Here is a 144,179-nt window from a genome sequence, read left to right on the forward strand (position 1 = left end):
TCAGGTCATCCCAGGACTTTGGGATCATGACACCAAAACAACCTGTAGATAAGACGGAGATGAATCATTTTGCTTTTTTGTACCACCTCTAGAGAGCCTAGTAGTATTTTAGAGAGAGGCAGTCCAAGTGAGGATATTCAAGAGTTTTTGAAGTCTGGTTTAAACTAGGTCTGTCAGTGCAGGGAGCTGGTGAGGACTGGGGAAGAAACATGAAATAAGATTTAGGATTACTGGATAGAGCCAGGTATATTGAGGCAAGATGCCTAGAGTCTTGGATGTAAACTGTCATTTGACACTTTCTCTTGAAGAGTTGAGGAATTTTTCAGGCAGTTCTTGGAATTAAAAATAAAGTTATTTCCAACTCTCATCTTTCTGAGTAAGAATCCCCCAGAACAACAAAGCTATGTTGACAAAGACAGTGGAGTAGTAAAGTCACATTAATATGATACCAATCAGACTGGCAAAATTGTTGGCAGGGATGCTAGTAAAGGGTACTCTTAAATTTTGGGAAATGTGAAATGTTACTTTTTTTTTTTAAAGTTATATGGTATCCTCTTTTAAATATAAAAGTGAAGTTTATGGTAGCAAAAATTGAAAGCAAAGAGAATGTTCATCAATAGGGGAATACATTATAGTGCATTCAAACCGAAGAATATTACACAGTTGTTAAATATAAGGAATTCAAGCAACACTAGTTTTATTGGGAGAATTTGCATGAGGTCCTATTGAGATGGATAGGATAATACGATTTCATTTCTTATAGAAGAAAAAACAAAAAACAGTGACTGTGTATGTGTGCGTGTGTGTGTGTGTGTGTGTGTGTGTGCGTGTGCGTGTGTATGGTGTATGGTGGAAGGCAAAATGCAGTGGACAATTAATGAGATAATTTTATTACTCAGGCAATTGTAATAGAAGAGAACATTCACTAATAAGGGACATGTCAAACAAAAAAGGACTAAAGAGGAAGGGGTTATAGGTTTTTGCAAAGACAAATGAACAAAGGAGTCAATGAGGAAATGTGAACAGGAAGACTGAATTCTAAGGAAGAATCAAATGGGTTTTATCTCCTAATACAGGAGGCAGGGTGGTTCTTTGAGGTTACAAAAGGGTGGGGGAGGGATGAATTTTCCAACCCCTGTGGCATTTCAGGGGCAAAGGACTTAGAGAAAATTCAACATTTTAATATATGTATGTGAGTTTATGTATGTATAGGTGTGTGTTTATACATGTGATTGTATTATACACATACATACAATAAGGTAAGTGAGTACTCTGGAGGTTTGAGTGGGGAGGTCAAGCAAAGGAGGGGGAAGAACATTTGTTGTAAAGAAAAAAACATTTATAATGTGATCACATGCTTCACTCATTTATATTATTCAGATGTAATCCACGTATGAATACTTATAAGAAGGTTTGACTAATATAAATAATAGCAAGCTAAACAATATGTATTTTTCTGAGCATAAAAGTAATTCATAGAAAAGTTAGACAATACTCAATGCATCTGTAGTTTTAGCTCCCTTTCCAGAGCAAGTTTACAGAGACATACATGCTCATTGCTCAATTATGTCCTCAGACTTACAGTTAAAACACTCATTTTCATGAATAAAATAGTGTTATATTTAAAAGAATTTTTTTTTTTTTTTTTGGTTTGGCACTATAACGATTCTATAAGTATGGGATCATTTTAACAGGGTGAAATATGCCATGACACTTGGGCAAATATTCATAGGTTTGGTAGCCTTTGTCATCCTGAACATGTGTGCCTCTACTACTTCCAAAGAAAATTGTTTTGGAGTCTCAGTAATTATAAGAAAGGGATGTTAGTATGATATCATAGAGGTCTGGTAACAAAGATCTTATTTGAGAACAATCTCTTCCCCATGGCCCTATCATTAAAATATGCTGCTGTATTCTTAAATCTCTAACTGAAGGACTTTGAAAGTAAATGATCCAGACGTCAAAACCCTAAGTCTTACCATGTCAATAGGTGAAACATTTCTAAGTAAATGAAATATGGCTCCCGGTGATTTAACCTGTTCTGTGTTCTCTTAATTTAGGCATCATTCTGATGTCATTTTCCTACCTTTTTTGAGTCGCACCTACAGTCAGTATGTCTTTGGAAACTGACTCAATTTCTTTCCCAGATCAAAAGATGAGCAAGGAGGTAAAAGAAAAAAGAAAAGACTCTTGTCCTCTGAACGTATCCTCCAAAGAGTTTTGGCACAAAAGGCAGATTAAAAAAAAAAAAAAAAAAAAAGAGGAGAGTCCACAACATAAAATCTTTCTTGATGTAAGTGAGGTTTTATGGGCAGAATTTATTCTCACTAAAAGTGAAAATAAAAATATTTTTAATGATTAATTTAAACTAAAGAACATAAGAGAGTAACAAAAAATAACTGAAGACATCTAGAGCATTCCATTCACCAAGAAAAGAGTTTCCTCCTCTTAGGTAGAATTGATTCCCCCAAATTTAGCCTATCAGCACTCAATTTCTTCAACACACTACTACTGTGTCTATGTTCTTTTCTTCATATCAGAATAAAACAGTTTTTCTACGATAGTGCATTTGAGATCCTGTTTTTGAGTATGTGCAAAAATGAAACAAAGAGAACACATCCAATGAGACAATAACTTGAAGAACAGTTTCCAGCCTCAAAATGGGACGAACCCAGGAAGAAAATCGCCATCTTTGGCTTCCTACAAAATAAAACTAGCCCCCGCCTCCCCTCCTCTTGCCTCTTCCTCCCTTATTTACAGTACAGTGGGACTTCTGAGTGAAGGAATGGCAAACAGTTAATAAAACCTTTGATGAGTATTAATTACTTTCCACTTAATTACCTGCCATGTGGATCTTGTTGAGCTATTGATTACTGGCAAACATACATCCCACTGGGGATAAGTGTGATTTAACTTCATCCAAAGAGTCAATTAGCCCAAGTAACATAGGGAGAGCTGGTGCTTCACCGCAATAGCTGGGGTTTCTTGCCAAGAAGGGTAGATAAGCCATTTATTCGTTCATTAAAACACAGCACTGGTATCAACAGGAGGCACTTACCAGGTGTTATTGAGATTGGTAAAATGTCACTCTGTGTCCTCAAAGATTAGCTGCATGGTGCAGAAGCAATATGGACAGTCTTTCTTGCTTGAGAACCCTAGAGGAACTGGTGAGGTTATGGAGTTAACCCCCAGAAGGATAGTCCTGTGCAGTTCTGTTTTGTATAACCAAACGGCTTTATCAAATACACCTCGACACAACTGTACGATGAAAAGATAATGCTGCCTTTTGCTGGGTGACTTTGGGATCCCAGATTCTTTTCTTTGATATGTCAGATCAAAAGACACTTTCTGAAACTTTACTTAATAAATTGCTGAACTCCATGTTAATTTTGCCACAGACTCAACAGGAAAAAAAGACTTAGAAGTAGGGCATTTGGGGATGGCAAGAAGAGAGAGGAAGGATACGTGTCAGAGAAAGAAATATCATTCTGTTGATCAATACTGGTTGTTAATTTATACCTTGAAGCCCATAACAAAATTCATGAAGCTGATTCTTTTAAAACCTTACCCACTACATTTTAAGTTAAAATATTAAAAAACACTTATTATAGAGGTCTTCAATTTTTTTCATTTTTTAAAATTTTTTATTTTTATTTTATTATTAACATATAGTGTATTATTTGTTTCAGGGGTACATGTCTGAGGTCTTCAGTATTTTTATGAGACAAAGTAATCCTATAAGATATATCCAACTCTGGGAGTTAGAGGGTCAGTGGTAGAAGAATATGCTAAAATGGTTATTGGTAGACCTTTGGCAATAAATTATGTAAAACAGTCTCTTTATTGTGAAATATTATAATAATACTTTAAAAACCCTAAAATATTTGATTTAAAAATGATCTGTGAACTGGAAATTAATATAATTTGCCTTGTTGTGGAATTTACTGTGTGCTGAATCAAAGCAGGGCTAATACTGCATACTTACAAATAAGAGTTAGTAAACTTTGCATTGTTAAAAAGTTTATATTATCACTGTGTGACCATTATCATGCTTCATGGGCTCTTCATCACACCCATGTAAAATACAATTATTGTTATACACCCCTTTACAGGAAGTCGGAATGGAGGATCAGAAGGCTTAAAGTAACTTGGCTAGGGTTGCTGATCTCAGGTCTCTTGGACTCCAAATCTTCTTTCCACTGTCCCTTGCTAATCCTTAGAATGATCTTGCCACCTAGGCCCTGAAGATAGCAAAATGGCAACTCAGAGTGAGTGTGCATTTCAACCTCTGGGTTCTGTTTAAATGCAAGTATGTGGGTGCCTGGCTGACTCAGTGGGTAGAGCATCTGACTCTTAATTTGGGGTCCTAAGCTTGAGCTCCATATTGGGTACACAGATAACTTTTTTAAAAAAAGTTACTAAAAAACAAATGCAAGTGTGATATTCTTGCCTTTTGCTCATCCTCCACCCCCCCCCATCCCACACACACCCTAATGGCTTTGCAGATTTTTTCTTTTCTGTCTCTCCTTTTCTCTCAAGCATACTCATTTCTTTTTTCCTTAGGCCTTTTGTGTAATGCTATATGTTTGCTGGAGTGAACACATTCATTTCTATCATGCAGTCTGATGATCAAAACACTTTAAGCAAGAATTTAACTTCACTATTTCTCCCATTTATTTAAAGGTATTTCTTTCCTTCTGACTAAAAGGAGACTCTGGGACTTTGAAATGGAGAGAACATACCCAGATTTGTCATCATCAGATTTTGGGTACTTGGTTGTTACTGCTCTACAGGGCACTCCTGCTGAACGGCACAGTGACTACATGTCACCTCCAAACATTAGGTCAGAAGATCTTGCCAATGCTGATGACAATATTCACACTGATGTCCGTCTGGACTCAGATGCTTCCGAGGAGCATTCACCTGAAAGGCACTACATTTTGGGCTGTAACAGTGAATCAAAGGGGCTGTAGCCTCCAGAATGGTGATGCTGGCTGTGGGAACCGGTTCTGTACAACTCAAGATTTTCACTTGTTTTGTTTTTAGAACAAAAATACACTCTGGCTTATGGTTGTTAGAGAAACCCAAACCTAAGACTGAGAGAAATGAAAATGGCAGTTATAGGTAGTACCAAAACCTTGTATTTGCTCTGTAAGATCTTGAATAAATTCTTTCCTAGAATTTCATTTTTCCTTTCTCTGAGTTTCCAAAACCTCTACTTTTCTACAGAAAGCTAATGCATCCTCAAAAAATTCCCAAGCAGCTGAACATAACACTTCTTGTTCAGATTAGAAAATTGAGGCACAAAGGTGGTGAATTTCCAATTTCACAGGATAGAGATGTGATTTAAAACTGCTAACTCTTTCTTCTACAAATATGTCTGTATTATACATTGTATATATTATACACACATATAAAGTTAAAATATATATATGAAAACTTTTTTAGTAAGTGCTGGCAGTAGAATAGGTGAGAATAGATGCACCTATCCAATGGGTTTCTACTATGCCCCAGGATTGGGGTGGGGGATTTCTTTGTATATACTATATCATCTAAATCTCAAAACGATCCATTTAGGTTGGAAATTCTGCCTCCATTATGATTAAAATGGAAGATAAGGCACAGGGAAATAAAAAAGTTTGTCTAAAGCAATATACTCAATAAAAGATTTAAGTCTCTATTAGGCTGACTCCAAACCATAGTCTCACTCCATTCCACCTCCTTGATTTGCTGGGAGATACTTTCTAAGCCCAGAAGACAGTTACTTTTGCTCATTCCTCACAAGACCCCATGGTTTTACAGGAAAAGTATAGAACAAATAAATCTTGACTTGTAAACTATGGTACATAATGCAACATTTTCTAATTCATATCTGGAGCATCAAAGCAATGGTAAGGCTAAAAATTCAAAATGGCCAGCCCTTCATTATTTATCTTTTTCTCTTAACAGAGAAATGTAATACTCTAAAGATGTCACTTTCAATGGATTAAATGCAATACATACAGTGGTCCCTCCCTTATGCGTGGTTTTGCTTTCTGTGGTTTCAGTTACCTGTGGTCAACTGTGGTCTAGAAGCAGACAATCCTTCTGATGCATTGTCAGAAGATCAATGGTAGCCTAACACTATGTCGCAAAGCCAACTTCACCTCACTGCAACTCAGTAGGTAGTCACTTTCTCATCTCACATCACTACAAGAAGAAGGGAGTGCAGCACAATATGATATTTTGAGACAGAGGTCACTTTTATTATAATATATTGTTATAATCATTCTATTTGATTCTTAGTTATTGTCATTAATCTCTTACTGTGTCTAATTTATAAATTAAACTATCATAGGTATGTTCATATAGGAAAAGACCTAGGAGTTACACGGTTCTGTACTATCCATGGCTTCAGACATCCACTGGGGGTCCTGAAACATATACCTCACTGATAAGGGGAAACTATTGCACCGTGTTGGGCCTCAGTATTTTTAGTTGTATTAATTACATACAATAGCAAGATAGCTACAGATAATAAACACAATTCAAAGGCAGCACATCCAGGTGAATTTTATACAAAGTTTTGTAAAATCAAAGTTGCCTTCTATAAACAATTCAATAAATGTGCATTATATTTTATTATAATTTAATAAATGTGCATCACCCTTATGAAGTTATATTTAATAATAAATATATAAAATATATTTATAAAATATAATAAATAAATAAAAAGATATTTGTATAAGTGTAGTTTACCTAAAATAGAATGCCAAACTGACATTGTCTGGGTTGATCTCAGTATTTTTTAAATACTTACAGATAATTTATTAGTTTTTTAAGTATTTCAAAACAAAGTGATTTCTAGTTCTAGCCATGAAGGAATGAGTATTGGATCTGCTCTCCCCTAACCCCATTAAAAAAAGTAAGAAATGGGCAAAACATACAAAGGGACTGCTTTTTGGTGTTGGACAAATGCAGGGCTATGGTCCTTGAGAGAAGGGAAATGATGCAGTGAACTCAGCATTCAGTTTCCTGAACGTTCTTAACTGCAGCACAGGAGAGTGAGGCCCAGTGTTCTTACGGAGCACCATTTGGGTGTGCTGAGTCAGCTGGAATTTGCAAGGTATAGTAACAGCAAGGAGGGCCCCATGCAGAGAAGAAAGCCCAGCAATTTATTTAATTATTTTTTTATGTGTCATTTTGGAGGTTCCTATTTTATTCATGTTTTCTTTTTTTTTATTTATCATTTTTTAAAATTTATTTTCAGCATAGCAGTATTCACTGTTTTTGTACCACACCCAGTGCTCCATGCAATCCGTGCCCTCTCTAATACCCACCACCTGGTTCCCCCCAACCTCCCACCCCCCCACCTCTTCAAACCCTTCAGATTGTTTTTCAGAGTCCTTAGTCTCTCATGGTTCACCTCCCCTTCCAATTTCCCCCAACTCCCTTCTCTTAACTCCCCATGTCCTCCATGCTATTTGTTATGTTCCACAAATAAGTGAAACCATATGATAATTGACTCTCTCTATTTGACTTATTTCACTCAGCATAATCTCTTCCAGTCTCATCCATGTTGCTAGGAAAGTTGGGTATTCATCCTTTCTGATGGAGGCATAATACTCCATAGTGTATATGGACCACATCTTCCTTATCCATTCATCCATTGAAGGGCATCTTGGTTCTTTCCACAGTTTGGCGACCGTGGCCATTGCTGCTATAAAGATTGGGGTACAGATGGCCTTTCTTTTCACTACATCTGTATCTTTGGGGTAAATACCCAGTAGTGCAATTGCAGGGTCATAGGGAAGTTCTACTTTTAATTTCTTGAGGAATCTCCACATTGTTCTCCAAAGAGGCTGCACCAACTTGCAAGCCCAGCAATTTATAATAACTTTTGAGTCTCTGGCCAAATGCTGTGCTGCAAACCAGAGATTCTGGCAGTTGCCCAGTGCTGGGGGATGTTGGATTTCTGACCAAAGAGATCTGACTAAATGCTCCAGGTAGGAGTTGAGAAACCAGGAGTCCATCCTTTAGGAGTAGGAATTATGCATATATGCAATAACACATACAACTCTCAAATGCTCTGTACTAAGTAAAACAAGCCAGACTCTGCAGGTTACATAATTTAGCAATTGCATTTAGATGGTATTCTTGCAGGCACCAATCTAACAGAGGTAGAAAATAGTTCAGGGGTGTTTAGGGCTGCACTTAAGGTGGATAGCTGATGACAAAGGAGCACAGAATTTTGAGGGGTTGTGGAATTGCTTTATATGAGGGATTGGCAAACTTTCTTCTATAAAGGCTCAAGCAGTAAATATTTTGGAATCACGTGTTGTCTCTGTCATAGATTTTTTTTTTACAACTCTTTATTAATATAAAAAAGATTCTTACCTGAAGGGCCAAACATAAGTGAACCATGGACCAGATTTGGCCCCGAGGTCGTAAAGGATGATTCCTGCTCTGTATTTTGATTTTGGTGACTATGATATGTTTGTCAAAACCCCTAGAATGTATGCTTAAAATTATTAATTCTACTGAATGTCAATTGTGTTTTGATAAGATAAATGGGAAAGAATTGGATAGAGTAATAAACAGAAAATCTAAAAACTCTCTACCTATTTTTTAAAAAATTTTACTTATTTATTGAGAGAAAGAGAGCAGGAGCAAAGGGAAGAGGCAGAGAGAGAGGGAGAAGATTCCAGGACCCTGGGGCTAGATCCCAGGACACTGGGGTTCATGACTGGAGCCAAAGGCAGATGCTTAACTGACTGAACCATCCAAGGTCCCCTCCATATCTATTTATTAATTTGAATTTGTAATTAAAGCAATTCCCACAATGAAAAATTCAGATCCAAAGCACCTCATAAGGAATTTTATCAAATATTTAATAAAATAGCATTTTTAATGTTCTACATACTTTTTCATATAATTATAGGCTAGAAACACTTCTCAAGTTATTTCATGAGGCCAACATAACTCTAATGCCACATCTAGCTAAGGGCATTATATACGAAGGATATTACAGACAAATACCTATTGTGAGCATAGACATTAAGTCCAAACAAATATTATCAAATTGAATCCAGCAAGATATAAAGACATTAAATTATCATAACCAAGTGGGTTTTATCCCAGCAATAAAAAGTTAGTTTAATATATGGAAATCAATCCATGTAATTCATACATTAACACATTAAAGAAGATAAATCACATAATATATATCAGTTATAGAACACACCACCAAACAACAAAGACTATACATTATTTTCAAGTGTCATATCTATACCAAGACAGACCATATTCCGTAAAACAAACCTCAACAAGTTTAAAAGCACTGCATTCATACATAGTATATCCTCTGATACAATAGAATCAAAGTAGAAATCAATAATAAAAAGTAACAGAAAGATCTCCAAACAGCTAGAAACTAAACAACACACTTCTAAAGAATACATGAGTCAAACAGAAAGTCCTAAAGGGGGGGAAAAAGAATCAAATTAAATAAAAATGAAAACACAACACATCAAAATTCCTAAGACACAGGTAAAGTAGCGCTAAAAGGCAAATTTACAGCACTAAATGAATACAGTAGAGAAAACGAAAAGTTTCAGAAAAAGAAAACCTATGTTCTTACCTCGGGAACCTAGAGAAGAGGAACAAAATAATCCTAAAACAAGCAGAAAAAGAAAACAATAGAGGTAAGAGAGGAAATCAATAAAATTGAAAAATAAGTAAAGAACTGGTTCTGGTTCTTTGAAAAGATCAATAAAATTGACAAATTTCTCACCTTACACCCCGTAGGATGACCAACGGAAAAAAACAACCAAAAACCAGAAAATACCATGTCAGCGAGGATGTGGATAAATTAGAACCCTTATGTACTGTTGATGGGATCATAAAATGATTTAATCACTGTGGAAAACAGTATGACAGTTTCTCAAAAATTAAGAAAACTACTGTATAATTTCAGCAATTCCACTACTAAGTATGTATCCTAAAAAACCAAAATCAAGATCCTGAGGAGATATTTGCAAACCCATGTTCATAGTAGCACTATGTACAATAAGCAAAGAGGTGGAAGCAGCATCAGTATCTATCCACAGATAGTGAGATATATATACCTTCACTATACACACACACACACACACACACACACACACACACAGAATATTACTTAGCTTTATAAAGGGAAAAAAAAAACAAACAAAACCCTGTCATATGCCTCAACGTGGATGAACCTTGAAGACATTATGCTTAGTAAAATATGCCAATTATAAAAAGACAAATACTATATGATACTACTTTCATGAGGTATCTAAAGTAATTATATTCATGGAAACAAAAAAGTAGAATGGTGGTTCCCAAAGGCTGGAGGGAAGGGGAAGAAAGGAAGTATTTAAAGACTTTTTTTAAGGTGAAAAAATGCTGGAGATCTGTTTTACAACAATGTGAATATACTTAAGACTAATGGACTGTACACTTAAATGTGGAAGGGACATATTTTATTTTATTTTTAAATTAAATTTATTAATTAAATTTATTAATTTAATTTAATTTAATTTAAATTGCAATTAGTTAACATGCAATATAGTATCAGTTTCTGGCATACAATTTAGTGATTCAACACTTATATTCAACGCTCGGTGCTCATCTCAATTATTGTCCTTAATCCCCATCATCTATTTAACCCATCCTTCCCACCTCTCCTCTGACATCCAGGATGTAAATTTTAAACAAATAACTCATATAACTCAATAGAAAAAAGCCCAATTAAAAAAATGGACAAAGAATCTGAATAGACACTTTTCAAGGAAGACATACAGATGGTCGACAAGTATATAAAGAGGTACTCAACGACACTAATTATCAGGGAAATGTGAATCGAAATCCCAGTGAAATATCACCTCACACTTGTTAGAATGGCTAGTATCAAAAAGACAAGAAATAGCATGTGTTGGCAAGGATGTGGAGAAAAAGGAACCCTCATGCATTATTGGTCAGAATGTAAATTGGTGCAGCCATTGGGAAAAACAGCAAACAGTTTCCTTATAAATTTAAAAATAAAATTACTATATAATCTAACAATTCTACTTCTGAGTATTTATCTGAAGGAAACAAAATCACTATCTCTAAAAGATTTCTGCCCTTCCACATTTGCCGAAACATTATTTGCAAGAGCCAAGACATGGAAACAAACTAAGTGTCCACTGACAGATGAATAAAGAAAAAAATGTCCTATCCACTCCCACCCACTCATGATCCCCCCCACAGACACAAATACACACAATGGAATATTAATCAGCCATGAGAAAGAGAAAAACATCCTGCCATTTGCAACAACAGGGATGGACCTTGAGGGTATTAGGCTAAGTGAAGTAAGTCAGACAAAAATGAATACTGTATGATCTCACTTACAGGTGGAAACTTAAAACAACAACAATAACAACAACAACAAACTCATAGATGTAGAGAACAGATTGGTGGTTGCCAGAGTTGGGGGCGGCAGATGGGCAAAATGGACGAAGGTGGTCAAAGGATATGAACTTCCAGTTATAAGATAAGTAAGTCCTCGGGGTGCAATATACAGCATGGTGGCTACTGGTAACAGTACCATATCGTATTTGAAAGTTGCTAAGACAGCAAATCTTAAAGGTTCTCATCACAAGACAAAAAATTGTAACTGTGTATAGTGACAGATTTTGAATTATTGTGGTAATTATTTCATAATATATGCATATATCAAATCATTATTTGTACACCTAAAACTAACACAATGTTATATGTCAATTAAACCTCAACAAAAAATAAATGATCTATCCCATGAGTTAGCAATTACACACCTAGGTAATTATGCAAGACAAATTTTTTGTTCACAGAAGACTTACACAAGAATATTTTTTTTTAATTTTTTTTTTTAATTTGACAGACATAGATCACAAGTAGGCAGAGAGGCAGGCAGAGAGAGAGAGAGGAGGAAGCAGGCTCCCCGCAGAGCAGAGAGCCCAATGCAGGGCTCGATCCCAGGACCCTGGGATCATGACCCGAGCCGAAGGCAGAGGCTTTAACCCACTGAGCCACCCAGGCGCCCCTACACAAGAATATTTATTGCAGTTTGTAAATAATAGCTAAAAATTGGAAATAACTCAAAATCTATTTATAAGAGAGTGAATAAACTATGGTGCAATTATTAATGGGACTGACTCCTTAACTTCTCTCTCTTCTGTCTCATTGGTAGTGTATAGAAATGCAACTGATTTCTGTGCATTGATTTTATATCCTGTGACTTTGCTGAATTCTTGTATGAGTTCTAGAAATTTTGGGGTGGAGTCTTTTGGGTTTTCCACATATAGTATCATGTCATCGGCAAAGAATGAGTGTTTGACTTCTTTGCCATTTTGGATGCCTTTTATTTCTTTTTATTGTCTGACTGCTGAGGCTAGGACCTCAGGTACTATGTTGAACAGCAGTGATCACAGTGGACATCCCTGCCATGTTTCTGACCCTAGGGGAAAAGCTCTCCGTTTTCCTCCAATGAGAATAATATTCCCTGTGGGCTTTTCATAGGTGGTTTTTATGATATTGAGGTGTGTACCCTCTATTCCTACACTGTGAAGAGTTTTAATTAAGAAAGGATGCTATACTTTGTCAAAAAAATTTTTTTTCTGTATCTATTGAGAGAATCATATGGCTCTTGTCTTTTCCTTTACTTATGCAGTGTATCACATGGACTGATTTGTGGATGTTGAACCACCCTTGCAGCCCAGAGATAAATCCCACTCGATTGTGGTGAATAATCCCTTTAATGTACGGTTTGATCCTATTGACTAGTATTTTGGTGAGAATTTTTGCATCTATGTTCATCAAGGATATTGGTCTGTAATTCTCCTTTTTGGTGGGGTCTTTTCCTAGTTTGGGGATCAAGATAATGCTGGCCTCATAGGCTTTGGAAATTTTCCTTCCATTTCTATTTTTTGAAACAGCTTCAGAAGAATAGGTGTTATTTTTTCTTTAAATGTTTGTTAGAATTCCCCTGGGAAGCCATCTGGCCCTGGACTCTTGTTTTTTGGGACATTTTTGATTACTGCTTTAATTTCCTGGCTGGTTATGAGTCTGTTCAGGTTTTCTATTTCTTCCTGGTACAGTTTTGGTAGTTTATACATTTCTAGGAATGCATCCATTTCTTCCGGATTGCCTAATTTGTTGGCATATAGTTGCTCATAATATGTTCTTACAATTGTTTGTATTTCTTTAGTGTTGGTTGTGATCTCTCATCTTTCATTCATGATTTTAGTTATTTGGGTCATTTCTTTTTTCTTTTTGATAAGTCTGGCCAGGGGTTTATCAATCTTACTATTCTCTCAAAGAACCAGCTCCTAGTTTTGTTATCTGTTCTACTGCTCTTTTGGTTTCTATTTCATTGATTTCTGTTCTAATCTTTATTAATTCTCTTCTCCTACTGGGTTTAGGCTTTATTTACTGCTCTTTCTTCAGCTCCTTTAGGTGTCAGGTTAGTCTGTGTATTTGAGACCTTTCTTCTTTCTTGAGAAAGACTCGTATTGCTATATGCTTCCCTCTTAGGACTGTCTTTGCTCCATCCCAAAGATTTTGAACAGTTGTGTTTTCATTTTCATTTGTTTCCATGAATTTTTAAAACTGTTCTTTAATTTCCTGGTTGACCCATTTCTTTAGTAGGATGCTCTTTTTTTTTCCTATTTAAGGTAGTGAACTCTTTTTTTAAAGATTTTATTTATTTATTTATTTGACAGGCACAGATTACAAGTAAGCAGAGAGGCAGGCAGAGAGAGGGAAAAGCAGACTACCTGCTGAGCAGAGAGCCCAATGCAGGGCTTAATCCCAGGACCCGAGATCAAGACCTGAGCCTAAGGCAGAGGCTTAACCCACTGAGGCACCCAGCTGCCCCAGTAGGATGCTCTTTAGCCTCCATGTATTTGAGATCTTTCCAAATTTCCTCTTGTGATTGAATTCCAGTTTCAAAGTATTGTGGTCTGAAAATATTCAGGGAATGACCCCAGTGTTTTGGTACTGTTTGAGACTTGTTTTGTGAGCCAGTATGTGATCTCTTCTGGAGAATATTCCATGTGCATTCAAGAAGAATGTGTATTCTGCTGCTTTAGCATGGAATGTTCTGAATATATCTATGAAGTCCATGTGGTCCAGGGTGTCATTCAAAGCCCTCATTGCCTTTTTGACCTTCTGCTTAGATGATACATCCATGCAGTGAGTGGGGTGTTAAAGTCCCCTACTATTATTATATTATATTATATATATAATATATATAATAAAGAGTCTATCAAACAAGATCTAACAATTGTAAATATTTATGTCTCTAATATGGGAGCAGCCAATTATATAAGTCAATTAATAACAAAATTAAAGAACACATCAATAATGATATTATATAATAATAGTATATTATATCTATTATATATGTGTGTGTATATATATACACACACACACATATATATATAAATGTATATATATATAAATAAATAAATTATATATATATATATATATAATATATATTATTGCTTTTTTATCCAGTCTGATACCCTGTGTCTTTTGACTGGGGGCATTTAGCCCATTTACTCCAGAGTAACTACTGAAAGATGTGAATTTAGTGCCTTTGTTTTACCCGTAAAGTTACTATTTCCGTATATTGTTTCTGTTCCTTTCTGGTTATGTTACTTTTGTGCCCTATCTTTGCTTAAAGGATTCCTTTCAATATTTCTTGTAGGCCTGGTTTTGTGATTACAAATTCTTTTAGTTTCTGTTTGTTCTGAAGGGTTTTTACCTCTCCTTCTATTATGAATGAGATCCTAGTTGGATAAAATATTCTTGGCTGCATATTACTCTCATTTAGCGCCTTGGATTATCATGCCAGTCCTTTCTGGCTTGCCAGGTCTCTGTGGATAGGTCAGCTGCCAGGATAATGTTTCTACTTTTGTAGGTTATAGACCTCTTGTGCTGCTGCTTTCAGGATTTTCTCTGTCTCTGAGATTTGCAAGTTTCACTGTTATATGTTGGGCTGTTGATCCATTTTTATTGATTTTGAGGGAGGTTCTGTGTGGCTTCTGGACTTGGATGACTGTTTCCTTCCCTAGTTTAGGAAGGTTGTCTATTATAATTTCTTCCAATATACCTCTGCCCTTTTCTCTCTCCTCTACTTCTGGGATCCCAATTACTTTATATTGTTTCACTTTATGGTATCACTTATCTCTTGAATTCTCCCCTAGTAATCCATAGTTGTTTACCTCTATTTTTCTCAGCTTCTTTATTCTCCATCATTTGGTATTCTACTTTACTGATTCTTCTACCTCATTTTTTCCTATCAGTTAGAGCCTCCATTTTTATTGCACCTCATTAATAGCCTTTTTGATTTTGACTTGATTATATTTTATTTATTTTATTTCTCCAGAAAGGGATTCTCTAGTGTCTCCTATGCTTTTTTTAAGCCCAGCTGGGATCATTCTAATCGTTATTCTGAACTCTAGTTCAGACATCTTACTTTTGTCCCTACTGATTAGGTCACTGGCAGTCAGTACTGCCGCCTACTCTTTTTTTGAGGTGACTTTTTCCATCATGTCATTCTGTCCAGGGAAGAAAGGATGAACGAGAGAACAAAATACTAAAATGGCAACAACAACCCCAAAGAAATACATACTAAACAAATCAGAAGAGACCCAAAACCGAAAAAAAAAAAATTTTTTTTTAAATTTAAAAAAAAAAAAAGGAGAGAGAGAGAGAGAGAATATAATCAGGTGTACAGAACAGAGCAATACACTATATCCTCGGTGTATTTTGGTTGGTTTGTTAGAAGAAACTATATCTCAAAATTGTAGAGAAAGAAAAACTTAGATCTATACAAAAATAAAATTAAATATATTGAAAAGATAGAATATAATTGTAAAGATGAAAATTAAAAAAGACTTTAAGAAAACAAAACAAAACGAAAAGAAGAAGAAAAATAATAAACAAAAAAGAGAATATGATCAGACCCATACACTAGATTCTGGGTGTATTTTGGTCTGTTAGAAGAAACTCCATCCCAAACTATAAAGAAAGAAAAAATATATATACACACATATATACATATACCTGTACATGTACGCACATGTGCACATACACACGCAAATAAAATTAAATCCAATGAAAGGATAGAATGTAACTGTAAAAATGAAAATCAAAAGAATATTTTAAAAAAAGAGTTGATAAAACTAGAAACTGGTTGAAAAGGAAAGAGAAAAAAATGAAAACTCAAAGACTAAAGAATCGTGGGGGGAAAATGCAATGCTTCATGAATCTACATGTCATTCTTGCACAGGGCCATGTTAATCACTGCATCATTCTAACTGTAGTATATGTGCTGCTGAAGGAAGCACAGTTCTTATTACAGTTCTTTTTACTTTAAAAAAAAGTTTTATGTAGGTTTTTTATCAAGGTTCTATTTGGTACTTGTTTGGGGTACTTACCACATTACAAAAAGCAATTAAATTACTAACTAAAAAATGTGAGCCATGCCTAGATGAATAATGAGGGTGCATGATGAACAAGGATTATGATGAATCCAAGCATGTGTTCATGAGATATTCTTTCTTCTTCTTCATCATCATCATCATCATCATCATCATCAAAAAGGCTCCTAGTGTTCTGATTTGACTCAAAGATGTAGCCTAGTCTAGGCAGAAGGGAGTAGACAGGTAGCATTTCTGTTTATTCCTTTATTATTTTCGTAAGTGTGGTTTTTGATAGGAGATGGATATTAGATGATTCAGTTTGATATTTGTTGGTGGGATCTTGGAGCTCAGGCAACATAATGTAGCACTGATTGCAGTGGCTTGAAGTCAGTTCTCTGGGTTTGCTTCACAGCTCTGCCATTTACCAACGATATGATCTTGGGCAAGTTACTTAATTAAACTCTCTTGTCTGAGTTTGCTCATCTGTGGGAGTGATAATCTTTTTCTCAAAAGATAATACTTATCTCAAAAGATTGCCTCAAAAATAAATAATATACTGAAAGATGTCTGGCACATAGTAATTCCTCAGTAAATATTAATTGTTGTTATTGCTAATATTAATAGTATTCTATACTGCTGATCAAAAGCAACCTACTTTTTGGAAACAAAATAAACAAATGATAAGACTTATCCTATTACTGAAATGCATCAGAGAAAATGATACCAATTTTCTAAAGCAGTCATTAGAATAAAAAAAAACCCTCTATAATATTCTCATAGGTCATATCATTACTAAAATGGTGGCCTCTTGATATGTTTCTAAGTGTGGCATTGACATAATTCAAAATATAACCGACACAAACAGAGCATAGTGCTCTGCTGAATAGAATTAGTTAATATTAACTACTTAAATACTGGAGAATTATTTAGCACGATTGAAATAATAAGTACCTGTGTCATCATAATTAGTGTTAATCTCTTCTTCTTGATAGATAACTATCAAGTTCATAATTCTTCTAAGGTCTGTCATGATTCATGATAATAAAACCATGACCTTATTATAAAGAAGGGTAATTATTTTCCTCTTCACTCTTGCAAGTGGGCAATGATCCAATTCCTTGAAAAAGAATATAAAAATATCTAGCTGGAAAGTAAAAAGAAAGTCCAAGACTCATTTTTCTCTTATACATTTAAATTGCTGTCTTGCCTGATTCTGGCAATGATACGATAGATATAGATTTTGCAAGCATATTAATAACTGGAGGCTTATCTTAAACTCACAGAACTTAAAAGACATATATCCATAGAACCAAAGGCAGATGTAAAGTTAATCAAAGTTCTGAAAAGTCCTGCTATTTTTAGCAGAGTTTTTTTCACTGAGATTAAAAAGAGTTCAATAATAATCAATACTTCAAGAGCTAATTCTAAAAGCTCCTTGCTTCTCACATAAAGAATTACAAGAGCATAGAACTTCAGGTGCTCAAGTAGAAAGATATCAAAGTTTGAAGGCATATTAAATTAACAACTAGGCCTTTATTTTTTTAAAGAGTGGCAGGTTATACTTTCTTAGGTGTGGAAAACTGCATATTGAATACCTTCAGATGGAATTATAACTGAGGAATTTATGGAAGTAAAAGACTTGATGTAGAACAAGATCTTCTCTTAAGAACAAATTTTAAATAAATCTACTTTAATTGAGCTTGCATTGGCTAACCATTTTAGTTCTCTCCATAGTTAGGACCCATAACTACTTGAAATTATACTTACATTATGCAGTTGTCTTAGGACCTTGAAGCTGGGAGAAAATAACTTTCCATATGTTATGAGAGCAACATGGTTCCTCAAAAATCCTAAATAGAACTCTGCCAAGTAAGAGACTCATCTTGGAATCTACCATCTACCATTATTTTTAATTCTAAAAGCCTTTAAGTAAACTTTAAGTTTGCTTAAAACAACCTTTTGTTGCAAGGTTTGTGGGAAGTGGTATCTGTCTGTCTGTTAATCAATGGATTGATCTTATCTATTATGTAGAGGCCTCCAGCTAAGCCTAGCACCGAAGCAGTCCAGTTTTATTTGAGTTACACTGGTAGGATATGAACATCAGTTAGGTTGTGTCAGATCCTTAGATTGATTTGTCATTTAAAACAAAATTTTGTGAATCTTTCATTCATAAAACAAAACAACTGTATATGTATCAGTGGCTCTTAACCAGAGATGGTTTGCTCCCCACCCTTCCAAGGAATACTGGGCAATGTTTGGAGACATTTTTTGGAGACCACTGAAGGGCATTTTGGTGTCCTCTACTGGGCAGAGGTCAGAGAGACTGATAACATCCTAGCAATACACAACAGACCCCACAACAGAAAATTTTTCAGTCCAAAATGTCAATAGTGCCAAGTTTGAGAAATGCTGACATACATGAATCAAAATGTATTCGAAGTCAAATTAAACTGATTTTACAGATCTGCTTTTCTTTCTTTCCATTAATGTGAATAATTGTTTATCACATTCTAGATAGCATGCAGTACCTAATAGACTATTGACTAAGGATTTCCCTAGGTTTAAGCTACAGACTAAAATAAACCAATTATTTTTGCCTCTATTAACCACTTAATTAACTGAAACACTGAAGGATAAATATTTCCCTAACTTAAGAAAATAGCATAATATGGAAATTATTTAACTTATTCAGTTATAAAAAGTTTTCATTATAATTTGTAAATCATTTTTTATATATTTATTTGTTGGTTGGTTTGTTTCCCTATGTTGCTTTCATGCTTTGAAATTAGAATGGCGACTCTAATACGCAAGATTTTATCTAGAGTGTTATATCACTGGAACACACAGAATAACTTCCGCAGATCATCGTGGAATATCTGGCTGGTAGGACAGAACTCTACATATAAATTCACAATCAAGAAACAGGTATTAGAATGTATTGCATGCCAGTCTTGTGTTTTTAAAATATGCTTTCTCAAAATACTATAGGAGATATTATTGAGAAAAAAGTCTTTTATTCTCTACACTGGTGTTTGTAAAAGCTATACCATAAGATTTTTTAAAAAAAAAATCTATCAAATCAAACACGTGTGCACTTAGTACTGTTTAGATATCAATCACAAGGCTAAACAATAAGACATTATGGAGGTAGACGTAAAAGACATAAAATACTCTCGGCGTTTACATACTGGTAGCAACCAAAGAATTAAAGTATATGGGACAATTCTGAGTAGCACAGGATAGCATTTCACTGTGGTTTTTGTGTTTTTATTTAAATTCCAGTTAGTGAATATACAGTGTAATGTTAGTACTTTGTTTTTAAAATAGGACAACAACCTTCTCATTTTCTTTGCTCTCCTCTAGACGTAGATAGACAGACAGGCAGACTGATAGAGATAACTGGTAGATAATCATTTTAGTAATTGCATCAGTTTGTCAAAATGAAAATATTTATCCTGTCGATAATTTTGAAGGGGTATTATTATATTGTGTCTAGCAAGTAATCACTCTCAGTTTATATATCACTCCTGGAGCTGAGATGTTCAGCTGCATAATTCAAAGCGTTATATCCAGTACTGTGTTAAGTATTAAAAATACAATTTAAGCCAGATAAATTAGTCCTTCTGATGAAAGAAATTAAAACTGCAGGTGTTTGACATAAATGTATAACACAATTTTTTTCATTTGATTAGTCTTAACGATTATTATGATTATTCTTATGTAATTGTGTTCTATTCCAATTTATTAATATCTACCACTTACGAAGGGGTTGCTTTGTGTTACACACTGTTGTGCCTGCTGAAAAACAAAATTCAACTGAGTAAATTCTGAAGATCTTACTGACTTGATTTGGTGATTCATGAATTGGGCAGTATCCAATCTAGCAGACAGAAAAAAGCTCTGAGAAGCTGTACAAAATGAAAGACTTTTATAGGCAAAAGGGAGCATGGGTAAGGAAGTTGCTTTAAACAGGAAAGTGGATTGATTATTGCCAGAGGATGGCAGAGATTTACCAGCAGATTACCTACCTACTGTTGGTAAGGTAGTTCCTGACCGACTGGTTTAAGATTCCATTTCTAGGGAGCCCAAGCTGTAATTAACTTCAGTCTCAGATTGGTGATTGGACCTGTTGTCTTACCTTTAACAGACCTCTTTAAATATAATCAAGGAAGATAAATATTGTGATATAAAACCATGTCTGGTTTATAAGCCTGAGGGCCTATGTAAAAATGAGGGCTCTTTTGTTCTCCTGAGAATCAATCTTTGACAAGAATGTATTGACGGACTGCACTGACTTTGGTGTAATTGCCACTTTTTCCCGCAAAAAGGCAAAGAAGAATTTGGAATTCTGGTGGGTGATGAGGAATGATGTGGGAAGAAAGAAAAAAGTCTGAACAATTTGGCAGGAAGCAAGACAGTGAGTTTTGGAAATGGCCCAGAAAAGTTTTAATTGCAAAATATCTAGTATGCAATTTACAGAGTTTTTGCATTTTTGTGAGATTTATATGATCTATCATCTATCACCATCATCATTACCTATGTCATCATCGCCTTCTCTTTAATTTCCCCAAACCCATGTTCCATTCACCAAAATGCATTACATACAAATTCCTTGTGGGAGTCATTTACGTAAATAGAAATAAGGGAAAAGACTGGATTCTACAGGTCGGAGGAGCAGCAAGCCCAGGGTAACGTGAGACAGTCCCCGACATGAACTACACAAGTGGAAGCAGGAACTTAGATTCAAAGCTGACCAGGAGACGGTAGTAAGTAGTCTGACAATTTAGAGGAATCATAGAGAAGTTATTGGACCCTCAATTTATAAGATAAAAATTTGTGCTATATACTGACCACAGAAAAGAAATGGATCACACACACACATATATAATCCCATTTAATGTCATGTTTAGAATCGAACTGTTTTTTTTGATACCGAGTCATGTGAAATAGGAAATCTGATTCACCCTAAAGACCCAGCTCCAGGGAGACTTCCTGAAAGAACCATTTTCAAAGCTCCTGTTTCCCTCTCTCTCACCTAGAAGAGTATCAAATCCCTTCTCTTGTGAATTGCATGGTTATAAGTGAGTTTAATATAAGTCATTTACACATCTACCCTCTCCTGCAGGTATACCTTCAGCTTTTCTCCCATTGCTAGTAACATGAATACTGTTAATCAATGTTAAATGAGTTAATTCACTAGTACCACTGAGGAAGGAGATTGATAATCTGTTGTTGCTATGTTCTTAAAATTTCCCAATGCAGTTTCTTACCTGTATCAGGTACCCAATAAAGACTTACTATATGGATAGTGTAGATATATAAGATTCTGTTCAAATTTCCTCCCACATTTTTGTTCTGGGAAAGGTTATAGGCAAAGTAGCTAGCTATCTTTTCTGTGGGATTCAAAAGATACTAAATGTTGATCTGCCATGAAACTCTTTTCTCAAAGGTCCAGCCAAACGGTAGGGTAGAAAAAGGTGGTGTAGCAGATTTATTAGTTGCCTGACCTTTGGCAAAGCACTTAAATGTTGCAGGTAAATGGCAATTGTGGGTATTTTGGAGGACAGCTGTGGATTTAAATCTGATAAAACACCTAACAGAGTTATAAGCACATGGAAAGGATAGCAACAAAACTTAATCCCCTTTTCATTCCCCACACATATACAACTCTTTGAATAAATGTCAGGACATTTCAGAAGTTCCCCTACGTGATTTTAACGTATTTCTAACATAGTCCGTATACTCAATGACAAAGTTTGAAAACAAGTCACAGTAGCCAGCTGTCACCTGAGTATACAGCTGTAAAGGAATGGGGTATGAATACCAAGTATCTACGGGAAAGTTGTAAAGAGTCTAAAAGAAAACTTGACTCACTGTTTTGGGCCAGCAGTAGGTGATTCTTGGTTTCCAGGAGTCAGCGTGCAGACGCTGGAACCAAGAAGAGAGGGAACATGGGTAAGACACACACAAAAAATCAGGTGAAGGGAGAGATAGGGTGATGAGTTTTCAGAGAGAAACTTAACATAGCACTATTAACCAGAATATGAAAGCACACCATTCCCCCCCGCCACCCCGCAGCTTTATAAACCCATCCTTCTTCTCCTGAGTCCTCCTCAAGCTCAAAGCAGTAGTCAATGAGGTTTAGCGTCTGGCATTTACAGGCATTACACCCCAAGGAGGATGAATGGAAGAGCTGCCTTCCTGCTTCTTCTGCACGTATAACTGGAACTGCAGTTGAAGGGAACAGGAAGGTAAGATTCTAGAGGAAGAAGCAAAAACCAAAAAACCATGCATGCCACCATTATGCCCTCCCTGTCCTGTCTCCACTTTAAATAATTTCCTGCCATAAGGTGGAGCTATATCCTATGGAGAGAACCTCATTGGCTCTAAGATCTGGCAAAAGTCCACTTAGATCATTTTTCACTTGGCTTGTGATTTGTGACTGTTAAGAAGTTAGAATGCATGGCAGCCACCCCCGAAATCCGCCACCAACTGATGCAGAGAGAGTTGTTATTTTGGCGCAGCATAGATTTTAAGGTGGTGAAAAGGTGTGTGAAGGCAAGCAGGACCTCGTTTTTTAGTTTATGCTGTAAACATGGCTTCAGGGGAAACTCTTTGAAGTGCTGAGATCTGAGGTGGAGGGTTTTGAAGCCCCCCTCCCTGAGTAAGTACAGAGAAACCACAGGTATCTGATAGTGTTTGCTCTTGAGTAAATCATCAGTGTGTTGACAAACAAAATAAGTTGTGTTTTTTTTTTAAGTGCTTTATTTAAAAGAGTATATTGTGCTGAATAGGATATTGCTAGAATTTAAGAGGCTGAGTTATATTAGCTGCAAGAGAGGTTTTGCTTCTCGGTTTGTGCCTATGAGACGGATGGCCATGAAAACCCCCAACTGTGTTATGCGTAAAATCCAGCATCTCCACCCAAAGGAAAGAACGATCCCCTGAAGAGAGAGAGCACTGCAGGGTTTCCTGATAACACATCAAGGGTAATCTAGATAAAGGAGAATGGCTCAACAGGAGTGTGTGTTGCATGACTCCCTGGGCAGTGCTCTCCATCTGGAAATCAATTAAAGGGCAAGGTACACCAGCTCATAGTCGGTTTGGGATTTCCTCAGTAGAGATTTGCATAGAAACCTTGCAAACAACTAAAACCTATTGTAAAAATCCAAAGATGGGGTAGGTCTTGGTGGAGAAAAACATCTATCCAAAAGAAAGTGACTAACAATTGGGAAATTGTTGATCACCAAAAAAACCTCATCCAGTGTGGACCTCTGTTTTTCCATATTAAGAACCTAACTCATTTGAACGTGTGCAACATAAAGAGCATATGTAATACGTTGCTTATTATCTTCCTAGGGAAGGGAAGCAGAATTTGCATCTCTGGCAAAATAATTACCTTGAGCTGGTTATTTTTAAGAAACTGCAGACATAAGAAAAGCTCTGAAAACTGAGTAGAAGCTATTCTTTTCTAAGAAGACACATATTTATAAGGAAAATCTCCATTTGTAAGGGTGTCTTCCTCTCTTTACCAGCTAGAGAAGACTGACTAAATCTTTAGAAACTCTTACGGTGGAGAAGGTGAAGACCTAAACCTGCATTAACAACCTTACTCCTGTACACCCTCTTCCCTACTCCATAACTGACTCCACCCCTCACCCCACCTTCTTTTGTCTTCAGATGCAGATGACATCTGAGGTGGTGGCCTGGACCATGTTGGGGAGTTATTTCTTCTTCTGGGATCCCACCCATGTATGTAGGAGGTATACATGTTATTAAACTTGTTTTTCTCCTGTTAGTTTGTCTTTTATAGGGTGTCTCAGACAAGAACCCAGAAGGTAAGAGGGGAAAAGAAAAATCCTTTTCCCACCCTATTCTAGAGTCCTGTAAGATGTGTTGGTATTATTTCATCTTTCCAAATAATAAAATCAACACTCTTGAGGAGATAGCAGGCTTCCCTGGGAACCAGTTGGGACAAATAATGTCACTACTTCCACTTAAATGTTCATGCCAAATAGGGCACTAGATACTTTATATGCACTATCTAATCTTCATTGTAATCATGTGAAGATTAAACTCATGATTTTCATTTTAGTTTTAAATACCTGCCCATAGCCACCCAACTACTTAGTGGTGGAACCAGGAATCCAAACTCAGCAAACGTGATGTCCAAGTTCTCAAACTCCTGCGTGTACCCTCGAAGATGATTTGTTCATTGGCTAGTTGTTCAATAAATGTTACTGATAGTCCTGTGTTTTTGTCTACAGGTTGGCTAACCTCTTTCTTCTAAAAGCTCCCTCTTGGGGCAGGATCCTTATGTATCTGATTCATCTTTGGTTCTTCACAGAGCTTTGTACATTAATAGTTTCTCAAAAAAAAAAAATTTTTTTAATATATAAACCATGGTCCAGCCTGGAAACCTGAACATACAATGACTCATCCTTTTGATTTATATAATATCCCTCCTCTCCCACATCTATTCTTTCTTTTTTATTTCCATTTTACCCTGACAAATGCATGTTTGGTCTTCTTAAAATGCACTTTTGTTGTTGAAATAGGGCTCTCACCCTCTCCCACAGGCCTTTAGTCTTAGAACTTTGAAGGTCTTTCTGCTTTCTCTCCTACAAAACACACCTGTCATGGCTTTGCCTCCTTCACTCCCCTGAGTCTCAGAGCTACAGACTCACTCTGTAGGGGTTGTCCATCCGTCTAGAGCACCTGGGGTTTAAGGTGTAAGCAATTTGACTGTAATTGCTTCTTCCCAGCAGTTACTTTTTGAAGTGGCGAAGGGGGACTTTTGGTTGGCTCTCTTTTTCCATCTACATAAATAGGTATTGGAGTCAAATCCAAGGAGCATGGCGTATTTATCTAGAAATAAATGTTACCCCCCATGATGAGAGCTTTTAGCTACACTTTTATTTGTCTGACTCTTTTCTTGGCTTGTTTCACTAGAAACTTAGTTCACTCTTTCCATTTACATGTGATCTGTTGATTTCCCTGGATGAAATAAAGCAGATTTTTACACTATACTGTTGAAATAAACCACATGTTTTTGTTTTCGTTATTTTTTTCTGTTAGATCTCTGTGTTGAAGTGATCCAACACATCAATGCTGTGTTGGACTCAACTACCATTTCTTAAGCCTTTGGTAGAAAGCATTTCAGATATCCTCCTTTATTATATATTTTCAGTTCCCTCAGATTTTCTTCTCAATTTTTGGTAGAGAAGAACAGGCATGATAGTTTTCAAGACACAGAATGGATGGACCTGTTTGTTCAAACTGTTTTCCTTCTTCTTTATACAAAGAATTGTAGTATGGCCTCAGCTCTCAAGGAAATCTTACATGAGTAACACAATATCTTCACAAAAATTTCAATGCAGAATTTCCAAAGTTCAAAGAAGTGCACGGAGATAAAAATCAAGTACAATCCACAGAAAGTCAGATAGGGGGGTGGGCTATAATGTGTTCCTCTTCCATCATTATATGCTTAAAACACCATTGAATTCTAGTAGGTCCACATAAGTGTCCTGGAGTAAAGTTTGGGGCATGCTCTATTGCACTGGATAGGTCATATATTAGCATGTTCTATGAGAATATAATTGCCTCTGGAGAGAAATTAAGTCAATGCATATAAAAATCCGTGTAATTATATAATTGCACAATGATCCCAATTGATCTAATACAAGTTAAAATCTTGAAAAAAATTAGGAAATGTCATATCATGTAAGCTGCTGAAGAAAACTTTGTCAGTCCCAAAGAGTGGAACTGTATTCATTATGTATAATTATAATAGATTGTATCAGATTTTTAGTTCAATATCTCTCCTTGTGTTATTCATATTTGCTGCCAAGCAGTGCATAGACAAAATAGAGATGCATTGATTTGAATTTAATTTTTTTCCCTTGAAAACCTGATTCACTCTAATAACACACTTCCCTAGCATGCTATCCTTACACTACTCTTACCAATTGAGCAGCTGTCCAATTTATCACTTAAATCAGTATACCTTTAGAAATGAAAGTGGGTACTATTAATAGTTACACGAAGGCAACAGGCATAAACTGAGACTGTTTTTGGAAAACTGGGACATAGAATCAGCATTCTTAGAGCATAGCTGTGCAATCAAGTCACACATAATGTCAGTGTGTCATTTTTCAAGGTCTTGGTGACACCAGACCTAATGTCCTATTACCGTGATGACCAAGATAAAACTTTCAGGAACCAGACATGCCATTACAAATCCAGCCATATTTTTGTTACAATGAATTTTTTTTGGGGGGGGGGGCGGGGGGAGGTTCCTTAAAATCCAGAGAATCTGAGAGAATCTCTGATTGGAGAGAATCTGGATATTCCCAGGAAGAGAGGACGAAGAATTGCTTGGAAGGGTATTAGTTCATCTGATTCCAAGAGGACACATTTCCAGTCTCCTCTGAGAAATCAACAGGAGAGGGAAAAAGAACGTTGTTCTTAGATGATTTTGCTATTCCCTGAACAGCTCTTCCTTGGTCTCCTCTATTCTGTAACTATGCCCTGGGTGACCCCTGGGTATTCCACTTAATTGCATGCCATTTCATCCTTGTTCAGTAATTATACTTGTGCATAGTTATGAGTAAAGTGATTTTCCTATATATGCATTGAAGTTAAATTTTGCTCCTGGGGTTTAGTGCATGTGGCTTCTAGTGGTATCAATAAGGAGCATGTGTGCTTCTTCCTGCCATGTGTGAGAGAAGAATATGGTCAATTACGATAGTGAAATTTACTAAATGTGATGATAAACACTTTTAAAAGCAGCTCAACAAATGATTATGGATTTCACACTTTTACTAATTGCTTCAATTTCTGACTGAAATAAAAATCTTCTACTTGTTTTAGTATTGTGGGTTGGGTATCTCTAGAAAATATTACAAATATCCTGGAAGTATTTCTCACTGTGCATCTCACCCTTGTATTCCAACCTTTTTATTCCTATAAATTGACTGTTTCTGGTTTTCCCCACAGAAAAATTATATGCAGGGCTAAGTATGTTCCCATGTATATAGATATAGATACTGATGTAGATATAGCTAACCCAAATGTCTTTCTGATCAATGGTCTCCGTTATTTCACAGAAATGTTCAGATTTTTTAGTTCTTTAGGATTAAATGTAGATTTTGTTTTCATTTCTGCTTTCTCACCACTTCACCTCACTAACTCTCAGCTCCAGCACTGCTCTCTCAGGGAAGTTTTCGCTGATGTTTCTCCCTGTCCCCAGATTAGCTTGGTTATTTTCTCTTAGACTCTCTCAGGCTGCACCCTACTTTTCCATTATAAGATTAACCACATTGTATTTTGGATTTATGTTTAGTTGGTGTAGGTCAACTACACTCAGTGGAATGTGATGTCACGGAGCTTGTCGACTTTGCCTGATGTTTTATTCACAGTGCCTTATAAAAAGCACACTATATAATAAATGTTCGAAATTCATATGAAAGAGAGGATGAGAGGAAGAAAAAGAAGAAAGACCTTTCCTTAAGATTTCTTCCAACAGTCTGAACGTTAATGATTCTATTGACCAGTGATGATTTCTTTGCAGCTAAATATGGATATTTAGCTCGAGACTGACTTGTCAATAACTGAATATTATTAGCTCTGAATTTGAAGGGAGTCTTTTATTACCTGTTGGTTTTTCCATATGGAAACCAAACTTTGCATTTTCCTGTGTTCTTAGCTTTCTTCCTTAATATTGCTTTTCTTTCATTCCTCCCCACAGGCTCCTTCCCAAACCTTCAGTATCTTTGTTCATGGGGTTATCTGTTACATAGGTTGATGGGAGGCAATGCAAAGACTGTAGTATCAAGCCTGCTGGTATAATAATACTGTCACAGAACAAAGGATACTTTACTATCTCAATTAGTTTATATACGTGTGTGCTCCCATTAGCTAATGAGCTACTCAAAGAAAGGTGCTGTGCTATGTTTGTACTGGATATCTTCCTTTACTTTCTTTGGGCCCAATTTCTATCTTTTCCATTCTGTTCTGGGCTCCAGGAGGTTTCTGCGTGGGTTCGCCTAGTGGGAAGGACCAGCAGGAGATCACAGGGTGAGGGCACAGTGAGTTTGGGATTGATTCCCTCACTCCGGAAAGATGGCCCATTCCATCTAGGGATCTCTAGATTCTCGTCTTTAGGGCTATGGCTGGAAAGAGCACCCCACAGTTACTAGTTATGAGACACTAAATCATTCTTTGTTCTTTAATCAGTTCCTTTTCTTTGGCCCTGTTGTAAAGTACTACTTTCTGAATTCATATTTGTTTCCTCAGTGCCCAGCACAAGTCCTAGACTTTTGCTGAAAGATCAAATTAATTTTTATCCAAAATTCTATCTTACAAACCATGACTTTTGCTTTACTACCACTGTTTCAGAGACAGCAGGAATCAAAAGTAGACACTGGAGCGGTAGTTACTATTGAGATCCTGAGAACAGTGACAGAATCTTAAAGTCCTTACTTGAGGCAATGGTTCCTTTCAATGTAAGTAAGTGTTAGTTCCTAGACCATATCCTAGTTGTGTGGCCCAAGAGAGAGAAGACATACTCTTTCTGAATTATTTTTTTAAAGATTTTATTTACTTATTTGACAGAGATAGAGAGAGAGAGATAGAGAGAGATCACAAGTAGGCAGAGACAGGTGGCGGTGGGGGTGGGGTGGGGTGGGAAGCAGTCTCCCTGCTGAGCAGAGAGCCCAATGTGGGGCTCAATCCCAGGACCCTGAGATCATGACCTGAGCTGAAGGCAGAGGCTTAGCCCACTGAGCCACCCAGGTGCCCCTCTTTCTGAATTATTCTTTAAATATTCTTTGAAAGGTGGAACTTACTATATTGCTTAAATCTGATCCATTGCTAGTAATGTAACTAACAGCTGACAACATTTCCATCTGGAATTTCATTAAGGGATATCTTGGAAAGAATGTGCAAATAAATAAAAAAAGAAATGAATAAAAGGGTAGGTTTGAACACCAGTTCTCTTGTTTGTGGCGTGTAGTATGTTAGGTGTAGTGTTATGTTTTGGTCCTAATGAGTGTACTTTTCAACTTTTTCCATCTACAAGCCAAGTAGAGCTCCTAAAGAATGACTTCATGTCCACAGGAAACAGAACCTTGGCAGAATGAGTTTGAAATGTCCCTTTCTAGTTTTATGTTTCTTCATATGCTTCTCCTCTGAATACAGTTCTTATCCTATTCTGTTTACTAATTTCAAACATTACTTGGATGCTGAGTTTTCTCCAGATACACATGCATTTTTGGTGCTGCAGCCAGTAGGTATTTGCCATTATTTGAATTTCCCACAAACTATAATAGATATTTTTCCCGCTTATATATCCCCATTACTCTGGTAAATCCCTACAGTGTTTCATGTGTGTTCAATGCTAGAGAGTATCATTATATTAGAAGAGAACCTAGCGTTGAATATAGATAAGGACAGCAACTGTATTTTGTTTCCCAGGTGCTCCCAGACAGGAAATGACTTTTTTGGTGATTTTACAGTCGATCTGAAAACAATGTGTAAAAAAGTGTGGAGAGAGTACACACAGCTTTCTTTGGTTTCATTTCTAAGGAGAACAGCTATAATATTTCCTGACTCTAAGGAAGACAGTGTATCATGTTAGTTCCTTCCATAGTTTTGCTGTGCCTCACGTAAAACCCAGAACTTACCATTTGTTTCCGGTTCTTGGTTTTCTCATCAGTAAAAAAGTGGATGACAACAAAAATACTCTTATGGCTGCTGTGAGGACTGAAGAACTTAATGTAAGTAAAGCCTGTGGAACATTGCCTGGCAGTTAGTAAGTTCTCCAAAGATATTAAGTATTATTTATCCTGAAGTCCCATAGTATTTTCCGTAGCTTTCAAAATGCGTGGATATTTCTGCTTTCTATTTAAGTTGTTTTCGTAAAGACCATATCATCGGTACAAGATTCAAAAATGGAAGGTTTCATATTCTGTTCGTATCTTCCACGCAGTATGCATCTATTACCACAATAATTCTTACTTTATCAGGGGTGCAGTCAATATTTGCGCATAAAAGAGATGCATTTTTAAGGAGCATTTGTAACTTTATGTACCTGGGAAAATTGATGACTTTGAAATTCTCCATTATTTGTTTCTAAAATAAAATAAATTTTATCATTTTGCTGAATGATATAATACAAGCTGTAGAGTTTCGATTAGCCCTTGGAAAGCAGGACTATTTTCATGAAGTGTGAATGTTGCCTGAGAACGGCAATTTTGAAAATGGGAACTTAACAGAAAGTTAAGATGGTAAAAGGGAAATAAGACTGAGAAAATTAATCAAACCACAGTTCTTTAAGTGTCATTCTGAGGTGACCTACCTTGTAGGAACTAGCACTCAAGACAGCATGCAAAAGAACATTCACTTCCCGGGCTGTTCTCCCTGTGGTTAAATAAAAGGAAAGGAAAAAGAAAAGAGTACACATTTTACAACTAAGACCATCTGAGAATCTTTGCATAGAGTAATAAAAAGAAAACTGGACTCTATGTGGCCCTGGGGGAGCTGTTTCTCCCTTCCCCATATGTCAGAGAAAACTTAAAAAAAAAAAAAATTAAAGTGCTTTTAAACAAGATAATCTGTTGAGTTCTTTATAAACCTAATAAACTTTAATTATCATCATTATGTTTTTTCTCATTGGGGATGGACTGCTTTTAAATTATTTTCAATTATTGCATAACCATTACGCTTCATGAACAGGCAAATAGAGGCATTTGTTAGATGTTAAAAACAATTAGCTTTGATTCTGCTATTTGTGCATGACAAAGGACAGTGTTTATGAGTATGAGTTAGAATTATAAGGACTTAGCCACACATTTCCATGTTGCTCTGAAGACAGTGCTTTGTGGCTAAGAAGTTTTTCAAGGATTTTGGTGAGCTTGAGAGAATTTTTTGGTTTAACTAATATAAATGGATCTAAAAGTGTGATACCTTGAGATGACTAAATGTTCAGCTACTCAGCTGGCAACATCTTAGCCGAGAATTCGTACTCTGGGCAAGCAAGGTAAAGAACTAGGAGTTAAAGCTTTCATGTGTACCAATATATGTAAATCAAACTCTCACATAGTATGGTTTAAACTTACACAATGATGTATGTCAATTACTTCCCAGTAAAAGTGGAAAAAAAAACAACAAAAACACCCTTTTATGTTTTCACTGTTTTCTTTAAGTATGTGTTTTCTTCATATTTGCTTATCGATTTGTTGATGTTCAAAGAAATTAGCAAGTGTCTTTTGATTTGGGGTAGGAATTAAAAAAAGTGATTTTAAGTTCTTTTTCAACAAGATAGACAAAGCGTCATTGCTGTTTCCTGAAACTGCACTTACAAAAATGAATTCCCCAAATTCAAAGATGAGGGCATGCAAGAATAGGAAACCAAGTTTGTTTGGCCACAGAGAGGCAATATCTTAAATTTTTTTTTTCTTCTGTAGGATTTCCCGACTTGCTGTGCTTTATTTCTGATTCTAGAGCCATCATTAAGAAAAACCTGCTTTCTTTTATTTGTGCCCCCATATTGTATTCATTTTCCCCTAAGCTATTATGAGCAATCAGGTCCCTAAACTGAAGCTCTTTTGAAAAGTCTGTGTCTTCAATCTCTTTGTAAATATGCTAAGTTATTCTCCCTGCCAATGAGCAGAGTTAATGGAGATAATATGCAAAGTGTTATCCCTCTGCTATTTACACCTCTCCCAAAAGGGAGCATTATTTTTAAGTGAATATACTTAATATAAAGGTGGGAATGTTGAAGAATCACCCTGCAATTGCGTAGCTCATCGAGATGTGCTGCCCTAGCCCAATTCTCATTTTGATTTATTTAAGTTTGGAAATAACAGTATTAAATTAGCAAAGACAAGCAATAAACAAAGCCCTGGAGATGAATTAGCCATTGTCTCTGGTCCATTAATCTCCTCTTCAATTCTAGAGAATTGTGGCTCACCCAGACCCGAAGATCAAATAAAATGCCTAATTGGGAAAATCCTAAACAAGTGTGTCCTGGGGAGCTTGAATTTATTTGTCACCCGCTCAAACAACTGTGTTGTTTATATAAGTCTTTAAAACCCTGATACTTTTCCGCTACTATATCTTAATCCCTGGTTCTTTATGCTCAGGAGGGCAATTTAGAGTTGTTTTCAATTAACTAGAATGGAGAGGAGGCGCTTACTCCAAAAACAGATAGCTATACAGCGAGTATTTTGCTAAACATGCTGTGTGGTTTAGATCTCAGCGTCAGGTTTGGGACATGCTTTGGAATCTCCTTGAAGGTAATGATATCTGTGCTTTGGCACTTTTAATATCAGTAATAAATTGTGGAACACAATTAAGGACAGTCACAATTAAGGACAGAGGATGGCCAGGGAGGTTGAGAGGTTAAGGCTAGACACGAATGTGAAGTAAGGAGCTGAGATAATTATCTGGAATGGCAACCCCTATCAGGCAATACTTCCTTTCAAATACGCAGATAACCTGCAGATAATGGAGATCAAACTTTTTATTTAACACAGTGAAACAGAACGAAAAATCAATGTACGGAATATTGTTGACACATGGGTGCGGCATTCATTTTCACAGCTTAAAATGCACAAATACTTTTTGTTATAATGAGAAAGCTAAAGAATTAGAAACTGGAAATCAATGGATGAGCAGAGAAACAACTACACATACTGGTAATATTTACTATCTCAACAATCATTTAAATGCAGTAGTTACGGTGCATAGTAATTTTACAGGGACTATGTCATTTAATCCCCACAGTGAACCAGGGGCAGGTACTATTATTAACCCTATTGTGTAGATGAAAAAATAGCTGCTTCCAGAAATTAGGGATTCACCCAAGACGGGTCAACTGGTGGGGATCAGAATTCGCTCTCCAATCTGTCTCTTCCAAAACCTGTGCAGTTCCTACTAAACTGCAGGGCCATTATCACCAAGGTTGCAAAACTGGTAGCAGGATTTGCTGAAGGGATTGGTTAATTTGAGTAGAATAAGAATGGAAGTTAAAAAAGTATTACTGAACCTAGGCGGGACAGAGGTGAGTTAGGAATAGGGGAATCTATGAAGGAATTCTCTAGTTAGCAATATCTATGCAACAGTCAAAACCCACTTAAGTCTTTACTATATGTTTGCTAAACTGATTAGTTATAGGGCATTTATTTACACTATATGGTAATCCTCTAGCGTGGCTCCCTATTTTCAAGCACATTAGTAATCTTTGCCTTCAGTTACAGTTATTATTATTGGAGCAACATATTAATGTGCTCGTGAAGGCTGGATATGAATCAAGTCAACTTTTTTTTTTAAGATTTATTCATTTATTCATTTGACAGAGATCACAAGTAGGCAAAGAGGTGGGGAAGCAGGCTCCCCACTGAGCAGAGAGCCCAATGCGGGGCTCGATCCCAGGACCCTGAGATCATGACCTGAGCTGAAGGCAGAGGCTTAACCCACTGAGCCATCCAGGCGCCCCGAATCAAGACAACTTCTGTGCCATACTGACTTTATTCCCCCATTATCGATCGGCTATACATTAATGTGTTTTAAAGAAATACTCCCTGGAACAGAACAGGCAGTATTTAAATGAAGAACGGTGTAGAGGACAGGGGTTATGTAGTGATAAACAGTCTGATGAATTAGGCATAGCGTTTTTGAATATGGTTGCTATACAGGCATGTCCACTGCGATTTGATTGGATAATTACATCCCAAATGGATCATTTAAAATATTTCATTTGATTTATAGTAATTGCACTGCTATTTAGAAAGTACAGCTTACTTGTGTTTCTCATCACAAGAAACACAATTTATAAACTATATGGTGATAGATGTTAACTAGATTGATTGTGGTGATCATTTCACAATATATACAAATATCGAATCCTTATGTTATACCTGAAACCAATATAAAGTTATACCTAAATTGTCTCAATTTAAACAGTTAACAAGGTATGTCATTTGCAAATATCTTCTCCCATTCTGTCAGTTGTCTTTTGATTTTGTTAACTGTTTCCTTTGCTGTGCAAAAGCTTTTGATCTTGATGAAATCCCAATAGTTCATTTTTGCCCTTGCTTCCCTTGCCTTTGGCGATGTTCCTAGGAAGATGTTGCTGCGGCTGAGGTCGAAGAGGTTGCTGCCTGTGTTCTCCTCAAGGATTTTGATGGATTCCTTTCTCACATTGAGGTTCTCCATCCATTTTGAGTCTATTTTCATGTGTGGTGTAAGGAAATGGTCCAATTTCATTTTTCTGCTTGTGGCTGTCTAATTTTCCCAACACCATTTATTGAAGAGGCTGTCTTTTTTCCATTGGACATTTTTTCCTGCTTTGTCAAAGATTAGTTGACCATAGAGTTGAGGGTCTATTTCTGGGCTCTCTATTCTGTTCCATTTATCTGTGTCTGTTTTTGTGCCAGTACCATGCTGTCTTGATGATGGCAGCTTTGTAATAGAGCTTGAAGTCCGGAATTGTGATGCCACCAACTTTGGTTTTCTTTTTCAATATTCCTTTGACTATTCAAGGTCTTTTCTGGTTCCATATAAATTTTAAGATTATTTGTTCCTAGCAAACTCAACACCCAAAGAACAAATAATCCAATCAAGAAATGGGCAGAAGACATGAACAGACATTTCTGCAAAGAAGACATCCAGATGACCAACAGACACATGAAAAAGTGCTCCACATCACTTGGCATCAGGGAAATACAAATCAAAACCACAATGAGATATCACCTCACACCAGTCAGAATGGCTAAAATTAACAAGTCAAGAAATGACAAGATGCTGGCGAGGATGCGGAGAAAGGGGAACCCTCCTACACTGTTGGTGAGAATGCAAGCTGGTGCAACCACTCTGGAAAACAGCATGGAGGTTCCTCAAAATGTTGAAAATAGAACTACCCTATGACCCAGCAATTGCACTACTGGGTATTGACCTTAAAGATACAAACGTAGTGATCCGAAGGGGCACGTGCACCCGAATGTTTATAGCAGCAATGTCCACAATAGCCAAACTATGGAAAGAACCTAGATGTCCACCAACAGATGAATGGATAAAGAAGATGTGGTATATACACACAATGGAATACTATGCAGCCATCAAAAGAAATGAAATCTTGCCATTTACGATGACATGGATGGAACTAGAGATACGTATCATGCTTGGCAAAATAAGCCAATTGGAGAAAGACAACTATCATATGATCTCCCTGATATGAGGAAGTGGAGATGCAACATGGGGGGGTTCAGGGAGTAGGAGAAGAATAAAGGAAACAAGATGGGATTGGGAGGGAGACAAACCATAAGTGACTCTTAATCTCACAAAACAAACTGAGGGTTGCTGGGGGGAGGGGGGTTGGGAGAGGGGGGTGGGGTTATGGACATTGGGGAGGGTATGTGCTATGGTGAGTGCTGTGAAGTGTGTAAACCTGGCGATTCACAGACCTGTACCCCTGGGGATAAAAATACATTATATGTTTATAAAAAATAAAATAATTAAAAAAAAAGTTAACAAGGGATTTTTAGGTATACAGTTTTATAAGATCATCAGAATAGACTCTGGATTATAGTTCTTATTGTTCCTGCTGTACAAATGAAGATATAAAAACACACAGGGGTCAAGTGACTAGTTAAGCCATAGGTATGACATAGCTCATTAAAATAAAACTGGAGTCAGAGAATAAAGCCTCAAGAAAAGAGGAATTATCAAAATAATCGAGTGGAACATTGAGGTGTTGTATTTATTGCACTTTACCTTGTATATGAAAGTGTCAGAACTTGGTAGGTGTAAAGCAGGCAAATATGCATTTTTAACTCTTATGCAGGTGAGGGATACAAAAAGGCAGCAATCTTGGTAAGAGGCCATGTTGAATCTCATGTAAAATTTTTATCTAGACTAAAAGTTTCTAGGGATAACTTATGCAACAGTTTGAAACATTCAAAGAATTGAAGACATTTTTTTGAATGGGATTCAGATCAGAACATCCAACCTTAAAGTGATAAACATTTTGCCTCCAAACTACTTACTGGTTCACACGTTACCAATTAATTATGTATCATCGAGCAACAGATGCCTAGAAACTCTGTGGTCAACAACTTTATTTATTTTTTTCAAGATTTTATTTATTTATTTGACAGAGAGAGATCACAAGTAGGCAGAGAGTGGGGGGAAGCAGAATAAGTAAGTAAAGTAAGAATAAGTAAACTTATTCTTCTAATGCTGAGACCTTGCCCGAACAACGTAAGCAGGGAGCTCAGGCAGAGGACAGATGATTTAACCTTGTGCATAAGAATTAGTTACAGCTAGGGGGACTTGGGTGGCTCAGTTGGTTAAGTGTCTGACTCTTTTTTTTTTTTTTTTAAGATTTTTATTTATTCATTTGACAGACGAGATCACAAGTAGGCAGAGAGGCAGGCAGAGAGAGAGGAAGGGAAGCAGGCTCCCTGCCAAGCAGAGAGCCCGATGCGGGACTTGATCCCAGAACCCTAGGATCACGACCTGAGCTGAAGGCAGAGGCTTTAACCCATTGAGCAAACCAAGCGCCCCAAGTGTCTGACTCTTGATTTCGGCTTGGGTCATGATCTCAGGGGTCCTGGGGCTCTATACTCAATAGGGATTCTGCTTGAGAATTCTCTCCCTCTGCACACCCCTACCCCACGCTCTCTCTTTCTAATATAAATAAATCTTAAAAAAGTGAATTATAGCTTGACTTTGCTCCTGTTTTGGTTTGGTTGTTTAAGCAGTGTGTAGCTGCCATCTGCCTTTTTAGAAGAATTTTATAAGAGAAGGAATATTAATCTCATTGGCTCTTAATTCATTTTGATAAAATTTTAACAAAACTAACACAAATTTATCAATTACATTCTATATATCAGACACTGGTAGAATCTGGGGATGGAAATGAATGTAAAGATGGACATAGTCTCTGTTATCAGGAAATTTACAATCAAATATAGAAGACGGGCATTAGTCAAATAAGACAAAATAAATAAATGTGAAAAATACTACTTTACTAAGAGCTACAAAAGATACTGCATTCTGTAGTATGAGAATATAGGGTAGAAGAAACTACAGCAGTCTGGAGGGTCTAAAATTTCTTTGGGAAAGTTATAATTGTTTGAGGGATGCCTAGGAGGAGAAAATATACGTAGAGAGCATCTGAACAAGGATACAGCATATTCAAATGTCCCCTTTCGGGAAAAAGCAAGGCACACACAGGAACTGAAGAGCACAAAGTGACAGAAAGGATGACGGATGGACAAGGAGGCTGGAAGGATGGCTATGTGTCCAACCCGTGGAAATTTGGTTTATACATCTCAAATGGCCACTCACATATACAGTCAACGCACTGACTTCTTATTTTATACAAATGACATTGCTAGGTGTGATAGTTCATTTTATAGCCAACTCAGCTGGGCTCTGGTGCCCAAATATTTGGCCAAACATTATCCTGGATATTTCTGTGAAGGTGCTTTCTGGAGAAGATTAACACTTAAATCAGTAGGCTTTGAGTAAAGCAGATTATCTTCTGTAATGTGTGTGGGGGCTCATCCAATCATTTTGAACAAGGCCTTAACACTGGCCTCCCCCAAGGAAGAAGGAATTCTGCCTATAGACAGCCTCTGAACTCAAATACAAACAACTTCCCTGGGCTTCCAGCCTGCTGGCTTACCCTGCTGATTTTGATTTGCCAAGGCTCTACAATTGCATCAACCAATTCCTTAAAATAAATTCCTCTCAATAAATAGACAGACAGATAGATACGTGCATACATACACACACACATACTCGTCCTGTTGGTTGTGTTTCTCTGGAGAACCTAATACACTAGGTTATTAGACATATGGGACACATACCTATGTGCATACTTAAGGCAGAGTTAAAAACCAATAACAAGGATGTAAGTGTAATATGGTAATATGAGAGTCAGACAAATAAGTGGGGCAGACAGATCACTGGAAGAAATATGAGGACCAGAAAGCACCTAGGTAGACTCCAGCAGTCGGTAGGATTGAGTTGGGGGGTGCAGATAAGTGGGGTAGGAGAAGACAAACGGTCCAGGTGAGAAGTGAGGCAGAGCAAAGGTGCAGAGAGAGAAATGTGTGCAGCACGATTGCAGGCTGTGAGTAGACCAGCCTGAATGATGTGGGGGCTTCTGGTAATAAACACTCAAATGTGGGATCCATCCCCGATGAGTCAAGAGGTGAGTGGGAATCCAGAGCTGTCTTGTTTCCAGAAGGAAGACACTGTGTGCGGGAAACCTAGATGTGCGGCAACCTCACAGGAAAAGCAAGCTGATAAGATTTTCTTTATGAATTATTCAGAAAGGGAAAATTAACTAACAAGTCCTGTAAGATGGTCTAGTTCTATCTGGATTGTTTTCACCTCACAGGGGGTTAGAGAATAAGATGAGTAGAGCAAAAAGAAAGTAAAATAACCAGTCAGCCAAATATAGCCAGAGAAACAGTTCTTGGACTCACAGCGTGTGGACCCGATGTGAGCGACGCCCCTAAGGGAGAGGTAAAGCCAACCTTCTGTTCACGGGGATGTCAACCTGCCAGAGCAAGCTGCCTGGCCAGAGTTTTTACCACTCCTTCTGCAACTAGGTTAATCTTTTGTGCTGTTTCTTTCTCGCTTTCTGGAGAAGAACTGGGAGAGAGTTCTACTGTAGGTCATGCCTGGGAAAAATTCTGTCTTTTAAGTGCGCTGCAGTGCTTACTGCTATAAAGCCGGTGAGTTACCCAACTCCAAGCCGTCTGTTCTATTTGTCACCCAGTGCACTGAGTTTACAGAGGCAAAGAACCGCGCTGCCCCATCATGGGGAGGAAGGTTAGGTACATTTCTGATGGGCTGCTATCAGTTGCGCTTCGTTTGTTCCCCTGGTCCCAGCTGTTCTAAATAACAGCTTAGCGAGTTTATTAAACGTTATTAAACGTGGCATGCTGAGTCACTTGGCAAAGTCACTTGGGCAAAGTGTGGGTAGAATGAGTTGACAATACTTTTAGACAACAAGCTGTGGAAAACTTTTGAACATGTTTATGATGCAGAGGTTTATTTACATTAGTGACACTGATATAATTTGGGGACAAAAGACATAGTATCTCTCAAAACGACCAGGCAGCACCTTGAGTCTAGTTGCTGAGGAGGTAAGAGAAGGTAGAGACAGTTTTATCATTACTCGGCTTAATCAAAATAGATACTAAATTCACAAGATAGGCAGGCACTGGGTTCCGCAGTCTATCTGCTTTACTTTATTGGTACAATTACTGTGCATTTATCCTTTAATGAATTTTACTGAGCACTTACTTTGTGCCAGTTGCTGGGGTACAGCTGTGCGCGACACAGATAAGGTCCTGCTCTTTCGGAGCTCACACTCAGGTAAGTTAGAGGGATGATAATCAGAAGTAGAGTGTAAGTTCCATGAAATGGGGTTTGCGTCTGTCTCATCTACCATTGAGGCTCCAGCAACCTAGGTAGAGTAGATAAGTCAATACTGTGTGTTACAGATTTGAAAGGTGAGAACGTTGAAAACCAGAGAAGTTGAGTTACTTACCCATGATCTCTTTCCCTATAAGATTCATAAGCCTTCTAGATATAATTTTTTGAAAGATTTTATTTATTCATTAAATAGAGAGAGAGAACAGGAAGGGAGGGCAGAGGCAGAAAGAGAAGCAGAGTCCCTGCTGAGCAGGGAGCTTGACGTGGGGCTGGATCCCAGGAACCCGGGATCATGACCTGAACTGAAGGCAAACACTTAACCGACTGAGCCACCCAGGTGTCCCTAGATATCAATTTTTTTAAAAGATTTTATTTATTTATTTGACAGAGAGGTATCACAAGTAGGCAGAGAGGCAGGCAGACGGAGAAGGAGAAGCAGGCTCCCTGCCAAGCACGGAGCCTGATGTGGGGCTCCATCTCGATCCCATGACCCTGGGATCACGACCCAAGCCAAAGGCAGCTGTTTAACTGACTGATCCACCCAGGCACCCCTAAATATCAATTTAAAAAAAATCCCACTGTTTATACATTTGTCTCCAAATGGGGAAAATAATAATTTGACAGTTCAAACGTTTCCCCATGTGTTCTCGTCTGAATATTGAGATTTTTTTAAATTATGGTTGTTATATTGGTTAGAGCACTTATATTAATATTAAAACCATCACTCCCAGTTGCTTAACACAATTATAACATCAAAACCAATCTCTGAAGCCCTGCCTATATAACACTTCCTTTTGGGTGCAGGAGATAAAAAAGTGAACAAGTAGAACAGGGCTCTTGCCTCTACCGGAGCAGAGGAGATAGTCAATAAATAAGTAAACAAATCAAAAATCAAAAATCAAAATAAATAAATATAACAAATGTGCTTAGTAAGTTCAATGAGGAAAACCAAAGAGGGCAATGTGGTAGTGGGATGAGAGGAAGCTGATGGTCAGGGAGGACTCCTCTGTTGAACTGAGATGAGACTTGAATGGTGAAAAACACCCAGCTCTGAAAGGATCTTGTGGCGAACAGTGCAAGGAGGAGCAGTGAGGGAAGGGAGAGAGCTTGGCTTCTGTGCTGACAGACATATTGCCATTTAAAATGGGGGCACAGTTTCCCAGATGGTGCAGCAGAGAAATAGAAGTAGCAAGGTAGATGAGAAAGGAATGTAGTGTTTTGTTTTGTTTTGTTTTGTTTTGAATTACAGTTGAAAGGCTTTCTGTGGCTCTAAGTGAGTGAAAAGGTCTGATTTACACTTGGAACAATCACTCTGGCTGCCATTGGGATGGATAAAAGGTTTCAAACTTGCCACCAGGATGGCTACCATTTAGAAGGCTATTTTAATACTTCCGGCAAGGACTAATGGTGGAAATAATGACATGCAGTCAGACAGAAGTCATATTGTGGAGATAAACTAGCCAGAATTATTGGTGGGTTTGATATAAGTAAGACATGAGGAAAGCAATCAAAGATGTATCTAGGTTTGTGGCTGAGGGTGATTTAGTAACAATGAAGAAGGCTCGAGTGTGTGGGGCATACAACTGTGCACAAGTGGATAAGAAGAATCAATGGTTCTGCTTGGCTACTTAAGTCTGTGATGTTATTAATGCCCAATGAAGATTTATATTACAAATTTATACTGCAAAGTAAGCAATAAGCAACATTAGATGTTTGGAGATGGATCTGAACCTGGAGAAGTGATTTTATACATAACATCTTCAAAGACTTCAGTGTATTTGTAGTATCTGAAACCATGAGACTGAATGAGATCCCTTAGGAGGAGAGTATAGATCAAGAAGAGGGCAGAGAAAAGAGCCCATGGGTGTTTCAGTGTCTTAAAGCTGGTGCAGAAAGCAAGGATCCAGAAATGGAAACTGGGGCGTGTTCAGGAAGACAGGATGAAAAACTGACAAGCTGCCATAGAAAGAAAGGGTTACAATAAAAAAGAATGGTATTAGAAAAGATCAGCAAGATTTTTTTCATTTTAACAAGAGGAGGGATATGTGAAAATGTCAGGTAGTAATTATCAAGGTATAAAGAAAAATAAAGGGAGGTACTGGATAGATTTTTCTCTATGAAGTTTATGGCTAGTCGTTCATTGCCCAAGAGTGAATTATGAAATTATGGGACACAAGAGGAGAAAGTACGAGACAGTCATGACAAAGGGTCTGAATTGCCAAGATGGAGTGTCAGTTTGAGATCTTTGGTCATAAACTTGAAGGAAGACCTATCAGCAGAATCTTTTCGATTTTCTAGGTCCATACTCAGGATCTTGAGTACAGAAGAATAAATAGATTTTTATAAGTTATTCCAAGTGGAAAATTTCTCAGGTACGGGCAGTGGAGGCAAAGGAGGGTGAGCTGGTTAAGCACACTTACAGAGGAGTAAATGTGATGCTATACCATGGAACCAGTGTACGTAAAAGAGACGCACGAACATGAATAGGGTGGTGGTTCATGGAAGAGTGGTCATTGGATTCCAGTTCTCACAAAGTTAGATAAATTTTGAAGTAGGAATACTTTCACTAAATACGAAAGAATAGTAGGGTAATGTCACGTTTGAAATATGTATTTGTAACAGCTGTGTGTTATTGGTGTACTATACGTCTAGTGTCTGATCATGTGAGTGGGAGGCTAAGGCCGAACTGAGAAAAAGAGTAAGTGGAGACAAAGATGTCAAGCAATTTGGAATTGAGGGTGTTGTAATTATGACAGGAGTCATGGACGAGAGGATGGCAGTGGGAGAGGTGCTGAAGTCACTGGTGAATGATGCTCCAAAGAAGAGGAAACCAGTAGTTTCAAAAAAGAGAAAAACTAGAGAGGCGAAGGGCTGTCAAAATATAATGATGTACACATCAAAGAAAATAAAATTACTGAAGGCTGAAGGAGAGATATAATTTGGATGTGGCGAGGATGAATAATTGCCCGAGACAGTCCTGGGTTATGCCTTGCTGCCTTAGTACAATTTTTAGCATCCTTTTTTTGCTTTGAAAAGTGTCCTAGGTTTAAATGGTCATGTCAGTAAGACATCCCTCTTGTCTCCCTGAAGTATGTGGGATTAAGATTGAAGAAGAAACAACACCTTCTCTTAAAGGGTGTGTAAGGTCGCCTTCTTCAGTGAACAGTCACATTTCTGTTAGAACCTGAAGGTGAAGAACTATTTGGAGAACAAGTTATTGGTAAGAGCTTACTGGAAAGACCTTGACAATTTCAAAACACAGCTGGAGAATAAATGGATGATGAGATCACATGAGGAGATGCATAGAACAGGTGAAGGGGGTCTACAAGGTTTGGAATCTTGCTGATCACTAGTCCTATAGAACAGAGGGGACAGAGATTGAAGACTTTAGGGTGGCAGCTGATTTCACACAACATTGTAGGTTTTGTGGCAACTGGGATTATGCAGCGATTGGAGACTGAATTATTTTGGTGGCTAACCATGCTTTCAGAAAGGGGCAACTTCACAGGAGCAATGGTCTGGATAGAAACCTAAGTCCTGTTATTTTGCGTCACACATACTACACAGAGCTAAGTCCCATCACTGAATCATCCTTTTGATTTAGACAATCATTGATTCACTTTATTCAATAAATAACCACTTATGGATTGCCATGTGAAGAATGGGACTATATACCCTAAACAGTGTGGATGTCTCAAGAAAAAGCTAATATGGTGAAAACTTACTGTAAATAGAAAGTTCAGATAAATACCATAAAACACATTATTCACACTATTTAGTATTGTTAGTATTATTCTATTGATGATTGACATTTGCCAAATACTTATCATAGTCCGAGGACTGTCCAAACAATAAGACCCTATTTATTTAATCCTGTCAACAATGCAATGGAGTAGACATCTATTATCCACCTTTTACAAATGAGAGGCTGGGAAGTAATCTGCTCAGTATCACTCAGTTGGCACGCTCTCAAAACACAAAGTGCTCTGCTCGAAAAGGGGGCTATTTGTATTAACAGAGAATATTCGGGAAGGCCTGTAGGAGTTAATAGCCTTTGAGATGGGCCTTGGAATACAGATACATTTGGAATAGGGAGGCAACATGAGCAAAGCTGACAGGTGATTTTCAGAGGGCATTTATATAAAATGGGATGATTATTTCAGCTGTAGTTTCAGAAAGGCATGAGTGAGAACAAAGACTCAAAACATATACTAAACCTAAAACTTATGTCACATATGCATTTAACATACAATATCTTCTAGGAAATAAAAAAAAATGAAGTCATTTATGAACTGTGTAGCAACATGACATTTTTAGAAATCCTAATCTATGCTTGTTTATTTTCTTTTCCCAGCTGCTATTTCTACCCTTTTCCATTGCTCACTTTCAACAGTTGGCTCTGTTTTTGTTTTCAAAATTGTTAAGTCCTAGGATGGAGCAGGGAGATAATTTGGAGAATGGATAATGTGTCTCATTTAGTCATGAAAGGACAATAACTCTTCCTGGACAAAGAATAAGTTCCTCCCAAGCTGAGTGGGAGGGAGGAGAGAGAGGATGAGAAGGTATGTGCACATGACTGATAGTTGTTTCTAGAACATGCCATATTTTCAAAGAAGACATCCAGGAGCAGAGGGTTCCTGGAAGAGAGAATCAGGGACAACCTAACCAGGAGCAACACATGAGGCCATAAAACAAATAATAAACAAGGAGGGGGCATCGGGATCTGAAAGGTTACGCTGGCTTTCAGGTTGGACACTGTGACATAGCATGGGGGGACTCAAGTTCCTTTCTACCCCTACAAGTCCAAAGAACTTTAATAGAGGAAATGGAAGGGGTGGTGGTAAGTGGGGAAGGAGATGACAGTCAAGAAAAACCGATATTCAAGTTGTGCACATCCAAGTTTTGTCCTAGCATGATGGCCAGGAGCCTGAATATTAATTTAATTATAGAAAATAAAATTATTGAATAAATAAATAAAATGATAGAAAACAAAGCTATTATTTCTTATACACTTGAACCTGTAGACTTGATTCATGTCAGCTGTTTCAGGGTATCCAGGCTGAATTAGTTAGGCGAGGCTAGTGTAGGAGGTAGCAAGTGGTAAATCCAGAAATTTCAGTGATTTAACATAATAAATGTATTTTTCCTGCTGTTGAGAATGTGACATGGCTGTGCAGCCCTTCTCCATTTGGAAATCATACCACTGGAAACATGAAAAATGTGAGCTTCCTCCTCTCCTTGCTGCTGAAAGAAACAGGTGGATGCAAAAGCACATTGGTCCAGAAGACAGACATTATTTCCATTCACCTATCCTTATCTCACACTAGTCCTATGGTCTCAAACGGACTGTAAGATGGGACTGGGATGGTGAGAAATTTAGAGAGGCACAAGGATATTTGGGGAGTGCCAACCATTTATCACCCACAAACCCAAGTAGTTGGACAATGAGAAATTCTATTTTACCTTCTGCACTGCAAATACTTCACTTCTTCCAAGTAAGTCCTACTTGCATTCCTGGTGCAGAACACTTCTTGAATCCACAGTTCTTACTTTCTGGAGTCACAGAGTGTTCCTAGAAGTCCATTTGTACATTCAGGCAATATTTTCATTCCCTTCCCTCTCTTCTCTCTGTCCTATTCCTCTAGGAAAGTTATGAGGCTAATCAAACAGGGTTAACTGTATGATATGAAGGAAAACTCATTAATTGCATTTCAAAATTGGTATTAAAATTTAAAATCCAGAGCTATTTAATAATTGTCCTGACAAGTCATTGCACATTGTTTTTAGTCTGTCATTTGGGCTAACAAATGAACTGAATTGCAGTAAATCTTCATCATTTTGATTTCTGCAAACTTCTTACTACTATGAGAGAATGTGTTTACAGTTAATGGACTAATACGGTGTAGAGGTGTCATTTAGAATTATCCTGATGAGTAAAGCAAAGACCATTTCAGAGCCTGTAAAACATAGACATTCTCCTTGTATATGTAATTTGTTTTCATACACTGCCAGTATGCTCTCTAACCACAGAAGCCCACAAAAGAATGTCAAAAATTCCCTAAAGCTGGATTTTCCCTCTGCCTTAAGAATTCTCTCTTGTTAAACTATTTCACATTGGATTAAAACTTTAAACAACATGTTATACTTGAGGAAACAGGATATTACAGGATTCACATTTGGACCTAATAGAGGTTAAGTTTGTAACTGATTTGTTGTGACTCAATTCAATGACCCTTACTGGCATCTTTTTTAAACAATCGTGTAATATAGATTGTTATTCTAGCAAATAATATTGGAAGAATGTTGCATTAATTTGTTGATTTGATAGCAAAATTTTTGCCCAATGATGTAAATCTATGTAAATGAAAGTGTAAATTCTGCTGTTACCATGCTGTTATTTCAGAATTGAGTAGTAAAGAAATGAGACAGAGAGAAGAAAAAGAAAGAGAAAGAAAAAAGAAAGAAAAAGAAAGAGGACAGAGCGAGAGAAAGAAAGAGGGTAATATAAGGGAAGTGGGAAGACTAGATCCCTACAATCGTTTTTCTTCACCAATGGTGCAAGTTATTGCCCTACTTTTGGTTTAAAAGAGTCTTCAGGTTAACCCTACTAAATGATTGTCATTTATCATATCAGAGAATTTGGCACAGAGGTTTGGATGGTTTATTGTGCTCTGTGCTGCTGATAAATCTACAAACACAGCAACTGTCACCATCGCTCTCAAATTCATTTTCCATATGCTGAGTGTGTGTGTGTTTCTTAAATATTTTTAAATATTTGGCTAGTCCAAGTTTTGCCTGGCGAAACTGGGCTTGTTTGAGTATTAAATATTTCAGGAAACAGAAGGGGAAATTTATAAGGGTACCCCCAGAGAAGAGCTTAAAGATCTTTGGATCATCAGCATCATCCTTTGGCTACACAGAATTATCATGCATTTTTTTGGTACAGGGATCAGGTACCGAAGAGTTGAAGGACGGCTGTTAAGTGGAGCATGCCCAAAACTGGAGTATTGGCTTAGGTTATTTTATTCTTTTGCCACTTACACAGGCCAGTAAGCTTAGTTGCTCTGACATTCTTCAACACTGAATTTATCTGAGACGTAAGATATATGGAAATGATTTTCTTTCAGATCAGTTTACCATCTGATCAATAGCTCATATTACTTAGTTGAGAGTCCCCATTAAGGAGACATTCTCCTGCTGCCTGGCTGGTTCTGACACTGTTAAGAGTGTTCTTTCAGGGGGGAGGGGGAGGGAGAGGGTGGTTGGGTTATGGACATTGGGGAGGGTATGTGCTATGGAGAGTGCTAGGAAGTGTGTAAGCCCGATGATTCACAGACCTGTACCCCTGGGGCTAATAATACATTATATGTTAATAAAAAATAAAAATTAAAAAAAAAAGAGTTCTTTCAGCTTGTGAATGGTCTGCCTTTCTTTCCTATTGCTGTGGACTACACTTTTCAAAAACCGCTTATCATTTAAGTAGCTCCATTCATTTATGTAACAGTTCAGCCTTTCTCCTTTGAGATTTTTTTTTCCTCAGGGTGGTTATCCATGTTAGACTTGTCCCCCAAAGAAAAATTTTAGAACTTGCATTATAATTTTTTTCACTTAGGTTACAATTACCACATTTTAAAGATTTTATTTTTAAGTAATCTCTACATCCAAAGTGGGGCTCGAACTCACAACCTGAAGATCAAGAGTCACATGGTCTACTGACTGAGCCAGCCAAGCACTCCAAATATTGCCACATTTTAAAGAAAATAAATGGGTTGGAATAATAGGTTTCTATTTCTGCTATCTACTGACAGCCATCACAATGTTTAGAACATATCGAACTTTTTTTTGCCCCATAAATAAAACTCGGAAGTTCCAACTTGGTGGCAGGTCAACTAAACACCACGAAATATCTTCCTTCATATGTGACTATCAAGTCATTGATATTTTACACGTTCTTACCAGATAGCTTTCTCTCTGACTCTATCATAATTTTCCATGTATTTTATGATTGATTAGTTTTAATCATGTATTTTAGGATTGAGATATCAAAATCTCATTAGTGTGGTCAGTGGCTTCAATTTAGTCTTTATCTAGCTTTTGTTTTTTCTGGTAGGATTCTGTGGTTTGTTATTACTCTTCCAGTTTTGTATTCATATTTATGTCTGTCAAGGCTGCATTTCTCTGAATTGTGAAACTTTTGAGTCATATTTCAATATCACTTATATATCCTCAAACCTCAAATCAAGTTTCTTTTGCTGGACTATTGTGCTACTATAATGAAGGAGAGGAAAAAAAGAAAAGAAAAAAGAAAACAGATTTAGAGCATCTAAAACTTCCAAATTAGGCTTAGAGATTTCTTTGTTTTCTTTCAGTTATAATAATGAATAACAAACGGAAAGCATCCATCTGTGGTGTAAATTTGTCAATATTAAAGGGATTCCCTCAACATTTCTGAACCTGATTAAAAAAAAAAAATCCAGAGACTTGTCTCCCATAAGTATTTACAAATAGCAAGAGTTCTTCTTCAGGAAGCAAATAGATGAAAATATCAAAGGCACTGGGGAAAGAAAGCTGTAACTTTAAATCTCAAATCCATAATTTACCATGTTATGGTTTTAGATTCCTAATCCCTATTTAGGGATAATCATCACCACCATCAGCATCATACCTATTTTTCAGAATTATTGGGAGGTTTAAATTGGAAAACATACGGAGTGCTCAATAATTGTTATTTTCCACTACTCTTCCCCAACCCATTCCTTTTTCCATTTTAGGTATGTTTTCTGTAATAATTTTTATTTAATTTCTTAGCTACAGGCCAGAAGTTTTAGTGGTGTGCTGTAAATGTTTAACAACTGGTTCTTCAGGAAGAAAGAAAGTCCTGAGTTGTAGTGTTAATATATTAATTTATGAGGTAAAAATCTTCCCACCATAGCCAATTAGAAACTACTAATGTGACGCCAGGAAGGGAGGGGTTGGGAAGAGATGCACACCATCCCTTCTTGCAAAAAGTGGGAGTGGGCTCCAGCAGACCACCAATGCCTACTCCTCTATTCCTTCTCCACAGCCCCCTCAGAGTGAAGTGAATGAGGGAAGATGGAAAAGAATCTGTTTGACAAGTGAGAAATTAAGCATAAATAATAAAAAGGAGATGTCTCAATGGATAATTTGCAGGTTCCAAGACTAATATGGTAGAAAAAACTGAAAATTTGCATTATAAATTCTGACTTCATCACTGTTTCTCATCTGCCCTTTGTTTTATGTTGTTTTAGGAGCTGTTTATGTAGTTTTGAATTTTAAAAATATCGTCTTGTCCCTTTCCTTATTGTTTTTGTACTTCCATGGAAGGGGGACTTTAACAGCTTAAATAAAAGTATAATAGCAAATTATGATATGTATTATGAGGAAAGTGAACTGGGTGGTAAGACAGGGATAGCAGATTGAAGAACATATTAAAGCAGTAAGTAAAAAGCAAGTTAGGAGTTCTTTTGAGAAGGTTACATTTAGGAATTCAACTCCCTTAATAGTCAAATTATCTATTTCATTTTGGGTGATTTTTGGTAGTTTGTGCTTTTTGAGGAATTAGTCTATTTTTTTCTGTTCCTAAAACAAACCAGTGAGTCAGTAACCATAACCAACAGGAATGCATTTGCTTCTTGACTGAAGTATTATTCAAAACATACATCATTTCTGTATGCAATTTTTTTTGTGTTCATTTATGTAACTAGATTTTGATATGCATGGTAGGGGGACCTAATCCATTCTCCATTGTGGTTTACTATCATATAGAAACCAAATATAATTGAACCTTTCTTGCAAGTAAAACCCCTATTTTCATTTTATATTTTTTAATATATATTTTTATATGGGGGAAAACATAAAACTTTTTAAAAAATGACAACTTAGGTATACTTTTATCAAGATACAGTTAAACATTTCTCATATTTTTCTAAAGCATTATAATTTGCATTTTATACTTAAGTCTATCATCCATTCATTATGAGTCGATTTTTGTATAAGATATGAGGCTCTAGTCATTGTTCACTTTTAATTTTTATTTATTTTTTGTCAATGGGTATTTAATTACTCCAGGGCCATTTGTGCACATTTGCCAAAAAATCACCTGAGCATATTTGTGTGGATTTATTTATGATTTTCTATTGTTTCATTTTTCTTTTTTTATCATTTTTAAAACTTTCATTCCAGTTTCATTAACATATACTGTTATATTAGTTTCGGATGTACAAAATAGTGATTCAAGACTTCCACACATCACCCTGTGTTCATCATGATGAGTTCACTCCTTGGTCCCCTTCATCTTCTACTCCTCCCAACCCTCCACCCACCTCCCCTCTGGTAACATCAATTTGTTCTCTACAGTTAAAAGTCTGTTTCTTGGTTTGTCTCTTTTTTCCTCTCCGCTCATTTGTTTTGTTTCCTTAAGTTTTTTTAAAGATTTTATTTATTTGACAGAGACGGAGAGAGCAAGCACAAGCAGGGGGAGCAGCAGACTCCCCACTGAGCACAGAGCTTGATGCGGGACTTGATCCCAGGACTCTGGGGTCATGACCTGAGCCAAAGGCAGATGCTTAACTGACTGAGCCATCCAGGCTCCCCTCCTTAATTCCCACATATGAGTGAAATTTTAGATGGTATTTATCTTTCTCTGAGTGACTTATTTCACTTAGCATTATATTCTGTAGCTCCACCCATGTTGTTGCAAAGAACAAGATTTCATTCTTTTTTAATGGCTGTACACTATTCCTTTGTGTGTGTGTGTGTGTGTGTGTGTGTACCACATGTGTTTATCCATTTATCCATTAACAGACATTTGAGATGCTTCCATATTTTAGCTATTGCAAACAATACTGTTATAAACAGAGGTGGATGTATCTCTTTGAATTAGTGTTTTTGTATCTTTGGGGTAAATAACCAGGAATAGTGTGATTGCTGGATCATTGCTGTATTTCTCTGATGATGAGTGATGTTCAGCATCATATTGGTCATTTGAATGTTTAATCTGGAATTATGTCTGTTCATGTCTTCTGCCCATTTTTAAATTGGATTACTTGGTTTTTGGGTGGAGCTATAGAAGTTCTTTATGTTTTTTGGATACTAACGCTTTACTGGGTATGTCATTTATAAATACCTTCTGCCATTCAGCAGGTTGCCTTTTAGTTTTGTTGATTATTTACTTTTCTCTGCATAAGTTTTTTTATTTTGATATAGTCCTGATAGTTTATTTTTGCTTTTATTTCCCTTACCTCAGGAGACATATCTAGAAAAATGTTGCAATGGCCAATGTCAGAGACATTATTGTTTGTGCTCTCTTATAGGACTTTCATTTCAGGTTTCACATTTAGGTCTTTTTACCATTTTAGGTTTATTTCTGTGTTTAAGAACATGGTCCAATTTCATTTTTTTCCACATAGCTGACCAGTCTTCCTAACACCATTTGTTGAAGAGTCTGTCTTTTCCGTTGGATATTCTTTCTTGCTTTTAAAAAGATTAATCGACCATATAAGTGTGGGTTTATTTCTGCATTTTCTATTCTGTTCCATTAAGTCTATTTTTGTGTCAGTACCATACTGTTTTGATCACTACAGCTTTGAAATATAAAACTTGAAGTCCAGAATTGTGACGCCTCCAGCTTTGCTTTTCTTTTTCAGAATTGCTTTGGCTATTGGGGGTCTTTTGTGGTTCCATATAAATTTAAGGATTGTTCTAGTTCTGTGAAAAATGCTGTTGGTATTTTGATAGAGATTGCATTAAATCTGTAGATTGCTTTGGATAGTACAAACATTTTAACAATATTTATTCTTCTAATCCATTAGCACAGAATGTCTTTCCATTTCTTTGTGTCATCTTCAATTTCTTTCATCAATATTTTATAGTTTTCAGAGTACAGGTGTTTCACCTCTTTGGGTAGGTTAATTCCTAGATATTATGATTTTTGGTCCAATTGCAAATGAGTTTTTTTTCTTAAATTTTCTTTATGTTGCTTCATTATTAGGACATAGAAATGCTACAAGTTTCTGCATATTGATTTTTTATCTTGTGACTTTACTGAATTCATCTATCAGTTTTGGTGGAGTTCTTTCAGGTTTTCTATACAGAGTATCATGTCATCTGTAAATAGAAAGTTTTACTTCTTCCTTACCAACCTGGATGCCTTTTATTTCTTTTTGTTGTCTATCCTGTCTTATTTTTCTGTGTTCATCCGTCCACCACTATCACACATAGTGTAGCCATATAAAAGTGTTAAAATGGGGAGACTGATTCCTTCCATTTTGTTCTTTTCAGAATTGTTTTAGGTATTCTAGCTCCTTTCAAATTCTGTATAAATTTTAGAACTGTACTGCTTTTTTTTATGTGTTTTTTTTTAATTGTATTTTTTATAAACATGTATTTTTTTTTTCCCCAGGGGTACAGGTCTGTGAATCTCCAGGTTTACACACTTCACAGCACTCACCATATGCTTTTTTTTTTTTTTTTAAGATTTTCTCTTTATTTATTTGACAGGGAGTACAAGTAGGCAGAGCAGTAGGCAGAGGGAGAAGCAGACTCCCCACTGAGCAGGGAGTCCGATGCAGGGCTTGATCCCAGGATCCTGGGATCATGACCCGAGGTGAAGGCAGTCGCTTAACAGACTGAGCCACCCAGGGGCCCCTGTACTGTTTTTATGTACAGAAAAATCTTCATGAAATTCTGGAAGGAATGATATTAAATTTATATATTAATTTGGAAAGAACCAACATCTTTACTATGTTGAGTCTTCTAAGCCATGAGCAGTATGTTTGTCCATTTATTTGATTTTCTTTAGATTGTTCATCAGACTTGTGTAGTTTTCAGCATAGAAGTCCTCCTCATGTTTTGTTAAACTTCCATTTCTTTTATTTTTCTGAATATTGTAAATATTTTTAATTTTAGTGTCCATATGTTCATTGCCACCATATATAAATATAACTGATTTTTATATATTTACCTCATATCTTGTAACATTGTTGAATAATACACTTTTCAATTTTTGGAGTGTGTCTGTCATCCTTATGGACAATCCTGCCATCTGCCAGTAGGAACAGTTTAATTATTTTAATTATTCCTTTTAGATCTGTATATCTTTTATTTGCTTTTGTTACCTTATTTTATTGTCTAGGGCTTCTAGCTCTGTTTAATAAGTTGGTGAGAGTAGACTTTTTTCCTTAAGATTTTATTTATTTATTTGACAGAGATCACAAGTAGGCAGAGAGGCAGGCAGAGAGAGAGGGGGGGAAGCAGGCTCCCTGTCAAGCAGAGATCCTTATGTAGGGCTCCAACTCAGGGCCCTGAAATCACAACCTGAGCCGAAGACAGAGGTTTATTCCACTGAGCCACCCACACACCCCAGAAAATAGATATTTTTACCTTGTTTCTAACTCAGGAAGTTTCTCATCACTAAGTATAATGCTACCTGTAGGTTTTTTGGTATGTTGCTCTTTACCAAGTTGAGAAACTCCCTTCTCTTTGTATTTTCTCTGAGATTTTATCATACATGATACTGAATTTTGTCTAGTGCTTTTTCTGCACCGATTTATATAATTATGTGATTTTTCTTCTTAAGCCTGTTAAGATGATGAATAACAATGACTGATTTTAGAATACTGAACTATCCTTGCATGCTTAGAATAAACCCCATTTGGTTATGATGTATGATTCACTTTATGTATGTTTCAATTCTACTTGCTAATGTTTTGCTAAGAATTTTTATATTTACATTCTTTTAGGCTATGTCTCTGCAGTTCCATTTTTGTACTGTCTTTGGTTTTGAAAGCAGAGTAATACTGTCTTTATTAAAATAATAGAGAAGTCTTCTTTCTCTTTCTGTTTCCTAGGAGGAATTGTATAGAATTGGTGTTAATTTTTAAAATTTTGGTAGAACTCTCTAGTGAAACCAACTGGGCTTGGAGATTTCATTTTCTGAAAATTTTTTTAATACTTGAAGAGCTTTATAATGAGCTATCAACTCTATAATTTTTATCAACATATTATAAATATTGTCATATTTATTGATAGAGTGCACATACTGAAAAGAATATCTGGTAGACATACCAGAATAAGCGCTGGTATGCAGGGCATTGATTCCATGAATCCTCTGTTATCTTTAGACAGAATTAAGAAAGGGCTGAAGTATCTTAGATAACAAGAGGACAAATAGCATTTCCTAATTTTTCTGCTCATTTAAAATGCTTGAAACATTTCTTGACCATCAATAACAGATATCTGGGGAGGTGTCAATTTTGTTAGCCAACTTAGCTCAGGGGCATCTGCTGCTGGTACTTTTGCTGTGAGTGCAGTGTCTTGGATAGAAGAAGCTTAATTATTTGGTGAAGGATGGGGGTATTGCTATGTCTTTGAATCCTAGCATGCTCCTTTGATTATATATTACTCTTAATTTTCAGATCTTGCTTCCTCCTTCTTGTCACCAGTAAATTTCTTAAGAATATCCCGCTGCCCCTTTGCAAGTTACTTCTTTCTCTTCTAGAAAAGATGTCTTTCCTCAAATAGCCATGTCTGATTATGCACATGTTCAAGCCCTTTCTCTCTACTGCCCAGAATTACATCTGTTCTCAGTTCAGTGTTTCTATACTGGGAGTGGAGAGTTCTATTCTGTGTTCTACCTCTGCTTGCATCCTGATGTTCTCTCCTGTTGCCTGGGATGTCTCTGTCTCTCTGCTCAGATATAGGATTCAAATCTGGCTCTGTTTGCTTTATACATAGTCTCCCACTTATATGTAAATAGCATTTGTAATATTTCCTGTCTCCTATTTATGTTATAGACATTGACTGTGGGTGGTTTTATTTACTTTCTTTTTTTGATATGTATGGTTTTTGGAGAATGTGGGCCATTTCTTCTAACTGCCTGCTTCCTACTCATCTTTTGTATCTGAAAATAAATATTGTTTCTTTCAGGATGCCTTCTCTTCTTCTTGTGTTCTTCTAGAGCACTCATCTCAGCATTTTCCATACGGTTACCACCCTTTAACTCCTCTGTAATCTTCTTCATACAGTTAGCTAACTGAGGAGAGTTCCTCATGGTCATTCTTTCATCCCCTGTATTCAACACAGGGATCAACAGCTATTAGACTCTGAATAACTATTTCTTGAGTGAAACCCTGTATTATTTTTCAGTGAGGAACTGAATGGAGTAGTTGGTAGGCGGTAAAGTATACATATCTGTAGATAATTTAGACACAATAACAAAACCAACCAAAAGTCTTCCTATGCTTTATTATCATCATACACCAGTAAATGAAGGCATGATAAAACACTCCTCTTTATTGGGACAGACTCCTCTATGGTGCATAACTATTATTTTTATAATCAGAAGAAGATATGCATTTGGTTATAGCCTGATTTTTAACTTTCTGTGCTATTCTTTCCAAGAGTCATTTTCTTTCAAACTACAGTTGACTCTTGAACAATGTGCGGCTAGAGGTGCTGACCCCATGCAGTTGAAAAACTACATCTAACTTTCGGCTCCCCAAAAGCTTAACTACAAATAGCCTACCGTTGACCAGAAGCTTTACCAATAGCATAAAGAGTTGAATAACATATTTTGTCTGCATTCAATGCTGTGTTTTACAACAAAGTGAGCTAAAGAAAAAATGTTGAGAAAGTCATAAGGAAGAGAAAATACATTTACTATACTGTATTTATTGAAAAAAATCCACATATGAGTGGACATCTCCAATTCCAACCTATGTTGTTCAAGGGTCCTGAATTCAGAGAGAAGATAATTTATTTTATAGTTCTTCTATGGGTACATATGAAATATTACTTCATAATTTTTTGGTGCTTCCTTGCTGCTTTGGCCTCACTATGACAAGTTCAGCTTGCTGTTAGCTACTGTCTGCAATTCCTGGATTCAATTGCTTTGGAAAAGAAGACTCATTTCAAGGTGTGTCACACCTCCCTTTATTCCTGACCAAAATTTATCTTAAGGTTCCCTTCAGCTTGACTAAACTTCAGAAGAATTTCTTCCTGAGTCTAGGTACCTGATCTCTCCTTTCTTAGAGCATTTATTTTAGAAAGCTTGCAATTGTAAATTCTTTCTCTGCTCCTTTGAGATGAAAATCTACCACCCAGGAATGTTTTGCTCAAGAACCTGGGAGCCATTCCTTTGAAATGTAGTCATGAAGAAAGATGGTGTCCCTGTCTGCCAGTCTCTGTGAGAGGGCAGGAGTCTAACTTCAGTAAGCATCGATTAGCAAACACTGATGGCCTAATCACATTGACCCAACCTCCCAGCCAATGTCCTCCATCATTTTCCTGCTAGTTTACCCCTGTGCTTCAAAATTCTTCTGCTTTTATTTCAAAGGAATTGAGTTCAATCTCTCTCTCCTTTTATAATAGTCTTTTTCCCCTACTGCAATAGTCGTGAATACTCTTTCTTGCCAGTTTAACTAGTCCAGTTCAATTTTCCTTGTATACTTCCCCATATATTTTATCTTTACAAAAGCACAACTAAACCACTATGAGCTTAAATAAAATGGAAACTTCAACAAACAAAAGAAACACAATAATAAAAAGAAGAAACCAATGAACTCATCCTAAATAGGACATTCTCAATTATAGAAGAGAAAGGCATCTTCATAATCCTGTATAAATGTCCGCTAATAGGCATACCTCACTTTATAAATTTATTCTCTATATTCAGGCATACATTTAAAAAAATGACAACAACAAACAAAACCTCCCTTTCTTCCACATTTCCCTGAGCTTTATGGTTGGTGTTACTATCTTCCTTTTGGGAAATTTCACCCTCTGTTCTCAAGGAATAACTTCCTTTAGTTAAAAAAAAAAAAATGAGTTCCCTTCCCACACCATCAGAATACAGTATTTTTTCCAAGTTAGAATATTTGGTCCATAGTCCTATGGAACTCTAGGGACAGTCTGGGGACATAAGTAAATATCATGAAACAGTTCAGGATAGGTATGGACACTCCCAAGTCAACTCCTCTTGGAGTTTTACCACTAGTATGAGTTTCAAACATGCTTATTTATTCATCAAGTGATGTGCAAAGTAACTGCTAAATCTTACACCTAAACACATTTTCCTATTGCACAGACAGTACATTCTAAGCCCACAGGAGGAGGAGAAATATATTCCTAATTGCCTCCATAATTTAGAAGCCTGCCACTTTCACAATGAAGCCAGATCTTAGCATTATCATGCAGAACACTGTTAATTTTCTTACTTTTTTTTTTCTGTCTCAGGGACTTTGTGCCTCTTTGGTTGGCGGAGAACAAGAAAGGGACACATTCTGGAGTCAAATAGCAACTCTCTTTGCTACACAAAGACCTAAATGCACTTTTGGCAGAATGTAATTATTTGTAATTCCTGGATTAAATTTTTAGGTAATGGCAGTCCTCAACATGTCTTGGAGAAAAGGGTTGTTTTTTTTTTTTGTTTGTTTTTTGTTTTTGTTTTGTTAACATATAATGTATTATTTGCACCAGGGGTACAGGTCTGTGAATCATCTTGTTTTGTTTTGTTTTATTCTAGTTAAAATAAAATGACAAATAGTTGGATAAGAATGAAAGAGGTAGTTAGCTGTTTGCATTTTAATCATGAGTTATAAAATAATGTTTCTGGATTTTATTTAAGGCTTGGTGTTATAGCTTGTTTATTTTTCTATGCACCATAATGCCTATTACATGATTTTAGGCCCATCAGACTTATATGAAATATCACGTGCTGGGACTATAAAAGGAAAACAGTATTTCACTGAAAACATTCCTGTAACATCTGTTAGCCACAGTAGTTTTCCAAATGTCTCTAAACTTGTGTATTATTATAGACTTGTCATTATAAGTATACCTATTGTCACTATGCTATAAGGACTCTGAGATTCCAAAACTGACTTTAGAGAATTAGAGGTTTTACTTCCAAAAATCAAGTATCTTTCTGGAATTCATTATCTGGGATTTTATTTTATTTTTTTGCATTTTGAAAATTAATGAATGCTGATAGAGTAGACCAAATAAAATATAAATAGATGGATGGGGTTTTCATGGTTTTCTTTGTTTCTACAGACTAAGAACATTATGATAGCAGTTTCATTTAAATAATGGACTTAATTTCTTAATAGGACCTCTTAGTTCTTTACCTAACTGTCCATGTTATGAGAGACAAGAATTTAAGTGCCTAATTTTAGTTAAGGTCCCTGATGGCAATATTTGATTGTCTGTGAGGTGTATCTAGTTTAGGCATGGTTAACTTGTCCTACTTAAACTAAGTTTATATCTAAATAGTTTTGTGATGCTTATGCAAAGGAAATGGAAACACTACCATAACCATCTGCTTTTGCTTCCAGATTGAACAAAACATCTATAATCTTCTAAAGACCTAAAAGCCTGCATGATGTCTGGAAATTGTAGTATTTATCTACTATTCTCAGAAGACTATATGGTAAATATTAAGAATGTTGGGCTAAGTGGTACTCAGTGAGTCATCTGGGACCCTGCCTAGTGCTAGGATATAGAGAAGATATTTGATAATTAAAATAGGGGCACAGTCTTTATATAACCCACTAGATATTTATTAATTTATTTTAATGTATTTGCTATTATCTATGTTTGTGGTGGCCATTCTAGTTATCTAGAGGATATAATCATTTTGGATGATCTTTACTCCCCCCAAATTTCATTTTGGATTCCTATTTTAGTACTTCAGTCAAAAAAAAGATTTAAAAAAAAGTAGACATCATCAAGATAGCAACATAGGTCTATCCCATTGCTGACTCTGTTCCCCTTATAAGAACTAATATCTATTCAAGAGAAAGACACCACTGAGACTATCTTAGAAGGCTGTGGTGATGCTGAAACATTTCCTTTCACCTGAAAAACCAAGACAGATTTCATTAGGAGGGTAAAAGAAGTGTTGCCAGCATTGCCCCTCCCCCAGGACAGTGCAGCACCACACGGAGAGGTCTTCCCTGAGCTTCTGATTCCTCCACTGTGATAGGAGAACCAGGGAGGATGACCAGACTCCCCCAGCATTGTGGGTCACTTTATGGAGGTCCCTACTCTGATCTCACTCAAGGGGATTGCAGGGAATCTGACAATGATGACGTGGGGAGGGGCTTGCAACAACTTCCACACACATCTTGGCAGACAGAGATCAGACTTGCAGTGCCCAAGTAATAATCTTAACCAGTAGTTTTGCTCATCTACAGAATCAACCTGGGGGCATACTCTGACTAGGAAACTCTGTGGGGACCAGATCTGCCTGATACGGATCCTCAAATCAAAAGCTTTGCCAGCTTTAAATCTGGGTTTGCCCATGCTCAGGCAAGGTGCTGAGTCATAGCCCCACCGACTGTGGAGAGTGCTGTCCAGCCCCATCTGACCAGAGGGCTGGCGACATTTCCTAGAAGCTGTGCAAACCAGCACACTGGAGCTGAGAGGCAGGAAGGCAGAGCAAACAGCCGTGAGATCAAAGCTAATGTCAGGCATGGAGCGTTCCCACGCTAAATACAGACAGGGGAATTAATTCATAGCCAAGGCTAAAGGTAGCTCCCAGGGAAATAACAGAGGTTTCTTGAGACAAATGAAAATGGAAACACAGTATACCAGAACTTATGGGATGCCCATTCATTTGAGAGAGAGAGAGAGACAGAGACAGAGAGCACAAGCAAGGGGAGAGGCAGAGGGACAGGGAGAAGGGGAGAAGCAGACTCCTTGCTGATTGGGGATTCCCAACATGGGGCTCTATCCCAGGACCTGGAGATACTTTACCTGAGCCGAAGGCAGACGCTCAACCATCTGAGCCACCCAGGTGTCCCACAGCAAAAGCAGTTCTAAGAGAGAATTTCTTAGCAATAAATGCCTACATTAGGAAACAAGGAATTTCCCAAACAAACAACCCAATGCTACACCTTAAGGAAGTAGAAAAAAAGAATGAACTGCACCCAAAGTTAGCAGATGAGAGAAAATAACAAAGATCAGAGCAGAAATAAATGAAATAGAGAACAGAAAATCAGTATAACAGATTAACCAAACTAAGAGTTGGTACTTTGAAAAGATACACAAAACTGACAAATCCTTAGCTAGCCTAACCAAGCAAAAAAGGTAGAGAGGACCCAAATCAATAAATTTACAAAAGAAAAAGGAGACAGTACAACTGATGCCACAGGAATTCAAAGAATCACAAGAGGCTACTATGAACAACTGTGGACCAACAACTGGACAACCTAGAAGAAATGGAAAATTCTTAGAAACAATCATCTTACTGAGACTGAATCAAGAAGAAATGGAAAGTCTGAAGACACCAATGACTAGTAAGGGCATTGAATTGTAATCAAAAACCTCCCAAAAAGAAAAGCCCAGGACCAGACGGCTTCACTGATGCATCTTATCAAATGCTTAAAGAACTACTAACACCAATTCTCCTTCTTAATTTCTTCCAAAAAAAGTTAAGAGGGGTGACAAACTCATTCTACCAGGTTAGCAAGAATATGGTGCCAAAACCAGAAAAGGACACAACTAGAAAAGTATAGGCCAATATCCCTGATATTAATAAAATACTAGCATTCACTGTAATCAAACAGGATTCATCTCTGCAGTGCAGATGGTTTAACATAGGCAAATCAATCATTGTGACACATTGCATTAATAGAAAGAAAAGAATCATATGATCATCTCCACAGATGCAGAAAAAGCATTCAACCAAATTCAATATTCATTGATGACAAACTTACCAAATTAGCCCCAGAAAGAACATATCTCAACATAATAAAGGCTATATATGACAAGCCCACAGCTAACTAATGTCATACGCAATGGTGAGAGGGTAAAAGTTTTTCCTTCAACATCAGGACTAAGACAAGGGTGCCCACTCTCACCACTCCTATGAAATATAGTACTGAAAATCCTAGCTAGAGTAATCGGCAAGAATGAAGAAAAAAAAAGAGAGAGAGAAGGTATCAGAATTGCAAAGGAAGAAGTAAAATTGTCTTTATTTGCAAATGCCATGATTTTATATAGAAAAAATTCTAAAGACTCAGCCAAAAAACTGTCAGAATTCATCAATGAATTCAAAGTTGCAGGATACAAATTGACATACAAAAATCAATAGCATTTGTCTAAAATAACAAAGTTTCTGGAAAAAAATTGATCCCATTTACAGCAAAAACAATAAAATATATAGGAATAAATTTAACTAAGGAGGTAAGCGATCTCTATGCTGAAAACTACAAGATGTCAATGAAATAAAGAAGACACAAAGAAATGAAAAACTATTCTGTGTTCATGTACTGAAAGACATAATATTGTTAAAATGTCAATATTACTGAAAGCCATCTAAAAAATTCAATGCAATCACTATCAAGGTTCCAAGGGCCTTTTAAGCAGAAGTAAAAAACAAACAAAAACACCCCTAAAATATATGTGGAACACCAAACATCCCCAAATAGCCAAAGAAATACTGAGAAAGAAGAACAGAGCAGAAGGTGTGATACTTCCTGGTTTCAAGCTATACTGTAAAGCCATAGTCGTCGAAACAGTAAGGTACTGGCATAAAAACAGATAAAAAGACCAACAAAACAGAATCAAGAGCCCAGAGATTAACCCAAGCATATATGGTCAACTACTATTTGAGAAAAGATCCAAGAATACGCTATAGAAAAAAGCGCCTTCAATAGATGGTGATTGGGATAATTGGATAGTCCCATGCAAAAGAATGAAATTGGCCCCACATCTTACAACACCCACAAAAATTAACTCAAATGGTTTAAAGTCCTAAATATAAGACCTGACACCTTAAAACCCCTAGAAGAAACATTAGTATTAAAAAAAAATAATAAACAGACCTCATAGAAAAGATTGGACTTGTTACCAGACACAGGGAGTAGGGAAGGAGGAAGGATGTTAAAAGGTGCAAACCTCCAGTTATAAGATAAATAAGTACTAGAGATACCATGATGACTACCTCTAACACTGCTCTGTATTGCACAGGAATGCTGTTAAGAAAGTGAGTTTTCAGAGTTCTCACCACAAGGAGAAAAATAGTTTTTCCTTTTTTATTTCTTTATTATTATTTTTTTTAATCTCTGCTGGAAGATGGACCCTAGGTAATCCTTTCACAATATATGTAAATAAAAATATTTGGCTGTATGCCTTAGACTTATACAGGGATGTTTGTCAATTATTCCTTAATAAAACCAGGAAAAAAGTAAAATGTTCTCTGTCATTATCAAACCAGCCTAAGAGCCACAATTTTCGTGATTCTCTAATTTGATGAAATTAGTAGTGAACAATGTTACGATTCCATTTCTGCTGTTGAGAGTCTTGCGACGTTAGTCTTGGTCTCAGGTTATTTAGCCAGAAAATTACAGGGACGAATTAGATGATGTGGTAAACAGTCCCAGTGCTGGCAAATATTTCTGCCTTTGGCCCCACTCTGAAATACAATCATGTCTCCCTTGAAGTCAAGATGACCTTAGGAACTAGAGATAAAGAGACAATGTATCAATTTTGGCCCACTCTATTCTTCCCTCCTACAGGGATGTGGAAGTACAGATTGAGGGTCCAGTGCCACAAGATTGACCGTACCTGCAATGCTGAACTGCCTCAGGTGGGCAGTGTGCTGGGGAATTATCTAGGCTTTACTTGAATGATGAACTTCAACTGTGTTAAGTCAGAACACTGAGGTTCTTTTGCAATTTGTTACAACAGCATTACCTAAACTATTCTGATTGCTATAGATGATTTATAGATTGTTTTTCAGTTTGATGTGTTTGTGAGACATAGTAAAATATGCTTGTCTGAAAGTGCACCAAAATAAATAAGGAAAACCACTGACTCATAAATCCGGTAATCTGTTTCTGTATTTTTCAGAGATTTATTTATTTATTTGAGAGAGAGAGAGCAGGTGTGAGGGATGGAGACAGAGGGAGAGAATCTTTTAATTATTTTTTTTAATTTTTTATAAACATATATTTTTATCCCCAGGGGTACAGGTCTGTGAATCGCCAGGGTTACACACTTCACAGTACTCACCATAGCACATACCCTCCCCAATGTCGATAACCCCACCCCTCTTCTCCCAAACCCACTCCCCCCAGCAACTCTCAGTTTGTTTTGTGAGATTAAAAGTCACTTATGGTTTGTCTCCCTTCCAATCCCATCTGGTTTCATTTATTCTTCTCCTACCCCCCTTGACCCCCTATGTTGCATCTCCACTTCCTCATATCAGGGAGATCTTATGATAGTTGTCTTTCTCTGATTGGCTTATTTCGCTAAGCATGATACCCTCTAGTTCCATCCACGTCATTGCAAATGGCACGATTTCATTTCTTTTGATGGCTGCATAGTATTCCATTGTGTATATATACCACATCTTCTTTATCCATTCATCTGTTGATGGACATCTAGGTTCTTTCCATAGTTTGGCTATTGTAGACATTGCTGCTATAAACATTCGGGTGCACGTGCCCCTTCGGATCACGACGTTTGTATCTTTAGGGTAAATACCCAGTAGTGCAATTGCTGGGTCATACAGTAGTTCTATTTTCAACATTTTGAGGAACCTCCATGCTGTTTTCCAGAGTGGTTGCACCAGCTTGCATTCCAACCAACAGTGTAGGAGGGTTCCCCTTTCTCCGCATCCTCGCCAGCATCTGTCATTTCCTGACTTGTTAATTTTAACCATTCTGACTGGTGTGAGGTGGTATCTCATTGTGGTTTTGATTTGTATTTCCCTGATGCCGAGTGATATGGAGCACTTTTTCATGTGTCTGTTGGCCATCTGGATGTCTTCTTTGCGGAAATGTCTGTTCATGTCTTCTGCCCATTTCTTGATTGGATTATTTGTTCTTTGGGTGTTGAGTTTGCTAAGTTCTTTATAGATTTTGGACACTAGCCCTTTATCTGATATGTCGTTTGCAAATATCTTCTCCCATTCTGTCAGTTGTCTTTTGGTTTTGTTAACTGTTTCCTTTGCTGTGCAAAAGCTTTTGATCTTGATGAAATCCCAATAGTTCATTTTTGCCCTTGCTTCCCTTGCCTTTGGCGATGTTCCTAGGAAGATGCTGCTGTGGCTGAGGTCGAAGAGGTTGCTGCCTGTGTTCTCCTCAAGGATTTTGATGGATTCCTTTCTCACACTGAGGTCCTTCATTCATTTTGAGTCTATTTTCATGTGTGGTGTAAGGAAATGGTCCAATTTCATCTTTCTGCTTGTGGCTGTCCAATTTTCCCAACACCATTTATTGAAGAGGCTGTCTTTTTTTCATTGGACATTCTTTCCTGCTTTGTCAAAGATTAGTTGACCATAGAGTTGAGAGTCTATTTCTGGGCTCTCTATTCTGTTCCATTGATCTATGTGTCTGTTTTTGTGCCAGTACCATGCTGTTTTGATGATGACAGCTTTGTAATAGAGCTTGAAGTCCGGAATTGTGATGTCACCAACTTTGGCTTTCTTTTTCAATATTCCTTTGGCTATTTGAGGTCTTTTCTGGTTCCATATAAATTTTAGGATTATTTGTTCCATTTCTTTGAAAAAAATGGATGGTATTTTGATAGGAATTGCATTAAATGTGTAGATCGCTTTAGGTAGCATAGACATTTTCACAATATTTATTCTTCCAATCCAGGAGCATGGAACATTTTTCCATTTCTTTGTGTCTTCCTCAATTTCTTTCATGAGTACTTTATAGTTTTCTGAGTATAGATTCTTAGCCTCTTTGGTTAGGTTTATTCCTAGGTATCTTATAGTTTTGGGTGCAATTGTAAATGGGATGGACTCCTTAATTTCTCTTTCTTCTGTCTTGTTGTTGGTGTAGAGAAATGCAACTGATTTCTGTGCATTGATTTTATATCCTGACACTTTACTGAATTCCTGTACAAGTTGTAGCAGTTTTGGAGTGGAGTCTTTTGGGTTTTCCACATATAGTATCATATCATCTGCAAAGAGTGATAGTTTGACTTCTTCTTTGCCAATTTGGATGCCTTTAATTTCCTTTTGTTGTCTGATTGCTGAGGCTAGGACTTCTAGTACTATGTTGAATAGCAGTGGTGATAATGGACATCCCTGCCGTGTTCCTGACTTTAGCAGAAAAGCTTTCAGTTTTTCTCCATTGAGAATGATATTTGCGGTGGGTTTTTCATAGATGGCTTTGATAATATTGAGGTATGTGCTCTCTATCCCTACACTTTGAAGAGTTTTGATCAGGAAGGGACGCTGTACTTTGTCAAATGCTTTTTCAGCATCTATTGAGAGTATCATATGGTTCTTGTTCTTTCTTTTATTAATGTGTTGTATCACATTGACTGATTTGCGGATGTTGAACCAATCTTGCAGCCCTGGAATAAATCCCATGTGGTCATGGTGAGTAATCCTTTTAATGTACTGTTGAATCCTATTGGCTAGTATTTTGGTGAGAATTTTTGCATCTGTGTTCATCAAGGATATGGGTCTGTAGTTCTCTTTTTTGATGGGATCCTTGTCTGGTTTTGGGATCAAGGTGATGCTGGCCTCATAAAATGAGTTTGGAAGTTTTCCTTCCATTTCTATTTTTTGGAACAGTTTCAGGAGAATAGGAATTAGTTCTTCTTTAAATGTTTGGTAGAATTCCCCCGGGAAGCTGTCTAGCCTGGGGCTTTTGTTTGTTTGGAGATTTCTGATGACTGTTTCAATCTCCTTACTGGTTATGGGTCTGTTTAGGCTTTCTATTTCTTCCTGGTTCGGTTGTGGTAGTTTATATGTCTCTAGGAATGCATCCATTTCTTCCAGATTGTCAAATTTGTTGGCGTAGAGTTGCTCATAGTATGTTCTTATAATTGTCTGTATTTCTTTGGTGTTCGTTGTGATCTCTCCTCTTTCATTCATGATTTTATTGATTTGGGTCCTTTCTCTTTTCTTTTTGATAAGTCTGGCCAGGTGTTTATCAATCTTCTTAATTCTTTCAAAGAACCAGCTCCTAGTTTTGTTGATTTGTTCTATTGTTTTTTTGGTTTCTATTTCATTGATTTCTGCTCTGATCTTTAGATCTTTATGATTTCTCTTCTCCTGCTGGGCTTAGGGTTTCTTTCTTGTTCTTTCTCCAGCTCCTTTAGGTGTAGGGTTAGGTTGTGTACTTGAGAACTTTCTTGTTTCTTGAGAAAGGCTTGTAGCACTATATATTTTCCTCTCAGGACTGCCTTTGTTGTGTCCCACAGATTTTGAACTGTTGTATTTTCATTATCATTTGTTTCCATGAATTTTTTCAATTCTTCTTTAATTTCCTGGTTGACCCATTCATTCTTTAGAAGGATGCTGTTTAGTCTCCATGTATTTGGGTTCTTTCCAAATTTCCTCTTGTGATTGAGTTCTAGCTTCAGAGCATTGTGGTCTGAAAATATGCAGGAAATGATCCCAATCTTTTGATACCAGTTGAGACCTGATTTAGGACCGAGGATGTGATCTATTCTGGAGAATGTTCCATGTACACTAGAGAAGAATGTGTATTCTGTTGCTTTGGGATGAAATGTTCTGAATATATCTGTGATGTCCATCTGGTCCAGTGTGTCATTTAAGACCTTTATTTCCTTGTTGATCTTTTGCTTGGATGATCTGTCCATTTCAGTGAGGGGAGTGTTAAAGTCCCCTATTATTATTGTATTATTGTCGATGTGTTTCTTTGATTTTGTTATTAATTGGTTTATATAGTTGGCTGCTCCCACGTTAGGGGCATAGATATTTAAAATTGTTAGATATTCTTATTGGACAGATCCTTTGAGAATGATATAGTGTTCTTCCTCATCTCTTATTATAGTCTTTGGCTTAAAATCTAATTGATATGATATAAGGATTGCCACTCCTGCTTTCTTCTGATGTCCATTAGCATGGTAAATTGTTTTCCACCCCAGAGGGAGAGAGTCTTAAGCAGTCTTAAGCAGACTCTGTGCTGAGTGTGGAACCAGAGTCAGGGCTCTGTCCCTTAGATCACCACCTGAGCTGAAACCAACTGTCCCTCACTTAACCTACTGCACCACCCATGCACCCCAAGGCTGATAATTTGAAACAAAGGTCATTAGATACAGAATTTGTGCTACTTTAGAAATTGCAGTTACATCTACTATAAATTTTCTAATGATACATGCTAGAAATTTGTTTTATATCTTAAAATTATTTTACAATTTTTTTTTCTCTAGTAAAGAGTTACTTGAATTAGAACAAACTTAAAATGGATAAACAGTGTTCAACAAATTTAATAGGGAGTATGGGTTTTAGTCAAGCTTGAATAATTCTTGACACATAATGTCATAATGACAGTATTCATTTGCAGCAATGGATTTGGTTTTGGCCTTATGAAAGATGGATATGATACAGGATGGGGAAGGTTGTTAGCTTCATGGTGGAAATGAAATGTCAGCTATCTGCTTTGTTGTCCATCAATAGTTCAGGGATGCCAGCATTTTAGGCTAGGTCATATTTCATTCAAAATAGAGTTGGATGAATATAATCTAGTTCAGGCTATTATTAAGTTAATAAATTAGTCTTTGGAGTTATCTGACTATATATTAGGGTTTTAATCTTTTAAGTACTGCACCTTGATCCATGGATTTTTAAAATATGACACACATTCTACTTTTGCAATAAATTCTTCATTTTATTTGAGCCCAAACCTTTCATTTTCAATAAATGTAAAATACCAATGTTTAAATATATTGATCTGTGTAGTATTTATTGCACCATGAGAATTTCCTTTTCTTTCTTGAGATGCTAGTAGACTATATATCTTAGTATTTCTTTCTAAGGAACACATTCATATGGATTCAGAATATATATAAAAACTCTAAAAGTAAGAATGTTTCATAATAAAATACTTTTTTTTTGCTCAAGTTCTATTTCACTTCAATGAAAATAAAATTAATTTTCTCACAGCTAGCCATCAACAATATGAAGAAATAGAAGTAATCTTAATGCTACATCAGTCTATCTGCTGTCTTATTTTTCCTTCATGGTAATTCCCCGTATAATTGTTAATGCCAAATTACTATTCATTTTTTATGTATAAAAATCATGACAGCAAACTTCAAATGTTTACTGAATGTTTATTCAGCTTCAAAAAAATCTACATTATTATTATCCTAATTATTATTGTCTTTTTCTTATCAAATGCCAATTATGTCCATTCAATTTATTTAACAATCCCTTCTTTCCCTTCTAATTGCTAATGTTTCCTCTATCATACATAAATTTCTCATTTAAGATTGGGTTTATAGCTACATTTTAAAATTTTTATTCCCCAGTATTATCAGTTTATTGATGAAGAAATTGAGAGTTAGATATGACTAAATACTTTTTCCACATTCATACAGTTTTAAGTAGAACAAGCTCTATTAAAAAACACAGTTGGAACATAAATTATCCTTGAGTGTCTCAACTCAAACATCCATGCAAAAGCAAGAGATCTTCAGAGTTGAAACGATGTGGTTGGACATAAATGAAAGGGTCCACTAATTGCTGAAGGAAGAATACCTTAACTCCTTTGAAGTCGGTGCAGGTAGTTACAACTCTTCCACCAACAAAGACTGGGGTCGGGGAGGGAGACACACTCAGTAAAGATTGTTTCTATCTTGTCCATCACAGTGAACAGAGTAAGGAGACAAGGATAGTCGTCTCTGGCCTTAGTCAAGAGTACGGAAACAGACTTTCTCATGAAAAACACTGAATATTTACTGAAAAGGGGATAGAACATAGGCCATGGATTAAAGGTCGACAGTCACAAAATCAGCTTTATTTGCTCAGCATGCTTCCCAGTCCCCTTATGCCAGAAAGCTGATGGTCAACATACAATGTGTGCAGCAGTGTGTCACACACTTAGCTAATGGTACTGGCAGGATGAGAAGTAATTGGTCTGTTATAAATTACAGGACAAACATATGATTTGTCATCCCAGAAGGAGAGGCCTGAGAGAATCATGCCAGGTGCATATCATAGATCAGTGTCAATATTCATGATTATATCTGTGAGTAAACCTATTTCATTTTTCTGTACATCCAATAAATTGTATATCTAGACAGAAGATTTATCTACCATTAGATAATGATGGCTGGTACAGAAGTAATTTTTCTCTATATTTTTCCAGTGATGCTTGCTACCTTTCTAGTAACAAAAGATCAAGGAAAAAAAATGTTGGAAGCATACATTTAACATGCTGGGTGTAGCTTTATTCAAATTTCATCACATTTTAGATTGGTAGAGAAAATGAATAGAATGTTATTATGAGATGAAAAGGCACACAAGACTTATTCCTATCTTTTTCTTTGTCATCTTTAAGGGATTTATGCCCCACTAGTTTGGGATATTTTTCTCTCTATATCTGGAACCATCTGCTGCCACTTTTTCATTTCAGGTTGCTGCTTCATTTTATATTTTGAGAGGCAATAAACTCAGTCATCTACTTTTTTCAGCCTTCGCAATCGTACAGTAGAACTATCTTCTAGATGGTTTCAGAGAATTTTGGGGCCTAAAAAACATTTTCTCTATTTTCTCTCCATGATTTCCATGTTTTAGGCCATATTTATTGTCCAATGAATCTTATCTCCTTCAACTAATTGTTGTATGTGCTCTATCATTGTATATGTCTGGAAACACGTAAGGCGTGTTGTTTTACTACTGCATATAGTTCAGATGGCTCCTATATACAAAAAAATTAAGTGGATGACCTTGTTGTCATTGTTCAGAACTCTTTAATTTAAAGCTCCCTAAAAAATTTAAGACAAGGCATGGATTTTCTAAATGCTGCTGAATGGGCAGTATTATTTAGAATGGGCTCCATTATCGTATGTGCATAACCATCCATGGGCACATTTATGATATGGTTATGTAGTATGCAGTTTCATCATACTTTTGTTAATTGTTTAAATCCAATCACTATTTTTTTAAATCAATCAATTTTGTTTGTTTGTTTGTTTGTTTTTTAATGTGAGTGCTGTCTCAGGAGTTGATCTCCTCAAGATAAATTCCTATGGCAACCTAGTCAAGAGTTAAAGAAAAGGAAAATTGATTCCTACAGAGCATACTGAAATTTTTCTTTAGGTGTCATATATGGACTTGTGTAGACAGAAAGTCATTGTTGCTGACTACTGGTATGATTTATAGAGTCTGTCCTATCTGACATCTATAGACCTGAATGTTTGTGTCCCCCCAAAGTTTGTATGTTGAAACTTAATTCCCAATGTGATAGTATTTGGAGGTAGGGACTTTGACAGGTGAATGTATCATGAGAGCAAGCCCTCATGAATGCGATCAGTGCCCTTATAAGATACCCCAGTGAGTCTCCTTGAGCCGTATGCTATGTAAGACACAGTGAGGAGACGGCTGTCTGTGAGCCAAGAAGGAGGCCCCACCAGAATCTGCCAACTCCTCGATCTTAGATGCCCTATCCTCCAGAACTGTGAGAATAAACTTCTGCTGCTCATAAGCTACCCAATCAATACTATCCTGTTATAAGAGAACAGACTAAGATACTGAACTAGCAAAAAGAGCTGCTTTATTTTAAAATTTTAATAATGGAGCTGGGTTTTAGGTACAGGGATAGAACAAGAAGTCACAGAAAATCCTAAGGGTGATACTACCATTATACTAGTTATTCAGAATTGAAACATTGAAGTCCTTTGATTTCTACCTTTCATTCTTCTCGTTCTCAATCCCTACAGCTAATGGACTAAGTTCTACTGAGCCTTCAATATTTCCATTGCTCTCATCATTGAGCAGAAGTTTTTATTCCATTCCTAGATACTTCTTTCAATAGTCTCCCAGTGGGGCTCTTTCTGTTCAGCCCATCCTGGTGACAGCTGTCATTCCTATCAGGTCACTCCTCTCCTTAAAGTCCTGCGTCGCCTTCCCAGACTCTACCATATAAAGCCCAGATTCTTCATCCTTCTATGCATTCCCAGTCATCTTTCACTGTTACTTTTACTTTTTTCCCTGCTCTTTCTAACTTTTAGGCCTCTGCTCATGCCTTTCCCCCTATCTGGAATGTGCTAGCTCTACGTCTGATCATTTAAAGCATACTTCCTCTTCAAAGCCCAGCTGACAAACCATCTCCTCGGAAAACTTTCTGATCATCCCAGCAAGAAAATATCTTCCTTCTCTGAACTCCTGAACCTTTGTACAACTTGAAGCTTTTAACATCTGCTGATGAATTCTAAGTGTCTTGAGTTCTTGGACTGATGCTATAGATTTTTTAGTCCTTATGATGTCTAAAAGATAGTTTGATACATGTGTGCATTTAATAGATATTGTTACATATATGAGCTAATGTTCCTCTGGTTTAGGATTAGCTCTGGGCTTTGCTGAATAATTTCTAATATATTTTTTTTCATAGTTGTTCCCCTCTAAGGTATCTTTTTAGACATGGTTTTCTTAACTATCCTTTCATGAAATAATACTACAGATATACTGTATATCTATTTATGCAGTTGATGTATATATATAGTTTGTGCATTAAAAAAAAGCCCAATATTTCTGTTACCTGTCAAGAACCAAATTTTGTTATTTGGAAGGTAATACTGCTTCCTTTGAGAATACATGATTTAGTTTTTTGGTTGAAAGCTGTTGTCACTGGCTCATAGAAAATCTCGCATGCATTACAATATTGCAGAGGAATATGTTCAGGAAAAAGGGAGAGGAAGACTGATTATTTACTGAACATCCACCAATTTGCCAAACACCATGCTAGATATTTTGCACATATTATTTTATTAAATCTCCTAAAAAAGTCTACAGGTTAAGTTGCACTATTCCACTCAACTTGCCACAAAAAATCCATTTTCTCCTATAATTTTTGGCTCTGTTGATATTAACTATATGATTTTCCTTTCAAGATTTCTTAGTATCTTCTTGAGTAGTAAGCTTTAGTATGATAGTGCACTGTAGGGGCCATGCAGTACCTAGAACAAATCCTTCCTCCTTTGAACTACTGACATTCATATATATGAATTATATTTGTGGGATGCATATTATTGTTTTATGGAAATGAGTCTTACTTCTTTAACAAAATTTGAAAACTGCTGTTTGGGTATAATTCCCCTTTACTTGATTTGATAGATGAAAATCTGAGTTTCTGAGAGGTTAGATATCTTGCCTCTGGTTACAAATTGACTTAGTTGCACAATGCAGGTAGATTCTAACTTCTTATCCAGGGAACAAATTAATTACCTAAAGAGAGTTTACATTTGCTCTAAGGTATTTTGTTAACTCTATTTATATCTTATGGTAATTATTTAACAGATAATGTCTTTGCATTTTGATGACAAAAAATCTTTTAACTTATCTGTAGTCTTTTGATTTGTAATATGATAGTATTTATTCCAAACTGAAATATACAACTTGATTCACTGTGGTGAGGAGCTGTTTTTCCTTAGCATGAGAAAGTCACCCAGCTAATGACAATGTTTTAAGTGGAACATAATCTAAATAAGCCACTATTTTGATATCTTTTCAACACACTTGTATTTGTCAAAATACCATTGCTAAAATTAAGTGATGCTGAATGAAATGATTTTTAATTGTATTTCATATATGTTTGTGTTAGAATTAGGGTCTTAAAATTATCATTTTATATTTGTTAGAACCTGGTTTCTTTTTTTTATTATAATTTTTTTGTTATGTTATGTTAGTCACCATACAGTACCTCATTACTTTTTGATGTAGTGTTCCATGATTCATTGTTTGTGTGTAACACCCAGGGCTCCATGCAATGTGTACCCTCCTTATACCCATTTCTATATGAACTGCTTTTCATCCCCCCACCCGCACTTTTTGGAAGATCAGGTACAATGAAAGTGTGACTCGGTGATGTTTACATTTTTATTTTTTAAAGTCCATCATTAACAATGTGAAGTATACTTTTAAAACAGCATGTCAAATGCCAGGCTATCCTATTTTTTAAGAACTAACAAGTTGAATGAAGTGCTGGTTTAGACGGAGGGTGAATAAAGATGGATTTTCTTTCTTCTTTCACTTTTGTGTCCTTCCTTTACTTCTCTATGTGCCTCAGTCCCACTCGTGTACCACTCACAGTCCGAGTTATCACTCCTTCCCCTGAATGCTGGGAAGAGCATTTTACTTACTGTCTTTCATGGCACATCTATCTTTTCCCCTTGTTCTCTAGTTGTCTGTGTACCTCTTTAATCTCCCCTGCTAGATTACCAGCCCTCCCAGAAACAGAGCCTGCAACTGCTTCATTTTCTGGGCCTTCTTTCTCTCCTGACTATGGCATGTGGCACGAGACTTGATGAACCCATGGATGGATGCAAGCTCAGTGACGTGGTTTCCTTCATTTTGTGGCCTTCTATTGCTCTCAGAATACAAAATGGCTTTTTCCCATCTCCTCATTTTTCTCCAGCTGGTTGGGATGACAGAATGAAAGGATACCATTTTAACCCCATATTCTGCCGATGCTGCTAAGAAGGGACCGATTAATTCTAATTGCAGTGGCAGGTTTTAGGGTGTTGGCTCTTCTTTATTAAGATTATAACCAGCAGCTTAGTTCGCCATCGGTCACAATGTAGCTGTCAAATGGCAGCAACTTTTAATCAATATCCACCTAGATTGGATTCAACCTGGTGACCTAGAGGTAAGTATTAATCCCTTGAGTTATCACTTCCTTAAGAAAAGAACGTTTATTTTCTTCCTTACTCAGGCATTTATGATTGCTTTTAAAACCGCCTCAGTGCCAACATGTTTGAGAAGTGAAATTTCATATACAAATGTTCACTTTCATTTTATAAAGGCTTATTGATGTGTTTAGAGGCATACAATGTATATTTTCTTTCACAGAGCATATCTTAGTAGTAGAAATATTCTTCGTTATCGTATATACAGATCTAAATGCAAACTTTCAAGACAGAATTAAAAGATGTGTCAGTGTCAGTTGGAATATTTTAAAGCTCTAAAGAAATAGAATCAAACTTTTTCACAATGAAATATAATCTCTTTGGTAGGTCTCTTTCAGTAATTGTTTTAAATCAGGAAAGTTTGACTAGAATACATGGATCATGTTGAGCAAAAATGAATAATCATGGTAGCTATTCTATGTTTGACTTTTACTGAAAATAGGATGGAGCTCAAAGTTACAGTTTTAACTGTTAATGGGATAACACTATTACGGAAATGAAACTATTTTTCTAACTTTGCACAACACATATTGAGAAAAAAAAATATTCCCAAGATCTGTTACCTGCACTCATAAATATTTTAGGGGGTTTTCCTAAAGCATGGCTTTTCTATTCAGTACATCTATGCCTGGCTACAGGAATTCATTCAAAGTATGTGTAAGTGCCAGATCTCTCCATTGCAATAACATATGTAATGCTAGTATCCAACTGCCTCCACTAGGACTCATAACTATCATCAGTCTAACCAGAATCTAAATTCCAGCCACATGGGAGATTAGCAGGACATGGGGCGGGGAAGCCTGTAATGGGAAGTCTGAGGGGGAGGCCTCACTGAGTTCTGGGACAGATATACTCCCTAAAGAGACCCAAAACTTTTGGAATAAATTTGCTGGACTCATAGATATAAACTCAGTAGATCTAGAAAATAAGGATAATGTTTTGATATTTAAGAGAACAATATTTGAAAATAAACATTCTTTTAAGAAGGAGTTAGTACTTTATTTATAATAGATCTTTGTTGTCTTTAAACAATAAGGCCTGATTTAATTCACGCCCTTCCAAAGAACTGATTTCCCCTGGAGCTAGGATGCCTTCATTGGGATCGAAATAAAAATATAAAATGATTCGGAAAACATTAAGTATCCAGAGTTTAAAGATATTGATGTGTCTTAGGTTATTTGCTATGTTTATTGGAATTGAGATAGGGAAACTGAAGGAGTCCACCGGAGAAAGACCGGACCTTGGGTGTTTTTCTGGGAGGCCCCATTTTCATGTTCTATATTTTGTTTCTGAACAAGCCAAAGAAGCTATGTTCCCACTTCAATAGAGAAGCAAGAAAGTTAATCATTCTCTGAGTTTTGTCCTAGGCCCCAAACACCTAATGTCATCTAGGAATAGCCAGATCCCCCAAATCAGCTTCAAACAAACCTCAGCTGAGGCTGGCATCAATATCCCCTACACTGGTAATTTATGGAATAACACCTGTTGTTCTCCTGACACTTGTCTTTGATTGGGACCTCCTCCACAACCCCGGATTCCTAAAGGAACACGTACTCTACACCCCTTTCCATTATGAACCCCTAACACCAAACAATGATGAGACCTATTCTCCATTCCTTTCCAACTCTCCCAGACACTCTGTCAGCTACTCTGTGTCTGTCACTCACACTATTCAATAAATTCTACTTTCACTTCCCCTCGCTCACGTTTGACTTCTCTCCTGCACGAAGCCAAAACCCTCATGGCTGGTCCTGTGAGAGCCTCCGCTGGGTCCAGCCACCCAGCCTGACTGCATTAGAATCACAATTAGGGCACGAATAATTTGCTGTTGGTACTGTAGTTTGCTTATTTGTTTTTAATAGAGAACTTGACAAAATGACACAACATTTCACGGAGAAGAGTGTGTGGAAAAATCTTTTTTTTTTTTTTTTTAAGATATTATTTATTTATTTTACAGAGAGAGAGAGATCACAAGTAAGCAGAGAGTCAGGCAGAGAAAGAGCGGGAAGCAAGCTCCCCGCTGAGCAGAGTCCCACATGGGGTTGATCCCAGGACCCTGAGACCATGACCTGAGCCAAAGGCAGAGGCTTAACCCACTGAGCCACCCAGGTGCCCCGAATATGTGGAAAATCTTGAGGAAAAAAAAAAAACATATAAGTCACTAATCGTCCTATTAGATATTTTACATAATTCAAAGATATGATAATTAAAAGAACATGATACCAGTACAGAGACTATAGGAATAGAAGAGTGAAGAAACCCAAAGATATTTGTGAATTTAGTATACAATAGATGTTGACAATTCAAATCAATGGAGAAAATTATTTATTCAACAAATATTGTTGAAACAAATGTCCCTATAGCCACTGAAGAAAAACAACAACAATTAACTAATGGGGGTTAAAGGATTTAGCTCTTTTTACCTCTATTTTAATTTTTTTAAATTAAAATAGAGGTAAAATTTAAATTTAAAAATTTAAAGTGGGGCTCAAACTCATCACCGTGTGATCAACAGTCACACGTTCAGGGTGCCTGGCTGGTACAGTGGGTTGAGCATCTGACTCTTGGTTTAGGCTCATGTGTAGTCTCGGAGTCATGGGATTGATCCCCAAGTTGGGGTCCACGCTCAGTGCAGGGCCTGTTAAAGACTCTTTCCCTCTCCCCTGTGCTCTCTGTGTCTTTCAAATAAATAAATAAAATCTTAAAAAAAAAAAAAAAAAGAGTTGCCTGCTCCACCGATGGAGTCAGCCAGGTACGCTTACTTGTTTACTTTAAAGATTCCCAGATTAAATAAATTTAACTCCAACAATGAAATAAAAGGTGCAAGAAGAGAATATGAAAGGTATGTTATTAATCTTGAGTCCAGGATGAGATGATTGCAGTATAAAATTCAGAATCTAGAGTTTAAAAGAATATTTGACTATATATAAATTAAAACCTCAATTGAATAATGATGAAAGAAAAAATTCAAGAACTGGGAAATATAGTCACAAAGTAGAAGACTAGAACGCTAATGTTTCCTATTTTAACAGCCCTTAGTCATCAGTAAGAAAAGACCCTGTGGAACTGAGTAAAAACATTATGAAGCAATTCAGAAAAGAAAAAAACAATCAATACAAATCATCATACAATAGTATATGCCGTCCCATATAAAATCAGTTAAATAATTGTTTTACCTCCCATTTTACCTATTATGTCAATGACAACAAAGTTTCATTTCTCTTAATTTTGAAATATTACTCAATCTGTAAAAATTGTGCTGGCCTAACAAAAACTTGGCCTCTGGCCATGGGTTTGAGAGTACTATCTACCAGGCATAATTTAAGAATTACGAGACTCCTTTTTCATACATCTAAGGATGTCTGCTCCACAGCATCGACCAATCTCTGGGAAATGATTTACGAGAAAGGCAGTTACCTTCTACTATCTACTTATTTACAGTGGTGGTAGAGATCATCACTTATCTGTGGAATTCTACAATTAGTGGTAACACAGAATCTTCTGGGAAGCTTGAGACTAGAACAATTTACATACTGAACAGAGTGGAATTTTGGGTAAATACTAAAGGTAGCTAAATTTCTTACTATTCCCATGCCTATCCAGCTTACAGTTATTTTTCAGAAGAAAAATATGAAGAGTTCGAGAATTGTTTTTTATCAGCTTTACTGAGGTATGACTTGCAGATGTTAAAACTCACTCAATTAATATGAACTACTTAATAAGTTTTGAAAAATCTGTATGCTTATATATCACAAAAAGTATAACATTTACATCATTCTAAAAAAGTTTCCTTCTGTACCTCTTTGGTCATGCTTTTCTTGAACCACTATCCTCTGACAACCACTGACCTGCATTCTGTCACTACCATTTTGCCTTTTTTGATTTTCATGTAAGTGGAATCATATGTGTTCCTCTGTCTTCAGTATTTCACTTAAGATAATGATTTTGAGCATCACACAGGTCTGTAATGTGTTTTATTCTTTTTATTACAGACCAGTGTTCCGTTGTGTGGTTATACCCAGAATACTATTGTATAAGTATTCCATTGTATGGTTATTCATCAAATGATGGGCATTTGGGTTTCTAGTGTTTCCCTATTATGAATAAAATAGCTATGGAAAAAGAAAATAACACACAGGTCTTTGTGTGGCTGTATGTCCCCAGCTCTCTTAGGAAAATGCCTCAGAGTGGAATTTCTGGGCTGTATGTTGCATACAAATTTTTAACTTTATAAAAAACTTTATAAAAAAACTGCTGAACAGTTACCAAAGTAACCATACATTTTTGCATTCCTGTAAGAAATGTGTAAGGCTCTGAATTGCTCTGTACCTCACCATCATTTGGTTTTATCAGTCTTATAAATTTTAGCCATTTTAGTTGTTTGTATATTATATTCAGTAAAGTACTAGCCCCCCCCAATAGAAAGAAAAAGAAAAAGAATTTTAAAAAATAATAACTTTACAAAAGGCAGGATAAAGAACATTGTCAACTGCAAACACAAAATAATATTGTAAAAATACACCCAAATATGTCAGTAATTTTAACATTTTAACAGTTAAACTAAAAATGAACAATGTACAGGTATTTTTAGATTTTAAGTGCGTTTTAAGACTAATAAAAGTATTATGCAACAATATGAGTGTAACTGTGTTGGAAGAAAAATATCTGGAATTATTAAAGGTTAGCTATGCCATTTACCATCAAACTATGTGTCCTTAGGTATATTTCTTCGCCTCTCAGAGACTGCTCTTTCTTACCTGTACACGTGGGATAGATACACTTCACAGGTGTTTGTGATGATTGTTTACAGTGAACAAAATGTGGCTAGCACAGACCTAATCCACACAGAATAGGAGTAATTTTTAAAAATTATGACTGAAATTTACTCTTGGTGTATGAATATGTCCTAAATTAATGAGTTGACGATTAGGGTTTTATCACGCATTAAAAAAAAAAAGTGTATCATGCATTTTCAAATACTGTCTTCATTTTTCTAATAAGAGAAAAGGTTAGTACTACTTGGGTGAATATGAGATGTATTATCTTTAGCAATTAAACTCACAGGATTCTTTGCTATTGGTGTCATTTCTTGGAAATAATTAAGGTGATAAAACACCCATTTGGATGTACTAGTAATAAGTTGGGAGATTTAGATATATAGTTGAGCTGGGGTTAGGGGGTTTTATCTCATTTTGTGTATATTATAGTACCTAGCATATTTCTGATACTGAATGAATATTAATAATGAGAGCAGTAATAATTTCAATTTAGTTTTCTATGTAGAATACAGATGTAGCAGAAATTTCTGCTGAACTTTTTCTCCTAATGCAAATTCTGAGTATTACTCCCAATTTATCCCTGCTATTGACTGAATCTATGTTCTCCTGCAAATTATTTAATATCTTTGTACCTATGATTCCATCTATAAAATGGGGATAATAATACAGACCTCTTTAATTATTTAGTCCTTCAGAATGCTGAGATGCTTTATTCAAGTTAATTATATGAAAGGTACTTCAAATCCAGACTATTATTAAACATATTTATATGATGTAGTACAATACGACTACCAATTATACATGGCCCTACACTCAATGTGGGGGATAAAATAAAAACAAAAATAAAATGTCAGAATTACTTTAGCAGGCTAGCAATAGAGGTGTAAGTTATTTAATATGAGAGAGTTTAATCAAAGTTGCTTGATGTGATCATTTAAATGTGAAAGAATTATCTCAAAACTATTACTTCCCCCTTGTTATAGTTTAAATCTAGGCTGAGATAAAAATGAAATGATCTGTTTTAAAATTTGTGTGCTTTACAAATATATTGACATTTATAATTTTTAACATACAAGAATATTTATTAGAACTAATGTCATTTATGATGCATTGATGTTTATATTTATGTTTCACTTAAAAATACTACATTGCAAAATAAAGTGTCTACCATGAATTTAAAAATAGTTAATAAAAGCAATAAAATGATTCTTGTCTTTAAAATAGGAATCAATTAAAATCACAAATAAATTAATATTGACTATATATCAGACAGTGTTAGGGAGCTGAGACACATTACTGATAATCCTTAGAAGAAATGCTATGAAGTAGGAATTAGTAATTTAAATAAATTATTTGTGTAAGTCACATAGACAATGATGGAATCGGTTTTTTTCATTTGGTTTTTTGATATTTGTGGATCCATAGTCTAGGCCCCTTTTTAATAATTCTCTTCAAATAATAAACATCATTTTTACTTCTGTTATTTTACCTAATGCATATACTTAGAGAAAGAATCTCTCTCTCTCTCTCTTTCCTTTTGTTCTTATTGATAGGTATTCATTTCCTAATGGGAAAATTTTTTACAATATGTCCAGTATCATTTCACCTTGCCATTCATGATTCTGCACAGCCTCTCTCTTTTTTTTTTTTTTTTTTTAGTATGGGTGGTACCTGCAGCTGGTTGTGTTCCAATATCCAGTCTTCTCTTTTTCTTTGATAATAGAACCTCTAAGCTAGGCTGAACACATGGTCACGAAAGACTTATTTCCCAGTTTCCCTTGCAGCAGTTGTGCTTTTCTATGACAACATTCTGATTTACAAAAGAAAGCAGGAGAATCATGGGGCATCTTTCTTGACCCAAACAGAAAGCATTATGTGCTCTTTGCCGTCATCTGTTTTGCCATTGTGTGTACTGTAAAATGGAGACTGCATCTTGGACCATTACAGTTGAGACCATAAATGATAGAGCAACAGGAGAGAAGGAACCTGGGTTGCTAACACTGCTAAATACTGTATCAGTGCTGGCAGGGCTGGCTACATAATCGCCCTATGCAAAATGAAAATGAAAATGTAGGAGCCTAGCTTTAAAAAATAAGAAAAAAATGTCATTAAAGTATTAAAATAGAATGTTGTTTTCTCCTTTCCTCAGTTTGTCCCTAGACTTGTCACAATGTCTTTACTTGGTATTTAATATTATTCTAAGTAAAGGAAGAAATGTTAAGTTCTTACTATGAATTTTAACATTCATCTTTGTATTGTTTATGACAGTTTTAAATGAAAATGTAAGACCGTTTAACTTTTTTGCATAATTAATAAAATAATACAGTACGTACTTTGTATCTTATATATGTTCTTAACAGAATTGTAGAAATGCTGAACAAAACTAACTCAACTAGTTTTATTTCATTTCATGAAAAATGTGCGTTCTATCGATGCTAACTACCTTTGGTTTGCTGATGAGTAAGAAAGGAAGAACTATAGTTGCCCCATCTTTCCCTTGTCTTCCTTTTCATCCTTATCATTGTGGGACATGGGCAAATATCAGCAAGTGAAAAAGGATACAACAGGGTTCATCGATAATTTTCATTTCTTATCGATAATTTTCATTTCATTTCTTAAAATGATTCTGCTTTTTTTTTTCCCCCCTGCATTTGAAGCAAGTTCTAATTTAACCAGAAGGCATGGTTCTCTTGTGCTGGTCAGTGCTCCCACTTACTCAGTCTTAGAGATAACATACTTAAATTGCACTTTGAATCTAGTGTCAAATACATTCTAGATTCACTTGGATTCTGTACTTATCGGGCTTCGCAAAAGTTATATAGGAAGGGGGTGGGAAGGAATGTCAGCGTGTATTTTCTTTGCTCACACATATGCTTCATTTTCTCAATGGACTTCACTAACCAAACTTTTATCAGTTTAAAGATAAAAGTATTCAGTTTCAGCATGGCTCCCGAAGAGCATTAAATCTCACAGGTGCTGAATGACTGCGTGGGTTGTGTGCCTCTTAAGCTGGTCCTGACCCTGGTCTGCTTCTAGAGCTTTGTAAATTTCAGACTCTTATTTAAGGCCCTGCTGTTTGGGCTCTTCTGTCAAACCCAGCTAAGTCTTAGATAAAACACCTACCTTAAAGTCTGACATATAATAAAAATTCAGTAATACTTGTAGTTCTTATTCATAGTATTAATTATTCCCATTACAAAACACTCTATCACAAATATCCGTTGCCCATAGCTACTCTAGTATTGTCAATTATTTTAACCACATATTTGGCTCACACATCAAAATTCAGTATGTATGACCTTACTTCTTGAACATGGGTAGGTTGACTCTAACAAAATCCAACCCAAGACAAATGCATTTCTTTGGGATAGCTAGCCTAAACCTTAAACACAAAATCATATGTTCTAAATCCTTGTTAAAGGAAAAAGGAAAAAAAAAAACACAACAAATTTTTGTAGTTTTGTGTTCATCAGTCTGAATTATCTCTGCCAGATTGAGATTAGGAAAAAGGAATATAGATATTTACTGATGATATTAAATTTGGCTTAAAAAATGGTAGTGAGTAGCTCACCAGCTTCTTAGCTCAGTATTCTGTTACAAGGCCTCAATGGATTTTCTTCCTTAGAATACTGGCTTCAAGACAGGGAGCCAAGTTTTCCAGAGGCCTGGAAGGAGGGGAGTAGGTTAAGAGGAGTCACATGGTTTCATTCCACCCTAAGATAAAAGTGAATGTCCAACTATAGAATTAAGTCACTGGTACTGAATGGACTAGCAGAAATTCAGAAAGGAGAAGAGAGTTAATCCAAACCATAGAGGTCACTTTCTTAGACTTTAAAATAAATGCTAATAAATTATACCCCTCGCCAATTGTTTGAGTTCTTCAAGAGCGGGGAAACAAGTCTTACGACTATTGTCCCCTAATGCTTAGCATGGTGACTTGCACCCAGTTGACATTCCTTAGATGTTTGTTTTATTCTTTTCACAGCAAAACACAAGACAAGCTCAGACAAAAAAAAAAAAAAAAAAAAGAAAGAAAGAAAGAAATGAATGGAGAACATACTGATACCTTGAAATAACTGTCAAGATTTTAGAGGCCATGTCTTAAATGGTTTGGACATCTGGTGAAGTAACACAAAAATAGAAACCCCAGTAGGATTTTTCAAAACTGAAGTAGGAAGAAAGAGATCTAGAAGCAGCCCTTGAAATCCCTATAGGAACATAATAAAGAAAAGACTTTAAATAGAAGCCTTGAACAGAAAACTTCATATGCTACAGGGGTTTAAAAAGGTAGAAGGAGTTCGTGTCTCTGATAATACGATGAAGGTCTTTATTCTGTGTAGATATAAAGAACATTGATATTACAAGCCTCACTAGAATAAGTACCCACTTGCAAATATATAGTCAAATCCTAACCATTTAGAAATTATTTCCTGTATTTCCCCGACAACATATTTTTCATCTGTCTATGGATGGAACTATCTGCTAAGGTAATACCTAGAATATTCGACTCCTTAGGCATTTCAGAAATTAAGACTTTATTGGAAAAATACCTATTTAAAATATAAATAATATACATTAACTCATAATACATATTGCATAGATATAAATTAATTCACAAAAATATAATTATACCACTATCTGAGTCAAGTTCTCTAACAGATAACTTTGTCTAGGAATATAACATAGTGATAAGATTTATTAAGTCTAGTCCTCATCTACCTCTCTGAATTACTTTCATCACTTTGGGAGTTCTCCAACATTCTGAAAGATATAGTTGGCTATATTTTAATGCACCAAGGTCACAGAATTTAAATGCCATCTCCAGCCACTTAAAACAGGTTGTGATTTCAGTGATGAGAATTAGCAAAGGTGTTTTGTTTGCTTTCCTTACCCTGTGTAGAGGAATGTAAATCATAATAGCAAGCAAACAAGCAAAACAAACCTGAACTGTCAATAAATAAATCTAGAGAGAGTCTGAAATTTACTGACCCATCTGGAACACACCTACTAATTCTGTTGTCTTTCTATTTTAGAAGTCTTTCTTGTTTGTGTTCTCAAGTCACATTTATTGTATCTTTGAGCTTCTGATACCTCTCAGGCAGTGAGATGGGAAACCTTGGAAGGGTATTGAAAATGGACCATTGAACTGAAAAAAGATAAGTTTTACTGTTTTCTCCTATGATGACATCCTCTTGTTTCAGTAACTTTTGTGGTGTCTCTACATGGTTTCCCCACCACCCTCTGGCTTTATTTAAGTATAACTGACAAATAAAATTATAATATATCTAAAGTGTACATCATGATAATTTGATACATATATACAATGTGAAAGCTTCCTCCCATTTAGTTAATTAACACATCCGTGGATGTGTTAATTATATACATATGTGTATATATATAATACATATTTGATATCTATGTGTGTATATACATATATATAAGTATATATATTTATATATATATATATAGTGTGTATGTGTGTGTGTGTGTGAAGGAGAGAGAGAGAGAGAGAAATAGAGAACATGTAAGTTCTATTCTCTTAGCAGATTTCAATTCTACAATATAGTATTCTTAATTGTGGTCACCATGTCACACGTTGGATCCTCTCATCTTCTTCTTAAGGCTGAAAGGTTTCACCTTTTACTAACCTCTCCTACTACCCCTACCCTTAGCCCCTGGCCATCACTTTTCTACTGTTTCTATGGGTCTGATTTTTTTTTTTTTTAAGAGTCAACCTATAAGTGATACCATGCAATACTATCTTTCTCTGACTTTCTTCACTTCCACTAGGTTTGAGCAATGTACCATCTGAGTACACAGACTCCATGTACTTTATCAACCATCTAACCAGCCAGGAGTGTGTACATATATGAAAGCAGGGCTGGCTTCTGAGTTTTTGATCAAGCTCCCTGAGCTGAAGAGTGACTGTAAGAGTTGTTTTTTGTTTTCTGTTTTACATTCATTTATTCATCCTTGTCAATTCTGTAAATTTGTGGGAAATGTGAGAGGAGAAGTGCCCAGTAACAGAAAAGGATAGACCATAGGGGTGCCTGGTGGCTTAGTGGGTCAAGCCCCTGCCTTCAGCTCAGGTCATGATCTCAGGGTCTTGGGATCGAGCCCCACATCAGGCTCTCAGGGATCCTGCTTCCCCCTCTCTCTCTACTTGCGATTTCTCTCTCCTGTCAAATAAATAAATAAAATCTTTAAATTAAAAAAAAAAAAAGAAGATAGACCATACACTTTTTTTTTTTTTTAATAAAAAAGGCTTCTTTTAAGACCTCAGACATAGATATAGGACAGCACTCTTATTTTTGATTACAGTGGTCATGCTCAGAAAAAAAGGAAAAAATAATAGGTTTTACTTATTTATTTATTTAATTTGAGAGAGAGAGAGAGAGAGAGAGGTGCAGGGAGCAGAGGGAGAGGGTCAAGGAGACTCCATGCTAAGTGCAGGGCCCAATGGAGGGCTGGATTCCAGAACCCCGACATCATGATGTGAGCCAAAATCAAGAGTCAGATGCTTAACAAACTGAGCCATCAGGTAACCCTTACCTTATTTTTTAATATTTTTGGATATTCTTAAAATAGCTATTCAAATATTTAAATATCTATTCTGGAAAATAAATTAAGGGGAAAATGTTTGTCATTTAATTTTTTCAGAATGAATATATACAACACATACTTATTGGATATTTATGTGCAAGGATTGCTGCTGCGTACTCTGAGAAAAGACAGATCAATTAATGTTAATTCTCTTTAGGAGTTGATGATCAACTGGAAAAAAGGAGGAGCCATAAAACTTTAATAAAAGTTCATAAAGATATATACAATTGGAACAACATGATTTCAGGAAAAGAGGAAATTTTTGGAAATTTTAGATTTACAACTTCAAATACTTCACTTAAAAAAGGAGTATGGCTTTCATTTGACTGGATGGGTAGGTAAGCATAAGTTAAATTCCCAGGGAGGTGAATGGTGAGAGATAAGAATTTTGGGATGGGAAGGATATTTCTTGGAACACAATAGCCATGTTACACTGATTATTGTATAAGAAAATAAATTGCTGTCCTTTTATTATGCCTTCATTATGTGAAAATTACTATACTAGAAAATACTTGTGTTACCAATGCATGCAAGATTCAGTTCCTGCTCTCAATCTGCATCTTTTAGGGTATAAGAATCTTGGATTTTTGGCATAAATTTTTTGGCATTAAAATCTTAGGACTTTAAAACCTTAGGACTCTCTGAGGATGTACCAAATTAAAAACAGAAAGGATTACAGAAGAATAGATGGCAAGCCACATGTAGTAATATGGAGTTCAGTCATCCAAGACCTCCTCAAAAAGTAATATTGCTTTAGACTCATTGTCCCAAAGGCTTACAAGTCTCAAAGCAAGTGGTGAGTAACAAAGACCCAGCCTTAAGAAGCTACACTACGTTTTTCTAAAATTTTTCCCCCAATTTCACTATGAAAGGCTATACAATGTTCCTGCATTATTAAAGCTCAGACTTTTTTTTTTTTTTTTTTTTGAGAGAGAGAGTTGGAGAAGTGCAGTGAACGAGGGAGAACAAGAATCCTAAGCAGGCTCCAAGCCCAGCGCAAAGAGTAATGTAGGGTTTGATCCCATGAACCTGAAGCATGACCTGAGCTGAAATCAAGAGTCAGACGCTTAACTGACTGAGTTACCCAGGTGCCCCAAAGCTCAGACTTTCTAACAAGAATTGGTTGGTGAGGAAATCACAAACAGGTGGAATTAAAGTTATTTCTCCTAGAGATCATACTGATGACATTTATTGGGGATTGTGGTGTAAGTACAAAGTAGCTTGGGATAATGGCAAAATACAATAAAAATGTGTTCCCTTGGGAACATGGCATTTTTTAAAAGAACAAACACTACTGGATTGTCAGTTTCTCCATATATTTTGTCCTTTGGTAATTGTCCCAATACTATTGTGTAAAATTACTTTTATCTTTGAAATCACTAAAATGTGATATAAACAGAGATAAACAGCCATTTAAATTCTTACCTTTGAAATAATTATATATTCATTTATAAAAAGAAGTTCAATTGATTTTTATTATAGAAATCTATCTTTCATATAAATTGAAATGATTACCTAGAATTGTTCTATGTTTTACTTAACCTTGACATTTGCTGAATTTGAAGTAGGTGAGGATTTATTTGCCACAATTATACAAAATCTACTCATTTCCCTCAGGTTCTTAGAAGCAAAAATAAAATAAAAGTTCAAAGATAGTTAATTAGCCTGACATCCTGCCACTCAGATGGGACCCCATTCCTTATACCTGGGAAGAAATACTGCTGGTGCTCTCTCAGAAAGGAGTTAAGACTTGTTGATTCTTTAAACTATGTATTCACTCACCTCTTCTTTCAGTGAAATAAGCAAGAAATTAAACATGAAACCTGGGTCACCTTTAGATTATGGTAGTTCCCTTCAGGTTATCAGTAAACTATTTTTCCTCTTACTGATTAGTGATAGTAAAAAAAAAAAAAAAGTATCATGGATATCAGGACTCTCAGATTACCATGTTTTTAACCAGGATCCTATCCTAAACCAAGGCCAAAAAGAATTGTTAGTAAAATTGAAGGAAATCTTTCCTTCAGAGCTGTGAAATGGTGCTGGCAGGTCTCATGGGATATGGACAAATCCCACTCTCTTAGTGAGACACAGGTTAACCACATTTTTTAGTTCTTTTGCACCTGGTCAGGCCAATACAACTAGTTCTCATGGGTAGATCGAGAGCAGAAGTGAAGTGTTACTTCTGAGCCTAACTTGGGGATCTTCCCAAAGCCAATCAAATATATTGTGTATATATATATATATATAGTGTATATATATATATATATACATATATATATATATATGTATATATATATACATATATATATGTATATATATATATATATTGTGCATACACATGTACACAGATGCATACAACAGAAACTGTATGTGACTCACAAAACCCAATTTATTAATTACTTACTATCTGTCTGTATATACACACATAAAATCTGTAATTTTATACTAATACCTTGATTCTAAACTGAGGACATAGGATGCATTTAAACTCCTGAATTTTCTTTGATGTATAAATTCTTTCTCTAACACTGAGCATCTTAGCTCCTTGGCTGGCCTCTCTCCCCCTTTGTCCCTGCTTCTTTTCATCCACCTCACTTCATCCCAAAATTCCCAGTGGGACCAGATGGTGAAAGGACGAGGGCTCATAGTTACAAGGAGGTCTGGGGAATCTCTGAGGTCAAGAAATGTTTAGGATGTTTCTTTGCAAAAAATTCCAAGTTATTTCTTATCATTTGGAGAAGGGATTTGGGAGATCACTTATTCTACACTCCACCTCCACAACAGCCTTCAACTACTCCAGAATTCGTTTTCACCAACAATAGGAAAAAAAGGAGCAAAATTATAAAGGAGGGATTTACATAAAAAAAGTATACATGGATTTTTAAACTGGTGAAACTGTGATAAACCACATTCATGATTAAATCATGACTAATTATATCAGAGATACAACCTATCATGTATTATGTCGACAAACATTAAAAAGGTTAATATCAAATGTTAACAAGATGTTGGAAATGCTCTCATGCTTCAGGTGAAAGTGTCAATCAGTACAGTATCTTTGGATGATGCCTTGGCAGTGTCTTTGAAATTTAAAACCTTCTACCTTTTGATATAGTAATGCCAGATAAAAAAATTTTGTTTTTAGGTTTACTTGAATGTGTTCAAAGCCACAAAAGTGAGTTTGTTGCAGCATAGCAAAAGTCAGGGAATACAGGCAAGTTTAACAAAGGGAACTAATGCAGTTTGTATTTTACAAGTGGAAGCCACCTTAGGTATTTAGAGACAAAACTTCAGCATTCGCTTAGTATTATGGTTCATAGAAATATATATGAAAGAAATGTGGCAGCAAAAATATCTCATCTCCTAAGAATGGGAAAGGTTTTGGTATGAGTAGATTTTAGATATTACTTATTTTTAAGATAAAAACAAAACTTTTATAATATAAAAACAATATAATATTTATTTTTGTAAATATGAAGTACATCTTTAACATTTAGAAGCAAATATAAAGAACCACTGCTCATATGTTCATAACTTGATAATTTTCCCAACATTCCTCTTTTTTCTATTATATATATATATATATATATATATGTGTGTGTTCCCCACTTAACGCTGAGTCATCACGAACATTTTTTCAGTATCATTAAATGCTTTATAAAAGAATGCTTTCAGGGGCACCTGGGTGGCTCGGTGGGTTGGGGCCTCTGCCTTCAGCTTGGGTCATGATCCCAGGGCCCTGGGATCGAGCCCTGCTTCGGGCTCTCTGCTCAGCAGAGAGCCTGCTTCCTGCTCTCTCTCTCTCTGCCTACTTGTGATCTCTGTCTGTCATATAAATAAAATCTTTAAAAAAAAAAAAGAATGCTTTCAAAAGCTGCCTATTGGTAATCTTGGCAAAGTTTCAGGATGCAAAATCCATGTACAGAGATTTATTGTATTTCTAAATAATGAAGTAGCAGCAAGAGAGATTAAGAAAATAATCTCATTTGTATGTATCCAAAAGAATAAAACACCTAGGAAGAGACTTAATGAAGGAACCAAAGATCTGAATTCCAAAAACTGTAAAAGATAGATGAAAGAAACTGAAGATGGAACAAACAAATGGAAAGATATGCCATGCCATGGACTGCAAGAATCAATATTGTTAAAATGTCCATAATACCCAAATCTACAGATTTAATGCAATCTCTCCAAAAATGCCAACTTTTTAAAATAGAACTAGAACAAATAACACTAAAATATGTATGAAAACAGAAAAAAAACCCAAATAGCCAAAGTGATCTTGAGAAAGAAGAACAGAACTGTAGGTATCACAATCTCATATTTCAAGTTATACTACAAAGCTGTAGGAACCAAAACAGTATAGGACTGGCATTAAAATAGACACATAGATCAGTGGAATAAAACAGAGATCCCAGAGATAATCCCATACTTATATGTCCTTTAATCTATACAAAGGAGGCAAGAATATGCAATGGGAAAAAGACAGTCTCTTCTATAAATGATGCTGGGAAAACTGGACAGCCACATGCAAAATAACAAAACTGGACCACTTTCTTCTACCACACACAAGAACAAATAGAGTAAAGACCTAAATGTGAGACCTGAAACCTTAATTCTCCTAGAAGAAAACATAGATTTCTTTGACATCAGTCATGGCAATATTTTTCTAGATATGTCTCCTGAGGCAAGGGAAATAAAAGCAAAAACAAACTATTGGCACTATATCAAAATAAAAAGTTTCTATGTGGTGAAGGAAATGATCAAGGAAACTAAAAGAAAACCTGCTGAATGAGAGAAGATATTTTCAAATGATATATCTGACAAGGGGTTAATATCCAAAATACATAAAGAACTTATACAACTTAACACAAAAAAACCCCCAAATAATCCAATTAAAAACGGGCAGAGGACCTGAATAGACATTTTTCCAAAGAAGATATACAAATAGCCTATAGACACATGAAAAGATGTTCAACATCACAGATTAGCAGGGAAATGGAAATTAAAACCACAATGAGATATCACCTCACACCTGTAGAATGGCTAGAACCAGAGACAAGAAATAACAAACGTTGGCCAGGATGTGCAGAAAAAGAAACTCTCATGTACTGTTGGTAGGAATGCAAATTGGTGTAGCTACTATGGAAAATAGTATGGAAGCTCCTCAAAGCATTAAAACAGAATTGCTATATGATCCAGTAATTCCACTGCTGGACATTTACCCAAGGACAATGAAAACACTATTTGAAAAGATATATCCACCCCATGCTTGTTGCAGAATTATTTATAATAGCCAAGATATCAAAGCAATTTAAGTGTCCATTCATTGATGAACAGATAAAGAAGTATATATACACAATGGACTATTACTCAGACATAATAAGGAATGAGATCTTGCTATCTGCAACAACATAGATGGTATAGAGGGTATAATGCTAAGCGAAATAACTCAGACAAAGAAAGACAAATACCAAATGATTTCACTAATATGCAGAATTTAGGAAACAAAACAAATGAGCAAGCAAAGGGAAAAAAAAGGCAAAAGTCCTCTTAAATACAGAGAACAAATTGGTGGTTGTCACAGGGGAGGTGGGTGGGCAGATAGGGGAAAAAAAAATCTGCCGATCATTCCATACATACTTCCATACCAAAATGTATTATGCATTTAGATGTTTGTGTTAGATGCATGAATTAATTTGGCTTTTTGTCTTTATACGTGTTACTATATATGATATTGCAATGAGCATCACTGGATATAAAATCATGTCCCCATCTTTGAATGTTTGGTGTGAACCTGTGGTGAATTCCTGTCTGCTCACAGAGTATAGCTAACATGCTTGGAAAAGACTACCAAACTGATTTCCATAAATGTGGCACCAGTTTATATTCCTGTTGAAAATAGATTAGCATGCTTAAACATTATAGTTTGTGGCACTGCTTACAGATAATGGGAATTGGAAATAATTGATTTAGGTTGAAAATTTAGTTGAACTAATACACTGCCTGCTAGTTTAGGATGGGAAAAGATCAGGCTTTAAATTTAGATAGATGTGAGTCATAATCAGACTTCAGTTAATTAACATCATTTAGTTTTAGTTTCTTTATCATAAAGTGATACTAACAATGATCATCTAAAAACATTATCTGAGAGGTAAGGAACAAATATAACATCATTAAGTTTCTGGACCACGCTTTGTATTTAGTAAGTAATGTTTATTATCATCATTATAGGTAGGTAAGCAGAAAATTTATGAGTGAATTTATCACAATGTTATGTATCTATTAACTATATACTAAAACTTATGTCTTCTCATTTATGCACCTGTTCCTAATATTTGCAATTCTGTATTAAGTATTTACTATTGTGATCATGGCTCTTCTTACTACTCAAATGTTAATGGAATACAGCTTCTCACTGAAAAATACCAAGTAAGAACAAATGTGAAACACTTGGGATAAGGTCAGATTCAATTAATGTGAGATCCAACAGTGAACATGATCTCTATCCCAAAGTACTACTATCCCATAGTAACCCTGCAGTGTTCCCAGGACCTCCCATGTGTTGTTTCACTTCATTACAATGTCCAGTACTAAATGAAACGTGGAGTAGGTGGAGCTACTTGCTCACATTTTACAGATGAGCTAAATGAGGTGTCAGTAGATGAGCGGTTTACACGTGGACATAAAATGACATGTTCACTAAAATCTAATGTTCTGGAGTTTCTTTCCATTACACCACACTAGATCCTGTGTGTGCCACCACTTTTCAATAATCATGAGTTGAGCTGGATGTCAGTTAGAATGTTCAGAAGATCAGATAAGCCTTTTTTAAAATGTGTATGTCTAATACAAGTAATATATGAATCAGGCAAAGAAAATTAAAGAAGATGGACAGAAAGAATTGAAATAAAAAATCTCAACCCGCCTATAACTGATGCTTCTTCTACTTCCCAAACGTAACTGAATAGTTTCTGATGCATCTTTTTAGATAATACTTCTAATTCCCATGCCAGATTATAGATGTTTATCAACATCCACATGATTATATCCAAGATGTGGCCTACTGTGCATTCTAATCTGCTCCTTTAGTTTATTTCTATTTGTTTTATGTGAAATTAAAAAAAGTTATTTTAAGAGAAAATAAAGCACATTATGTTTTCATAATTCATAGTATTTTATGTACAAATGTAACAGTTTATTTATCCAGTTCACCATGGATGGATATTTAGGTTGTTTCCAGTCCCCCCCCCCCCACCCCTTAGTTTCTTCTTACTGCATGCTACTGAATAAATGAAAATTTTTTTTAAAGATTTCATTTATTTATTTGACACACAGAGAGAGATCACAAGTAGGCAGAGAGGTGAATAAATGAAATTTGATAGAGAAATTCTTCTCAATGAGTTATAAAATTACCTATTTGTAATAGGGTATGTATAAAAGAAAGGGAGAAAAGGAAAGGTAGAATTATGTGGGAAATGCAGGGTTTCAGCCATACAGTTTTGCTCATAACCCTGTATTTTGATCTTTCCATATGTGTGCAGTACGATAATCAGAAAAGATTTTCAGTAGGCTAAAGCCTGTATTCTCACAGGCTCCCCACTCCATCAATTGTTAGAGGAGGAATGATTTCTAGACTTGAGAACAGAAACCCAAAGGCAATGCTGATTGCTGACACAGCAACATCTTCTCCTGTGATATCAAAAACAACCTGGAGAAGGAAGGCGTGATGGAGATTGTGTCAAGGAAAGGAAAGGAAAGGTCAGGGTGAAAACCCTCTCAGAGTTGCTCCTCAGAGATGTTAATGTTGTACAGATTTGGGCTGTTTAGATGGATCCATCTGAAAAAAAAAATAGTGTTATATGGGAAAAGCTGCAATGGGAGTGAAATGGCAATGCTTGGATCACTGAATGAAGCAAAATTAAGTGAGAGGAGAAAGGTCTCTTCTAATGCATCCAAGAGCTCCTATTTCTACAGTTCCTTGTGTGGAAGCGAAAGCATTAGGGAACGAAAAACCTTGCCCAGGTTCTTGGCAATTTGACCACACCAGGCTGTTTGTGGAGCTGTACTCTGATGGGTTTCTAGCTTCCATGGGAGGTTCATGATGGCTCGTTTAAAAAAAATATATATATATTGTTGTAGCATTAGTTTGTCAGTCCAGGTAACTCAAGGGTCTTCTTTTCAAGGCCGAAAGTTCCAGGATTGTGTTACCTACACTTTCACAGCCATCAAACACCACCCAAAAACACTAATGTGCTTAAAAACAGTAAAATTTTGCTTTCCATTTTTTTTTTTTGAAAGGCCGTGGTTCTGATTTATGAATATTTAGCACATTTTCTTGCCAGTTATCACTCAGGGACTTGGGTTACCATTAATTTCACCATTTAAAAAAGATTCTAAGTTTAATGATCCAGATGTAATTAAATCTCAAGAAAAACTTGATGAGGCCCCAGAAATTCAAAGTAAAGCTATTTTGTATTTTGGACCTGTCATTTACTTTGCATTGTGAACTATTGTAACTCCTGAATTTTTTCAAAGAACAACTATTGTTGATTATTGAGTTCCCTTTGGGGACTTACAGGTGAGTTGTTTTATTAAGTTGGTAAATTTCTGTTGTTTTAAATTGCAATGTTTGTTCAAATGAGAAAAAGCCCCTATTTTTATTTACTTATGTTTATTTAAAAAGTCTTTCTGTGAATAAAATTTTTTAAAATAATAAAATTTTTCTCATTTTATGTTCATCCTATTAGAAACCTTGTTATGACTGTACTGCCTTTGAAATTCCAAGAACTGCTCAATCCTGTATTTTAGGATTGGCCCTGGTCCATTTCCACTCAGCATACATTATAAAAAGAAACAAAGAAAATACGTCAGAACTCTTTAAAAATAAGAACCCAACAGATTCAGGTTAGATCTACCTATGGCCAAGCAACTTTTATTTAAAATGAAAAAAAAAAATCAAGTTTATTTTGAGATAAAGATCCATTAAGCAAGGATACACTACTGTACGAATTATCAAAAGACTATATGAGACTTTTCTCATTTTTGCTCATGGTGGTGACAAATAGAAGGTGCTCTAAGGAAGTCAAGATTGAGACTGATATAGGTTGAAAAAGAATGAAACCATCTCTCTATTTCTCCAATCGAAAACATGAGGAAAATACAAAAGGGCTGGTGCTCAAGGCGAGGGCCTGGGGGAAAGGAAAAGGAAGGCCATTAGGAGAATGGATTGGTCCAACCTGGCTGGCAGTGAACTTTCTGTTATTATCTGTTCCTCCTCAGCCCCTTGAGGGACCAAGCAAGGCCTCCTATCAAAGGGTTCCCCTGGAAAAGGCTCAGAAATCTCAAAATTCTTCTCCTCTGCTTTGCTTTCATGGCCTTTTGCTTCTTTCTCTTTCCTGGTCTCCTCACTGACGATTCTTCCCAGTCTTCGGTGCAGTCTTGCCTCCCATGTGGGTCATTTGGACAGACTGACTATCCTACTACCTCTTGAACTGTGCTCTTATTCCTTTGCTATTTTTACCAACTCTTGGTAAAGAGACAGCTGTGGCAGACCAGGTTGAAAAAAACAAAACAAAACAAAAACACAAAACCTGGCTTTTCTTTCCCAATCTTTGAAACCTCTCACCCTTATACGTTGTCCTAGAAGGTATCATCCACCCAGGTAAGGTTAACAGTTAACACTTTCTTTTCCACCCACTTTATTGCAGTGCAACACTTTGAAGGTAGTAAAAAAAAAATGACTTTCTAATTCACCCCTCATTCTGTTAATACAGACAAGTTAAAGGAAATTACTTTTTCCTTTTATCTTTTTAGAAAAATTATTGTCATTACAATGTGCTACATTAATGTAATTGTTTCAACTTACAGTTTATCAAATCAGCAAAAGCAATCGTTAAATCAGTGTCATTTTTTAGCCTTAAAATAAACTGTTCTCTGAATTTGGACAGCTTATTTCTGGCAGTTTGCAGATGGACAGCCTCATGGCATTGCTGAATGTATGCATTAGAACATAATTAGCTACATGTAAAGATAGGTTCAGCTCTTTCTAAATGGGTTAATCAGTTCTCACTGAATTCGGGAAACTCAATGCTCAATGTCTTTAGACTTGTTGGCTTAGACTTTAGGTAAGTTGGATATAAATAAACACGCATCCCAATGGGAACTAGTTTTGTCCTCTTCAGCCTTTCTATTAAATTATCAAAGCCCGACTATTACCCAGTCACATTTCAAGAGACTTCTTTGTTTTGATTTTTTTTTTTCATTTGTGATCAAGAGCTTTACATGTGTATCGTTACAAGTATCTATCAAACTATAGACACTTGTGTGGTGTGCTGCCTTTGCATGTTGGTTCTGAAGGAGCGGGGTTCATTTGCTTATTAGTAAGTTCAGTTATTAGAATATCATCTATAAATTAGTTGGAAAATATAATTCAACTAAAACAAGAAAACTGGGCTGCATCTCTGGCTTTCGTTCTGTACCCCACCCAGTCCTTAAATCTTTTGTTTCTTCTGTGCTACAAGGCATCTAGTGTCTCTATACCTTCAGGGCTCTCCACCTGGCTTTTCTTCTTTCTTTCTATTCTCTCCAAGGATATTCTTATCTAGGCCTATGCCTTTAAACATTATATGTTGATGGTTCTTTAATGTGTATCCCTGAAAGGACTTATCACTTCCCTGCGCTCTTTCTTCATCTGGATGTGCAATAGATGTCTCAGATTTATTATGCTCCAAATAGAACTCTTGAGTACTCCTGATCTCGGGTTTCCACGTGGCTATCCCCTACTTCCCAGTCTTCTCTATGTCAGTAAAAGACATCACCATCTACCCAGGTCTCCAGCAGAAATCCTGGGAGGTATTCTCGATGGCTTCTTTCTTTCAACCTCCAATCCAATCAATTAGAAGTACTATTGACTTCTTCTAAATATATCAGATCCTCTTGGTTCTCAATCTTTACCGCCACTGTTCAGTAATAAATCACCATCATTTCTTTCCTGCCTGACTACAGTAACCTCCTAACTGGTCTCCCTACTTTTACCTATGCCCCATTTTCTAAATGTAAATGAGATCTTCACATACCTGTTAGTTTTTTCTTTTAAGTGAAACTATGATAATTCTGGAACATATTCAAAGTAGAGAGAATAATACAATGAATCCCCCATGTGTCCATGATCCAGATTCAGTAGTCATCAATTACCAATTGTTTTCAACATAGTTTTATAAGACTCTCCTCCCTAAACTGAAAATACTCCGGGGCAAATTACAGACGTCGTATCATTTTAACTGTGAATATACCTCAGTATATACCGCTGAAAAATAAGGACTCTTTTTCAAAAACAATCCTATAATATCAAATATCCATTCAATGTTCACATTTCTATTATCTTAAAATACTACTTAATGATTCCAAATAAGCTTTGCATATGTATTTGATTATTTCTTGTCTCTTTAATTTATATATTCTCTTTTCTCCTCCTTTCTTTCAACATATATATCAAAATGAACTGTTATTTGAGCTGTAGAGTGCCACTTATTTTGAATTTTTGTGATTGTGCATCCTGTTACATGGTACTTTATAATATTTTTCTCTGATTCATGTGTTTTCTAAAACCTGGTAGTTAGATTTGGGACTAGGTTGAATTTAGGTTCATATTGTGGCAAGAACAGCTCATAGTTGCTATTTGTAGTTCCTAGTATGATTCATCAAAAGTCATACACTGTCTGGCTGTCTTCCTGAGATGTTACAGTGATCCGTAGATTAGGTTTCATTAGCCTGATGCATTCTTAAAAATGTTCTCTACCCATAATTCATTTAGTTTTAGCTATTGCTGATGACTATAGCCTAAATTCATTCTTTTTTTTTTTTTTTGGTTAAATGTTCCAATATTTTAATTTTACATTAACTTTTCATTTATTTGCTCGAATAAATGCTATATAGAAAAGCTCTCTCTCATTATCTAGCTGTTAATATCAAGGTGGTTTTATATAGGAAATGTAGAATAAATGGGAAATTGGGAAAATTTCCCCTTATTTACAGATTTTTAGAAGAATAGATTGACTTTTTAGCATCCTTCAAGATAATAGATTTTTTTTTCTTACTGGATATTATTATGAAATAATTGATTTTAACATATTTATATGATTTTAAATATGCATTTCTTGTGATTAGTATTACTGCTGTTGTTCAAATTGTCCCTTTTTTGGCCAGTTGAACTATCTCAAATTGGATCCTGAGCTTTGATGACATGACCCAATGCTTTCACTCTTTTGTTATGATAAGGTCTTCTATGCTCTTCTTGTATTTTGCCCCAAATCTGGAAAACCCCAATTTTCCAAAAATAAGTGGAAAAATTGGTTTTCAAAAAAATTGTAAATTTTTTCCATCAAAAATAGGTTGAAAATAAAGTATGCCATGAATTTATATTCAATTTCCAATTCCAATATTAATTTGTCTTCATTAGTCTTCTATTTGCATATCTTTTCTCTCATGGTGAAACTCTTGGATCCTAACAATAGTAGTATAAGTACTTTTTGCTTATCCTGGTGTGTGTGTATGTGTGTGTGTGTGTGTGTGTGTGTGTATCTGTATAAGTGATTTGTTTGTCAAATACAGACACACATACACATAGTTACAGAATAATATGATTACTAGAAGTGGCTTAAGATCTTTACAATGTTTTTGTCTTTAGTCTATATGCCACTGGAGATGTACAAATTACTATGTTTTAAAATCACTTGACATAATTGTTTCTCAGTCTTTAGGCTAGGATCAACTGTAAAATCACTTGATATAATGCCTGCTGGTGTGGTTTAGCTCCCTGATATGCACTTCACTTTATATGTTTTCTTTTGCTTTCACTTCTTAGGGTTTATTTCTGCTTATGTTTGTCCTGTTGTATTATTATGGAAACGTTCACATGATTCCAAAATCAAAACTACAAAATAAGGTACACTCAGAGAAGTCTCACTTCCAACCCAAACTATTTCATGCTAGTCTTCTGCCCCCCTTCTATGTAACCTATGTTTAAAATTAATTTTTGGTTTATCTCACTTTTTCAATAAAGGGTATTTGCATGTGTATACATATGTGTTTTTCACCCTTCTTGAAGATGACTAATAGCATACTGCACATACTTTTCTCCATATTTACTTTTTTTACTTTATGGTGTATGCCAGATACCACGCTACAGCCACTGTAGAGATGTTTCTTCTTCCTTTTCAGAGCTAGCTAGTGTTCTGTTTTGTGGCTATACCATAAGTTATTCACTCAGTCATCTCTTTATGGACCTTTAGGTTGTTTCCAGTCTTTTGCTTTATAAATATTATCTTCCTCCCATGCAAAAAAGTTCCCACTGCTTTTAGATAAAAATTCAAACTACTTTCCATAGCCTACATGGCCCTGTATATTGGGTCTTTATCTTACTTTTTCCAACCTCAACCCATACCATTTCCACCCTGCCTGGTTATATTCTAACCTCACAGGACTTCTACTCTGATAAGAATGCTTTCTTAACACATATCTTGTGTTAAGGAAGGAAATATGGCTGACATATTTTCATCCTTCAGATTAGGGAAATTCAAATATTACTGGCCCAGAAATATCTTCCTGAACAGGCCTACCTATGGTAGCACTAATAGTTACTCACTAATTTCTTCATTTATTTTCTTCTAATATGTAATTTGATCTAGAGTAGAATATGTTATTTTATGTCATTATTATACAACATCATATTGTATTATATTATTTGTTCATTTACTGCTTGTTCTCCCCATCTACATATCCTTCTGACCAGTGCATCTTTCACATCTTAGATAGTATCTGACACATAGTACGGTCTCAGAAATCATCTGTTGTCCTAACGATGGAGGGAATGAATTAATATCAAACAAAGTATGCTACTGTGGAAAAAAATCTATAAAGAGCTTAGCAGCTTAAAACTCCAAATGAGTACTAACTTGACTCTTGTACATAACCATAATGTATCCAAAATTGTATGTCTTACACAATTTGTCAAGTGTCAGGGGATTAATGTGCTTGTGGCTTACCTTGAGCATTATATCACCAGATTATAGTATCTAATTTTTTATGCTTTCGGAACCAATGCAGTAATATTTGTCTGTGATGTGTATCTCTATTAAACTGCTAGGGATTTACATTTATTTTGAGATTCTAGCTAATGATTTTACCATATCCTCAGATTGTTGTCCACAAGTGTGAGAAGGTATCAGATATATGGTTGTCCTAACAAGAGATACTATTATTTCCATTTTAGAGATAAGGAGATTATCAGAAATGTTAAGTCATCTGAAAAAGGGCACATAGTAGATGACTTTGCTGGGACTCGCTACCCTATCTCCTTAGCTCTAATCTCAAGTTTGTGTCTAGACACAATGAATCTGGAAACATAACAAAGAGGACTTCTCATGACTTCCAGCCATTTATAAATCTATGGTTTAACAAGAAATGTTAACAACTTTTCTAAGAACTTACATTTATATGGAGAAAAGTTTGTCTGTGTTGCTGTGCTTTCATTCACCTCCATCTCTTCAGTCAGGAATTTCCTCAGACTCCATGATTCAAACACCCAAGATTTAACCATGGGGTAAATTTTTGACAGTCTCTACAGTGTTAAAAAGTATTCACAAATATTCGTAAGTTTTTGACCTAGTTAAAGTCTCATAACTAACTTAACTAGTTTTGAAATGTTCTCTTTTTTCTGTTACAAAACAGCCTATTCAGCATTAGGCCATTCCTCACACTCACCATGTCTGTCAATTTTCTTCCAGTTTCCTGTCAGACTGCCATTTCCCTCCAGCCTCGATCAGGCTGCCCCTGTGCTGCCAGAAATGGCCTAAAATTCTTAGCTGACAGCACCCTTAAATGGCCAGGTACATACATTTTTCCTCATTGTAGCCATAGCAAAAATATCCAAGGCATATAAAACTTATTTTAACAAAAAAATGTGAAATTTATATCAAATCATTTTTGTCACAATACTCAATTTCTGTGTTAAAAATATATATATATGTATCTACCATTATTATAACTTTAATGAGAGCCCTTCTTTCTTTGCCAGGTTAGGACTTTTAGTAGAGGCAAAATATTGAAAGATTGAGTCCTTATTTTACTTTATTTCCCAACCTTCCTTAATTTTTAGAACAATTTAGAACATATAATAAGCATACAGATGCCTAAGGTTTATGCTTCATGCCTAGAGTCGTTCATGGACCAGGGTTAGGTGGGAGCCTAGGAATCTGCATTTTTAAAAAAAGACCACTTGATTCTGACGTTAGGCCTGATTTGGGGATTATCACAGGTCTAAATGCTCCACCACTTACATTTTGAATTCCTTGAAGGCAATAAATATACCTTTGTCAACTAAAGAATGTTCTAAAACTTAAATATGCACATGAGTCATCTGAGGATAGTGTTAAAATATAGATTCTGATTCAGTAGCTTTGGGGCAGGGCCCGAGATTCTGCATTTCAAAAAGCCTCCCAGTTGATGTTGGTTTTATTGTTCCATAGAACACAATTTGAGTAGCTCTCAAGACTATGTCATTTTTAGAATCACCTGGAGATTAAAGTATAGATAGATATAAAATATATTTATATATACATATATATAGATATATATCTCCCCATACCTGAATATTACCCCAGTTCAATGAAATCAGAAGCTGTAAAAAAGAAAAGATATAAGTATATATTAAAAGATCTACAGGTGATTCTAATGTGTAGCCAGGGTTCAAATGTTTCCTCCATACCCCTCCCCAATCTACTTATAAAGCAAAAGATAATTATATAACATATATTCTTGAAAATACCATAAGAGGGGGAGAGAGAAAGTGAGAACAACAGGACATTATTTACAGTGAAAACAAATTAATGCTATCATTTCTTCCCATCACCAGAGCATTTCATTATTTTGAAATTTGTAGTGACACAGGTAATGCTGAACATTGTCACTGTACATTTTATTTTTCACAGGATCATTCCCAAAGCTATATTAACTGATATTTTTGTAGCTATATTTACCATTGGTATCCAAAATAGCAGTTTTACGTTTTTAAAAATTTCTGTTCAAAAATAAGTTCTCAAAAAGCAATTCTAATTCAGTTTCTCATTGTGAGAGTAACTGGTCCTAGACAGGCCCTCCTACCACAAACAAGTAGAAAACTACATAAAATATAGGAAAGGCTGTTTTCAGACATTAGAAACAGGCAGCCCAAGGCTGTTATCTATGACAAAAGAAAATGAACAGGATGGGCACCATGATTTCCCCAGTCTTCTGCCTAGAGGCATATTCTGGATCATGACCCAAGAAGGGGCTCTCAAGCAGAGCACACACCAGTCTTGCTAAAATGAGATGACAGAACTCAGAGCTTAGGGAGGTTAAGGTGGCTGGAATTTGTGGGACAGACTAGTAAAAGGGAAGAGATCTACACAGAGAAGTAGCACCAGTAATCTTTGTAGGATTCACAATGAGTCTAATGCTGAATATTAATCTGCACAGCCATGGAACAAAAATTGATCTGGTTGGCAAAGGATCACCAAGCATGTACAATTAGCAGAGCCTACATAAGTCTTGGGAATACACAAGTTATAACAAGGCAGATTGGAGGCATCTTGTTGAATACTCAGAGGATCTGGTATAGACTCCTGAAGAGTAATGTTTTAGCAGCAGGATTAAAGAGGCCCTAGAGTAAAGCTACATTGGAACAACGACCACACAGTAAAAACAGGCCTCAAACAACAAAACAGTGTCAGCATTTCTTCCTCAAAAATATCAAGTCGACCCAAAATTACTTTAGTACCTGCTAAATACATGTCAATATTCTTTGAAAGAAAGCAAGACACTCTAGACATGCAGTAATGTAATGTCACAATGTCTAGCATCCAATACAATATTAGTAAGAAGGCAAAGAGGCAAAAAGAACAGGACCCATTATCAGGAGAAAAAAACTAAAACTAAAAATAAATGCATGAGTGACAGAGATAATGGATTTATCATGAACATAAATGAAGATCTAACTCACATATTTAACCTCACATTTTAGAATTTAAAGGTAAAGGTGGGCACACAAAGTATGTGCTAGGATGTGATACCTGAAGTAACAAATTTGTTGCTAATTCCCTTTTATCTGAGTTATATGTAGCAATGCTAATCTATTTATGGTTAGTAAGTATCACTGTATAACTTGTTAGAAAATATATTTAGGTAAGATAGATGTTACTAAGAAATAGAGAGTAGCATCTGTGACAGAAGATAAACACAACTTGTATTTATTTCTTACTGGCTGAGATCAATCTTCTACCATGATATTTATTATTTCAAAATACGTTAATTCAAGATATGTTGTCATATCCTTAATTACTTCCTGACTAAAGTAACTGGAAAATTAATTTTATGAAGATTTCTCTTAAACAGAGTAAGTTAGCATTAAAAACAGGGCATAAAAAATACATTAAAACCTAACAATCAATTATGAAACTTTATCAAGTCTTTATTATAGGTTATAATTAATCAAACAACTGTTACTGGCAGCTAGAAGTTGTTGCTGAAGTTTTTGTAGCAAGTGTTTTCATTTATCAAAGGATGTTCATATTCATTTCTTGTGAATATCTATCTTTTTGTTTATTTTAAAATGCCTATCTAATAGCAATTTGGAATTCCTCTGTTTTCCCTCTTCACATAAAGAGAATTCCTGTGTGGTTAATAATTATTAAGAATAAAAGAACTTAGGGAGGCCATAGATGCTCAAATTTGGGGCTACTGATGGCTAGCAGAGATGTACTAACAGAATATGTTCTCCTTCCTTATTGCCAAACATGACTTCTCAGTCTCTAACCATGCCTGCTCATTTGCCCTCCCTCAACATTACTTATTTTTCCATTCCCACATCCTTTCTCTTTGGCATCTTATCTATTCCCCTAATTACAAGTGCTATCTGTTGATACCCTCTTAATCTGTATCTTCAAAATAGGCTTCTATTCTCATTTTCAGACTTATACAATTTAATGTGAAGCAGATAAAATGTCTCTGTCACCTGCAATTCAATGTCCTGTTCCCAACCTATCATTTTTTACTGAAATTCCTTCTTTCCACACTCACTTCCTTCTTTGCATGTAGGTAACATTGACCCAAGAATCTTCCAATATCCATGTCCAATACCCATTATAATACCACACAGTTTCTCTTATTGACCACATTCTCTCACTGATCACTTCTTGAGTTTGATTGACTGTATATCCTAAAAATATTTGTTCCTACTTTTTACAACTTTGGGTTAGCCCCTCATTATCATTTGCATGGACTAAAGGATTTCTCAACTTGGCACTACTGACAAATTGAGCTGAATAATTCCTGGTAGTGGCAGGCTGTACTAGGCATTGTAGTATTTTTAGATACATCCCTGGCCTCTACCAAATGGATACTGTTAGAAGCACCCCTTCTCCCTAGTCGTGAAAACCCAAAATATCTCTTGATGTGGGTAACCATCCCCAGTAGGGGAAAAAGTTCTCCCACTGAGATCCACCAGACCAACTCCACCACATCCTCCCTTGCTCTTATGGTTATTAGCCTCAGCTTTCTCCAATTCATCTTCTATGAAAGAGGATTTTCCAAAATTAACTTATGACCAAAATTCCTGTTTAAAATCCTTCAGTGATTCCCCATTGCCTAAAGAAAAAGTAAAAATTCTTTCAAGCCATTTATTGCCTCACTGCTTCATTTCCTTTTGGCCTAAGGATATTTCTGAAGGAGACAAGGATTAACCCCCAAAAGCTTTGTATTTCATATTCACCTGACGTAGACAGTCACATTCTAACACTCTCCACGCTGAGGTTTAACCATAACTTTTAGGTATTTTTGACTAATTCAGAAGGCTATTTAATTTCCCCAATTCTATCTCTTCTTGATATCTTATATTTCTATATAGTTGGACCAAACAGAAATCCTTGGCTGAGTAAGAAGGCGGCACATTCATTTTAATTATCGTTAATGAAGAAGCTTACTTAGAAGAAGGAAATCAAAACATAAGCCACGAGCTGTTGATGTTAATTCCTACTCTTCTTCCCAAAGAATGTTGAGAAAACAGAGGAACAAAAACAACCACTCTACAGAAAGAACAGCACATACGGCAATACACAATTCAGAAGCCTCTGCTTCTGAAATGCCACAGCAATAATCTGACCTATTGTTAGAAATCTAGCAAGTACATTTTTCATTGTTTCCCAGTGGGACTTTACACCCACCAGTATTGATTGTGAGAGTTCCAAACTTCTATTGGACTCTTCTAGTCTCTTAGCTGATAATTATTTCAGCCCAACAATAAGACCATTTGGAATGGTGAAAATAAACTGATGCAAGCTGGGTCAAACTGTCTGATACCTGGACAAACCTCATTTGAGTTGGGCTCTCATTTGATGGCAGAGCATAAAATCCTGTCACTACAGATATTTAGGCAAGATTTTTTCCATTATGCATTTCTACCTCATTTTGGAAAGCACTGTTTTAATTTTTAAAGAAATATGATACATCCAGCTTACCCTAAGGACTTAAAATGGCTAACTGAATGATAGCTAGAGTTTATATGAATATACACATAAAGTGGTGTGAAGCCAGATTCAAGGTAGATGGAAAGAAGGAACACATATTGGCAAAGGGAGTATGCAGAGGAATGAAAATGGGATGTCACCAGGCCCTGGTAGAATTTTACTTCTTAGAGATAGAAACGAGTATGGATTATTCTGTTTCGTCTAATGCAGCATCCGCATAAAGCTCCCAGCAAACCAGCTCTGGTTCCTCAGTTCCTGGCAACTTTATTTACAACTTTTATCGGTATAATGTAGTGCTTAAAAAGTTGGGCCTTGAAGTCAGACTCAAGTTCCAGCTCCACAACCTGCTGGCTATGTGTTGTGTGGTAAGTCCCTAAACTTTGCGGAATGTTGGTTTTCTCATCCAAAATGTTGGGTGGATAATAATGCCACTTACCTCATGAGGATGTGATACTGAATCATTAATCCATGTAAAGTGCTTAGAAAAAGGCTTGGCCTGGAGCAGCCATCTGGTAAGTGTTGTCCATGATTACCCAGTACAGGCTCATGAATCTGAAAATCAAGACAGAGACAAAAGCAGGTAGCACCTCAGGAGTCTATCTCAGATGTCCAAGGCGAACACTACCTAACAGAAGCTGCAACGACTTCTTTAAAGAATTGTTCCCTTTCCATCTGTTTCATCTTTTTTTAAGCCTCTGTTTCAACTTCATGTGAAAAGTTCTAGTGCTCAGTTCCTTCCCAGTTTACCTTATGGTTATGGTGTATTTAACACTTGGCCTAAGTTTAGAGTTTAGAGGAAGTAAAACTGGTTATAGCTTTTAATTTTTAAAAGTCTTATGTGATGGCTTTCAAATACGACTACTCATTAACATGTCCAAGTTATTCCAGAAAAGCCTGGCCAAAAGAGTGTGAATTTGTCTGCTATGTTAGCTAGTTATTAACAGATAATTTCTCCCTTTGCTTTTTTCATTCTGTTTTGTTCTAACTCATCTCTTGTTCTCTTTTCCTATCACAAGATAACACCTTGTTCTTTTTCACTAATTTCACATTTTGTAATGTTCATCAGGTTAAGCGTTATCCACAGAATTTGGAAGCTCCTGTCTGATGTCCTAAAGACTTGAGGAGAAAGCTACTACGGAAAATCTTACTGTTGTTATTATTAACAATAGCAGTAATAGAACACTGCAGCTGTGACAGAATTGAAAGGAAATGCATCCAAGTGCTGCTGCAGACATTTTCATGTTGACATAGAAAAAGCTTAAAAATATGTCTCCTCTTGTATTTTGGTCAAACCTAACCTGTCTCTTGATTTATGTTAATTATTTCTGAAAAATCCAATCCCCAAGGCCTTGGTCTTTTCATCCTCTCATTTAGAATTCATTCTTTTGCACTGGCTAGTAATTACTGGCCAATGTCCTAACCACCCAGCTGTGCTCCGACAATGTTACCGAGCTTTTGCGTTCCCATCTTCTGCTGAGGTGAGCACTCTTTCCTGCTGTTTAGTGACCATTAAATCACCCAGCAAAGGCACAGATACCCTGTATCTTAGTGCAGAAAGAGCTGGTGGTGTAATGCTTTTTTTTTTTTTTTTTTAAGATGCAAGTAAACCATACATGAATAGGAAATGAGTTAAACTTCTCCGGATGTTTATTTTTCTAGACTGAACTTAAAGGTCCAGATCAGATGGCCAGGTAAGGCACCTACAAACTCTTCTACATAATGCTCCAAATGAGTGCCAAATGGCTAAGGGCAGAGGTTTCATCTTCCTTAAAAACAATTCTCAGGATTAAAAAGCTAAATGCGTGTCACTTTAAGATCACTTATTGGAGAGTTTGAAGTTCTGTCTTGGAATTGACACTGTCCCTTTATTCCACCATCTACAACTTGTACACACAGGGATGGTCATTACTTGGGAGAGAACAAATGGTTAAAGTTCAGCATAACCTACTGACAACAAAAATAGTTATAGAGTAGTACCAAAAGTATGATTTTTAAAGGCCTGATTTCCTCGCTTAATTTATAATTCCTTATCATCTCTGAACTCTTTTCATAGAAAAAATTAGGTTCTCAGCTAGCCACAAGATTGGGAATTTAAATGAATGATTAAGTTCATACAGAGCAAGATATAAATATCTAAAATAAAGCTTAGGTGTCCACATTTTCGGTCGGGTCAAGATAGCCAACTCCCCATCATGAAATAATGTCTTAGCACCAGTAGATATTGTCATTTTTGACATATCTGTTGAAGAGAAGTTTTGAGTAGGAAGAACTTTAGATTTTACTTTGTTAAAAAAAAAATCATAAAGGGACCCAGATACTTCCCAGAGCTAAAGAACTTATCTGCCTATGACTCTGGAAGCCTTGAATTTAATATATTAATGTTCATTACAAACATCAAAGGCAATAGTAAAGAATGAGAAGGTGGACTATCCATGTAACTGAAGAATGAAAGTTATTTTTAGTGACAGTCATTTATTGTTATTTTCCAAGAAACTGTTCAGCTATTTCAATTTACATGTAGTGTTGACGGGGAAATTAAGTTGTTTTAGCATCAACCTAGGTGGAATGGGGTTCCTGGCTCTTTAAGAGCTTCACTGTCCAATATAGTGCCAGTAGCTGTGTATGGTTCTTGAGCACTTAAAATGCTGCGGGTCTAAATCGACAGATGCATTGTTAAGTATAAAGTAGACATAGGATCTCAAAGGTTTAGTATAAATATGTCAACTTAATCATTAATAACTATTTTTGTACTTTAGATGCTAAAACAATACCTGGAAGATAATAGGTTAAAGAAAATGTTACTATAATTAATTTCATCTATGTCTCTAAATTTTTAGGTAAAAGTTAATAGTTTAAAAAATAAAATTTTAAACTGTATCCATAGCCACATTCCATTTCTATTGGATTGTGCTACTTCAGAGACCTAAATATTATGAAGCAGATAGGGTGCCAGAGGAAAGATGAAGGCACCCTTCAGTCTGTATCCAAATCCATCCCCACTCCAGATTATTCTGGAATCAGAGCAGTGTGGAGAGAGAACTACAGATAGGAGCAGGGAGATAAGTTTTCACGAGGCACTCTGAGGACACAGTCCTACTTGGGAACTAAACTTTTGGGAATGCAAAACAAAAGGCAAAATGGGAGTGAAGAGTATTTTCTCACGTCACTTTGGGGCAGCTGAGCATGACTTCTTTCAATCTTGTTCTGTGCAGCACTGGGGAGAGTCCTTAGGATATGGCAATGCCCCCAGATGCCTGGGGAAAGACGGCCAGTGCCAGTCAGACACAACAGAATCCAGGACATAGCTGGCAAAGAAGGAGCAACACCTGGGGGAGCTGACTTTTTGCAAACATATGAGAGCCTTCAGAAGAACATCAAACTGTGGTGGGCGGCAGAAGTGATTTGGGAAGATGTTATCAAGAGCCAGATTCCTATTACCATGTTTTCTTTCCAGTTACACCTGTAAACTAGTGAAGACTGGAGAAAATTGCATTCCTCAGACTTATTCTTAGTGTCAGAAGTTAGGGGGAAATAATCAGATTTAAATTTTAATCACCACCAGCTTATAACTGCTTTTTTTTTTCAAAGATTTTATTTATTCATTTGACAGACAGAGATCACAAGTAGGCAGAGAGGCAGGCAGAGAGAGAAAGGAGGAAGCAGGCTCCCTGCTGAGCAGAGAGCCCGATGCGGGGCCCGATCCTAGGACCCTGAGATCATGACCCGAGCCGAAGGCAGAGGCTTAACCCACTGAGCCACCCAGGTGCCCCTATAATTGCTTTTAAACTATATATATATATATTTTTTTTATTTTTTTTTTTTTCAATTACCATTGTTTTTTAGGGCTACTAGAAACAACTCTTACTTCTGGAATACATTCATTTTTTGCCCCAACTACTGAAGTTTTATATTTGTATAAGTATTTGGATAAATCCATTTCTCCCTGTGGATTTATTCTACTTCATTTTGTTCTTAGAGGCTAGGGGTTAAGTGAGTAAACGTTTTGTTGATTTTTGTTTGTGTAAGACTTGATTTTTGAAATAAATTCCTTATACTAGAAAATTCATGGTGGTTCTGCTTCCATGTTGGGAGCCTAACTGATGCAAGTAGCTCAGTGAAAACCACTCTGGGCACCTCCTCCAAATGCTGTCTTTTTGAACAGAAGGGAGATACCAGCTGGAAGTACTTTCTCTGTGGGTATGGTAGGGAAGACTTGGAAAGTGGGGCTTGGGTCTTATTTTTGCTAGTCCTCTTAATCTAGAGATAGGTGATTGATTTTGTTTCCGTGAGAACATTTAAAACCTTCAGCTATGGATAACTATTTAGAAGCCACCACAGGAAACTATTAATTCAAGAACAGAAGTAAGAATTCTATTGAACTTAACCACAAAGGTAAGTTGACAAATTTACTGAAAAATAAAGGTTGTCTAGTGTGTTTTTCTCACTTTTTCTGTTGTTTACTTCATCATGTTTATTTGAAAATTGACTTCTATATGACAATCCATTCTGTCAAGCTTATTGTTAAAAGAGTAAGAATGATTAATGACTCTATGAAATTATGGATTCCTATTGTTACTAGGCTGATACAGTAAGCACCAACTAAATCTTATAATGTATGATACATACATATGTGGCATTCTTTGGGATATAAGTAATTGTATAAGTGCTGATGCTGTGAAGTTTGCTTTCTAGACAAAATCAACATCAGCTTAAAAAACAAATAATAAGGTAAATAGTTTGAATTTAGCTAAGGGTTTTCTCCCAACAAAAAACAAACAAAAGTAACTATTTCTTCAATATAAAACTATAAGTAAGATGGACCAATTTGAATTGGGGAACACAATCTGATTTACAGCAAAATCACCGATCTTTTTAAATTAATGTAATTATATCACTTTGATTTATCTTCTATTGACAAGAAATAGTTACTCTACAATCTTCTAAACTTTTGAATAGGTACTTTGTAAGGATGGAGATATATATATATAGTGCCTATTATTCATATTTCAATGTTTTATATATATATGAGATAGATAGATAGATAGATATCTATCTATCTATCTATCTATCTATCTCATATAAATCCCTTACTGTGTATCTGATACTGGGCTAAGTTTCAAATCAAAGAGATGGGTAATATTATCTGATTTCACAAATGAGTAAATGAAAGGACAAATAATGTAAATAGTTTATCCAAGGTGACATGACTCATGTAAGAAGCAGCCAGAATTTGAATGCAGGCAAGTTAGCTCTTAACTTCTATACGATTCCAGCAGGTTCCACTGAGCTTGGAGATCGGCATATCTAGCTGAGTTTGTCTCCAGTCATTTGGTAAGAGTTCCCCAGCAACTGACTCTTCAATTGTATACAATCAAAGAAGGACTGTCAATCCAGGTAATCTTCCTCCTTCTCTAAGACAAAATGATGGTCCAATGCTCTCTCTTCCAGGAATACAACTCTTAAGCAGAGGGCAACAAGTCAGGGAAGTGACTGAATCTGAGCTATGTCCATGGTAATTCCTTGAAAGGAACCCTCCAGTAGCTCCCAGGACCCATCATCCCGAGGGTGTGTTCCTGGTTCATCTTCCCATGGGGAGTCATTTTTCAGCTTCTCCTTTAGCATTGCTTACTCTTTCATATATTCATTTTATCCTTTTGTTTGCTTGTTTTGCCATATTTTTAATTACAGTTGCTTTTAGTCAATGAAGAATTCTGAGAGGTGTGAATGAGTAATTTCGGATATTCCAGAATAACTGTAATCTAAACATTCTGTTCTGCTGGTTTCCTAAGTACCTGAAAATCTAGATATTCCAATTTCAACAGCTGGATATCCAAATTGTATTTCTAATATCATGTTGTGCATAAAGAACCAGGGCAGTCACTGCACTTTGTTAGAATGTTTTTTGTTGTTGTTGTTTTGGAAAATGTGGTCATTCTGAATAGATTGCCCTTGAATCATGAGTAACCACAGATTAATTGTGTTCTTCCAGTTTATTGAGCTTCATGAACTTTGTGTGTGTGTGTGTGTGGGTGTGTGTGGTAAGTTTCCTTTATTGATTCCAGCTCCAAAATTCGATTCCTGTGACCTGTCCTACCTTTCACATCTGAGGATTCTACAATAATTGACTTTTTAAGCATTATTTCAAAGTTGAGCTATAATTCACAAATCTTTACATAGTATTTACCCTTTTGAAGTGTATAATTCAGTGTTTTGTTTTGTTTTTTAAGTATCACAAAGTTGTCCAACAGTCACCATTAATTATCTAATTCCAGAACATTTTCATTACTCCAAACAGAAATCCTATTCCCATTAGCAGTTACTTCCCAGAATCCTTTCCCCTTAGCTCCAGGAAATCACTAATTTATATTCAATTAATTTATACTGTTTAAATATCCTAAAAGTATTCCCTTTACAAGATCAACTTTTATTCACTTAACCTATATCCAATGTTTAACATTGTCTACTTTTATATGCTGACTTTTAAAGTAAAAACAAAACAAAATGTACTTGTGTCCTAATAGCTATTGAGAGAAAATAGCTACAAGACATTTAACTCTGTAAGTTTTCCAGAATCTCTTAATTCTCTTTTAAACTATTACTTTATTTCTGAGTCTGAGAGCTTACATAATATTACACTTATATTTTATCTGGATCTAGGCAAATAAAAAAAGGCAATAGATTGAAAGATTATGCAAAGTCAGATTCCATAATCTTCCCCAGAATCATTTGTCCTTTTACAGCTTCTAATCACACAATTCCTTGACCTAAAATAAGTAAGAAAAATCTCATCTTTAATTAAACAATTTGAAGGAAATTTAAATCTTTTGAATATATACTTTTCCTCAAGGTCTTCCTAACGTCATATCTGAAAAAAGAAACAGTTTTTCCTATCATGTGTTTTGCACTGAAGATGCACTTAAGAACTACAACTTAGGGGTGCCTGGGTGGCACAGTCCGTTAAGTGTCTGACTTCTGGTTTTGGCTCAGGTCCTAATCTTAGGGTCTGGAGATGGAGCCCCACTAGGGCTCTGAACTCAGTAGGGAGTCTGCTTCAGATCCTCTCTCTCTCCCTCTGTCCCTCCCTCTGCTTCTGCTCTCTCTCTCAAATAAATAAACAAATCTTAAAAAAAAACACCCTATAACTTAATGATGTGTATTTACCCAAGTAAAGATATTAAGTTATAATTAATATTTTAATCTGTTTTATTCCAGAAATGATTTTAAGTAGCCATATTTTTGAAGTTAGTAATTTTGACTTCAGTATCTACTGTTCTTAGGCAATATTATCAACTCTAGCTTCCAGAGGACCTCCACGTTCTTGGGAAGTGAAAAGCCTTCTGGTGAAGAACTCAGGCTCTGGAGTCAGACCGCTTGGACTCAGATCCTACCCCTATTCTTACTAGCCATGTGAACACAGGCAAGTCACTTAACCTCTTTGTGCCTCTTTCCTTATACTTAACATGGGAATAACATAACCTACCTCAAGAACTTTTTATCAGTAGATGAGACAATAAAAATAAGTGCTTAAAATAGTGAGTGATATATTCCATGGGCTCATTTAAGGTTGGCAGTTGGTATAAATTGAAACGATCCTTCCTCACCTCACCAAATGCATTATTGAGACAGCTCCAGTTTGGAATACATCTAAGCAGAACCCCCAGGAAAGGTTAAGAAATTGTAATCATGGTACTAACAGTTAGAAACCACTGAACAGGTCCGTGCCAGCATGTGGCTATATCCTTTACTTGTTTTTGTTTCTAATTTCTCAGCAACCCTGTAAATTAAGTGGTATTTTCATTTTACACATGAATAAGCCACATTTCAGACTGGCTAATTAACCTGCTCATGGTTTTCAAATTCTTTACATTTTCTTTCCAAAAATTTGCTACTTAAAATGATACCCAGTGACTACATGAGAATTCCAGAAGCCCAAATAAATACTTTTTCTGGAGCTTCTGGAATGTTACTCTTCAAGTATCTCAGGTTCTAACTTTGTTATTTGGCTTTGCCATATCTTCCTTTCAGGGAAGCTTAATTACAGTAGTAGAGAAAGATGTATAGCAAACATACAAAGAATAGAGAATAATCATGGGCAGAATTCATCTGAGTGAGCAGTGCTGATGTTTTCAGGAATCTTCATGGGGGCAGTGGTAGGGTTGTTAAGAACTGAATGAAAGATCCCTCCTTCAAAATTTTAACTCTATTTCCACAGATGGAGAACATGGGCTCCATGAAGAACCAAAACATGTACCAGAGGTTGCTTCTATTAAGATGAAGGTAGTCATTGAGGTACCTGGGTGGCACAGTGGGTTAATAAGTGTCTGACTCTTGATTTTACCTCAGGTCATGCTTTCAGGGGGTTGAGATGAAGCCCTGAGTCAGGGAGCTTAAGATTCTCTCTTTCCCTCTCCCTCTGCCCCATCTCCTACCCCTACAACTCCCCCACCACTCATGCTCTCTCAAAAAAACCCCTCCCCCCAAACAAACAAACAAACAAACAAACAAACAAAAACAAAGATGAAGGCAGTCTTTGAAGCTCCCCTGGGAGAACCACATAAATTCATCTCACATGGGTCCACCTATGCAATCTGACAGGGGAAGGGTGAATCCACCGAGGACCACAAATGTCTACAGGGGGACAAACTTTCCAGGATAAGTATCACATAGCATCCTAAAGTGTGGATTTTACCAAATAAAAGCTATTGAGAACAATATTTTATATATGTTTTTAAGGGGCATTTTTATATTAAACCATAAATGCCATCAGGGTCCCACCATGAAATGGAAGTCTTAATCTAAAGTATTTAAACAATTACCAAAGGGATGGTTTACAGAGACATACACAGAACAATAAAGACTGTTAAAGCACCCAAGAACTAGCAACAATCAGCAGCCATCAGCAAATTCAAAGGACTGACTTATTCTTCATTCATCTTCAAATCCCTAGTGTCTAGCATAGTAACTGCCACATAGTGCTGTGACCATCATCACAATAGCTATGAATTAATGATGGCTTCTCTGGGGCTGGCCACGAAGCTGGGGTGTGCACACCACTTTATACACTCTCAGCCGCTTTGTGATTTGGCAACTATTGACTATATTTTACAAGATGGACAATGAAATTCAAGACTCAAAGAAATGGCAGAAAATTACACGGTTAAGATTTGCAAAATTAAAAAAGCACGCCGGACTGACTCAATATACCATGCTATATCCTAGTTACAGTAAGTGAAGACCCATTTTAGACATCAAACAAAAGATTCCTATTGCATTTACTATTAAATTTCCCCTACTCCAAAAAAATAGCCCGTAGTTTTCCATCTAAACTCCAGGGAATAGTTAGTAATATACAATGCTAATTTTCCTGGCATTTTGGCATCAAACTGTTCATGTTTTGTCTCCTACCCACATCACAAACTCCCCAAAGGCAGATCCCTTGTGCTGTACAGCTTTCTATCTCTCAGAGACTTTCCTACTTTCTAAATACCAGGTCTTTCTTATTTATAGATACATTCTTCCTATGCTTTTTTCTGTAGTATTTGGCATGGCTACAAGCCCACCTCTCCCAGAGTTTCTATTATAATTAGGTTCTAGAGCAGCCACTGTTACATCCTGAATGTATAATGCAACTTATGTTTAGTTTTCAAATCAAAATTAATTTTGTTTCCCCACTGTCTTTACCTCCTTTGAAAAATCTGAAGATGCCCAACACGAGCTTTTCAAGATTAGAGTTAGCAATTATTTCTCAAGAGGGCAAATACTGGACCTGTCTGACTCATGTCTCTTTTCTTTTCTTTTTTTTTTTTAAAGATTTTATTTATTGATTTGACAGAGAGAGATAACAAGTAGACAGAGAGGCAGGCAGAGAGAGAGAGAGAGAGAGATTGAGAGAGGGAAGCAGGTTCCCTGCTGAGCAGAGAGCCCGATGCGGGACTCGATCCCAGGACCCTGAGATCATGACCTGAGCCGAAGGCAGCGGCTTAACCCACTGAGCCACACAGGCGCCCCTCATGTCTCTTTTCTAATGATAGTTACCATCATATGGATTCCTAGAAGTGCTTCTGACCTTGGTAGATGAAAGTGAGAGAAGGAATCCTCAGTTTGCGGACTAGTTTGCCTGACCTTGAAATCAATGAGGCAGATTTGTTCAGGACACTCTTGCAAAGTGCTTAGCAAAGCACTGAAACCTCTGGAACTTGGGCCAAATTTAATGCAAAGTTTTCCAGCCTCTTTTCCTATCACTCTGAGCACCTATGCACCATAAACGCCAGCTGCAGAGAGTGGCCAGGGAATGCTGCGCTCTTATCAGTCTCCCCACTTTTCATTGCTGACTTCCCTCTTCCTGGAATGCTTCGCCTCTCGTGGGACTCCAGCAGAGAATGCCGCTATATTTGGCCATAGAGTCTACTGGTAAAGAGTACATGTTCTGAAGACAACCCTGTTACTCTAGTTCTAGCATGTCTTTGACTAGCTATCTGACCTTGAGCTTGGCAATTAACCACTTTGAGTATTAGTTTCTGTATCTCTAACACAAGAAAAATACCATTCACCTCAACACAGCTGTTGTAAGGATTAAAATAAGATATAAAAATAAAATGCTAAGCACAATGTCCAACACACAGTAAATGCCCAGCAAGTAGTAGTTACTATACCTTTTATCCAGATTAAATATTTTCTTTCTAGGGAGACTTATTACACTCTCAGACGAGATTACTCACTTTCCTTTTCCTCTCTTAGCATATTTTTGACACCATCATGATGGCACTTTTTTTCTCTGTATTACAATTAGTTATGTCTGCATTCCATTATCAGAACATGGGTTTTTAGCTCCTTTAGATCTACAGCATAGTTGCTTCATGTGTACTTATTAAGTATTGGAATGAAATAAATGAATAAATGATGAATGGATGCTAAGATACAAAATGCTCTTATATGAAGCCATTGATTATTCTAAAGTGACCAAATTACTTCAAAGTGAGTAATTTAGGTAATAAGAGACTCTGTCTTAGGATATATATCTTAGGATATGCCCTATAAGAACTAGTCAATAAAAAGGCTTGTAATATGATCTTTATGATTCACTTAATCAATCATTCATCTCCTTCTGAAGTGGAGAAGTGGAGAATCCTTCTCTCATTTCTATATTTCAACAATAATGAGAAAACAAACCAGTCCCCAGGATTTATGCCCAATACCGTTAAAGTGGTGTACATTTTGTAATTCTTAATTAATTTGTGGCAAACACTAGCAGTCTCCATGGCCAGCTTCATCTGCATACAGCAGCATAATCATTTTTTTTTCTTATAGTAAAGATTTTTTATGAGTCATAAGTCTTCTCCAGAGGGTGTGGTTATCATCTGATAATCACACCCTTGGGAGATTAAAAACACTTATCTTTGGATCATGACTTGCAATGCCCCAGGGGTGTGATTATCTCAGGAAACTCACACTCTCTGTCACGCCTAATTGCTTAATTATTATAGCGGCGAGTTCACACTACCATACAGGAGCTAAGGTTGTGTCAGCATTTCCAGTATAAATTCCTTTTCCAAGAGTATAACTCAGCCATTAAAAAAAAAAACAAAAAAACAAAAAAAAAAAAAAACTATGTTCTGTTGAAGCACTGCACTACAGGTCTTATTCAAAGAAATATATTTCTTTGGTATATTATTTTTATCTCAAAAATTGGGTCCCTTTCCCCGTAGTGAGTTGACCAAAGAAATGGTGTTAATTAAGTGACTTTAAATCACATATTTTTTTGGACATCTGGGAAAATAATATACATTCTAAAAGCATAAATATGATTTCATCTATCTAAACAGCAAGAACGGCTCATGCAATTTCTACTTTCCTGGGAAATACACTTTTTAGAATCATTCATAAAATATTTTTTTCTTTGTTAAGTAGAATAAAATAAACCATAGTTGAAAAAGGCCACATATACATTTCAAACCTCTGCTAAATATTTTCTTAGGTCCGAGATTTTTAACTTACTACAGAGGATTGAGTAAAAAGCAATTAGGTAGAAGATGGGAAGCAAGGAGAGGTAGCCAAAACACTCCCTAGCTGCTTTTAATAAGTCCCCTCAATCATATTGGTGTCTCGAAGGTGACAAATGCCTTAAAGCCTGGGAGAGGCTGATTCATGTGGATCAAATTCGCAAGAGATCAAAACTTACAAGCCCCTCTGCTATCTCCGCGAATGTGTTCAGGTACAGGACGTGTATTAAAACCATTAGCCGTAATTCATCTGAAGTAACACCTTCTCAATAATAGCATTCCTAAAATACTAATAAAAACTTCCCCATAAGCACAGAATTGGATTAAGGAGAAGGACAAGTGTTCAGTAGTATTTCATATAGAACGTGCTGTGGGCTCTACACTTGTTCCTCGCATCAGAAGATACCCTTCTGTCACCAACAGTTACTGAAACTGGATGCAGGATCATTTCTGCAGGCGGTATATTAAAATTTGTCCTTTAATTTTCTGTGTTCTAGGCTAGTATGTCTCAAAGCTTGCATTTGGAAAACTTAAATTTTGGACTAATCCTCCTCCCAAAACAGAAAGAAAACCTTATTCATTCCTTAATTCCTCCACTCATCCTTTCAGTTTATTTGGTAAAGTGCTTTAGCCTTTTTTCTTCAAGAGATGCTGCAATCTCTCCATTAAATGTCACAGAGTAGGCGGACACCTGACCTTCCAGGGAAACTGCCTTTGCCAGGGCATTACTTCCACTATCAGTCCTGTCTTAAACTACTGGTTCTTCAATCAATCAATCAAGCAATCGATCTTCATGGAATTTAGAATGAAATACACATGTTATATTTCTTTAAAAACAGCAACAAAAATGTCTACAGATAATGAAAGTGTGTCCATTCCCCCCCAAAATAAAAGTGGTTTTCCTCATTTATAATTGGAATGTGCTATATTGTTAGATAAGAGGTCAATAAATACAAGTGCATTTCCTGATATTTCTTGAAAATTTGAAATGTTATAGTATCTTAACTTCATAGAACATAAGCGTGTGTGCCAAAAATGGGGGCATTAAATAATCTATCAGAAAAATAGGAGGAAAAATAGATAAAAGCCAAAAGTGAAACTAAAAGCTTTTTATCATTTTCATCATTTCACATATAAATTTTACTGTGACTCCCACGTGGAAAGTTTTAATCATTTTATGGACACGTGTGTTAGAGTACCCACTCCACAGTTACCAGTAATGAGGTAACCATAGATGATACATCTGGTGTTTTGTGAATCCGGAGATCAAGATGGTTCATTAAAAGAAGAAAGAGTAACAGTTGCTAAGTAGAATGATACTCAATATAGGAGCCAATTATGTATATTCTATTCTGTGAATGTTTTACCTTACATGTTATGAAAGTGAAAAAGGAAAGACAGATTCACAGGTCTTTGAAGATGATTTGGAGATAGACAACTGAGAAATGAGGTCCTAAGAGTAAAAACACATTGCAGCATATTATGCAACTATTCTGGAACAATCAATTATGACTTTTTTCTACCTTGTTCACAATTCTTGTTTATACATACAAACATATCAAGAGTGCTAGTAAAAGATATTTGTTAGGTTAAGCGAGATAAAGATGGGTTTGTTACTACTAGTCTCTTGGGTATCAACAGGGGCTTTCCTAGTAATGCACACATAAACAAAATAAGAAGAAGCCAGAATTAAATAGGAGGAATAAGTTTCAGATTTTACTATAGGTGAGTTTTAAAATTTTTTGGAGGTCAGATGCTACTTAAAGAAACCAAATGTTGGGGCACCTGGGTGGCTCAGTGGGTTAAAGCCTCTGCCTTCAGCTCAGGTCATGATCGCAGGGTCCTCGGATTGAGCCCCACATCGGGCTCTCTGCTCAGCATGGAGCCTGCTTCCTCCTCTCTCTGCCTGCCTCTCTGCCTACTTGTGATCTCTGTATGTCAAATAAATAAATAAAATCTTAAAAAAAAAAGAAGCCAAGTGTTTATATGCTCATACATATAAAAATTAGCATATGATATGGGGTCCATGCATCTCTTAGAGCCCATTTGGAGAACATGCATTAAGAACCTCAAATGCACAGAGAAGGTGTTAATAGACACTTATTACTGATGACAAATGTAGGTAAAATGACCCCCAAAACTGCTTTAGGAAGACAGCACCTATTTGAGTTTTGACTAATGTAAATAGCTATTCGACTGCCATCACAAGCATATCAAACATCTCCATAACCTCCAAATATTTCCTCCTTCACCTGTGCAGGCAATCCTTACCCTGTCATTGGCCCTGGACAACCTAAGACTTACTTCCTGCCATTGTGAATTAATTTGGCTTCAACTAGGGTTTCATATATGTGGATCTGCATAGTACATACTCTTTTCTCCCAGCTTCTTGAGCTTAGCATAATGTGGAGATTCATCGATATTGTTGGATATAATAGTAGTTTGCTCCTTCTTTTTGCTGACAGGGGTCCAGTGTATGGACGCACCATTGGTAGAGAGCTGTATTACTTTCAATTTTGGGCTGTAATGAACAGAGCTGCTAGAAACATCTGTGTGTCTTCATGTGAATAGCTGTTTCCATGTTTCTTGGAAGTTCACAATCACAATGGTAAGTCACATGGTAAGTGTAGATTGAACTCTAAGAGACACTGACAAAATGTCCTCATACTGGATGTGCCATTTTACATTCCCACCAGCAATATATGATCATTTCAGTCCATATCCATGACAATTCTTGTTATTGTCAGTCTTTAAAATTCTCATAACCCAAATTAAAAAGTGAAGTGGACTGTACTGTAACTTTGTGTTCCCCTGATGACTATTAATGCTGAGCATCTTGGGCTTAGTGGCCACTTATATATTATTTTATGTAAAGTACCTGTTCAAATAGTTCACCCATTTTAAAAGTTGGATTGCATGTCTTGTTTTTGAGATTGTAGAGTTTTTTATATATACTGGGAAAACATTCTGGGAGATCTCTGTTTCTATATCACCTATTTATAATTTTTTTGGCTCATTTGGGACTTGCCTTTTCATATTGCTAATGGCAAATTTTGAAGGATACTTTCTAATTATGTCTTGTTAATTAATACAACTACATATTATCATTTTTCCCTTTATTTTATATAATCTTTATATCCCTCCAGAAAATTTTAGCCTAACTGAGTATCCCACACATCGTTCTCATGGGGGTATGTGTGTGCATGCATGTGTGTGTGTGTGTGTGTGTGTGTGTGTGATGTAAGGTAAGGGTTGAGGTTCATTTTGCTCCTTATGAAAATGTAATTACTTCAATTCAGTTTGCAGGAAAAAAACAATCTTTTTCTCTTTGAATTGCCTTGCTTCCTTCTGCAGAAGTCAGTTTGCAAAATATACACGAATCCATATCTGAGCTCTCTAACCTCTGCCACTGACCTATATGTCTGACTTTGCAAATATTATACTTGTTTAGTATAGTTTAGGCTTATAATATATCACAAAGTCAGATGGTTTGTTCTGGAACTATTTCCTTTTTCAGACTGTTTTAAATTTCTGTATGAATTTAATGAAGGAGGTCAAAGATCTGTACACAGAAAACTACAAGACTTTGATGAAAGAAATTAAAGAAGACACAAATGGAAAGATATTCCACGTTCATGGATTGGAAGAACCAATATTTTTAAAATGTCCACACTACTGAAAGCAATCTACAGATGTGATGCAATCTCTATCAAAAGTCCAATGGCATGTTTTACAGATATAGGAAAAAAAAATCCTAAAATTTTATGGAAACACAGAAGACCCTAAGTAGCTAAAGAAATACTGAGCAAGAACAAAGTTGGAGGTATCACTTCCTTATGTCAAACTATACTACAAAGCTATAGTTATCAAAATGGTACAATACTGTCATAAACACATAGACTAATGGAACAGAAAAGAAAGTCCAGAAATAATCTCTCACAGATATGGTCAATTAACATTTGACAAGGGGTGCCAAGAATCCTCAATGGGGAAAGGACAATCTCTTCTTATAAGTGGTGTGAAAACTGGATAACCATGTGCAGAACAAAACTGCACAACATGCACAAAAATTAACATAAACTAGATTAAAGACATTAAATTTGAAACCATGACCCTCTTAGAAGAAAATGGTGGGTAGTGTGGGTGGCTCAGTTGATTAAATGTTTGACTCTTGATTTTTGGCTCAGGTCACCATCTCAGGATCATGGGATCAAGTCCTGCACCAGGCTCCGTGCTCAATGTGGCATCTGTTTAGGATTTTCTCTCTTCTCTCCCTATGCCCCTCCCCCTGCTCACACTCTCTCTAAATAAATAAATAAATAAGTAAATATAATCTTTTAAAAAAGGAGGAGGAGGAGGAGGAGGAAGGAGCAGGACAAGAAGGAGGAGAGGGGGAGGAGGTAATTCTTTGTCAACAGGTACACAAATTACACAAAAATGCAATCAACATCATTAATCATTATGGAAATGCAAAACAAAACCACAATGCGATATCACCTCATACCTGTTAGAATGACAATCATTAAAAAAATAGTATTATAAATGTTGGTGAAAATGTGAAGAAAAACCTATATGCTTTTGGTGGGAATATAAACTGGTACAACCACTACAAAAAACAGTATGGAGGTTCCTCAAGACAATAAATAGAACTACCTTATGATCCACAATCCCACTTCTGGATGTATACCCAGTGAAAATGAAAACAGGATCTTGAATAGTTACCTACTCTCCCGTGTTCACAATAGCCAAGATATGTACAAATGTAAGTGTCCATCAATGGATGAATGGAGAATATAGAAATATGGGTGCTAATTTATCAATATATGTGATAACATATGTTGTTTAAGTGATAATATACATCATATTATTATCAATATATCAATATTATTCAGCCATGAAAAAAATGCCAGTTGCCATTTGCAACAACATGGATGGAACTTGAGGATAATATGCTAAGTGAAATAAGTCAGGCAGAGGAAGACAAATAGTATATGATACTTCTTATATGTGGAATTTACAAAAAACTGAACTCAGAGAAACAGAGAGTAGAATGTGGTTACCAGGGGATAGATATGAAAAAAAAACTGGGAGGTGTCTGTGGAAGGGTATAAATTTCCAGTTGTAAGACAAATAAGTTCTGGGAACCTAATGTACAGCATGGTGATTATAATTAATAATAACGTGTTATATTCTTGAAAGTTGAGAAGAATAGATCTTGAATGTTCTCACCACAAAAAGGGAAGAAAAAAAAGAAACACTAATCATGTGATTTCAAGGAGGTCTGTGGTGGTAATCACTTTGTAGTACTTTGTGTATCAAAGCAACACCTTATACTTACACAATGTTATGTATTAATTATATCTCAATAAAACTGGGAAAAAACCTAATTTCCATATAAATTTCTGAATCAGCTCATGACTCTCCAAAAAAAATTCCTGTTAGAATTTGATTAAAATTTCATTGAGTCTATAGACAAATTGTGAATAAAACTGACATCTAAATAATATTGAATCTTCCAATTCACCTTTGAAGCTGGTCCTCATTTTTATTCTGTTTGGAGATTTTTTTACTGCCTATTTATTTCTTTCTGTATTATATTTATGTTCAGATTTACTTTCATCCTGTGTCAGTTTAGGTAATTTGTGTTTTGAGAAAATTGTTCATTTCATCTATGTCATCTAATTGTTCATAGTATTCTTTCATATACCTTTATTTCTGTGAGGTCTATATTAATGTCATAACTTTCATTTTGATTTTAGCAATTTCAGCCTTCTCTTTTTTCTTGGTCAGTGTAGATTCAAGTTTGTGAATTTTGTTGATCTTTTCCAAGACGTAACCTTTGTTTTTGGTGATTCTCTCTATTGAGATAAAATTGAGGAACACTTAATGAGAATGAGAAAAAAGAGAGAAGACTCAAATAAATAAAATCAGAAATCAGAAGAAGGAATAAAACGAGAAAATAAATAAAATCAGAACTGGTGCTACATAAACTATTTGTCTTTACACCAGTAGTATAATGCTTTGTATACTATGGTTTTGTAATACATTTTGAAATTACAATCTGTGATTCCTTCAGCTTTGTTTTTCTCAGGATTGATTTGGCCTTATATGGTCTTTTGTGGTTCCATAAAAATAATGGAATTTTTTTCCCTATTTCTTTAAAAAAAAAAAAAAGGCAACTGGGGTGTTGATAGGCATTGTGTTAAACATGTAGATTCACTTTGGACATTGCAAGAATATTAAGCCTTTTAATCCATGAACACAAAACATCTTTCCATTTGTTTAGGTCTTATTTAATTTCTTTCATCAATGTTTTGCAATTTTCAGCATAGAAGTCTTTTGCCTCCCTAGTTAAGTTTACTCATAAATACTTTATCCTTTTTAATGCTATTGTACATAGGGCTTATTTTCCTATTTCTTTTTCAGATATTTCATCATCAGTATATAGAAGCACAACTGATTTTTACATGTCGATTTTGAATCCTAGAACTTGTTGTTGTAATTTTTTATGAGATTCTAGAGTGCAAAAAAGCTAACCTTGTAATTTTTTGTCAATTTAAACGTTGTTTCAGTGAGGAAATGCTTCTTAGAGCATCCTGTTCCACCATTTTCATGACATAATCCTTCCCAAGTCATACATTTAAGTGCCATACTTTCCTTTTTATCCAATTCAAAATATTTTCTAATTTCCCCTATAATTTCTTTTTTTGACTCATGGTTTATTTAAAATTATACTGTTTACATTTCAAAAACTTTTCCATATATTTTCCTATTACCAATTCCTAGTTTCTGTTTCAGTCAAAGAAAACACTCTCAACCATTTTTAAATTTTTAAAAGGATTTGTTTTAGAGAAAGAGCACACGTGAGTGGGGGAGCGGAGGGGAAGGACAGGGGAAAGAAAGAGTCCTAGTGGACTCTGCACTGAGCACAGAGCTTGACTCAGGGCTCAATCTCAAGACTCTGAGATCACAATCTGAGCCAAAACCAAGAGTTGGGCACTTAAATGATGGTGACGCCCAGGTGCCCTTAAGCTGTTTTTAAAAAATTTATTGAGACTTGTTTTATGGTCTTGAATGTGGTTTATCTCAATGAGTATTTCCTGTGTACTTGTGTATTCTGCATTTGTTGGGCATTGTGTTCGAGTGCCAAATAGGTCAAGTAGGTTGAATGGATTTTTAGGTCTATTTACTTCCCATTTTTCTATCTGCTTGTTCTATTAATTATTGACAGATGAGTGGTGAATTCTCCAAATTTAATTGTGGATTTGTCAATCTTTTTTTCAGTATGTTTTTGCTTCATGTATTTTGAAGCTTTCTAATCAGATACAGACACCTTTATGATTGCCATTTCTTTATAAATTGATCCTTTTGTTATTATGAATGTCTTCTTTCTCTGTTAATTATATTTGTTATCTTTATATTGTCGATTGTCAATACATATTAAATCCAGCCTTTTATGATTAGTATGTGTACTGTATAGCCCTTTTCATAATTTTCTTTTAACAAAATCTATATTATCATTTACATCCTTATATTTAAAGTTTATTTTTCACTGATATATTTAGGTCTTTTATTTTAATAGAACATTAATAGTTCATTTTTAAGGTAATTGTTGAAATGTTTAAGTTTAAGTCTACTACCTTGCTAGTTGTATTTTATTTTTTCCATCTGTTCCTTCTTCCCTTTTTAACTGCCTTCCTTTAGATTAACTGAGTAATTCATAGGATGCTATCTTACTTCTATTATTGGCTGTCACATGGAAAGTGAGATATTAGTAGATAATTCTGACTCTTTCTAAAATTGATTTCAACTTGTTTAGGGAATCTGTAGAGAAACCTTTATTTTAGTGATAATTTAGTCCCACTACTAATTCATGATCCTTATTGGGTCTCTATTGAATATTTTGTCTTATCATAAAGAACTCTTCACTCTGGCTGGTTGTAACTCAAATGATTTCCAGCCTTGTATGAGTCTTGGGAACCATCTGGTTCAGTTCCAATTACTCTTTGTTAGAACCTGTGGCATTTTCTTATACACACACTACTTAATATTTAGCAAGGACTCAAGAAGACTCCAGTGTATATTTCTAGGAGCTTGTTTTCTACATGACTTCCTTCTTTCTGGAACCCATGACCTTTTCATCACTCCAGCCTTCCTGAATTCCAGTCTCTATTTCCTCATACCAGTGAGACTCTCATCTTTTCCTTGGAATCTCCTCCATACTCCCACCATCCAGAACTCTTACAGGTGAAAAGCTGAGTTAATCCTGGGGCTCAGTTTGTTTGTTTGCTTTTTTTCCTTTTCACAGGTTTCACAAATGTGTGTTCCTTTTCAATGTTTTAAAGAGTTAGATATATATATTTTTCCAATTCCCCATGTGTTTATGGTTGGTTTCTTTTCCTCTAACAAGGTTTGTATTAGTTTTCTAGGGCTGCTATAACAGGATACAACAAGTCTAGTGGCTTAAACAACAGAAATCTACAGTCTCACAGTTCTAGAGGCTAGAATATTGGTAGGCCATGGTCCTTTTGAAGGTATTAAGGAAGGATCTCCCAGATTTAAGTATTTCCCTGGCTTTGGGCTTCTTCACATGGCATTCTTCCTCAGTGCATATCTGTGTATCCAAAGTTTCCCTTCTTATAAGGACATAAGTCATATTGCATTAGGGGCCCATCCTACTCAAATATGACCTTATCCTAGATAGTTATATCTGCAGTGACCCTATTTCCAAATAAGGTCACTCTCCCAGGTGCTGGGATAGGACTGGGATTGTTTTTATGTATTATAATTTTTTTTTTTGCTAAGAAAACATTTTTGCTTAGAATCTCAGTCTTCCTTCCTTTCATTACAAGGTTATTAGCATGCTTTTGGTGCCTACTGAACAATTCTACCACCTCTACCTCATAAATCTCCATGAAGGTTATTGTTACCTAAAGTTGTATGCCAACTTTTTAAAAACAGTTCACATCTTTTTGGAGCTCACAGTATTTTTGGTATTTAATGTCTGTTTATGTGCTGATTAAGGTTACTTTCATTCCACTCTTTCCTTCTGAATTTGTTTCTTTTTGTTAAAGTACATTCTCTAGTGTTTTAAAATAAGGATCTATAAAAGCTAAATGGTTATTCTTTGTAAGTCTACATTTTTTTTTCCATTTTGAATGTACTTTAAGAGAGCAGAGATTTTGAGGCTGACAGCATTTATCAGCATTTTAAAGATATAAAAGAAAAAATGGATTTTTAAAAAGATATATAAAAAGTGATGAAACAATAAAATTGCAAGACAACAGACAAAAATGTAGTGGCTCAGTGATTTCATGAAATGTAAATGGGTTAAATACTCTAAAATATTAAATTTGTTAGATTGCGTAAATACACACATACACACATAAAGATGTGCTGCTTATAAGAGAAACATAATTAGCTCACCAATGCAGAAATAAAATTTTATAATACTGAACACCTAAAATTGAACAACTAATCTACAAACCTAGAAGTGGATGTCCTAGCCAGTGTCATAGGTTATGGAGGAAAAATTAAAGTTATAACAACTGTATAAAATGAGTAAAATTTGTATAGAAAGATAATCTAAAAGAATGTACAAAGTATTAGCATCAGTAAGTGAATTAATCAAGGTCATAGGATATAAGTTAAAAAATAAGAAAAATTCATTGGAATTCTGTGAAATACTAATAAAGGCTGAAAATAATATTTCTGAGAGCATCAAAACTAGGAATTAATCTATCAAAAGACTTTATACAGTCTCTACACAGAAAGTCTTCACACAGAAAACCATAAAATATTACTACAGGGAATTTATGACCTAAATAAATGGGATATTAAATATGTTAATATGTTAAATATGTTAATATAACATGTTCATAGATTTGATAATCAGTATTGTAAAGTTTCAGTTTTCCACAACTTGATTTAATGCAATCTCAGTTTAATTTCTTGCAAGTGCCTGTGTGTATTTATAAGCCAATTCTTATATTTACATGGAAATGAAAAAGACTAGTAATTACCCAGGAAATTTGAAGAATAAAGTTAGAGCAAGAGTGAGGGACAAAGAGAGAGAGAGGAGAATCTAATGCTATTGGATTTATTACAAAAAGACTATTGAAATGACCAAAGAAAACAAACAAACAAAAAAGGGCAGACTTTTACAAAGCAGTGCTAAATTAGTTGAATATCCAAATGGAACAAAAGAGCATAAAAGTCAATTCCAGATTGATGTAGACTAAATACAAAAGATAACATCACAAATTTTCTAGAAGGTAAAATAGGAAAATATTTTTATGATCTGGGGGAGGTGGCAAAGATTAGTTGAACAAGACACCAAAAACATTAAGCATAAGAAGAAAGATTGGTAAGTTGTCCTCTACTCATTAGAAGGTAAAAAAAAAAAAAAAAAAAATTCTTGCCCACCAAATGACAAGACTAAAACTATGAAAGGCTATATCAATATACCAAGTAACTGTATACAAAAATACATAGGATAACTATGAGTCAATAAAGAAAGGTAGGTAACTTAAAAACAATGAAAATACTTGAATAGAAATAACCCAAAGAGAAAAAAAGCAGCCAATAAGCACATGAAAAGATTCATAACATCCTCAGTGATCATGAAAGAGCAAATTAAAACACAATGTGTTAATGTTAACACACATAAGATAGACAAAAAAAAGTGTTGATTAATAAAACTTATTTAATAGGTAATGTAGTGGGGCACCTGGGTGGCTCCATTGTTAAGCATCTGCTTTCTGCTGGGGTCATGATCCCAGAATCCTGGGATCAAGCCCCGCATGGGGCTCCCTACTCAGCAGGAAGCCTGCTTCTCCTCTCCCACTCCCCCTGCTTGTGCTCCCTCTCTCACTGTCTCTCTCTGTCAAATAAATAAATAAATAAATAAATTCTTTAAAATAAGTAAAAAGAAAACAGAGACACATGGGGTACTAATGAACAACAAGAATATTTAGTTTAGTTTAGCTTTTTTTTTTTTTTTTTAAAGCCAGAGTCATGGCAGCTTTTTTTTTTTTTTTTTTTTTTAATTTTCATTTATTTATTTGACAGGAAGAGACAGCAAGAGAGGGAACACAAGTAGGGGGAGTGGGAGTGGGAGAAGGAGACTTCCTGGTGAGCAGGTAGCACCTAAGATGCAGGCTTGATCCCAGGACCCTGGAATCAAGACCTGAGCTAAAGGCAGACACTTAACGACTAAGCCACCCAGGCGTCCCAAGGCAGCCATTTTTAATTATGTACTTAATAAAATGGTTGTGTCTATAACTGATAGATTTTCTTCTCAATTGTAGGTGAAAACAAACAAAAAAATACACAATTTTTCTTGGTGACTACTCCAGTCTCCACTTCATCCAAAGCATGTTTAAAAAACAACTTTATCAGAAACCTATGTTCACACTTGTTAAATAAAATATCATTTACAGGACCTCAAATGTGAAAATATCTACATGACATCAAAGAGTCAATAACTGGTTTTTAAGAAATGCCACCTTGCAGGCTTAAAAATGGGTTATTTCAACCTGGTTTTGTTGTTGTTTTGTTTAGTATAAAATCTATTTCTTTAATCTTATAGATCCTTCTTGAGTTCCTGGTTCATTCCTGGTTTAATTTACAGAATTTTGGGTCCTTTAAAATAATATGATCACAGCAAAAAGTAAAGTACCATCTTATGCATTGGTCACTGGCAACTTTAGAGGATACTGATATACTTTTTAATATCATACATAAAGGAGAGGGACTAAAATTTTGGGATTACTAGGTAATGAGGTTGTGAACAGAAATGTTCACTGAATGACTGCTATCTATACTAACATTTAGTAACTTTTTGGAAAACATTATATTTTAGATGCTATGATAAGTGTGTTACATTTATTACTAGTGCATTTGCTTTTTACAAGAATCCTAAAATGAGTTTCCTCATTTTAGAAGTGTTGAGAGCACAGCTCATAAGATGAGGAGCTAAAGGGCCCTAAAAGACAGTCTAGTAATTAATTATATGTAAATTAGAGAGTAAAGATCCACACAGCTAGAAATGGTAATACCAAGTAAAATTTATCTCTCAGTCTACTGTGTTTCCCCACAACTGGGTTTTCTTACAATGTCAATGTCAGACTATTGACCATGTAAACTTTTTTTCCCCCACTTTTATCACTTTGATAATTATTCTGGAAAAATGCAAACTGCATAAAGGATCTGCAACTTTGTTAAGATACTAGTTAAAGTAGAATTGGAATACGTGAATCCTGATTCTCAGGGGATTGTCTCATCATTTGACCGCATATGTTCATGATCTAATTTTAGAATCTTGGCCAATTCAAATTAAAACATTCCAGTTTGCTAATCACCCTCCAGGAATGACTGCCCAAGAGATGGGAGAACATATGTTGGTAACTGATTCAGCCTTATCTTGCTCCAACTACATTTTATTATAAACAAAATAATTTATGTGTAACAATTACAGTGATTCCAACCATTATTTTCAGAACAGCTTTTCTTTCACTAAATGTGAGGAATTTAATCACTTACTTTATCAAAATTACATGTCACTGGCACAGAGCTAATCTCACTTTGTAAACTCGCTTGTCATACAGTTTGCAAGTTTGAGGTACTCTGAGTGTAGGCTGTGCAGTCAAATAAACTAATTTGCATTTTTAAATGCACTTTATGTTTAATTTTCTTCATGTTAATAATATCGTATTTCCTTATGGCTGATGTACCACAGGCAGTATAGAAATTACTGGATTTTATAAATATTTAACAAAGAATAGCTCTTTCTGGATGATGTCATCTCTTTTCAATATAATAAGGGATTAAATTTGTAGAAAGCTTTTTTTGGGAAATTTTTAGAAGTTTTAAATAGATGTTTTAAACTGATTATAAGCATCTTAATGTTTGAAGGGAACTTAAGGAAGTCCTATTCCCTTTTGGATACAAAACATGATATTTCCCCCTCATTTTTTAATAGAATTGCCAAGTGTATAAAAGGTCAGATGAGTTGTTTAAAGTCATACAAGAAGTTGGGTGATAAATATGAAAGAATATCAAGTTTTCAGATACTGAACATTTGAAAGCATCATTTCTCTGTGCCACATAAAACCTCTGGCTCCCCACGTATATCAAAATGTCATTCTAGGAACAAAAATGATCTTAACCATAACTTACAATTCCATGTGTCTCTAGTGTTTTTTTAAAAAACATATAAAGTTTTTGTAGAATACTCATTAATAAAGTCTCTTTGAAATTCACTATGCCAGCCATTTTCACAGACATTTGGTCCCTACAACACCCTTTTCATTATGCAAAACACCTATTACTACTTTTCCATTTCATTATTTTGTTTTACCTTTTCAATTTTAGTGATTAAAAAAAAAAAAGCTGAGGGTAATGAAGTTTTGAAGTGATAGAATTGGAATATCTCCCAGGTCTTAATTCAAGCTATGGTTATAATTCACCATATTCTTATACTAATACTCTTGTTATACAATGTTCTCTTTGCAAGTCCACTGTCCTTGACTAAATTTTGCTACCTATGGCTGTAATAGAGGGGAATTAACTTGCTGTCAAAAACAGTGAAACCGGGGCACTTGGGTGGCTCAGTGGGTTAAGCCTCTGCCTTCGGCTGGGGTCATGATCTCAGGGTCCTGGGATCGAGTCCCATATCAGGCTCTCTGCCCAACAGGGAGCCTGCTTCCCCCCTTCTCTCTCTCTGCCTGCCTCTCTGCCTACTTGTGATCTCTCTGTGCCAAATAAATAAAATCTTAAAAAAAAAACAAAACAGTGAAACTGAAACTTCTTATCAGTGAGTTCAAAAATATTGCTATTCTAAATATGAGCAACTTGACTTCAGGTGACATGATTTCCATGGATAATTGGGAAACTCTGGCTGTGTTAATTTAAAAAAGAAAGAGAATAAATTTTAAAAATAAATAAATAAATAACACAAACAGTGATATAAGAAACAGTATTATTAAATAAAGAATTGATTAACTACTATTTTAAATTCATAATCTTGGTAAAGAAACTTGGTGGTTTTAATTAATACTTGAAAGCCTGTACAGAGTTCTGATTTATTTGTGGCAACTGAAATAGCATGGATATTTGACATAATTTTAGATGACAGTTATTTTTCAAGGGTATAGTCTTCCTGTATTTTATAAAGGTAAAAACACCAATTTTGCTTTCAAGTAAGAATTTTGAAACTTCATTCGTATGTAGTACCACAGTCCAATGCTCAGTAGTTCCTCTAATTCTTTTTAACTTTTACTTTAGTTTTTTAGAAGAGATCATGTGGCGGCTAGAACAGTATTTGTCTAAAAAAATAAATCATTACCATTTATACACCAGCTCACATTTTTTTTTTTTTACTGCAATATCAATAAAGATTTAGTATTTTATATTTTCAGGAAACTTTTATTCTAAATTAAATATTTTATTCTAAACTAAAGGAAAGGGAAATTGTTACTATAATCTCACTCAATTCCCTAGAATCCACTCTTCCTCCAAATATAAACTGAATGCCTAGAAATGTAAATGTTCTTCTTTGTACTTGCTTGTTTTCAAAAAGTAAAAAAAAAAAAAAAAAAGTATTGTGTGCCATTTTTTTTTTTCAAAGCCACTGAGTGCTCAAGATGAATGAGTATTCTGTTGTTTTAGGGTGGAATGTTCTATATATATATATATCTCTGAGGTCCATCTGGTCCAATGTGTCATTCAATGCTCTTGTTTCTTTATTGATTTTCTGCTTGGATGATCTGTTACTGAGAAAGCATGTTAAGATCTCCTACTATTAATGTATTCATATTAATATGACTCTTTATCTTGACTAACAGTTGTCTTATGTAGTTGGCTACTCCCATATTGGGGGCATTAATATTTACAATTGTTAGATCTTCTTGGTGGATAGACCCTTTAAGAATGATGTAGTGTCCTTCTTTATCTCTGACTACAGTCTTTAGTTTAAAATCTAATTTATCTGATATGAGAATCACTACCCCAGCTTTCTTTTGAGGCTCACTGGCATGAAAGATGCTTCTCAATCCCTTCACTTTCAGTCTGGATGTATCCTTAGGTTCCAAATGGGTCTCTTGTAGACAACATATGAATAGATCCTATCATTTTACCCAATCTGCAACCCTGTGCTGTTTTATGGGAGGGTTTAGGCCGTTCATGTTGAGTGTTTATTGAAAGAAATGTTTTTATTGACATCGCGTTACCTGTGAAGTCCTTGTTTCTATAGATTGTCTCTGTACATTTCTGTTCTATGTCACTCTTGGGTTCTTTCTTTTATAGAACCCCCATTAATATTTCTTATAGTGCCAGCTTGGTGGCCACATACTCTTTTAAACCTTGCTGGTCTTGGAAGCTCTTTATCTCTCCATCCATTTTGAATGTCAACCTTGCTGGATCAAGTATTCTTAGCTGCCTGTTCTCATTTAGTGCCCTGAGTATGTCCTGCCAGCTTTTCTTGCCAGGTTTCTGTGGACAGGTCTGACATTATTCTGATGGACCTTATTCTGTATATAAGGAATCTCTTCCCCCAGCTGCTCTCAAAAGCTCTTGTCTAAAATTATGATTCATCAGTCTTGCTATCAAGTGCCTTGAGGTCTTTCTAGATTTGTTCATCTTGGGGGGTGATCTTTCTACCTCTAGGACACAAACGCTCGTTCAATTCCCCAGACTGGGAAAATTTTCATGGAGAATTTGTTTAATTGTATCTTCTAGTCTTCATTCTTTCTCCTCCCTCTCAGGGATCCCAATAATTCTGATGTTGGAACATTTCATGGCGCCATTTATTTCCCTAATTCTGTTTTCATGGCTTCTAAGCTGTTTGTTCCAGGCATCCTCCTGATCCTTTTTATCTACCAGTTTGTCCTCTAGATCACTAATTCTATCTTCTGCCTTGGTTACCCTAGCTGTTAGAGTATTTAGATTAGATTGAATCTCATTAATAGCATTTTAAACTTCTTCCTGAGTGGCTTTCATTTCTGCCCTAATTGATTCCATGTTGTCACTAATGGTTTTCTCCAAATCTAACCATTGCCTGGATAATAGTTACCCTGAATTCCCTTTACAACCTACTGTTTATGTCCATATCCAGTAGATCTGATAGAGAGGGCACAGTCTCTGAATTTTTCCTCTATTGGGTGTTCCCTCCTCCTAGTCATTTTGGTGAGAGGTGGCTAAAGGGATGTGTAGTTGAATATATCAACCACAATCCAGGCAAGGTGCACCCTGGAATGCTTCTGAGCAACTGGAAGTCACAAGAAAAAAAAAGAGAGAGAGAGAAAGAGTGAGCCAGAAAAAAAGAGAAGACCCAGCCAGAACGGGCCCCAAAGGTAAAAATGGACAAACAAAAATACCGACAAAAAGACCACATACTGGGTCACAAACCAGGGCTCAACCCATACCAAAAGATTGAGATTATTTCCTGCATATTCTCAGACCACAATGCTTTGAAACTGGAACTCAACCACAAAAAAAAGTTTGGAAGGAATTCAAACACTAAGAAGCTAAAGACCACCCTGCTTAAGAATGTTTGGATTAACCAGGAAATTAAAGAAGAGCTTAAACAATTCATGGAAACCAATGAGAATGAAGGCTCTTCAGTCCAAAACCTATAGGAAATAGCAATGGCAGTCCTAAGGGGGAAATACATAGGCATCCAAGCCTCCTCAAAAAAAAAAAAAAAAAAAAGAAAGAAAAAGAAAGAAAGAAAAAAAAGAAAAAAAGAAAAACCAGAATGCACCAGCTCTCTTTACACCTTAAAGAACTGGAGAATCAACAACAAATTAAGCCAACCTCACACACAAGAAGGAACATAATCAAGATTAGAGCAGAGATCAATGAGATAGAACCTAGAGATATAGTAGAAAACATCAATGAAACTTGAAGCTGGTTTTTTGACAGAATCAATAAGATCAATAAACCATTGGCCAAAGTAATCCAAAAGAAAGGAGAGAGGACCCAAATTAATAAAATTATGAATGAAAGAAAGAGATCACGACTAACACCAAAGAAATAGAAGCAATCATCAGAAATTATTATCAACAGTTATATGCCAATAAGTTAAGCAACCTAGATGAAATGGATATATTCCTGGAAACCTATAAACTTCCAAAATGGAATCGGAAATAAATTGACAACCTGAATAGACCAATATCTAGTAACAAGATTGAAGGAGTGATCAAAAACCTCCCAAAAAACAAGAGCCTAACAGATTCCTTGGAGAATTTTACCAAACATTCAAAGAAGAAATACCTATTCTTCTGAAGCTGTTTTAAAAGATAGAAACAGAAGGAAAACTCAGACTCTTTTTATGAAGACAGAATTACCCTGATCCCCAAACCAGGCAAAGACCCCATCAAAAAGGAGCATTTCAGACCAATATCCTGATGAATATGGATGCCAAGATTCTCAACAAGATCCTAGCTAATAGGATCCAATCCGTACATTAAAAAGATTATCCACCATGACCTGGTGGGATTTATCCATGGGATGAAAGGGTGGTTCAATATTCACAAATCAATCAATGCAATAGAACAATAAGAGAAGAGAGAAGAACCACATGATCCTCTCAATTGATGCAGAAAAAGCGTCTGACAAGATAAAGCATCCATTCCTGATTAAAACAATTCAAAGTATAGGGATAGAGAGAACATTCTTCAATTTCATAAAATCTATCTACGAAAAACCTACAGTGACTATCATTCTCAGTGGGGAAAAACTGACAGCCCTCCCTTTGAGATCAGGAACATGACAAGGATGCCCACTCTCGCCACTGTTGTTCAACACAGTATTAGAAGTCCTAGCAACAGCAATGAGACAACAAAAAGATATAAAATGTATTCAAATTGGCAAAGAAGAAGTCAAACTCTCTCTCTTTGCAGATGACAAGATACTTTATATGGAAAACCCAAAAGATTCCACCCCCAATCTACTAGAAAACAAACAATAATTCAGTAATGTGGCAGGATACAAAATCAATGTACAGAAATCAGTTGCTTTCTTATACACTAACAATGAAAAAGTAGAAAGGGAAATTAGAGAATCGATTCCATTTACTGTAGCACCAAGAACCATAAGATACCTGGGAATAAACCTAACCAAAGAAAAAAAGGATCTGTACTCAAAGAACTACAGAGCACTCATGAAAGAAATTGAAGAAGACACAAAAGTTGGAAGAGCATTTCATGCTCATGGATTGGAAGAATAAACATTGTTAAAATGTCTATACTGCCTATTGCCATCTATACATTCAATATGCCATCCTGATAAAAACTCAACTGGCATTTTTTAAAGAGCTGGAACAAACAATCCTAAAATTTGTATGGAACCAGAAGAGACCCTGAATTGCTAAGGAAATGTTGAAAAAGAAAAACAAAACTGGGGGCATCATGTTGGCTGATATCAAGCTTTATTACAAAGCTGTGATCACCAAGACAGAATGGTACTGGCACAAAAACAGACACATAGACCAGTGGAACAGAGTAGAGAGCCCAGATATGGACCCTCAACTCTATGGTCAAATAATCTTTGACAAAGCAGGAAAAAATATACAGTGGAAAAAAGTTTCTTTAATAAATGGTGCTGGGAAAATTGGACAGCTATATGTAGAAGAATGAAACTCAACCATTCTCTTATACCATACACATAGGTAAACTCAAAATGGATGAAAGACCTCAATGTGAGGCAGGAATCTATCAAAATCCTTAAGGAGAACACAGTCAGTAACCTCTTTGACATCAGCCACAGCAACTTCTTTCAAGATAATGCCGGCAAAGGAAACAAAAGTGAAAATGAAATTTTGGGACTTCATCAAGATCAAAAGCTTCTGCACAGCAAAGGAAACAGTCAACAAAACAAAGAGGCAACCCATGGAATGGGAGAAGATAGTCTCAAATGACACTACAGACAAAGGGCTGATATCCAAGATCTATAAAGAACTCCTCAAACTCAACACGCACAAAACATAATCACACCAAAAAATGGGCAGAAGACATGAACAGACACTTATCCAAAGAAGACAAACAAATAGCTAACAGACACATGAAAAAATGTTCATCATCACTAGCCATCAGGGAGATTCAAATCAAAACCACATTGAGATACCACCTGACACCAGTCAGATGGCCAAAATTAACAAGACAGTAAACATCAAGTGTTTGAGAAGATGTGGAGAAAGGGGAACCCTCTTACACTGTTGGTGGGAATGCAAGTTGGTGCAGCCATTTTGGAAAACAGTGTGGAGATTCCTTGAGAAATTAAAAATAGAGCTTCCCTATGACCCTGCAATTGTGCTACTGGGTATTTACCCCAAAGATACAGATGTAGTGAAAAGAAGGGCCATCTGTACCCCAATGTTCATAGCAGCAAAGGTCACAGTCGCCAAACTGTGGAAATAACCTAGATGGCCTTCAATGGACGAATGGATAAAGAAGATATGGTTCAAATATACAATGGAGTATTAGGCCTCCATTAGAAAAGATGAATCCCCAGCTTTTGTATCAACATGGACGGGACTGGAAGAGATTATGCTGAGTGAAGTAAGTCAAGCAGAGAGAGTCAATTATCATATGGCTTCACTTACTTGTGAAGCATAAGGAATAACATGGAAGATATTGGGAGATGGAGAGGAGAAATGAGTTGGGAGAAACTGGAGAGGGAGACAAACCATGAGAGACTGTGGACTCTGAGAAACAAACTGAGAGTTTTGGCGGGGGTGGGGTGAGCCTGGTGGTGGGTATTATGGAAGGCACGTATTGCATGGAGCACTGGGTGTGGTGCATAAACAATGAATTTTGGAATACTAAAAAAAAAATTAAATTAAAATTAAAAAAAAAAGCCACTGAGTGAGGGAGGCTGGTCTTTTCATTCACACAAGGTTGGTTTTCACACCTTTGGACACTGGATAAAGTATTATCCATCATTCCTTTGCTTTGCTAATTCTGTCCACAGCAGCAGAGGTGGCCATTTCAATGAGAAGCTGCCATTATCTGTTAGTGACATATCTTCCTTATTCTTTATTTTTTAATCTGTTATTATGGACTGATAACTCCCACCCCCAGATTCATAGGTGAGGTCTAAACCTCCTGTGACTGTATTCTGAGATAAGGACTTCCGAAGGTAATTAAGGTTGAATGAAGTCATAAGGGTGGAGCTCAAAACCAACAGAACTGGTGCCCTTATAAGAAGAGGAAGAGACATCAGAGAACAGCACTCGCTCATCAAGCACAGAAGAAAGGTCATGGGAGGACACAGAAGAAGGCAACTATATGAAAATCAGTAAGAGATCTCATTTATAATCAAATCTGTAGATTCCTTGATTTTAAATTTCTAATTTCTAGAAGTATGAGAAAATATGTTTCTGCTATTTAAGCCATACAGCCTGTGGTATTTTGTTATGGTAGCCAGAGTGCATGTGCGCATATATATCTATATCTATATCTATATCTATCTTTATCTATCTCCACTTTTTTAAAAACTTTTGTTACTTGTAAATTAAGGTTTTTATTTTTCTCTTTATGCTATCCTATCTCAGAAGTGCTGCTTTTTCGCTGCCTGGTAGCATCTTTAACATTCTACCTCCCACAGAGAGATAATATCCAAACTAATAAAATGAGAAATGACTTTAAATACTAAGAACTGTATTGGAGTAAGAACAGAATAACTATCCATCAAAAAATAGACTTATGTGATCTCTATGAAAATCCCAATGCTATTTTTTTTTTTTACAGAAATAAAACAGCTATCCTAAAATTCATATGGGATCCAAGAGAACATGGATAGCCAAGACAATCTTGAAAAATAATGAAGTTGGAGTTCTTACATTTCCTGATTTTGAAACTTATCATAAAACCACAGTCCTCAAAACAATGTAGTACTGAAATAAAGACAGACCAATAGGTCAATGGAAAGAACAGAGAAACCAGTAATAAGCTCTCATCTAAATGGTCAAATGATATTTGGCAAAGGTGCCAAGATCATTCAATGGGGGAAAAGAGAGTCTTTTTAACAAATGATATTAGGGAAATAGCAAATTCACAAGCAACACAATGAAGTGCACACTTACTTTACACCATATACAAAACTTAACTCAAAATTGGTCAAAGACTTAAATATAAGATCTACAACTACACAACTTTTAGAAGGAAACAGGGGAAAGTCTTCATGATACAGGACATGGAAATGAATTCTTTGATATGACATGAAAAGCACAGGCAGCAAAAATTAACACAGAAAAAGTGAATTACATCAAAATTGAAAACTTTTGTGCATAAAGGACATAATCAATAGAGTGAAAGGCAGCCTACAGAATGATATTTGCGTATCATATATTTGATAAATGTTTAATATCCAGAATACACGAAGAACTCCTTCAATTCAACAACAAAACAATCCAATTTAAAAATGGACAGGGAGGGGTTGCCTGGGTGGCTCAGTGGGTTAAGCCTCTGCCTTCAGCTCGGGTCCTGATCTCAGAGTTCTGGGATCGAGTCCCACATCAGGCTCTCTGCTAGGCAGGGAGGCTGCCTCCTTCTCTCTCTCTCTCTCTCTCTCTCTCTTTCTCTACTTGTGATCTCTCTGTCAAATAAATAAAATATTTAAAAAAAATTAAAAAAAAAATAAAAATGGACAGGGATACCTGGGTTGCTCAGTTGGTTAAGTGTCTGCTTTCAGCTCAGGTCATGATCCTAGGGTCCTGGGATCAAGTCCCACATCAGGCTCCTTGCTCAGCAGGGAGTCTGCTTCTCCCTCTGCCTGTTGTTCCTCCTGCTTGTGCTCATTTTCTTTCTCTCTTTCTGAAAAATAAATAATATATTTTAAAAAGAAATAAGTAAAATAAAAATAAAAAATGGGCAAAGGACTCGAATAGATATTTTTTCAATAAGATACAGAAATGGCCTATAAATTCATGAAAAGATGTTCAACATTAGGAAAATGTAAGTCAAAATCACAATGAGATACCACCTCACACCCACTATGATGGTTACTATAAATAAAAAATAAATAACAAGTGTTGTGAAGGATACGAAGAAAAGAGAATCCTTATGCACTATTGTTAGATATATAAAAAAGATGTAGTTACTATGAAAAACAGTATGGAGTTTCCTCAAAAAATAAAAAGAGAATTATCATATGATCCAGGAATTTCACTTTTGGTTTTATACCTATTACTAAGAGAATTGTGTTCCTCAAAATTCCTAACTCCTAGTAGCTCAGAAAGTGATTGTATTTGGATATAGTCTTCAAAGAGATAATTAAATTTAAATGAGTTTGGCCCTAACTTAATATGACTAGTGTTTTTATAAGAAAAGAAAGTTAGGATACAGATTTACCTAGAAGACAGACAACACAGAGAAAATGGCCATTTACAGGGTTAGAAGAAGAGCCTGAGGAGAAATCAAATGCTATGATCTAAATTATTATGATCTCCCTCTATTTAAATGTTAGAATTTTAATGCCCAATGTGATGGTGTTAGGAGGAGAGGTCTTTGGCAGGTAAACCGATTGAGGGTAGAATCTTCATGAATGGAATTAGTGCTTTTATAAAAAAGATCCCACAGAGCTCCCCAGCCCTTTCTACCATGGAAAGACACAATGAGAAGTCTGCATCTTGTAAGACAGCCCTCACCCAACCATGCCTCCAAAACTGTGAGAAATGCATTTCTGTTGTTTATAAGCTAGCCAGTCAGTGGATTTTTGTTATTGTAGCTCGAAGGGACAAAGACAGCAACTCTGAAGCATTATTTGTAATAGCCAAAAAACATAAAAATGATCCAAATATCTATTTACATGTGAATAGATAACTAAAAGTAGAATACTATTCAGCCTTTAAAAAGGTAGGAAATTCTGACACCTGCTACATGGGTAAACCTTAAAGATAATATGCTTAGTAAAATAAGACAGTCACCAAAAAACAAGAACAAGAACAAAAACAAAACCAAAACCAAAAACACCCAATACTGCATGATTCTACTTATAAAAGGTACCTAGAGTAGTCAAATTCAAAAAGACAGAAAGTAGAACGGTGATTGCTGGGCTACATTGAGGGGGAAATGACAGGTTCTTCAGTGGGTATAGAACTTCTGTTTTGCAAGATGAAAAGAGCTCTGGAGATTGGTGGCACAATGTGAATGCACTTAACACTACTGAACTGCATATCTAAAAATGGTTAAGACAGTAAACTTTATGTTATATGGGTTCTATTGCAACATAAAAAAGGTTAATGCAATGGGATAACCCTATGTAGCTGTTAGCAGTTGTTGTTGTCTTGAACATCAATATGAACACGGATTTGAGTATAGTGTTAGATATATAAAAATAGTTGCCAGACAAGGTACATGATACCTAGTTAAATTTGAATTCAAATAAAAATGGATAATTGTTAGTATACATGTATCCCAAGTATTGCATGGCACATGCTTATACTAAAAATAACATTTGTCCTTTATCTGAGAAGTATATATAACTATGTACTCTGTGTTTTTATTTGCTATATATGGAGATTCTAATACAAATGCACATTTTCATGATGCCTTGCCATAAAGAGTGCATGCTATTCTATGTAAAAGAAATGTAGTATCTAATATTTGAGTATTTATAATTGTAAAGTAAGGGTACATCTGAAATGTCCAGTGACATTCTGAGTACCCTAAGTGGCCCTGGTAAATAATATATATTTATTATTTATTATATTCCTATAAATAATAATTCCAATCTCTAGTCTTTACTCCTATGGCATGTGAAATTTTTCTACATTTAAACCTATTTGCCTCATTTTGAAATATGATTTTTTCTAGTAGAGGTAATAACTTAAAAGTATGTCCTGAAAAAAAAAAAGTATTTCCTGAGATGTAAAGTAATTGCTTTACACATGTACATACACATACACATACACAGACGCATTTCTGTGACCAAATTAATCTATTAAATGGTGAGTTAAATGAGTTAAACTTTGCACCTTAAAGAACTGGAGAATCAACAACAAATTAAGCCAACCCACACACAAGAAGGGAAATAATCAAGATTAGAGCAGAGATCAATGAGATAGAAACTAGAGATACAGTAGAACACATCAACAAAACTAGAAACTAGTTTTTTAAAAGAATCAATAAGATCGATAAACCATTGGCCAAAATAATCCAAAAGAAAAGAGAGAAGACCCAAATTAATAAAATTATGAAAGAAAAAGGAGAGATCATGACTAACACCAAGGAAATAGAAACAATCATCAGAAATTATTATCAACAGTTATATGTCAATAAGTTAAGCAACCTAGATGAAATGGATGTATTCCTGGAAACCTATAAACTTCCAAAACTGAATCAGGAAGAAACTGACAACCTGAATAGAGCAATACTTAGTAATGAGACTGAAGAAGTGATCAAAAACCTCCCAGAAAACCAGACCCCAGGACCTGATGGGTTCCCTGGGGAATTCTACCAAACTTTCAAAGAAGAAATTATACCTATTCTCCTGACACTGTTTCAAAAAACTGAAGCAGAAGGAAAACTTCCAGACTCTTTTTATGAAGCCAGCATTACCTTGATCCCCAAACCAGGCAAAGATCCCACAAACAAGGAGAATTTCAGACCAATATCCCTGATGAATATGGATGCCAAGATTCTCAACAAGATCCTAGCTAATAGGATCCAACCGTACATTAAAAAGATTGTCCACCATGACCAGGTGGGATTTATCCATGGGTTGCAAGGGTGATTCAACATTCACAAATCAATCAATGTGATAGATCAAATCAGTAAGAGAAGAACCACACGGTCCTCTCAACTGATGCAGAAAAAGCATTTGACAAGATAAACTTTGGAAAATTATCTACTGATTCTTAATCACTGTCACCCTAACTCAGATTAGTCAATCAAACAAAACAGTCATTTACAAATAAAGGACAGCAAAAAACACATGAAATTTATGATCAGAATATCTTTGTTTGAATATAGGCTTTGCAATTTTTTGGCGTGCTTCTTGGACAGGACATACAGCCTCTTCAGTAACACGATAATAATAATAATACCTACTTTTTGGGATCACTGTAAAAATTGAAACTGAGTGTAAAAATTATAAATCAACCTATCTCATGGTAGGAAAACGTGCAGAAAGGTATTAGGACATGACTAATTTGAGAGGAATAAATAAAGGTGGGCTTGACCTGAGGCTGAAATGATACCAATGGAGGGTGGGAAGAAGTAGAAAGAAGGTTCTCAGGAAGCAAAGAGGAGAAATAGACATTAAAAGGCAGAAATGCATGGAAGGGATGATGAAGACAAATCATGACTTTCTACATATTTCTTGGTCTTTCTCACTTTTGACAAAACAAGTTAATAGAGAAAGAGAATCAGTTGTTATGACTAAAGGAACTGAGGGGCACTTGGGTAGCTCAGTCCAATAAGCATCAGACTCTGAATACCTTGTCAAAATAGTAAAGTTAATACAACAATTGTGGTAAAGGCATTCAATGAGAAAAGACTAGCAAATTTAATATTCAGTGCTGAAACAGCAATGCATTGATCTAGGAGGAATTAAAAAGGGAGCCCTCTCTTACATCATTTACAAAAATTAACATCAGTTGAATTAAAACACTAATTGTTTTCTGGTGATAGTGCAAGAAAATCTAGATAGTTCATGTGCAATGCTAGACACTTAGAGTATCTAGAAACTCAGAATTTATTAAATGAAATTTAAACCATCTGTATGCAAAAAAATATATACCAAGCAAGAAAGATATGATATATCTGGAAAAAATGAAGATGCAACTAGCAGGCCATGAGTTCATTTCAGTAATACACAAAAAGTTCTTGCAAATTGTCAGGAAAAAATACAAAACAGAGTCTAAAAATGGGCAAAGTTATGAATACACAATGTATCAAGTGCAAATCCAAATGACTAACACCCTTGGGAAAAAGGAAATTGACTAATCACTAGGGAAATAGAAATCAATATAATGATTCAACCAGAGAGAAAGTTTAAATGCTCCAGATTTCATGTTGATATGGACATGAGGTGAAAGGGTAGTCTTAGATTGCTGGTTGAAATGTAATGTGATTTAACCGTGTTCAGCCTTCTGTTCTAAAAAGCGTCAGTATTATTAATCTGTAAAATGAGAATATGACAATATCTACTAAGAAAAAAATACCTATTCCTTTCCTAGAAAGCTATTCTGTAGAACCAAATGTACCAATTTGTAAGAACTTACCTATAAAGATAACGTTTTTTAAAAAAGATTTTATTTTTATTTATTTATTTGACAGAGAGATAGCACAAGTATACAGAGATGCAGGCAGAGGAAAAGGGAGAAGCAGGCTCTCTGCTTAGTGGGGAGCCCAACGTGGGGTTTTATCCCAGGACCCTGGGACCATGACCTGAGCCCACGGCAGCTGCTTAATCAACTGAGCCACTCAGGTGCCCCTAAAGATAACTTTTACAGAGTTGTTCAAGGTAATGAAAAACAAAAATGAAAACAGGAACAAAGAAACCCAACTCTGTATATGTGTGTATGAGGATGTACATTGATACATATCTACATAGTTTTACATAGTCCATAAAAGGAGAAAAATATATATAAACACACACTGAGTTTTTAGTATTGACCTACCTAAGGGAGAAGGGGAGAGAGTGTTGTAATCAGGAAAAGGAAAGGGAGGAATGAATAAAAGATGTCTTTGCTAAAACAATGTGTGTCATTCTACTTACAAGGAAGAAAAATAATATGGTAAAATATACCCCTCTTTATAACAGTGGGAATTACGTTTTTTTTTTGTTTGTTTTGTTTTATTTTGTTTTTACCCATTTTGGGTCGTGGAAGGATAATAGATCAGTATTTAGAGATTTCCTATTTATGATGTGATAATGAACTAAAAATCAAATTAATGAAGCCACATCGTAAATTATTTAATAAAAGAAATAACAACTGTATACACAAGCAGTGAGCTAGAAGTGGTTTTTTTTTTTTTTTTCAAATCTCATTAAAAATAAGTCTAACTATATTGAATAAAATAAATGAAATAATGGTTTTGGAAATTAAGTTAGCCATTTATATCTTCTCATAATGGAGCCTTTACATTATTTGAAATAGGATGAAAACCAGGAAACTTTCTATTCAATAATTAGCCAATTGATAGTGAATGATCTCGAAATCTGTTCATTTAAATTAGGCTATAATAAGTCTTAAAGGAAAAGTGGAAATTTTAAGTAAAATTGTTTTTCAAGTTAAGCTGTCTTTTTCTTTTTCTTTTTTTTTTTTTTTATCTTGGTAGTTTGCTTCACTTCAGTTTTAACTGCTGGAAGCAGATCCTTTTCATGTCTATGTTTAAGGAAGTGCTGAAGGTCAGATCACTCAAAGCCAACCCCATCAGGCATCCTACCAAGATAATCTCTAAAGAGGTCAGAGGTGGGATTGACACAGAGAAGTGGCAGATTTTACCAATCCAGTTCAAGGGATTTCTTACTGTCCTCACAGGGGAGCTTTTTTCAATGGAAAGATCAAGGGTTCCAATGAGAAGGCAATGGAAATCCCTCCATTTTATGTAAATTTATTTTTTCATGAGGTAAAAGTAACAAAACATTTATATTCTTAATAGAGAGTATAGTGTTTTGCTGAAGGCAAGTTATTTATTTGGGGTTTACTAGTGCTCAACTGAATTG

General features: G+C 35.8%; 1 long non-coding RNA gene and 1 other non-coding gene across 2 annotated transcripts; both read right to left on the reverse strand.

The window, feature by feature from the left end:
* Positions 1–16,282: 16,282 nt before the first annotated feature.
* On the reverse strand, positions 16,283–16,385 carry LOC116873113. Its single transcript, XR_004383748.1, has one exon. It is a non-coding gene; the product is annotated as a U6 spliceosomal RNA (small nuclear RNA).
* A 5,966-nt stretch (positions 16,386–22,351) lies between these two features.
* LOC116873027 lies at positions 22,352–105,012 on the reverse strand. The gene is made up of 3 exons (XR_004383726.1): positions 104,942–105,012; positions 30,820–30,881; positions 22,352–22,388 (listed from the first exon to the last, which is right to left on the reverse strand). It is a non-coding gene; the product is annotated as an uncharacterized LOC116873027 (long non-coding RNA).
* Between the last annotated feature and the right edge of the window lie 39,167 nt (positions 105,013–144,179).

Source organism: Lontra canadensis, unplaced genomic scaffold (assembly GCF_010015895.1).
Source record: "Lontra canadensis isolate GAN:19392208 unplaced genomic scaffold, GSC_riverotter_1.0 scaffold31, whole genome shotgun sequence".
Lineage (NCBI taxonomy): Eukaryota > Metazoa > Chordata > Mammalia > Carnivora > Mustelidae > Lontra > Lontra canadensis.